The 120,131-nt window shown below is 39.1% G+C and overlaps 7 protein-coding genes across 10 annotated transcripts; 6 read left to right on the forward strand and 1 right to left on the reverse strand.

Moving 5' to 3' along the window:
* Positions 1–2,211: 2,211 nt before the first annotated feature.
* scel (sciellin) lies at positions 2,212–9,682 on the forward strand. Its single transcript, XM_034304546.2, has 23 exons — positions 2,212–2,347; positions 3,729–3,787; positions 4,120–4,222; positions 4,426–4,488; positions 4,604–4,699; positions 4,788–4,823; positions 5,190–5,243; positions 5,390–5,464; positions 5,933–5,980; positions 6,088–6,141; positions 6,230–6,331; positions 6,408–6,512; positions 6,602–6,703; positions 6,780–6,884; positions 6,971–7,030; positions 7,120–7,185; positions 7,306–7,371; positions 7,627–7,695; positions 7,779–7,844; positions 7,945–8,010; positions 8,086–8,194; positions 9,019–9,121; positions 9,202–9,682. The coding sequence occupies exons 2-23, from the start codon at positions 3,745–3,747 to the stop codon at positions 9,216–9,218; spliced, it is 1,608 nt and encodes a 535-aa protein (XP_034160437.2). The 5' UTR covers positions 2,212–2,347; positions 3,729–3,744; the 3' UTR covers positions 9,219–9,682.
* Positions 9,683–11,229: 1,547 nt separating this feature from the next.
* slain1a (SLAIN motif family, member 1a) lies at positions 11,230–23,345 on the forward strand. 3 transcript variants are annotated; one of them, XM_026947605.3, is made up of 9 exons: positions 11,233–11,981; positions 12,589–12,725; positions 14,262–14,387; positions 16,094–16,204; positions 19,153–19,302; positions 19,454–19,777; positions 21,157–21,342; positions 21,863–22,145; positions 22,421–23,345. In XM_026947605.3, the coding sequence occupies exons 1-9, from the start codon at positions 11,581–11,583 to the stop codon at positions 22,494–22,496; spliced, it is 1,794 nt and encodes a 597-aa protein (XP_026803406.3). In that variant the 5' UTR covers positions 11,233–11,580; the 3' UTR covers positions 22,497–23,345. The 3 variants fall into 3 exon arrangements, with proteins under 3 accessions (XP_026803421.3, XP_026803413.3, XP_026803406.3); XM_026947620.3 differs by lacking the exon at positions 14,262–14,387 and having other exon boundaries at positions 11,230–11,981; XM_026947612.3 differs by lacking the exon at positions 16,094–16,204 and having other exon boundaries at positions 11,231–11,981.
* A 146-nt stretch (positions 23,346–23,491) lies between these two features.
* On the forward strand, positions 23,492–26,415 carry wu:fc50b12 (uncharacterized protein LOC103911624 homolog). Of its 2 annotated transcripts, XM_034304736.2 has the most exons (5): positions 23,492–24,311; positions 24,651–24,727; positions 24,931–24,981; positions 25,078–25,241; positions 25,405–26,408. In XM_034304736.2, the coding sequence occupies exons 3-5, from the start codon at positions 24,961–24,963 to the stop codon at positions 25,637–25,639; spliced, it is 420 nt and encodes a 139-aa protein (XP_034160627.1). In that variant the 5' UTR covers positions 23,492–24,311; positions 24,651–24,727; positions 24,931–24,960; the 3' UTR covers positions 25,640–26,408. The 2 variants fall into 2 exon arrangements, with proteins under 2 accessions (XP_034160627.1, XP_053090210.1); XM_053234235.1 differs by having other exon boundaries at positions 23,492–24,981; positions 25,405–26,415.
* A 346-nt stretch (positions 26,416–26,761) lies between these two features.
* kbtbd7 (kelch repeat and BTB (POZ) domain containing 7) lies at positions 26,762–29,304 on the forward strand. The gene has a single exon (XM_026947592.3). It carries the CDS (start codon positions 27,044–27,046, stop codon positions 28,898–28,900), a length of 1,857 nt encoding a protein of 618 aa, XP_026803393.3. The 5' UTR covers positions 26,762–27,043; the 3' UTR covers positions 28,901–29,304.
* A 1,302-nt stretch (positions 29,305–30,606) lies between these two features.
* On the forward strand, positions 30,607–35,049 carry zgc:101559 (Ras-related protein Rab-33B-like). Its single transcript, XM_026947643.3, has 2 exons — positions 30,607–30,987; positions 32,624–35,049. Exons 1-2 carry the CDS (start codon positions 30,736–30,738, stop codon positions 33,062–33,064), a joined length of 693 nt encoding a protein of 230 aa, XP_026803444.1. The 5' UTR covers positions 30,607–30,735; the 3' UTR covers positions 33,065–35,049.
* Positions 35,050–37,929: 2,880 nt separating this feature from the next.
* Positions 37,930–41,586, forward strand: rgcc (regulator of cell cycle). The gene is made up of 5 exons (XM_026947674.3): positions 37,930–38,084; positions 38,183–38,356; positions 40,351–40,455; positions 40,651–40,713; positions 41,113–41,586. Exons 1-5 carry the CDS (start codon positions 38,051–38,053, stop codon positions 41,118–41,120), a joined length of 384 nt encoding a protein of 127 aa, XP_026803475.1. The 5' UTR covers positions 37,930–38,050; the 3' UTR covers positions 41,121–41,586.
* Positions 41,587–53,349: 11,763 nt separating this feature from the next.
* On the reverse strand, positions 53,350–119,384 carry vwa8 (von Willebrand factor A domain containing 8). The gene is made up of 45 exons (XM_026912457.3): positions 119,096–119,384; positions 118,613–118,690; positions 116,116–116,246; positions 115,863–115,973; positions 113,618–113,785; positions 112,656–112,820; positions 112,532–112,581; positions 112,341–112,449; positions 112,144–112,248; positions 111,257–111,379; positions 110,885–111,019; positions 110,514–110,591; positions 107,521–107,681; positions 107,305–107,418; positions 102,440–102,608; positions 101,783–101,860; positions 101,293–101,408; positions 100,803–100,912; positions 99,519–99,625; positions 97,908–97,979; positions 97,247–97,323; positions 96,457–96,532; positions 94,785–94,920; positions 94,579–94,698; positions 93,613–93,818; positions 91,657–91,808; positions 90,524–90,632; positions 90,296–90,434; positions 88,860–89,047; positions 86,017–86,139; positions 85,263–85,327; positions 85,049–85,174; positions 84,753–84,862; positions 81,872–82,026; positions 81,523–81,715; positions 81,357–81,438; positions 79,881–80,085; positions 67,972–68,080; positions 67,402–67,558; positions 64,141–64,249; positions 60,119–60,244; positions 59,114–59,272; positions 56,592–56,690; positions 55,923–56,161; positions 53,350–54,924 (listed from the first exon to the last, which is right to left on the reverse strand). The coding sequence occupies exons 1-45, from the start codon at positions 119,232–119,234 to the stop codon at positions 54,816–54,818; spliced, it is 5,688 nt and encodes a 1,895-aa protein (XP_026768258.3). The 5' UTR covers positions 119,235–119,384; the 3' UTR covers positions 53,350–54,815.
* Positions 119,385–120,131: the final 747 nt, after the last annotated feature.

A 120,131-nucleotide genomic window follows, 5' to 3' on the forward strand; every position in this document is an offset into this window, starting at 1 on the left:
AGTCTTCTATGGCATAATTATACTTGTATTCATCATTCTGTTTACCAGTGTTACGAGCTGGCATGCACATGTTCAGCATTTCTGTTACCTTCTGTTATGTGGGAACGTTCACTCACTCATATTTTCAGTAAACGCTTATCCTGATCTGGGTCTTGGTGGATCCAGAGCCTATCCTGGGAACACTGGCAATACACTGGGGATACACCCTGGATAGGAAGCCAGTCCATCACAAGGCATGTAAGAAAGTTGCAACTGCATTATTCTTTTAGAATATTGAGAGCATACATTATATGGACAAAAGTTTGTGGACACCTGACCCTAACATTCATTCCAGTTCATCCCAAAGGTGTCATCCCAGGCAGTCACCATTCCAGTTCATCCCAAAGGTGTTCAGTGGGTTGAGGTCAGGGCTTTGTACAGGCTACTCGAGTTCTACCACTCCAACCTTGGCAAAACAAGGTTGAAATAATATTTTCCTTTGTAATTGTACCATCTAGTAGTGGTGGGAGTGCTGACACCACTGTGTTTAGGTAAAAGCCATGTTAAAGGTGCACTAGTAACACCTGAATAATAAGACAATGAGATATGATTTCAACATATGTACCAGTGCAACAAAACTCACTCTCTTTCACTCACTTTCAGTAAGCACTTTATCTTGATCAGGGTCGTGGTGGATTCAGAGTTTATCCCAGGAACACTGGGTGTGAGGCAGGCATACAACCTGGATGCGATGCCAGTCCATTTCAGGACACCAGGACACACACATTCATACAGTGATTCACACCTAGGGGCAATATATCTTAGCCAGTACACCTGCTTGCACGTTTTCGGGACATGGACACGGAGAACATGTAAAACATGACACCGGCTTGGGACCCTGGGACTGGGAGGCCGAAACGATACCCTCTATGCCACTGCACCATGATGCAAAAAACTGTCTGATTGCTTCTGTCATCTTTATTAAATATAATAATTGTTTTTTGTTTTTTTGGGTTTTTTTTATTACATGGGCACATTTTAGAGCAGGAGTTGGCAATCATAAAAGGGCCAGTGTGGCTGCAGGTCTTCATCCCAACCAAACAGAAGCCACACCTGATTCCATCTGTGGCTGAAAACCTGCAGCCACACCAGCCCTTCGCAGATAAAACTGGACATCTCTGTTTTAGAACAAAGATTAGATGACATGCAGAAGTATTTCACATAACACAATTTAGAATTATGCCAATTATAAAAGTACAAAATACAAATACACCCTTATGCCCTTTATTCTTTCTGTAGTTATCAATGTATTTACAATTTTCTGTAACATTTTTTCTTCTTTTTTCCTTTTTGTTTTTATCTCTTTTTGATTTTGTCAGAGTGTGTACAAATGAAATTTGCAGTCACACCCAACAAGAGTTCATATTTTAGTGCTTGGAATCTGTCCCAAATCACTGAAAGTGACTTTTTCTTTTATTCCTATTTCCCATAAGCCAACATAAACTAAGATATTCTCAGACACTCGAATACCTATACTGAAAAATGTTTATGGAGAGTAAAGATTACAATATTCTTCTAGATATGAATAAGAGAGATTAATCTTACTCAGGAGCAAAGGTTAATAAAAGTCTGTTGTGGTGAAAGAGATAAGAAGTAACATTACGGTAAGACATTTCAGTTGATATTCTGTTTTTGTTTTTAAAGTGGCTGATGTTATGTGGACTTTAGTTAAGTCTGAGTAATAAGTTTAAGATGTTTCAAAAAGCCACAGTCAGTTTTGTTGTTTCAACCAGTATAAAGGTGCATGAGATACAGTTTTAAAACATTGTATGATTAGCAGTATTCCTGCACTCACAGAACAGTTCAAAGGTTACAGCAGTAGAATACAAAGATACTCCCTCTTCACTTATTCATGCTTCACATCTTGAAAGAAAAAAAAAACCCACATTGTTATAATGCTTCACTAACACTGTGTTTATATGTGTACAAATGTGTACTCAGGGAACTTATACGCCTTCCAACATCAGCCACTAGAATAATGTGTTTTTGAATGCTTGAAAGCAAGAATGTATAAAATAGTTTTTGTGACACAGTGCTTCAGAATGTCTCGCCCTCTAAATGGTTTCGACCTCTCCTGAGTATCCTGGGCTCACTTTTACTGATTCACCTGTCACATGTGAGCACCTTACTAATTATAGGTTGAGAAGTGTGTGGATTGCTTAGCATTCATGTTGAAGGACTGGTTTGTGTACAGTGTAAAGCCACACCTTCAGCCGTCCTGCCCAGTTGTTTCCAGCAGGTGAAATTCTGTAAGGGACAAGTTCAGGGAACTTATTCGCATTCCAACATCAGCCACTGACGTACTAAGGTAAGTAGACTCTTGATCTATCAATACTTTTATTTTTTTTATTATAGCTTAAAATACTGCATTGTGTAGTTTTTTTGAAAAGCTTCTTCTTGGAATATTTTATATTATCAATATTAAATATTAAAGGAAACCATCTGTCATAAAAAATCTACATAGATCCTTAAAGGATTCTCACAAACCCACCCATTTCTTTAAAATTCCTTCATAACATGTGCAAATGACAGAAAAATTGTATTATTGTAATACTATATTGTGGTTTTACTGAATAATTATGTTGATTTCTTGTCTTACAGAATCTGATGGATGTTGTGATAGGGATACATAATATAATAATGTAATAGGGGGTAGAACAGTAGATTAATCTGCTATTGCCCTATGTGCATAGTCATAAAAGAGAAGTTAAAATGTCTTACTTTTAATACATTTCTAATTATGTAATTATGGAAATATTTAATTTCTGTCCAGGATCATGTATATTAGCCAGGCTCTGTGGGAATGCTGCATTTCATAATTCATAATTTGAGTGAAAGAGGAATAAATATTCATAAATGAATAAATATTTTATAGAAACCTTCCCTTGCATTGATTTTCTGGCATGTCATTCATATGAGAAGCAATTGGCCTAAACGAAAAGACAAATGAAGGAAGCATAGCACAACAGGCTAAAACGAGTCAGCATGCTAACAAGCCACACCTGAATAATATTCACAATAAAATTTAAATTATATTAAAGCTGGACTTAAGAAACTACTTAAACTGAAGAAACTATCTATTTATTTTTGCATTTCTCAAGTTTCTCAAGTTTGTATTCAATTTCTGTTTACATGAATTACAGTGAAATTTCAGTTTTGGTATGGATATAGTGATGACATGGTTTAAAACACGTAAAAAACAAAAGTATTGTAAAAACACAAGTATTGTATTCCCCTTTGAGAATTACGACTAGATTTTTAAGGATCTAGGACAGGGTCCTGCTGCACTGTAAGTGTTCTGTAGCTGATTATGTAAAGCTCATACACTGCGCGTGTGTTATTATTAAATGGCAGAAAACACTGCTTCCCTTCAGCTGCCAGGGGTATGTTTGTGTAGGGTGTGTCTGATGAGGATCAAGACAGACAAGTTTTCTTTCCTGAAAAGCATGTGTCAGAAGTTAAAGAATAAAGAAGGAAACCATGTTACCAGACATGAGACCAATACAATACCATCTTTTATGGTTCGATAAAATCTGAGCTGATCATTGTTACAAAACATTGCCATTAAGGTGTGGTTTCATAGACCAAAATTGTAGCACAATCTTATCTTGTCTTTTGAAATGGTTGGAAATTTTAGATGGCAACCACTGTCTATTATAAAATGTCAATATTTAATATTTTTCTTTCAGGGCACTAGCATAAACCATGCCTTCCACCATCAACAGGAAATCATATCCTCCTGAGGCAGGTAAGACCATGTGTTATGCCTTTATATGTGCAACAGTTATGCATGTCAAGCTAATAACAAAACGCAGTCACAGTCTTCATTCATACATTGTTCAATGTCGCCACTGTTATTGTACATTAGAGGAACTAAATGTTCATTGGGAGCTGGTTATAGAGAACAAATACGGGAAAAATTATTAATACCCTGTCATTTCTCTCAAACAAGTGTCAATGCTGTGAACAAACCATTCAGGAGCATTTTTTTTCCAGACAACTCACTACGTAACACTCATTGCTTAATTTAGAGACAGATGAGGTAATGAATAATGCATGAGCTATGCTTTGTAACTGCAGACAAGAGCAAGTCTAGTGTGGTAGAGGACAGCAAAAAGAAGACGTCCCTGCTGAAGGACAACAGCTGGATCAAGAAAGATGTGAATGATGACAAAGCAGTGGAGTGAGTTAACACTGAGGCAATACACATACAGACAAATAACAGGGGAAAAAATCCATCTTTTTTTTATGGGGATGGAAAGAGTCAGCTGTTGTCCATTGGGTTTTTGTACCTGTCATTACCACATTTTGCCATCATGGGAATACAAAATATACAAATTATAATTTACGGTAACTGAAACTTTGACCCTTACTGTCTTTTTACAGCCAAAATTCAAACTTTGGAAGAAGTGTCCTGAGCCGGTTTAGATCCTCTGAAAATCTTAGCAGGTATAGAGAACTTCTGGGCCTTGCTCTCTATATTACAACACAAAAGATACCACATTAGATGCCAAACACAGTCAAATACAATTGCGTTGTAATTACAAATTACTTTGTAATTTAGCTCTTCAGAGAAAAGCACCAGCACCATCACCACCACCTCCTCCACAGTCAGTGCCACTGGTCCATCAAGAAAAAATGTCCAGTCCCTGACTAAAAGGTAATATAATCTACAAAATACATATGGAAGAAAAGAAAAATATGAAAAATATTTAATTTTTTTCCACACCATATTTTTTAACTTGTAGATTCAGTGCAAGTCAGGATGAACTGGATTCAAGCAGGTAACATTTAATTTACTTGAATTTTGGTCCATTTATTGATTTGAAATATAATTATAACATATATTTCTTATTCTTATTCAAAGTCTTGCATCTCTATTTGTACACTTGCTCTTAAAAACATTGCAGAACCCCCGCTTACATTACATAGTAGACAGACTTTTATCTGGCAGTCTTTTGGAATGCATGGTCATACCCAAAATATCCAACATTTAAAGTATGCCTTCCGCACCCATCATTTTCCACCTTTATCATTTACCACCTCAGTAGAGTCAAAGACAAGGTAAAACACACCCTGAAAGCCCACACCCAGTGGAATACCACATTCTTTTGCATCATGATAAAACAAACATTATGTGTCTCTTTCAGCACTACTACTACGTCTTTCAAAAATGGCACGAAGACAACTGTGACCACAAGCAGGTAGAGCATTGATTTAAAAAAAAAACTCTCTTTAAAAAAAAACCCAAAAAACAAAAAAAAATTGCTCATTAATTGATAGCACATACAGCTTTGCTCTTATGTTGTTCATTTCTGAAATTACGATGTGTCTTCACACATTTCTTCAGGACATCTGTGAAGTCACCAAACAAAACGGAAACATTCACTGAAAAGATCGTCACAGACTCCAAGACTAATTCTGGGTAAATGCTGTTAGTGCTACTATATTTCAAAACACCTGTAGCTCATTACCAATGCTAAAACAGCAGTCTTGTCTTTAAGTCTGTATTATTTAGTCTTGTGTGCCTGGAAGTTTGATAGCTACACTGATAAGCTTCTGTCACTTAGGTGTCTCATTTATGGCAGGTTACCAGCTAGGATATGTTTTCTTGAGTACAGTTCAGAGACTTCAATTCTTGGCCCCTTGAGGCTCTTCTAAAAGTAAAATGTGTTAACTGTACACTCAAGTCATTCCCTGGCTGTACACTAATGATTATAATAGTATTTAATTTTGATTGATTTTTGTCTCTGTCTTTAAATGTAGTATGTACTATATGTAGTATAAGCTGCACATGAAAATTTATTTTGTATAACTTTACAATTTCCTCTATTCAATAAAGTAAAAAAGAGGGTAATTATAATAAATATAAATATATTTTATTTATTTGAAGGAAAATTCAAACTCAGCCACCTACACCTGTTGAGGCAACTACCAAAAGGTACTGTATATTTTAGGATAATAATTATCATATAGGAATATTATATATGAAAAAAGTTCTAACCAGCAAAATAACTGTCAATTAATATCTGTTCATGAAAACTCAAGTGTTACCAAGAGAGAGACTGTCACTGTAACTACTTCCAAGGACAACACAGTTCAGTGAGTGCTGAATTCTTGTATGAACTGTTGCCTATTTTGTTTCATTTTTTATCCACATAACTCTACATAACACTCTTTTTACGCTCAGAGAGGACATAAAAACTGTCAAACCTGCAATACCACTCTCACCCACCAAGACAACCAAGACAGAGACTGTCAAAGTGATTACTTCTAAGGATAACACAGTGCAGTAAGTGGGGAATTCGTGTATGAACATTGCTTATCGTGTTTTATTTTCTATTGTATATAACTTTTTTTTTTTTCAGAGGAGACAACAAAACAGTCAAATCAGTGACAACACCAACCTCACCCACTAAGAGTACCAAGACAGAGACTGTCACTGTGACTACTTTTAAGGACACCATAGTTCAGTGAGTGGTGAATTCCTGTCTAAAGCATTGCCTATGCTGTTTCATTTAGTAATGTATATAACTCTATATAACATTCTTTTTATTTTCAGAGGGGACATGAAAACTGTCAAACCTGCAACACCACTCTCACCCACAAAGACAACCAAGACAGAGACTGTCAAAGTGATTACTTCTAAGGATAACACAGTGCAGTAAGTGGGGAATTCGTGTATGAACATTGCTTATTGTGTTTTATTTTCTATTGCATATAACTTTTTTTTTTCTCAGAGGAGACAACAAAACAGCCAAATCAGTGACAACACCAACCTCACCCACTAAGAGTACCAAGACAGAGACTGTCACTGTGACTACTTTTAAGGACACCATAGTTCAGTGAGTGGTGAATTCCTGTCTAAAGCATTGCCTATGCTGTTTCATTTAGTAAGGCATATAACTCTATATTACTCTTTATATTTCAGAGAAGAGAGCAAATCAGCTAAATCAGCACTACCAGCCTCACCCACCAAGAGCATTACAAGGTAAATGCAAATGACTTTCGCAGACACTTTAACCTGGGTCATATTATCACTCTGACTTTCTGATAAACTCTTGTTCTTATCAATTTCAGCACAACCTATACAAGTACTACTCCAACTTCTAAGACAGAGTCCCATACCTTCAGCTCCAAATCCAGGTGATTTGTCAGTATGACCTTTAGATGGCACATAGATTAACAAAAATACTGGAATAATTACACACATAGAGGAGCTCATAATGCAGAAAGAGCATACATTGATTTAATAATTTCTCCTAGTGCTGAAGACCAGTTGTTTGACACCCTCATACCCACATCCATCAAATCAGCTCGTGCATCGGACAGGTATGGCATCTAGGGTGTTGCCCATAAATGGTATTTTTCTTCGTAGTTGCTTTAGACATAATCTGTGCTACCTTTAAACTATTTTGTGTATCGGATCGGTTCACAAGAATGCTAAAAGCAGCAGAACCAGTTCTACAATGCACGCTAGAAGGTCTTACAAAGACAGCATGTATGCATTCTCATTTAGACTCCCGTATCTGCATGATCGTTTGAGACCTACAGATATTTCATTATGGCGTTATATCATTTTTACAGGCCTGAAGACTATACTTCTGAAACCGTGGTCACCGAATCCATGAAGACCTACTCCTCCACATCTGACAGGTACAATTTATTTCATTAAGATTAAGCACCATATGTTGTTGAAGTACTGCAGACACTTTAATTTGTAATCTTTTTATGCACAGTTATGAATATAGAAGTCGTAGGGGCTCCACAAAAACCTACACTACAACAACTTACACAGAGAGCAGGTATATTGAGAGAATTGTTTAACTAATATAGATTTTTTGCTAAATATAGAATGTGAAATTTGAATTTTGGTGCATAATCTGGTGCATAATTTCTCTGCAGACCTGAAGATCTATCGGATATCTACAAATCGAGAACTGTTGAAACGGTTTACACATCACCTGAAAGGTAAATATACTGGACTTTACACATTCTTACTGTTTCTGTGACAGAATATTCACATTTATATCACCTTTTTTCTAGGAAAATCATAGAGAGGGATCTTTGCACATACTGCCAGAAACCAATGCTCTCTGATACGAAGATGATTCTAGAGGATGTGGATATAAAGTGCCATGCTAGTTGTTTCAAGGTAAATGATTTTTTTTGATACATGTTTCAGCATTTGTTATTCATTGTAAGAACGCTTATCTTATAAGAACACATTTTATATTAAAATTGAATACATTGTTTAAGGAGTAAAAACACAATGTGCTATTTGCCAATAATTATTTGTTTGTTTGTTTATCTATTTATTTATCTATCTATATATTTATTTGTTTAAGAACAACACATCATACTTTTTATCCATTTATGGTTAAATTTTAATATTGTGGAATGTCTGTGAAAAAAATTAGTTCTCATTAACACAGATAACAAAAAAAAAATGCAACTTGTAACAGAACTGAGAACCCTCAAGGCATAAATTCCTCTGTTCTGAAGATTTTCTTTTGGTGGAAGACTTAAAGAAACAATTTTATGACAAAAAAGTGCCATCACCGACTGAAGTATTCCTTCAAAATGTTCAATAAATGTCTCCTAAAACAAACCAGGGCACTGTTTATATATTTTTGTTGTTAAATAACAACAGTAAAAAAATATGTTTATTGATAGGCATAAATTATGTGAACCCTGTGAATGAGTTGTTACTATAGAAACAATAGTGGTTTAAAAAAGAACGCAATAATATAAATCTGTGATATTAAATCTTTACAAAAAAAATTAATCAACACCTTCTAACCAATCTGAGTGGAAAATTCAGCTGCAATGTGGTATAATGTAATACCATAATACTATTTAAAGATCATTTATGTTTTTAATTCAAACTTGGCAGACAAACAGTATTGTGTTTAAATCAGCATTTTATATGGCAGTTAAAACTTTAGCATACTCACACACTCTCTGTTCCTGCTCTAGTGTGATGCGTGTAAGAGGCCTCTTGGACACCTGAAGGCAGGGGACAGCATGTGGTTGTACCGCCGCAGTGTGCACTGTGAGGCCTGCTTTGGTATCACCAAGGGTAAGACAAAGTGCTACTCACATGACTACACTGAAATTATAAACGCAGTATTTAAAACAAACACATTTTTTGTCTTACAGGTAAATGGCTTCACTGAGGACAAAACTACTGCAAATCCGTGAAGCGCACATACATGAAGGAATTTCACATAATGTTAAAATAGTTTGATATGGTGAAGGAAAGAAAAACAGTTCTGTATGCATATTGAAAGTACTCTCCCAGGGGTTTTATTAAAAATAACTATTCATTTGATATACAAAAATGGAAAAAGACAGTTTGGGTGGTGGATCTGTTGAAAATGCATGTGAGAGGGGATTTATTTCTTTATTTTATTATATATATATTGTTCTTTTAATATCTCATTTGCTAACTGAAGTGAACTACTGAAGTACTAATTAACAAGTGCAGTAAAGTTATGAGCCACGATATTTTGATATATTATATCAGTGAAATGTTGGGGCCATTTCTTTGGGCTTCTTTTTAATTTTTTTGTTTAAAAATAAAAATATTACCCCATGTTGGTTTGACCTGCCAATAAAATATATTTTTGATTGGTGTAAAGCATTTCACTTATTTAGTGGCATAATCCATGCCACAAAGAACTGGGGCTGTTCTAAGAGCCACTTTAATAGGAACACATGTACGCCTGCTCATTTGTGCAATTATCCAATCAGCCAGGTGAAGAGCTTAAGTTAATCTTAATCTTAATGTTTAAGTCAAACATCAGAATGGGTAAAAATGTGATCTGAGTGATGGTGGCATGGTTGTTGGAGCCACATGGGCTAGACTGAGTATTTCAAACATCCAGTGAGTAGCAGTTGTATGGGTGTAAACACCTTGTTGATGAGAGAGGACAGAGGAGAATGTCCAGACTGGATTCAGCTGGCAGGAAGGGTACAGTGACTCAAATAACTACTTTTTACAACTGTGGTGAACAGAAAAGCATCTCACACAACACATCTGAGGTGGATGGGACCACATCTAAACCAAGAACAGAAATCTGAGGCTACAGTGGGCACAGGCTCACTCAAACTAGATAGGTGAAGATTGGAAAAAGAGCAAGCAATGTTTTTGTACTTGAAGGTGTTCAGTCTAGTCAAGGAAATGAAGCCCCCAGAATTAGCACATAAGGACAGGGATCATTAAGCTTTTTACAGCCAGGGAGTGTGGGATCCCTTCCATTGTAAAAGATAGATATGTGAAACAGGCATAATTTTAAAACCCATTTAATTCAAACAAAGAAAGAAACAAACTAACAAATAAATAAATAAATAAATAGCCTACTCTAACTTTAATAATAGTTAATAGTGACCTTTATGGACATAAATGTCCGACCCCCTTGAGGTCTTCAGTGAAGTCAGATACAGATGAAAATGTATATTAAAAGAAATGCAGTAAGTGTATTAAAATTAGTATTACATTTTGTAACACAAAAATAACATTTTGTATTTTGGATAAGGAAACTAGGATATTCTTAGATTAGGTTGTAAAGAGAATTTGCTTTTAACAAAACTAAGTAGTTTATCAAAGCAAAGTAGAACTATAGATTGTTCTCTGATAGGCCTATATATTATCTGACATTTCTGTGATTTTAAGATATTGATGCAAAATGATTTGACCTTCAATAAACTTTTCAAAATGTATTTTGTAAAAGCAATATTTTGGTTTCTCACATTCTATTGTAGTTAGTGGTTAGCACACACCTCGCACCTCCGGGGTTGGGGGCTCCATTCCCGCCTCTGCCCTGCGAGTGTGGAGTTTGTTCTCCCTGTCCGCTGCAGGGGTTTCCTCCGGGTACTCTGGTTTCCTCCCCCAGCCCAAAGACATGCGACTTGTGTGTAGGGTGTGAATGTGTATGTGTGTGTGTGTGTGTGTGTGTGTGTGTGCCCTGTGATGGGTTGGCACCCTGTCCAGGGTGTCCCCTGCCTTGTGCCCCAAGTCCCCTTGGACAGACTCCAGGCTCCCTGCAACCCTGTATAGGATAAACAGTATAGAAATGACTGTGTTCAGTTGTATTGTTGTTGTTTATGCTAAAATATGCCAAATACAATTGTGGTTTTTTTCTTTTAAAAGTGAGCTAAAAATTGTGTGTAAATAATATTTTTGTGCCATCATCTTCACACCTTAAATCTGTGGCAGCCTTTGTCAGGGTGTCTACTCTTTAAAGTGTGTGGTTGTAGAGGTGTGTGAGTGAGTGTGTGTGTGTGAGAGAGAGAGAGAGAGTGTGTGTGTGTGCGTGTGTGCTGCTTCAGTGTGGTGTTTTTTTTGAAACGGAGAGGAAGGAGAAAGGGGGCACCGAGCAGCACATCAGCATCAGAAAGAAGCAGCATGTCGGCGCGAGCTCAGCAGACAAACCCCGTGCCCTCGCCGCGAGCTGTGTTCCACTGACTAAACACATCGCCATCACTTTAGCGCTGTATATCTCTTTCTTCTTCTCTTCCTTCTTCTGTTTTCGCTCAATGGAGGCGGCCGTGATGAAGCTGCACGCGATGGCGGACGTTAACGGGAACAGCACAGTTATGGACGCGGAGCTCGAGGTGAAAAAGCTGCAGGAGCTCGTGCGCAAACTGGAGCGACAAAACGAGCAGCTGAGGACGAGAGCGGCTAATAACTACACCCACAGCGGCCATTTATTCCCACACCAGAGCTGCGCTGGAAACCCGGCCAGTGGTCATGTTTATTCAGGGAATCATTGCCTTGCAGCTCAGCCCACGCAACTGGAAGTGCACAATAGAGAGGAACAGTACGCGTGTTTTCATGCTCAGTCTCCCAGCGATGCTGAGAGCTTACTGCTGGACGAGCTGGAAATCTTAGACCTCTTTTCTCTCCTAAACATCGACCCAGAGTCTGAGGACAGCTGGTACTGCAACCCTGCTCCATTTCTGACCTGCTTTAACTAGTCTGTGTTATTAGTTTGCGTTCTAAATGCATTCAAGTCATGGCACTTGATTTTAACATTGTCTCAAATCAAGCTCACCCAGCTATACTACTGTATCTGATAGAACACAGTGAAGGGATATTATCACTGCTGACCCAATACTGTGATATATACAGTTATGTCCTAGTTAGCAGAGGAATATGCAGGTCCTGTTGCTGCAATAGCTGAAGTGTCTTTTTGTAGATGGCTTTTGTTATAGCTGTGTACACCAAAACCCTGTCTCAAAGCTTCTGCTGGAAAATTAAATTAGTGTAATAAATTGACTCACAGCTTGCTTTAGGTACCTGTCATGTGCATGTCAGTGGACGTACGTTTTATTGTCTTAGTAAAGGTTGCATACGTGTGTTTATTGTGATGCATAATATGATCATATGCACATAATTACCTTTCTTACATATTTCACTGTGTAACACCTGGATTAAATGATCTCATCAAGTTCCATCCTGTATCATACATAAAGTGAAGACATTCTGCAGCACACTCATAGAGTAACATGCCAACATGTTGAAATTGTGGCTTATATCTCCAGGTTGTATGTGTCTCCAAAAGCAAAGCTGTTCCCTCGGTCACCCCTCAGCCCTCTGCAGTGGTGTAGACATGTGTTCGACAACCCCGGGCCTGAGGTGGAGTCAGCTAAGCGTTCCTTATGCTACCGACTAGACCAGGGTACGGTATTCTTGATTTTATATTGCAAACTTAACGTTCAACCTACAAGAACGTAAGAGCTGAGCACATCTGAGTAAACAGTGGTATGTAGTATTTGAACAATTAAAGAGGCTAATATTCTTAGAGGAAAATTGGATTTGTTGCAGTTTGTTTAACTTGAAACTCAATGTCAGGGCGAACGTTAATCTTTTTGCAAAGTTGTTTAATATACTGATTATATTTCAGTTAATAAAACTGCTATTTCAGTTAATAAAACTCCTCAGATTGGTACTGGTACCTCAGAGAGCAAACATCAGCATCATCAGCCTGTCCTATAGTATGTCTCAGCACTGTATATCAGCTGTTTCATATTATGCTGTAATATGGGCTGTGGTACAACAGTTTGAAAAAGAGCACGACTAGTGCGAGAAATGTAAAATTAGAACCACTGGTAATGAGTTGGATACTTATGTAAGTGCCATTATACTTGCATATATTCACATGATTATGCATAATATACTAGGTGATGTTCTGAATAAGCCTGATGTTCTAATACATCAGGATCAGTGTATCTTGTTAAAAAAAAATGGAATACATTTGAAATTTGTATATTGTTCAGCATATGGCCTGGTGTGAGGCCGTTTTATACTATGACATTATACCATGTATAGTACTATTTAATTTAATATTACAGCATTTACATGAGTATGTTTGCATGCATAACATTTTAAAATGTCTCTTTCTTAATCCCTGTCAGTGATAATCCATATCAGTAATAACAATCCCTATAAATGTTAATAGATTGCTCTATTTATATGAAGCAGAGAAACTGAGATGTAAACCTTTCCTTTCTTTAACTCTCTTTCGTCCTGAAATATTCGACAGTGTTTTGCAGCAATGGTGAAGAGGATGGTTACCATAGAAACTATGACTATATTAACCCTTTCAGCTAAACTAGAGGGAAACAGTGTGCTGGCTTCATTTCTACACTCAGCCTGGACAGGCACGGCATTACTTATCAGTTTGGGCCTGTGCATGTATGAAGATGAGATGTGTGTACAGAGGAGTCGGCTGTTCAGCTTTAAGCTCTTGTTGCTGTTGAAAGGCCAGATTGAGCAAAGGTTGGCTGTGTGCTGGAAGGTTATGAATACAGCTTTGTTTAGCCACTCTCTAAAAAAGCTTTGTTCTTGTGGGCGGCTGTGAATGCTCGTTTTCTTGTAGTCTGGGGCAAGGCTAATTTTCTGTGGTACAGCAAAAGCGCGGTGCTCTGTTTGCTTAACACTAAATCATAATTAGCTGATTTTTGTATGTGAAATGCATGCTATTACATTTTTTTTCATTTTCAGTTGAGTAATCAGCAGAAATGGGAAGGCAGGAAAGTTACACTCATTCCTTCTTAACCATTAAAAATGCTAACACCGTGTGATCTAACCAAAGCCCTATTCACTAAACAGCGATATCCAGCAAGCTTACTGTTCTCAGTTCTTGCCTGTACACATTTGAAAGTCTCCTCCACAAACTGAACAGTAACCAATATCCCTTCCATTCTTTTCTTAGCCAAAAGATGGAGAGGAGCTCTCTCTGGCAGTTCATCATCCTTATCATACAGACCTGTAGATGGACTCACCTTCTTAAGCACCTCAGTTAAATCTCTTACTAAACCTGCACTAACTGAACAAACAGGTAACACCATCACTACAGCTATACTAACAGACTCAAAAAGTAATAGAAATAATTTTTCAATTTTTTTCCCTTTACATACTGACAGTAATTTTATTATACAACATTACACACCATTTTTAAATAACAGGAACATTTTACTTATGGGGTGTACATGAGGATGATATACACTGATCAGCCATAACATTAAAACCACTGAAAGGTGAAGTGAATAACATTGATTATCTCATTACAGTGGCACCTGTCAAGGGGTGGGATATATTAGGCAGCAAGTGAACAGTAAGTTCTCGAAGTTGATGTGTTGGAAGCAGGAAACATGGGGAAGCATAAGCATCTGAGCAACTTTGACAAGGGCCAAATTGTGGTGGCTAGACGACCGGGTCAGAGTATCTCCAGAACGGCAGGTTTTGTGGGGTGTTCCTGGTGCTTAGTACCTACCAAAAGTGGTCCAAAGAAGGACAACTGGTGAACTAGCGACAGGTGCCCAAGGCTCACTGAGAAGGCTAGCCCGTCTGGTCCGATCCTACGAAAAAGCTACTGTATCACAAATTGCTGAAAAAGTTAATGCTGGTTATGATAGAAAGGTGTCAGAACACACAGTGCATCGCACCTTGCTGCATATGGGGCTGCGTAGCGGTGGACTGATCAGACTGCCCATGCTGACCCCAGTCCACCACAGAAAGCGCCTACAATGGGAACGTGAGCATCAGAACTGGACCATGGAGCAGTGGATGAAGGTGGCCTGGTCTGATGAATCACGTTTTCATTTACATCATGTGGATAGGTTGTTGCGTGTGCGTCACTTACCTGGGGAAGAGATGGCACCGGGATGCACTACGGGAAGAAAGCAAGCTGGTGGAGGCAGTGTGATGCTCTGGGCAAAGTTCTGCTGGGAAACTTTGGGTCCTGGCATTCATGTGTTTCTTTGACACATACTATTTACCTAAACATTGTTGCAGACCAAGTACACCCCTTCATGGCAAGAGTATTCTCTAATGGCAGTGGCCTCTTTCAGCAGCCTTCTTTTGCACCTGCCACGCTGCAAAAACTGTTCAGGAATGGTTCGAGGAACATGACAAAGAGTTCAAGGTGTTGACTTGGCCTCCAAATATTCCAGATCTCAATCTGATTGAGCATCTGTGGGACGTGCTGGACAAACAAGCCCTGGAGGCCCCACCTCACAACTTACATGACTTAAAGGATCTGCTGCTAAAGTCTTGGTGCCAGATACCACAGCACACCTTCAGAGGTCTTGTGGAGTCCATGCCTCGATGGGTCAGAGCTGTTTTGGCAGCACGAGGGGGACCTACACAATATTAGGCAGATGGTTTTAATGTTATGGCTGATTGGAGTACAAATGACATGGCTCAAAGCATTACCGTGCTTATTGATTTGTGCTCTAGAAAAAAAGATATCATATGTCATTCTATACTACTCAGCATATTTCTGTCAGACTTGGGGAAATGTGAGACTTATTGATTGGCTCTGGTGACATCCTTTATGGAAGTGCCTCAATCAGCATATGTTCTCTGTAGAAAAGCATTTATAGTAATACTGTGTTATCACGTACATAAATATAGATGTCAGAGAAAATGATTGTTCATATTACTTTAAGAAAGCATGATGGCCATATTATCACATTCATCACCTGAGTTGAAATCTGGTAAATCCATTACAATGAATCATGTCTCATGTGTCTGTTGATCTAGTTCCATCTCCTCAATCCAGCCACTGCTCTCTCCAGTCACCTCTCATTGGGAGGAGTTGTGGTGGCCTGGCCGAGAGATCGCCCTCATTCCTCTATCACACGGCTACTCAAAGTAAGCCTCACCATACTCATCCATCTTCCATTCTTCTACGAGGCACAAAAGCTTAGCTAATTTGGAATTGAGTCAGTAACAGAAGACATCATAGCTAGTATAAAAGGCATATAAAGTACCTTATTCAATAGAAAGGTCTTGTATTCATAAGACAACATGGAATCTATATGTAACCCTATGAACAACTGACATAAAGCCTACACACAGCTTTATGAAAGCTTATTCCAATAAGTGTAAGCTGCGCCATAACCATGATCAAAATTTTAGTGAGGTCCACATTCCAGAAATGTGACCCACTTCATATGTCACAATGCCAAATGTCTAATACACCAACAGCTAATTTGTAATTTCTGTTATATTATGCTTCCATTCTTCCATAAACTACTCTGACTCATGTTAGATGGTTTAATTTTATTAAGCTAACATTTTGGTGTACAGTTCTCTCTCTCTCTCTCTCTCTCTCTCTCTCTCTCTCTCTCACTGTGTGCTCATCCTCCTTTTCTCTCTTACTTCTCCTGGCTCATTACTGAAAAAGCATACGTTAAAAATGGCATGTACCCTGCAGATGAAGTCTATGGGCAAACCTAAAGTGTCCTCCTCAGTTGCTCTGAGGTTATTTGAGACCCAGTCATCACTGTTCTTCCACATAGTAGGCTACATTCTTCTACCACATTATGAGGAAATTTCTGTTTACATATTGACAACCAGAGCTGCTCTGAGGGAGGTAAAAAAAACAACAACAAAACCTTCCAAAGCTACAAACGTCTGGACCTTGCTGTCCTCATAGCTAGTTATGGCCCTGAGCATCAGCTGTCAAAAAGACTGCTTTCAATTTTGATGTCAAGTTGTCATAACCTGAGTCAAGTGGCATAATTTTTTGTTCACATGAGTTTGTGTTATGACACTTTTCAAGCTGACTTGCATTTTAACAGATAACACATACAAAACAAATGTAAGTGCAGATAGTGTCTATATGATGTACATAGCCAATTTGGAATATTTGGGAGAAGGAAAGGATGATTATGGAGTGGATTACACCGATCAGCCATAACATTTAAAGCACTGACAGGTGAAGTGTATAACATTGATTATCTCGTTACAATGGCACCTGTCAGTGGGTAAGATATATTACGCAGCAAGTGAACAGTTGGTTCTCAAAGTTGATGTGTTGAGAGCAGGAAAAATGGGCAAGCATAAAGATCTGAGCAACTTTGACAAGGCCAAATTGTGGTGGTGAGATGACTGGGTCAGGGCAGCTACAACACGGCAAGTCTTGTGGAGTGTTCCTGGTGTGCAGTGCTTAATACCTACCAAAAATGGTCCAAGGAAGGACAATCAGTGAACCATTGACAGGGTCATGGGCACCCAAGGCTGTGTGGGGAGTGAAGGCTAGCCCGGCTGGTCTGATCCCACAGAAGAGCTACTGTAGCACAAATTGCTGAAAAAGTTATTGATGGCTCTGATAGAAAGGTGTCAGAAAACACAGTGCACCACTCCATGCTGCGTATGGGGCTGTGTAGCCACAGACCAGTCAGACTGCCCATGCTGACCTCTGTCCACTGCCGAAAGTGCCTAGAATGGGCACGTGAGCATCAGAACTGGACCACGGACCAATGGAAGAAGGTGGCCTGGTCTGATGAATCACGTTTTCTTTTACATCATGTGGATGGGTGGTTGCGTGTGCGTCGCCTACCTGGGGAAGAGATGGCACCAGGATGCACTATGGGAAGAAGGCAAGCCTATGAAGGCAGTATGATGCTCTGGGCAATGTTCTGCTGGGAAACTTTGGGTCCTGGCATTCATGTGGATGTTGCATTGACACATACCACCTACCTAAACATTGTTGCAGACCAAGTACACCCCTTCATGGCAAGAGTATTCGCTAAAGGCAGTGGCATCTTTCAGCAGGATAATGCAACCTGCCACACCGCAAAAAATTTTTCAGGAATAGTTTGAGGAAGACAAAGAGTTCAAGGTGTTGACTTGGCCCCCTAATTTCAATCCAGATCTCAGTCTGATCGAGCATCTGTGGGATGTGCTGGACAAACAAGTCTGATCCCTGAAGGCCCCACCTCGCAGCTTAAAGGACTTAAGTCTAAAGTCTAAAGTCTGCTAAAGTCTTGGTGCCAGATACCACAGCACACCTTCAGAGGTCTTGTGGAGTCCATGCCTTGACAGGTCAGAGCTGTATTGGCAGCACAATACACAATATTAGGCAGGTGGCTTTAATGTTATGGCTGACTGGTGTATGTCTGTACATCGGAAATGTGTGTGCACCATGGTAACCTTGTTTCTCATGTAAAAAAAGAAGAAAAATGTGTCTCCTTTTTCCAAAAGTATTTTGGGCTAGTTTCAAGTCTTTTGTGTCGCTGGGCAGTGTGATGTCGATTCTCAACTACTAATTACAGAGTACTCTAATTGAATTGAATTTTATCAATACTTATGACAATGCCATGACATGTAATGAGTTATGTATCTCAAGGTCCTTATGTAAAATGAGTTTCTTTCTATTACTTATTAGATATAGATATTGTGTGATGTTTATTTGTATTATATGATATTTATGAAAGCTAATGACAATATGATGACACTGTAATAATAGTTTTATATATATATATATATATATATATTTCTGACCCTAAATTTTTATTGTAATTTTTGACACATCACCATTATATGACATTGACCTACTAGAAGTTCACTGATTTTCAAAGTCAGTCTTTATGTTTGTCATAACACCAGTATGCCACTTGACAAAAGCAGTCTCTATGACAGAAATGGCAGTTGGAATAATCCTTTTTAAATGTTTATGTAGGTTCATGTCAGTTGTCATAAAGGTGTTACATAGCCCTATTACCACCACCCTTAAGTAAAGAGTTAACGGTTTAGAGTTAACGGATTAGTAAATGCCTAGTTTGCTCCCAAACTTTATGCTATCTTTTCACTAGATTACAGTCGTCCACATGCTGCCGTCAGTCCACAGTCTTCCGTGAACAGTGAGTTCAGCATCTCAGAGCTGGATGATGATTCGGTCTCTATGGACTATAAACTTCAAGACATGACTGATGTCCAGGTCATGGCCCGGCTACAGGAGGAGAGTATGTACATTTTACACAATAATCAGCTTCGTAATATAAGTATATGAACATGTCTACTGTTATTGATTATAGGCTGGACAGAACAAAACATAGAGTATATGACTTTAAAGTAATATCTGAAGTCACGTTGCATGCCTGCTCTTATGTTCAGGTCTGCGTCAGGAGTACGCCACTACCTCGGCCACAGGTGCCCGCCGGAGCTCCAGCTTCTCTGTGCACTCAGGATTGCGTCGCCCAGAGAGGTCTGATATGAGGATGGAGGAAGATGAGGAGGATTTTGATGATCTGCCGCCTCCCCAGCCACGACTTTTTCGTACAGGGTCCATGCAGCGGAGTGTGTCCCACTCACACAACTTGTCCAGTCTCAGAGAGCCACGCCGCTGCAGCTCCTCCAGCACACAGTACCTCAGCAGCCCCAGTTCCAGCGCAGCCAGCTACACAAGCACCGAAACACAGGGTTACCGCACCAGCACAGGTCAGCACTGTGTGCAATACAATTACTGTCTTTAGAAATTTTTATTTAGCACAAAATAAAGCATTTGGTATCTGATATCATAAAGGAAATTATCTTTTTACACTAGTCAAACAAAGCCCAGTGAATATATATATATAAATATATACACACACACACACACACACACACATATATATATATATATATATATATATATATATATATATATATATATATATATATATATATATGTATATATACATATATATATATATATATAGAGAGAGAGAGAGAGAGAGAGATAAGTAACTGTTTTTTTAAAGTTATACACTGACTGGTCAATCAGATACATCACCTAGGTGCAGTTTGAAGGTGCTGTTGGCAGTGATATGAAAGTGGTGACTATTTTAGCACATATACAACAACAGACTGTAGCCCATCTGCTATGATGCTGGTCTTACCAACATCCACCCCACCTCCACCTGCCAATCCTATATATCACTGTAAAGGGACCATTATAAAACCACCACTGACCAGATATTATTTGGGTTGAGTATCATTCTCAGCACAGCAGTGATACTGACATGGTAGTGGTTTGATAGTGTGTGTGTGTGTGTGTGTGTGTGTCACTGAGCATATTGGATTATTGGGATTTTTAAACACCCAAAAATGTCCAGCCAATGGCAGTCAAGTGGCCAGACTCTGACACCAATGAAAGGCTGATTAACATAAATTGTGCATGGAAAAGCTGTCATCTTTTACAGTGTTTAAAATCCCAGCAACACTGTTGTACTTAATATAATAGTACTAACACAACACCCGCTAACATGCCACTTCTGTCAGTGTCACTAAGAATGGTCTACCACCCAAATAATATCAGATAAGTGGTAGTCCTTTCGTATTGTTGGATGGGGTACACAGGGACCGCTGAATTGTGCATAGAAAAAGATGGGCTACAATCAGTGTAGTGCACTTGTAGGGCAAGCGTGCCTGATCAAACTGGCCTAAGTACAATAACTATCCAGTATATACAGTAATATACAGTAAGTTTTTTATCATTTTTAAATATAGTCACTTCATGTGCCATCTGAGAACAAGTGGCCAGTTTTACTGATTATGAGTGGTTGAATGGCAGTTTATGGCAGCCTTTGACCTAGACAGCAAATGTTTATCTATTTATGCCAGAGTGGGTGGGGTGGATCAGCACATGCTGGATGAGGAGGTAGAGGTGTGGGTTGTTTGTATAAAGATAGTTTAATGATTAGAGTATTAAAGGACAAATTATCTGGCAGGTGGCAAAGTTCATCTTCATTTTCTGCCATATCAAATGTTTCAGTGCTTTTTTCACATTTAATAGTGAAACAGTTCCATTTGATGTTCTTTGTACTTTGTACTTTTAGACATGCTGCGGAAAAGCATGCCAAATCTGATACGAGCGCCCAGCATGCTATCTGTGCCAAGTGTGACAAGTATTGCAGCTCCTGCCAGTTACACAACTTTCTCTTCATTTCAATCTTCACCATCGTCCCTACGCAACAGTCAGAGCTTTGACTCTTCAAGCGGCCTTGCCAGGCTTCAGTCTGCAAGTAAGACTAACACAAAAGCAAGCCCACAATGGTTATCACAGCCAACATTCAGACACATGATATAACAATTAACACATAACAGCACTGTGAAATAATAATAAAAAAAAACAATTCCATAATAAATAGCTTAAAATCTATTCATGAGATTATTTGCACAAGTTTCAGATGTTTTGTTTCTGTAAGTCATTTCCTGATGATGGGGAATTATAACTAAAAGCTATATTACCAAATGTAGATATCACTGATGGACCATAAATTATTGTGAATATAAGAATGTAAAATTGTATTTCATGGTTCTTATTTGCAAAAATACAGACAGATACATTGAAAGTTGACCCAGAATTGATTTATATACAAAAATCTGTCTTTGCACTGAAATGAACTGTAATACAATACAATACAATACAATATTTCATATAATTTTATATAATATGAGATAATTATTTCCTAATTCAGTTATATACCATACACTGACCTGTACTTTGCTTTAGCCCATATTTTATATAACCTGTAATGTCAGTTCCATCTCCAGGTCAGCTGCAGCAGCGGGTACAGAGTATAGGCACCTTCTCCACGGCAACACGACAACCAGTGAAAGCCACTGCCTACGTCAGTCCTACAATACAGGGTCCCATCACAATGCCTTCATCTGTTAGTTTAAACTCACTCTCCAGCAATAGTGTTAGTAAACCCAGTAAAGCCAGCACTCCATCCTCTACAAGTCGCAGTGCTCTACCTCGACCAGCCTCCTTCATTGGCACCAGTGGGACCACACGCAGCAAGATCGCTCAGCCAGCGCGCAGGTAATCACAGCCTGAAACAATCCATATTAGTTGGTTTAAATCCATATTAGAATATGGATAATATTCTAATAATATGAATAATATGTATATATATATATATATATATATATATATATATATATATATATATATATATATATACATATATATATATATATATATATATAAATGGTTTTTCAAGCATGTTTGCTAATCGTAAATCATCATAGTTACAGATTTCAGGATATTTTAATGTTCCATATTACACAAAAAATGCCTGTGTTGATTTTTATCAGCTTACTGACTCCCCCAAAGAGTATGGCATCCCTGAGTGCCCTGCGTGATGCGAGCTGGAGGGATGGATGTTATTGATGCTGGAAATCCACTGCTCTTCACAAACGGCCAACAGTGTTTCAGGCCCAGCTGGCTGGGTAAAGCTGTTGTTTACAGGCAACAGAAAAAGATTAAAGTGTAATCATTGATGGGTGATCATTAATGGTATAAGACGGTTAGCACAGCTAATTTCATTTATGCCGTATACATACAAAAATTGCAATATGCCCCAGTGACCAAAAACTTTGATTAGAACATTATGCAAATGATTGTTTACATGTAAGATACTCCCCCATAATTAAAAAGTGTTTGTTATTTAATTCTTTATACTTACACAAAACAAGTAAGATCAAGTAAGACTACATAAGACAAATATTGTTAGCTCTTAGTGCCTAATGCTAAGTGTTTTAAGGTTATACTGTAAGTAATTTCCTGACTGCCAAATGGCACTTTTACTGTTCATTGTTAGTTGAGAACTGTTAGGCCAGTTTCATTTTCATTTCACAAACCACATACAGAACTACTGAACACTAAAGGTTTCTAAGGAAGCACCTTGATAAGTATATTAGTGTCAAAGAAATAAGATAACATTGAAACTGTGAATTTCAGTAACTACAATTGTGAATACTGGACAGCTTGGCTTTGACACTATTACAAAGACATTAACACACTGATCTCGTTCTTTTAGCAAATTGGCTTTAAAAATGTAACATAAGTACAAATGCCTCTTAATGTGATTGCAACATGCATAATTGTGTGTTAACAAGCTGCTCATGTGAAAGAGCGTCGCTGATGGATTGCACATCTTGGTAGGAACATGAAAGAAAATTCAAATAAGTGTATTTTAACATTGAAATAAAGTTTTTCAACTGACTGTCTTCACTTGAACACGTTGAATATTTGGTGTATGAGGATGTAGAAATGCTACACTGTTTGCCTGTAGATGGCACTATGGCAAAGGCTTGCATGTGGAATAGACTATTTCATCACTATTACTCAGTTATACTCAGGTTATATTCAGTTATGAGAATGAGAATATGGGGCAGGGCAAATATATATTCTCTTAGAAATATTTTTATAATAACATTTTGGAAAGTTTGGAAAATTATTTACTGGTTTAATGACTCGAAGTGTTTGAATGGTCTGGTAATATTAACTATTTTAAGCTAGAATTCTGATATATCATTTTTAATAATCTCCTACTGACTGATGTTACATGCAGTCCATAGCCCATAATTAAAATAATGACTACTGCCTTGTTCCCAGGATAAAGTAGTAACTGCAAACGATGAAGATTTTAATTATTGGCTATTATACAGTACCTCATATAAAAATGTATAAATAGTTTAAACAAGTATATGTGCATCTGAAATTATATTGTAAGATGAATCTTAATTGAGTATAAATTACAAAAACAAAGATTTTGAAAAACATTTCAAAATGTAAAGATCTAATAAAAGCAACAACCTGGCTTCATTTACATTTAGCTGAGAACTTCCTAGAAAGTAATTGAATTAGCATGTGTGTAAACACTGAAAAGGTTTCGTATGATAAATGGTAAATGATAAATGGTAAATGATAAATGGTATTGCATTGCTATGAAAGATCCACAGGTCATGGTTTCTCAAAGAACCGTCTGAAGAGGTGAGTTTTAATGAGTGCATTCTCTGCCAGGCAAGAATACTAAAGCAATAAAGATTTGGATTTTTGATCTGGATGCTTTTTAGAGGAGGAGATATGACTTTTGGTTGTGTATGAAGACATGCAGCTCTCTCTCTGTTCAGGTGCCGTGTGGTACTGGTTCTGATGGAGTCTTACTTTTGACCTGAGGGGAGTTTCTGAAAGACGTGTGAGGTTCATATCAACATTGTTTAATCTATGTCTTTCTTCTTCTACTACTTGTGTTCTTGTGGTTTTTTCATGTCCCCTCATCTTCTAATGATTATCATTAGTCTAATTATTACTTTCTCTTTTATTCACACATTATTATTTGGTAAGCTTTTGTAATGTCCATACAGCACCTTGAACTTGCATATACAGATAATTTGGTACATCTGGGTTTGAGTTGTTTGTAAGGACTTACGGATCTTGCCAACATTTGTTCAAAATGCACAATAAAAGTGAGAGTCACATGGCTTAGCAATGGACATGACTGGCTGAGCACAGCTTAAATGTAACCTTAATTTCTAACAGAGCAGATTTGTATTGGACAATCTCCATGGTGACTCCAAGCCAGTGCAAAATCACTAACTGATGTGCAGCAACAAAAAGTAAGTGCTTCAAATGATTTTTGATAAACATATACAATCAGAATTTTTTAAAAATGTGTTCTTTATATTTAATAATATTGAACTTGTTTAAAACTGCTAATGCAATAGAATGGAATTGAAATGTGACAAGTGTAGAGATAATATTATTTTAACAACAGTAGCTGACTTTTCTTATTGTTCATGGAAAAATCATGGATCACCAGGATCTAGAAGCAAGGAACCGTGTGGACAAAATGCCAAGTAAAGCTCAAGAGGTGAGCTGTGTAAAGACTGGCTTCTCTCAGAAATTGAGGGGGAAATGACTACTGAAGTGTAGATATAAATGTTAGTGCAAATTTTGTGTCTCTCAGGATGCTGTGATCAACATGAAGTCTATACAGGATATCTCAAAACAACTGGGCTTTGAATGGCCAGTTCTTGCATATGAACTGGGCTTCACAAGAACTGAAGTCAGGCAGTTTCACGCTACGTCGAAAGAGAAGAGGGATCAGGCCAAGAGCATGTTGGAATCCTGGTAGGTAACACTGTTAACAGAGTCTTTCATCTGAACACACGTTATTAAGATTTTAAAGCTGTACTATTTATGTAAATAACTTAACTCGAATAACTCGAATACTTTATTTGAGTACATTTCTTATCATTATGTACATGTAAGTGTAGGATGTCTTATCTCACAGGTATGAGAGGACTTGGGATAAGCCTAATAAGACTAAAGTGCTGCAGGATGGACTGGAGCGTGCTGGTCGTAGAGACCTGGCTGAGAGGCTGCGCTGTCTTCACTGGGGCCACCAGAAACTCAGCCGCAGAGTGGAGCTGCCCTCTGCCTTCCCCTTTCTCATAACTGTCCACAAGACTATCGATAACAAGGAGGCCCTGAGAAGAATTAATGAACTTAATCGCAGTTACAACTAATACCACTGCTGAGAAAGAATAATACATACTTAAACTCTCACATGTTCTGTTTACTCCAAACATAATTTAAATGGATTTATCATGCAGAACATGTAAAACAATAACTGATGATTTTTTTTCTCCTTTTATTCTTTTTTTTTTAGTTGAGTTGAAGAACATTAATTATATTGTTTTCACCCTGATGTACAGTTTGCATAGTTTTAATGCTTTCAAATTATTTAGGGCACCTCAGACAGATGCAACATTAGTCTATTGACACCAATACCCTAGGAAATCTTGTAATTTATTCAGAATAAATTTAAAACGGTTCAATCTATTCTCTAGATTCCAGGATTCTACTGGATTTTTTAAATGCACTATTTAACTAACCAATAAATAAACAAAACCAGGTCACGCGACAGCAATTAGGCTACAGCTATTTGTACATTTCCTATCCAGTAGCAAGCCGTGAGAAGGCCTAAATTAATAATGTAAAATCTACTTTTCAGCAAATAATGCAATATGTTCCACTTCAATACTAACAATATGTCCCATGCAATTGTTTCTAAACGGCAGGCAGGAGAGATGTGAATACCTGAACAATGATTGGTCGAGTCAACCAAACCCGATGACCCAGCGCGCGGGCCGCGTAGCCAATCAAAGCCGTGTATTTCCATGTCGGCTGTGTTGCCAGGTGCCTGATTTAACCTCAGACTCGTTTGATTTGTTTTGTCCGCTGTTTGGAAGGTTGGACGTATTTTTGGACGCACATCATATGCACATATTAAAACATATTCACATTTAAACGACATTATTTATACCCGAATCGCATTCCAGATATTAGTATAGAAATATTAAGCTATGTTCTTCTTTTATATAATGCTAGATCATTTATACACATTGGTATCGTGTTTATAGACAAAGGTATGATATGACAATTTTAATTTAATTTAAATATTACACTGAACAATGTCATGAAAGTCATGAAAATGCTGGATTATAAAAGTAGCGAATACTAATTGTAAAATGCTCATCTTGGTTTAGTATTGAGGTTCTTTTAAAACGAGTGTGTTTGCCGTACATACCTGGCAACCCTGCGTGTTTGACTACGCCGTGCGACGTCACTACCTCAGATGAGTCAACCAACAAGCGGGTCAGACGGGCTTTCCTCTTTTTCTCCACTATGCTGGAAAATTGAACGCTGCCGCCACTAGGTTCTCGTTTTCATTTCATGAACATGGTTGCGCTGTAAGAGAAAGAAACACTGCCTGTTTCTAGCATTGAGAGCTTGTTGTAGTGTCACAGCTGGGAATGTGAGTTAGAAAGCTGACAGAGGGACTGTTCGGATGCAGAACTCACAGGTATAGTGGACCTTATTGTTGTGGAGGGAATTGTGACTGTACTGGAGCTGTCATTAAGCTCAAAATGGCTTCAGTCAACTGTTTCAGTGGTCCGGAAGAGCTCGAGGATTCCAGCCATGCACTGAATCTGATGAGAGAGCTGAAATGTTTCTACGACTCCCAACTTCTGGTTGATGTTAGTATTGAAGTGGAAGCAGGACAGGAGATATCAGGATGCTCGTCTGAAGCAGAAACACGGACGTTTTTCCAGTGTAACCGTAATATCCTGGCGGCAGCAAGTCCTTATTTCAAAAGCATGTTCACAGGGGGACTGTATGAGAGCACTCAGAGCAAGATCACGATTCACGACGTGGACGCAGAGTCGATGGCGCTCATCATTGACTACTGCTACACCGGCAGAGTGACCATCACTGAAGCCAACGTGCAGAAGCTCTATGCAGCTGCCAATATGCTGCAGGTGGAGTACATCAGACATGCCTGTGCTGATTTCATGACCAGAAGGCTGGATCTGTCTAACTGTACCGGGATCTTGAAATTTGCAGACACCTTTGACAACATGGACCTGAAAAGCAAAGCTCAAGCCTTCATAGCAAAGCACTTTGCTCAGCTCAGTGCCAGTGAAAAGGAGCTGTGTGAACTGGACCTGAAGCAAATGAAAGAGATCCTCACTTTAGATTCCCTTGATACTGACTGTGAGAGGAAAGTGTGTGCGGTTGCCATCCGTTGGATCGAACATAACCTGTCTCTGGAAACGGAGGATGCATTGCACATCCTTAAGTGTGTCCGATGGTCACTGTTCACAGAGAAAGACCGGTTCTATTTAGATAGCCTTAAATCAAAGCCTTTTATTAAAAAACACCTTTCGAGTTTACCAGATTTGGCTAGTACGGGAGAGAGCGGCATGATTTCAGTGATCCATACAAAACAGAGAATTGGTAAAAGTGCAAAAGAAATGGTCCTGTTTTTTGGCCGACCAAATGAACCGTTCATGTGTTATGACCCTTACACTGAAGAGATCTACTCCATGTCTTCCCCTATCATTAATCTCAGCAATCAGAACTTTAAACGTTCTCCTATGGAAACTTTTTTAGTCTGTGCCACGCCAGAGAACAACCTGTACATAGCCTCACACCTGTCAAAGCACTTCTGGGTGTATAATCCGTTGCTGAATTGCTGGCAGGAGCTGGCTGAAAGGCTGCTAGGGAGAATGCATTCATACATTGGCTACCTCAATGGGCACATGTACATTCTCGGTGGTCGGGACCCTGTATCCGATGCCAGGCTCAAGGAGGTTGAGTGCTATAGCATTCAGAGGAACCAGTGGATGTTTGTCGCCCCTTTGCCTCATTCCTTAGGCAAGATGCAAGTTGTGACAGTCAACGAGCAACTATATGTAGTGAACAAGAGACGAATACTGTGCTACGAGCCCAAGAGAAACCACTGGCTCCAGCGTGGCTCTTTAAAACGCAACAAGCTCCACAAAGCCTGCGTCTTTCAGGATCAGATCATCTGCCTTTGTGACATCCCAGTAGTGAAAGTGTATAACCCAGTCCGAGGGGAATGGAGACGCATCGCGGACATACCCATTGACAGCAGTGCTCTGAACTACCAAGTAGTGCAACACAGAAACAAACTGCTCCTGCTTACTCTTGCCATTGTCCATCAAAACAAAAACAGGCTTGTCATACATGAGTATGACTCTTCTAGGGACGTGTGGAAAAACGTGGTCACCATGTTCGGCTCCTCATTTGGCTCAATAAGTCTCTCTGCCCGCATTTATACGGCTTGCCTTAGTTCAGGACAGAACTTCATTACTGAGGAGGAAGATGACAGTGGTTCCAGTGTAGATTGGGACTTTGGACTGACTGATGCAGACTCAGATTCTGGCAGCTCAAGCTCTTTTTCTGATGAGAATTGGTAGCAAAAAGTATGTCTGCAAATTTCAGTGTTTAATACATGGCTATATGTGGGAGACACACAAGGTCTTAAACTCCATCTGATGATAAGCACTGCAGAATTGTACTGATATTATGTGGCTGGCCATGAGTAACTTTATTTATGTATCAGTACAGAGGCTTTGCTTTTACTTGAATTTACATGGGATTTGTATTAGTATTACTGAGCTAAAAGGTACTGTGATAATGAACACAAGAAGATGATAAATTATTTTCTCAGATTAATGTTGCCAATTTGGTGCTGTTACAGTATGAAGTGTATCTTGTTTTTTCATCTTTTGAGAGATAAAGACCAGCATTAATATATTTTAGAGTTATTAAATACCTTATACATTTTCGTTTGATTTTTTTTCTGATGCATACAGTTTAGGTCAAAAGTTTACATACCCCTTTCAGAATCTGCAAAATGTTTATTATTTTACCAAAATAAGAGGGATCATACAAAATGCATGTTATTGTTTATTTAGTGCTGACCTGAATAAGATATTTCACATAAAAGATGTTTACATATAGTCCACAAGAGAAAATTGTAGTTGAATTTATAAAAATGACCCCGAAAACTTTTGAACAGAATGGAGATGTGTACATTTTTCTTATTTTGCCTAAATATCATATTTTTTCATTTAGTACTGCCCTTCAGGCTACAGAAGATAATTACATGTTTCCCAGAAGACAAAATAAGTTAAATTTACCCTGATCTTCAAATTCAAAAAGTTTTCACCCCCCGGCTCTTAATGCATGGTTTTTCCTTTTGGAGCATCAGTGAGCGTTTGAACCTTCTGTAATAGTTGCATACGAGTCCCTCAGCTGTCCTCAGTGTGAAAAGATGGATCTCAAAATCATACAGTCATTGTTGGAAAGGGTTCAAATACACAAAAATGCTGGAAAACCAAAGAATTTGTGGGACCTGAAGGATTTTTCTGAAGAACAGCAGGCAGTTTAACTGTTCAGGACAAACAAGGGACTCTTAAACAACTATCACTAAACAAAAAAACACAGCTGTGGATCATTCAGGTAACAACACAGTATTAAGAATCAAGGGTATGTAAACTTTTGAACGGGGTCATTTTTATAAATTCAACTATTATTTTCTCTTGTGGACTATATGTAAACATCTTTTATGTGAAATATCTTATTCAGGTCAGCACTAAATAAACAATAACATGCATTTTGTATGATCCCTCTTATTTTGGTAAAATAATAAACATTTTGCAGATTCTGAAAAGGGGTATGTAAACTTTTGACCTCAACCGTATAGCCATGTTTTGAATCTAATTTCTTTACACATATCTTACATATTGTAGAATGCATGTCTATAGAAAGGGTGCCACATGTTTTTCTCATGTCTACATCGATTTTTCCTGAGTTCTCTGTGGTTTCCTCCCACCTCCCAAAAACATTGCATTATAAAGATTGGTAGTGCTAAGTGTGTGTGTGTGTGTGTGTGTGTGTGTCCTGAGATGGACTGGCAGCCCATCCAGGGTGTATACCTTCCTCCCAGTGTTTGTGGGATTGGCTCCGGATCCACTGTGGCCCTGACCAGGATAAAGCTGTTACTGAAGATGAATGAATGTCTGTAGAACCTAAATGTTCTATTTCTTAAGTTTATATATCTGTCCCTAATCAAGTCATTTTTCTAACTGCAGAGCTGCTGTAGCTCATTTGTCTTGTGTGTGTTTTTGTGTGTGATAATGTATGCTGATAGTGATGCTTGGTAATCCTGGCTGGTCCGAGGCGAGCTCGCGCTGCGGGCAGGCGTCTCGTTGTGTTCTCGCGATACTTGACGGGAATTCGTACTGCTATGGCAGCTGAACACAAAAATGCTGCTCCTGAATCCGCTACAGTCTGTGACAGAGACAGTCTTGCGAATGATTCGTTTCAAGACAGTTTTCAAACGAGGGTATTTAAAATAATTGTCATTGGTGACTCGAATGTTGGCAAAACGTGTTTAACCTATAGGTTCTGTGAAGCTAAATTTCTTAAAAACCCAGAAGCCACAATCGGAGTTGATTTCAGAGAGAAGAGCCTGGAGCTGGGCGGAGAGAGTATTAAGGTAAGAAAGCGCATCATAGCGCGTGCTGCTGTTTGTCCGCTATTTTCATAACGAGCACATTTTAAACATGTTCCGCTACCCTGAGTGTGTTATAACACCCTTATTCAGCGTTATTACTCAGCCCCACAGTCATGGCGTATTATACAGAATGATACAGCACTCACTCTGTGCGTTTACTGCACAGTTGAACAATAAGAGCTTATTTAACATGCCTTATTTAACATCATCTAGTGTTATCTTACACATCTGCAAACCATAAAGGATAAACTGGGTGGTTTGGGCCCTGATGATCATAATCTACACTATTAAAGGTGCAATAGTCGTTTTTCTGACTAGTAGAAATAACCTAGAATATATGTAGAACATGATAAACATGACTTTATTAAAACATTTAATAATTTGGGCATCAGCACAAGTGTATTATGTGGCTGGGAAACACCATTTAGAAATCTGCTCTCCGGCCCGGACTTCTTGTGTGTGTTGGACGCCTGTCAGTCTTTTAATAGACACGCTCCAGCTTCCCTTCACTCCGCCCTCATCTCAGAGAACGCTGCGAATATGGTTGGCCACAGGCTATGACATCACATCGTGGATTCCGACGTGTTTGCGCTGTTGTGATGGCGGCAAAAGCGTCTGCAAAGTTCCTGTATGCAGCCACACCACAAACCAGGCAGCTTCTCTGTTCATGTTGATTTTATAATCTTTTAAAGCTCTGTTGTACAGAACGGGATGGTGCGACACTGCTATAATCAGTGCTTTCTCCACCTTTTCTGAAGAGGTCACGCAGTGACGTATCGATCTTCTATTGGTCACACATCTTCAGGTTATATGAATTTGCAGGTCAGAGTTCACCGAATTTGAACTTTTGAACGCAGTGAAATGTGAAACTTCTTTGCATTGAGCTTGCGTTTCCGGCCTCCAGCATTCGCATGCGTATGAATGAAAGTCAGTGGAACTGAAAAGACTAGTGTGACCGCCGCTTCAGTTCTGAAAGGAAACCATGGTGGAATCCCAGCATAAATGTAATATGTATAAAGCATTGAACTGTTTGAATGGCCGGCATTACATAACAAATGATACAGTAAAAATTTTTCTCTTAGAGATCCAGGTAGGGTAATGCTTTGGATGAACCCCCTTCATAGAAATGCCTGTAATGTTATCTAACTCTGGTAATGACAGTCAGTCAAAAAACTCCTTGGAGCTCATTACAAAGAACAGCAAAGGCACTGCTGACCATTCTCGCAGCAGCAAATAAGTATGAGCTAAATTCCATACAACACATTTAATAAACAGCCTACATCATCACTTGAAAGCGATGTCATGACGGTCCTTGATGACGCTGGTAACTTGGTAACTCTAACTGAACTCTGCTGGCCACCCCAGATTCTGGCGGATTGCTTTGTGTACGTGAGCGGGACTGGGTGGTGGGTTCAAGGAATGAAAAAATCTTGCTTAACCACTAAAGTTTCATTCTTGACTAATGCACCTTTCACAGCAGGACCGAGTTTCCCCAAAGCATTGCGAAGTTAAAATCATCACAACTTGTAGGGATGGTGATAATCACTCTACCATTTAACAATGAGTTTGTGGTGTGATTATTTTAGGAATCTGATCCAAACAGTATATTTGTTTTTAGTTGCAGATTTGGGACACAGCAGGCCAGGAGCGATTCAGAAAGAGTATGGTGGAACATTACTACCGCAGCGTGCACGCTGTGATCTTTGTTTATGATGTTAGTAACCTCGCTTCCTTCGAAAGTCTGCCCGAGTGGATCGAGGAGTGTAGGCGCCACTCAGTCCCACAGAACGTGCCTCACATCTTGGTAGGGAACAAATGTGACTTAGGAAGAGGAGAGGTTCCCACCTCACTGGCCCAGCGACTAGCTGACAGCTATAATTTCCCCCTCTTTGAGACATCTGCCAAGGACCCTGCTGAGAAGGAGCATGTGGATGCTATTTTCCTCACCCTGGCCCACAAGCTGAAGAATCACAAGCCTCTGAGGCTGAAACAGCCAAGTGAAAGCACTGCAACATCGCTGACCAGCAAGCAGGAAGAGAAGAAACTCTGTTTCTGCTGAGATACTGTGGCCTTGTTTAACTGATTTAATATGATGATGAAATGATAAGATGGTCAGGTTAGATTTTGAACTTTTTGCTGTTTTTAATGAAACAGAAAGGGATAGAGGGCAAGCATTATTAACTATGTGCAATTAGCAAAGGTGTTCCTTATTCTTGAAAAGCCAGTATGAGTGTTTACCAATAAATCAGTACAATGATTAAGAGGAACAACACAACAGCATTAATGAAGCAAACAAATAATTGCAAAAAGTTTGCAAAAGAAAATGATCAAATACTTACATTTGAATTACATTAAAAATGCCTTATTAGCATGACGAAAATATATTGTCAAAGCATATCATTTATTTTACATTGCCCTTAAGGTCTAGGGCACATCCATTCTGAGCAACTTGAATTGCAGTGTTTTTGCAAATGTTGCGTTTCTGTTCGTGCTGTTGTGAGTATTTAATTGTTTGCTGCTTTTCAGTTACATTGTGTCTGAGCCAGAATTCAATAATTTAAAAGTGATATTTCAGGAGTTATAAAGGGAACCAGCTGATTGTGTTCATTATTCATTGATCGCATACATTGTGTATACATTATAGATACTCGTAACATTTCATAATTCATAATCACTATTTCACATGAATGTGCTGCATCTATTCAGTGCAACTCGAGAAAATCAGTTCTGATTATCATGCATGTTTGAAGCTATCCTTACTGTGGATTTTTGCACAAAAGCAGTATTGCTGCACTACATAAACAGTGAAATTTAGCACCTTGATCAAAATTGTATCAATAAATAGGACCAGCTTGCTGCTTTTACTGATTAGTGTAAAGAATGCCATTAAAGTATTCTCAAAGCTTGTACTTCACATGATTTGTATCACACAGAGGAATGTTCCCTTTAATAACACTTAACTACCAGCATGACAACTCGATATATGTAACAACTTACTCTAAGCTCACACTAATTTTACAGCAGGGATGTTAAACATACAGCTCACGGGTAGGGCCCGGCCCGATAAAGGTACTAATCCAGCTCACCAAATGAATTTAGAAACCTGGCTCTAAATTAAAATTGTCTTGTGGACAATTATGTAATTGAAAGATTCAAGAAAGAGCTAATTTCTGTTATTCCACTATGGGGCAGTATAGAGCAATAAACTCAGGGCCAGAAAAGTATAAAAGTTACTGTAACTATGTCTTTTCAAAAGAACTAATTTTAGGGGTTTCATGAGATACCTCTGCAGCCCGGGCCTAGCTCCAAACAGACACTACAGCTCCAAATGGGCTAGCATGTTAACATGTGATAGCATGTATTAGTTAACTCTAACCGTAAACCCTAATCCATCTCATATGTGGCTCATTTGGAGCTAGCTTTGGGCTACAGAGATACATACTTGGATTTCACAGCAGCAGGGGTGAATACTTCATGCAATGCAATCACAACTATATTGATTTTTCTCCCCACTTCAGTATTGTTGTTTTGTTTTGTGTATGTGTTTGTAGTCATGACATATAATCCCAATTATGTCCAATTCATTTCCTGATTGAAACATTACAAATTGTGGAAAATTTCAAATGGGGGGGGTGAATACATAACCAAGACACTGTATATATGGTAAAACCATAATTTGTCTTTTTTTTGGTACTGAATTGCAGTGTGTTTGTGTGTTTTGAAAGTGATATACAGTCAATCTGTTTGTGCATTCCGAATGTACCTTTCAGATAAATGAACAGATAAATGAACACATTTAAGAGGAGTTGTTGGTTAGCATTTTTGACCCACTTGAGAATGGACTAAGTGTAATTTGGCCTGTTACCTAAAATGAGATGAACACCTCTGTTTTAAAGGATTTTTTTGCCTAAATGAAGAAAGCCTTGAATTGTCACACATACAGTGAAATTCCCACTGTACTTGTTTTTTTTGTTTGTTTGGTTTTTTTTTGACATCTGATATGTTCAGAGCTGTGTGAACCAAAAATAAATTCTTTTAAAATCAGATTTTCTCACCTTAATCTTAAACAGCTGATTAGCTATAAGCTGCCCTCCAGAGCAAATAAACTTTGTGTTGAAGGCTTGTGATGGATTGTGTCTCAAATATGATGATATTTATTGTGCATGACACACCTAGATCAGGCACATGCTACTATTGATTTGAGGAGTGAATATATGGGTGGGTTCAGGGCACAGGTCTGTTCACACTGAGATATAGGGCACTTAGGAACAAAAATATGAACCTTAAATGCAGAACGGTTGGATCCAAACATTAAGGCTTGTAATATGCCCCTGTTGTTGCTGATGTTATTTTACAAAACCAGTTTACTTGGTTTGAGCCCTAGGTTTCACCTGTAAAGCCTGCATTTGTTGTTAAAAAGGATAAACCCACATGAAGACCAGAGAGCTGTCTATGGGAGAGAAGCAAGCCATTTTGAAGCTGAGAAAAGAGGGAAAATCAATCAGAACCAAATGCACAAGTATTGGGCATAGCCAATACAACAATTTGGAATGTCCTGAAAAAGAAGGATAGCAAAGAAGGAAAACAACAGCAATTGATGACAAACATTATGAGAGCTGTGAAGAAAACCCAAAAACAACAGTTGGTGACATCAACAACCTCCACATTGCAGGGGTGAAGGTATCACAATCCACAGTTTCAAGAAAACCTTGAGGGCAGAACTATAGAGGCCATACCACAAGATGCGAACCACTCATCAGCAGTAAGAATCAGAAGACAAGGTTGGAATTCACAAAGAAATACAGAGGTGATCCAGAAAAGTTCTGGAACTAAAATTAACCTCAACCAAACTGATGGAAAGGCCAAAGTGTGGAGAAAGACAGGATCTGCTCACGATCCAAAACATATGAGCTCATCGGTCAAGCACAGAGGAGGTAGTGTCATGGCTTGGGCTTACACGGCTGCTTCTGGAACGGGCTCACTAATCTTTATTGATGATGTAACTTATGACAGCAGCAGCAGAATGAATTCAGAAGTCTACAGAAACATTTTGTCTGCCAATTTACAGAGAAATGCATCCAAATTAATTGAGAGGAACTTCATCATACAGCAAAACAATGACTGAAAACACCCTGCCAACTCAAAAAAAGACTTCATCAGGTGAAAAAGTGGAAGGTTCTAGACTGGCCAAGTCAATCACCAGACCTTAAACCAATTGAGCATGCATTTCACCTCCTGAAGAGGAGACTGAAGGGAGAAACCCCCCAATACAAACAACAGCTGAATGAAGCTGCAGTACAAGCCTGGAAAAACATCACAAAACAAGAATGCAACAGTTTGGTGAAGTCAGTGTGTGACTGATTTGATGTGGTTATTGCAAGCAAGTGATATGCAGCCAAATATTAAGTGATATTTACTTTAATTTACTCTAAGACTATCTATTCCAATACTTTTGCTCACCTAAAAATTGGGTGGTCTGCCAGCAAAGGTGCCATGTTCTAAGCCTCTTAACATCCCATCACTTTGATTTTAAACCCAAATGTCTTCAGTGTATAGCAAAAACAAGAACTGCCCTTGGAAATTGCTTTGCCACTATACAAGCGTTTTGTTTGTTTGTTTTAACATTATATGACTCCTGTGCTGTTGTTGTCCAACACTGCAGCACTGAAGGCATCAGGAAAGTGTAACTACAAACACGTCGTGTTTTTCCATTTGTCCGCCTGCTGCAGAACAGTCAGTGGTGTGATAAACTAATAAAACACTGCTGGATTTCACACCTCATGCCACGTCATTTGTGAACTTCTGAACCTTACTCCACACCATTCTGTTATTTTGTGTCACGTTTGAAATATATAAATCCGAATACAATAGTGCGTTGTTGTGGGTCCTGAAAGCAGAGTGTAATTGTCGGTATTGACCACCAGATGTCGCCACAAACTCAATATTACACCAAAGATGCCCCAGTTTCTGTGGCGTGGGACCACAGTAGCAGCACCAACACAAATGTTTTACTGATGTTTTCATCATCACTGTTATGCAGAAATGTGATTGTGAACATTGCTAAAAAAAAAAAATGATGGCCTACATATATCCTATAGCACTGGTTCTCAAAGTGTTTCTCCCATTTTGTTAGAGTGGTGAAAATCACAATCCACTATTATTAATATTTAGGCTAATATTGGGTCTATTTGACTGGCCCCTTGAATGAAATGGGTTTCATCTAAACCTCAATAACTCATAATAAACTCATATAAGCCAATAACTAATGTTAACCAGGAGCTAATGTGTTCTGTCAGTGGAAAGCTCTACGACTCAAATAAATAGACAAAATATTATTCTAAATAATGTTCACAAAATAAATGTCTATATAAGAAGGGGTCCATGCATTTGTTTTCTAGTTAAAAGGTACAAAGGTTTTGAGCACCCCTGGCCTGGTCACAGTCTTACAGCTCCTCATATATCTGGATGTATAACAGAGAAACCTGTTCTGAAAAAGCATCTATAACCTTTCAGGGTCCCCCAGAGGGATAAACTGCAGAATCTGTTCCAGTGCTAAATAAAGAGTGGGTGATGAAAAAGGGAAATGATTCAGGTACACTAAGGGTATAGGCATGGTTAAAAATAAATAGGAATTGCTTTAAAGTCATGTGCTTTGGCTGTTTACAAACACATACTTCTGCCAGGGATGACGCCAATCGCTGTAACTCAATCGGAAAGCTAAAAGCAGCATGGCAACCTGCATACTACCGTCCTGAGTAGTAAGTCTAAACAGTATGCTAGGTATGATAGGTGTGTTATTTGTTTGTGATACTAGCTCATTAGTCCAGCAGTAGGCTATGCGGTGTGGCACGTAGTCACGAGCGCTGATGCGCTGGCTCCGCCCCTTGTTCCGCCCCTTGCCCCGCCCCCTGTGGCAGTCGGGGAATATTTAAAAGCAAAGCCGCGCGGCTCAGTCATGAGAAAGTGCTGCGAGAGTGAGAGACGCTTAGTGTACACCAATTCTGGAATAATTTAGAAAAAGCTTGTGCCTGGATACGCCACCGGAATGAAGTCACCAAAGATAAAGTCTCAGAGTAAATGTAAGTTGAAGTATATCTCATGGTTGAGATCAGGGTACAGCTCTCTTACCTGTCCACAGTTTAGTGAAGAAATGTTAAGTGAAATGCGCCTCTTTCAGCTTTCCTGGAGGATGATGACGACCTGAACGCGGTGCTGTGCGAGTTCGACGCAGTGATTGAGGATTTCACTTCGCCCTTTGAGAAGAGACATTTCCGATATGATGAGCACTTAAAGACCATGAAGAGGCGGAGCAGCGCGAGCGTCAGCGACAGCGGCATCAGCGACTCAGACAGTGAGTGAGAGAGCTGGCAGCTCACATCATCATCATCATCATCATAATAATACACTAAAGTCATCCAGATCATTTCAGGTGTCTAGGAGTAGACACTCCACATCACATGGTGGTTGCTTGGTCATGTGCTTTATAAATCCCCAGACTTGCATGAATATGAATATGAATAGAAATTACAGTTTAAGTGAAGAACTCTTAAGAGAAATCCTGGCACTAAGCTGTGAAGGAACATGACAGGTTGCTTTGCATCTGATTTGTATAAAATCTGAACTCTGTGGCATGCTTCTCTCTCTCTCTCTCTTTCTCACACACACACACACACACACACACACCTTTCCCTGTCACTGGGGTGGTACCATAAAGAGTACATCTTTTGTATTTTTATGTATCTGGAACCGTGGCTATAGTGTACCTTTAAAAATTATAGAAATGAACTGTACTTATTTCTTAGAGAAACACTTTAAATGTTCACTACATGCACCTTTCTTGGAAAAAGGTGCATAATAAAGGTAGAAATGATGTACCCTTGAGGGTGCCACCCCAGGAACAAGGAAAGGTACAGATTATTACCCTTCTGTTTCTGAGAGTGTACAGCTGAAATTAAGGCCCTGCACAAAACCTTATTATATAATCTAAGACATGGTTTGGTGTTCCTTCAAAATTTATCCGACAACCTATTCACTATTAATCAGGTCATACTGCCTCTCAGAGTTGGAGTGAGTGCTTTGTTATAAAAATCTAGCTGATCTAGATAATATATACATAATACATGTGATTATAATTCTGGACCTGGTGCTAAGAAGCAAAATCAGTCAGTGCTCACGGATTTGTCTGAGCAGCGAGTCTGGAAGATTTCTGAATCCAGACAGGCTGAATTGGCAATGCTGATGGTGGGGCTTCTGATACATGGAAAGTCTGAACCTCTGAACTTCAGCTCAGCCAGGAAGAATGATTAAATGTCTAACATGTAGTTTTCAGTGCAGCCTGGAGAATACAGGGTATCATTTCCAAGTTTAACACTCACATTTTCATATCCTTTTAGACAGCATTGCATGCTGTTAGTCGCAAAATGAAAGGAGTTTGTCTCTTGCACAATGTAAGGAACCATAAAACAAAGTATTTATATGTCTTCCGAGGTATAATCTCACGACAATATCTAGGACAACACTTTATTGTGTTTCTCTGCAGTGGCATATATTGTCCAGAACATTCCTAAGTGTGCACATGGGTTTTAAATGTGCCTAGTATAGTTACTGACTAGACTCTAGAACTTGGTATGAAATATTTTCAGTTTATGAATCCTTACAGACTCCATAAGTACTCGGTAACATTGCACTGGAAGTCACACTGCACTGGAAGTCACTGTAGATAAAAGCATTTACCAAATGACTGTAAATACAGCCAGAGTCCTCTAAAGGATTATAACTGAATAAATTCCAAAATAAGTGCATGCATTTCTCAGCCACATTCCTTTATTTGAACAAATGCACAGGTTATGCATTAATTAAACCTTCCTTCACATTACATTCTGGGGCACGTAGTCAAATTTTTTGGTGGCCTAAAACATCTCTTGGAAAATCAAAGCCAACATTATGTCACTCTCAGTTCTTCACTACACAATGTGGAATGCAAGTGACCTGTGCTTCCTTGGCACTTCTGCTTCCGTTTTAAGGCTGTGGTGTGAGTGAGAGAGAACACTGTATTCGCAACACTGAGGTGCTCAGGACTCTGTGGAGCCTAGCAGAGAGGGCCAAAACTGAACGCACTACACGCTTCCTGTAGCAACATGCCTGTGTGTGAACTCTGAGCAGGGATAAGATTAGGTAAACATAAAGCCAGGAGTGCTGTTTTTCACACAGAGACAACCATGCTCGCTGTGGCCTTTGGCTTTCAGTTATCCTGCCAGTGGGTGGGATTCTTAAAGGTGATGTAGAGGAAGGAACTGTAGTTGAACGTTTTTAACCACCCTCATGCTGTCTTTCTCTCTGGAACAGGTGCAGAGTCTCTCAACAGAAACAGCTTCAGCTTCAGTGATGAGAGGCTCAACTCTCCTGTGTTCTCGCCTTCACCTACCAGCCCTTCAGTTACATCACCCAAACGTGAGTGTCCGATGTTTACATTTAAAGCATTTCTCAGATGGTTTTTATCCAGAGTGACTTACAAAAGTGCTTAACTCTGTTAGAGATGAGTTAGTATAGCAAGGAATACATAAGTTTTTTTAGTGCTCATATAGGCACGAGTAATATATAAATGTTTATTTCTTTTTGACTTACTTGATAATATTCTCATTACAGCAAAACTTGGTGACACAAAGGAACTGGAAGACTTCATTGCTGACCTTGATAAGACATTAGCAAGTAAGTGACTTCAATGCTGTGGGAGGGCTATGATTATATAACTACACATATGTCTCTGAATCAGTGGAGCTCAGTTTGTTTGAAGTGATCTTCTGTAGTGCTGTAACATGGAATGTGTGTGTGTAAAATACAGAATGAACACTGTACATATCAGTGAGGGGAGTGGCTTCATGGAAAGCTTTGCATTTTACATGTTGTTTTGCTTTGCCGATCGTAACTGATTGTTCTCCAGTCTGAGCATCCGAACAGTTAAGATAGACAGTTAGGGTTTACGAGGCCACAATCCTCACAGCGTGAATGTTCACTTCAAACATACCGCTCAACTTAAGAAAAACCTTTACATCAAATAACCAAAGGAGCTTCACTTACTGTCCTCTCTGTGTACTTGTTCTGCTGTAGGCATGTGACCTGGAGTTAGTTACCAAGTTTAACACCATCAGGAAGAGCAAGCAGACAGCAGGCCTCACTGGACAGGCCCAGTCATGGGCCAACATGATGATGAAACTCATGAAGACATCTCTGTTTCATTCATAAACACCCACACTATAAGGACTCCTTGTGCTTCCTGTGGAAAACTTGATCTGGAAGATTATTTAAATGGCTTTTTATAGAAATTATTATTTGTAATTGTATAGAGCTGGTTATTGTAAATTTTATCAGTCTTTTGTGAATATATATTTTTGTATTTTTATGTAAATAGTAATTGTGTCAAAGTTTATCGCCTTGTTATAAGAAGCTTTTCCATTCAAGATATTGCATTATTAATTAAGCTTAACAGAAATGCACACTTAATTCACTAGAAAAACTGGAAAGCATCATTAAGTGTATTTAATACAACTACCTGAAATTAAAATGAAAAACTGTGACTATAAAGTATGTCCCTGTGTTTGATATATATGTATATATATCACATAGTTTTTGGTGTTCATGTTGTTACTAGAAACTGAAAAGTGAAGTTTTCCCCTCAAGCAAAATTTGAGAAAATTGCTCATGTAAAAATTGATTCTATATGTACAATGTTGGCATTTTTTTTGAGTAGAGCTATGCTGAGTCATTCAGTGCAATAAATTAAATTAGCCACGGTCTGTAGGCAGTCTGTAAATGGTTTACCACACAGCAGGGGTCTCGGCTTGTGAGCAGTTGTCCTGCAGAATATTCGACAGCTGGTCACCACCTCAGCGCTTTAAGTCAGTATATAGTCAGAAAGGCAGAGAAGAAGATGAAGTGACCTCTCACAGGAGCTCTGTTGCTCTGTTTCAGCTATACTGTACACAGATTCAGTAAAATCACTCCATAATTCCTGCACTCAGACTTCATGATACCTAATGTGCATCACTGGGAAATATCAACTTCTACCCTGTCTATTCAAAGAAATGAGGATTACTAATAAGTGCAAGGGTGAAAAAGCAGAACAAGCCAGACATTCTTACTAAGTCAGTGCATGACCTTAGCACAGTCCAAATGAACTTTTATCTGCTGTGTTAATATATGAAGCAGAAGTGGCTTTGGCATGTGCTTCTGCCTTTTTTTTTTTTTTTAATAAAGTTGACACAAACCACAGGCTACATTACAGCAGCTGTCCTTCACTTATGTGGACAGAGCAGCAGCCAGTGTATTCACGCTACAGGCCTGAGGCGTCCCAGTGTCAAATATACTGACACAACAGATTAACGCTCCTGAGCTGGGTTCTGTCATTTTTAAAACTGAATTCCCACTTGGCAGCAGCAGGCACCGTTTTGGCAGCACTGTCCGTGTGAGTTTGGCAGACAGCAGAGAGCCAGTGGTCTGGAAGTGTGGGAAAGTGCAAATGGCAGGTGACAACTGTGTCTCCTTCCCTGTGGGACAGACAAACACTGGAGGAGGGCATCACCATCCAAATCAATATCACAGCGAGGAGCATGGCTTTACTCCAGTGGACAAAACAAAGTTACATAATACATCATGACATAACAGGATATACGCCTTCCTAATCTGCATCCCTTCAGAATGTACATAAATAGACTGTTGACATAACTTTAGTCTGAGGACAGAATAATGCAATTATTATCAAATTTATTGTTAATTAAATTAAATTGTTATACAAATTGATTTGCCATGCAGTAGGAATTTAAAGAGGAGTTGTACATAAAACACTCAGGCCCATAGGAAAATCTAACTAGATGAAGTTTTATCAGTTTATACAGTATATAAATTAAATATGATTCTTTGACAAGAAAGAAAATGTTCATCCGAGTAGAAATAAGAAACATCTTGCCTTGTGACAACACCCGGGGGGGTGGGGGTAGTGAGTTACGGTTTACCTCAAGGAACCTGAAAACCTCTGACGCTTACCTTTGGCCAGATTTCATGTCTGGAAGCAATAACAGGAAAATAAATATAATTGGAAAAGAGTTGACAAAAGATCAGTAAAACCTGGCCAGTTTGTTCATGCACATAGCTTGCAGGTAGAGAGCTGCTGTGTCCAATTCAGCGAATTGGCCTCAATACATCATGCTTATGAAAAGCCTGTGGCATTCCCATTTTTCTCTTCTGTCAGTGATTAGATCCCCCAAGCTCAGTACATGGTAAAAGAAAGTGAGAATAAAAAAAGTGCACAAAGAGAATACACTTTTAAAAGACAACAGTAAAAGAAATGCATGGCTTGCATGGTTAATGTGATAATGTGAACTAACTTTCAAAATGAGTTCACATCTTACATAAAAGAAATGAGAGATAAGTAGATGTTACAGCATATGTAACCTATTTGCTAATAACTACTCATGGTGTTGTAACACAGTCATGTCTGTGCTATCATAAGGCTCAAGAAAGCAGTAGTTCTGCCTCAGCTGCTCCTACACTGACCAGTTCCCATGTGTAGCTACCAATACTAACGCACCAGGACTGCAGGCCAAGCCAAGCAGCCCAGGATTTGAGGACCGTTAAGTCAGTTAGGTTATTTAGCTTGGAAGAAAGTATTGCTTTTTATGCTTCTTCATAAAATGTAGTGTTTGGCTTAATGTAGCAATGCAGAATGTGCTCATTTCCCACAGATGATGACAGACTAATGTTAAAGCAATCATTTCTATCAGTCTCAGCCTGGGGGAGGGCAATAAAAGCATCATGCATCAGCAGAATCGCTCTATGCTAATCTCCCAAACACACTGGGATTCAGATGAACTCTGTAGTTTGCTCTAATAATAAAGAGTTAACCTAGACATTGCAGTGACAATGAACTGCAGAGACGTTAGACGGTATATGATGTTGATGCCTCCACAGCCACGGTGAACGCTTTAAATATAGAATGGTGGAAAACCCAAGGAAAGCACATTTATCTCTCATGCAGCCATTGTATTGTCTCTGTCCTTCCTCTGACCTCTGTGTCATCAGCTACCTTTCTCCCACACACACAGAAAAGGAGGCTTGTGTTAAAGGTCACACAACAAAGCATGAGAGTGAGTCTAAAATCAGACAGAAATAGCTGGATTAAAAACCTATTAGCTTGTATTGTTTGAAGGAAAAACAGCACTTCATATCTAAAGTGCCCATTTTTATCAAACCGATACTGAGAATAGGGATTTTTAAAAATTTAAAGTATTAAGTACCCCCTCAAACTATATATCAGCTCTGGTTCTGATCAGACATGTCAAATCTGATCTGATATATAGCATGGCTAGAAAAACATGTTGACTAGAGCACACAGTAGTTATGCAGTCTCATTCTCAGTGCAGAGGCAGGGTCCAGATGGCCTGCTGTGATCAGTGGTCCTATTGAGCAGAACATCTCGTTTGCTGTGAGATCTGGTCTGACGCATACTGATCACTCGTCTCCGGGGAGAGGCCATATCCTGTCTGATGAACATGATGCTTTGGAAAAGGAATCTGGGCTTCCACAAAGAATCATTTCATTTTAGGGAGGGAGTCATTAGAACCCTCTCTGCCTCAATAATGTGAAAAACCGAAGAGTTTTCTTCTTATCAGATTACTTGTGCATATGTAGACATCTTGGATGAATTATTGACAACATAGCTCATGTTTTCCAGGATTTTGCTCATGCAAACACACTGTTTAATTGAGAGACCATTTGAAATACAATGTTTCAGGCCCCTCAGATGAGTTGCACTTTGATCATTTAGTGAGTACAAAAGTGAAAGCACAGAGATAAAAAAAAAGAGAGAGAGAGAGAGACAGTCAAGACAGTAAATCCTACAGATCCCAATCAAGGCAGGAGAATAGGAGGTCATTATCTTGATTGGGAGCAGACTTACCCTCTGTTTGGTAATGATTCTGATAAGATCACACTGTTTTGGTGGTAAACTCTTATTAAGCTGGTAAACTTAAGTGAACTGCATTTAGAAGATCTACTGCCTGCTGATACTGTAAGAAAACAATCTAATAATAAAGAGGTACAGAGGGAAGACAAGAACTTGTGAACTGTAATCCACAGTGCTAAACAATTTGTTCCTATTCATCCCTCAATGCATCTCTCAGCACAGCTCACTTATCTGCTTGCAGCAGGGCAGGCTCTGCCAGCAGAAGAAAGAAAGACCACTTTGAAATGCATGAATGAGAATTAGGCAGCAGCCTGCCAGTGACATGAAGGGGCTCAATTTAGCATTCTGTGAGCTCGGTCATAAAAAACAAGCCATCTTTTACAAATTGAGCACAATTCAGTCCTTCATGTGGCAAAATGATTAGAGTCTTTGTTGCAAAATCTCATAAACCACCTTGAACAGCTTCTAAGAAGGTGAATAGACCTATTTTACAGTGATCAAAAAGTGTTACAAATGCAAATTATTTAACACTGCTTGCTGCTGACAGAAAGCCAGGAAAAGAAAACAACCTTTGATGGCTTTTAAATTGGATTATGCAAGAAATGCTGACATTTTCATTCACTCTATTCATGACTTTATATAATTGTAGTGAGATTGAATGCAATATGAATGAACCACACTGCTAGGCAGATGGTGTTTAAAATTACCAGGTCAAATTCTTTTCTCAGATTCTTAAAACAAAAAGAAAACCCACAAAAAGAGTAATCCTTCACATCTGCCCTTCTGCTCTCTTCCCCCTCTGGCCAGGTTGGGGGCTGCGGGCGGATAACTGCTTAATTTAGCATCACCACCCTCTCATTTAGTCTTGCAGGTTTTGTATGACACCCCTTTCACCTGGAGGCTAGAGGCTGACAGGCTGTATCAGCCACTCCTTCTGTGGAGTACACACTTTCTTGCCGGTTTCTTTTTCAACGAATCAAATGACCGCTTGCAATCTGTCAGCATCATTTCTCCATGACATCTCACCAAATACAGTGGGTTAACCAAGACCGAATGGACACTGTCCAAGACAAACTCAAACAATATTACTACTTTCTGTAATGTTCTATACTTTCTGTAATATTGTGGACTCTGGAACATCACTAATAATTCTTCATTTACTATACTATATGGGCAGGATTGAACAAGGACTGATTTCAAACAGAGCTGTGTTCCTCACTCTCCTGTGGTTGTAATCAGTCTCATCCCTGTTAATTAGCTTCTGTCAATACTCACAATGAGCTATGACTGCAAACACAGAGCACATCACATAGACTCTGATGCACCACTTCTCAATTAACTTCACACCAGCTTTAAATGCCAGCTCTATTTGCCTGTTAATTATCTTCTCATACACAGCGTTTTACTCCAGAGAATAATCAGTTAGCCAGACTTCAGCATAGAACATGCCTACAGCTGTCCAGATTTGTACGTGTATGACTTATATGTAGTATTTCCATGCACAAGGAGTCGTATGAGTTATTAATGGGACAGTTGATAGACAGGATATCAGTGGACATCTGACAGATGGTTACAGAGAAAGTTTTTTGATAGCACTGCAGCATGTTATTACCTGATTAAAAGGAATATTCCAACTCACTTTAGACTATAATGGATTTGAAAAAGAAACATTCACTTGATCGATCATGTGATCAACGGTTCAGCATCAGAGCCACAGTGATCATTTCTGATAATACAAGACAGGCATCTCTCTGCCCACCACATGATGCTGTGATCTGCAGAAGATGACCTTTAGGCATCCAGTCCATTCCAGAGTTCACACGAAGCCATTTTTCCCCCACCACATTCTTTAGAGTGACTCCTTGCAAATCCAGCTTAAAGTCCCCATGGAAACATCTAATACTAAAGGAACCACTAAGCCTCTCACATTTTTCTTACTGAAAAAGGAACGATAGATGCCAAGACAAGTTGGTACTGGTTATGATGTCTTACTGAATTGCTAAAAATCAAATGCTCAGAATGTTAAAGTAGCCCACACAAGATTGAAATCACAAAAATACCAAGCTTAGCTCATGACCACAAGTACACAGAACAAAATCAGATGACAGACAGAAGAGCAAAAATATGGAAAGTTAATAAGAGGCTTCTGCTCAAAGGTAATGGGTGAGATGTCTTCAAGCACAAAATATACGATAGTAAAATTTTTCAAATATGCTTTCATGTGCCACATTTAGTTTTTCACAAACTCACTAATTTCTCAGGACATTAAAAATTTTGTAAATTTTTAGACTACTTAATCATAACAGGAGATGTTATTTAACATCTAAACTCAAAGCAACAGCTGCATGACATTCCAGACTGCACCTATACACCTCCATACGTAATTGGGTCTAACCAACAAACTCACTCAGAGCATTTTGATCTGTTTTACAGTGAACGTCTCAGACTAACACACACATTGCATGAAAGATTTCTTTTCACTGCTCTTTCTAATGCTTCTTCTGCTAAACGGGCAAAAAATGCCTCAGTTTGCCCTCAGTTTTTAAGGAAATAGTTCACTGTAATGATTCATGGACAATTATACAAAAGTAAGCATATCATATTGGCTATCACACGGGAAAAGCATATGGTACCTATTAATGAAATCATATTGGTCAGCTTCTGCAGGGACAGGAGGAGAAATCTGTATGCAACATTTAAAAAACAAAGTAGTTAAAGTTCAAGGCAGAATAAGTTGCTGAGGGTATTCTCACATTAAGAGAAATGGAGTGGTGTAAATGATTTAGGCAGACTGGAGGTGTGTGTGTTTAAGGTGATGAAAAGATACATATTAAAGCCTATCAAACAATCTTTCAAACCACAAACTACTTGCAAACAGCTTCCAATTTAACTCTTGCACAACTCACTAGAACATTTCAAAATGATCTGTCTCTCAGAACTGCTAATTTAGTACATGACAAAGTTACGAGGTTTTATGGGAGATAAAGCACAGCATCAATTTTCAGTAATGAAAGCATAAAAGCACTATCTATAGAGAGATTACTGAGTGTTTGTCAGCCATTTAGCTAAAATAAATATGCAGTACAAAATAAATAATGATCCACTCCAAACTTGATCCAATGTGCAAGCTGTCACAAATGAGAATATATGTGGAAACTCCTTGGGATGACTCCCATTATTCCATGATTCTTTCCTTGCATGAGTCAGTGGAATCCTGCACTCAAAGTCTGGAGTGCAGCTGTGGACTGAGCTTTGGGACTCAAGGTTGGGAAAGCGAGAGGAGCTGGGCAGGCATATCCAGCTGGCTGCTGAGGTGCGAGAAGACCCACACACACACACTCACACACACACACACGCATCGTTAAGACACACACCACATGGACTCTAGATAATAACAGGACGTGAAGGGTTGGTAAAATGACAAAAACAGAACTCATCAGTGTGTCTAAAACTTTGGCAGGACTCACACACTCAGTGCAACAGAAAATCGCCATAACTGCACACCAGCGAATAGACTGATGCAACTGACAAATGTGAAAGTCATTCCAGGACATCTGGACATGTTTGGGCCTGGTGTCACAACAGGGCCTCACGTTAGTCACAACATCGTTGTGTGAACCAGTAGCTTTTAGAGATCTACTCGGACTGTGAAAAGCCCTGAAATCGTCAACACAGATCATGCAAAAGACTTCTAGACAGGAGGTAGTCTCACGATACAGATTTCTATCTGTTGCTAGTGAGTCGCATACTTTTCATTGATAAATGCGACTGAGAAGCTTTTATAGAGCATGTCAGCAAACTTAGCTCCTTTGAAAAAAATCTGTAATAATGTATGCTTATATGCTACATATATGCTACATGCATGCTTTTTTCCCAGTCTTATCACTACATTTTTGCTCCAAACTCCTCATGTCATGTTTTCAAACCAGAAAATCAGTGTAAGCTGTGTATTCACAGAGGTGAATGGTCAATTCAACATTCTGAAGCTTGTGGCCAGTGTAAAAGATGTCAAATGCTCCATGGGAAGAATGTCTGAAGCTGAGTTTGATATAGATTGTATGGCATTTGAAAAAGAAATACTCAGCGATACAGCACAAAGTGTGCAGAGACAAAAGGAGGTTTCTGAGCTTGACTTCATTCATCCACTCAGTAACGTAACACAAAGTTCCACCCCGAAACATGCACAACACAATCCTTGCATTCCTGCACTGATTAGGAATGCAGAGAGAGAAATTGCTATTTAGATGCTATTTAGATGACTGTTTATTCAAGCTTCAGCTGACTTTTAACCAGATGATCTGATGACATCATTTACTGCATGACTGTGAGCAATTAAGGAAAAACTTTGCCTTTCATATTCATTCTTATTCACAACTAATAATTTTATAGCAACTTCATATGACCAAATCATGGGGCCGTGATGGTGTGTGTGTGTGTGTTTCAGTGCTATCTGTATTAAAAGAAGGTAAACAGAGCTGAGAGGATGGACTGATAGTTTTACTCACTGATCACACGGGCTACTTTATGGCACATTAATCAGCTGCTAGTGACAGCTCTGTCTCCTCCTAGAACCTGTAGAGTGGAACCTGAACCTGACCACTATCACCCTGGCTTCAGCACGTGCACACCCACACTCACACCCACACTCACACCCACACCTGTTTGTCTTACTATCCTTATGAAGACCTTCCATTGACATAATTATTAATGCACATAATTAACGATAAGCCTCCATCTAAATCTAAACCTAACCTTTACTTCAGTAACCAAAAGGGAAACTAACGACTCTTTTAGATTTTTAAAATTAAAGATGCAGTTTTTGTTTCCGAGTGGCACAACAAAAAAGTGTTTGCGAGTTGGAAATCCAGGGTGGGGGGTAAGGTGTGGTTGGGGACAGATGAAAGATAATTGAAAAGTGTTCCACCTGAAGTAACACATTGACAGCTGACCCTGCATGTCGCTGGTTAGGAACGCTGTCCTTGTCTAAAACGATGTAACTAATTAACCAGAAGAAAACTATTTGACCCTGCAGAGACGTGTGAATTTTACAAGCGGTTTAATCAGTAATCTGTTGCATTCTCACGAGAAAACTTTGGGCCACAACTGCAGCTTCCAATAACACTTTTCCACCGTATGAAACCTGATCAGATCCCTGTGCACACTGGCCTTCATATCCTGCCTTGGCTGCTAATTAGCATCTTCCTCTTCCTAGCACTCAGTAGTGTATCAGCAGGATCAGGAAGCACATTAGAGCAGGCACATGCCTTCCACAACCAAGCTGACAAACAAAGGACACAGAAGCACTCTCAAACAATTCAGTAAACACATTCCCAGATGCTTTTAAACATCCTACCCTTCTACCCACACTCTATTGAAGCTTAAAGAAAAGACATATATCAGATGATTTAGTAAGCTGATTCTTTCTTTGATTTTGTTTAATAATCTGTTCTATAAAGTTCCTTCGTGGACACTCTGCAACGTATCAAGTTTTCCACTGAACCTGTGCACAGTCGAAGGTAAACGTTTGTATCCCCAATGTTTTTTTGAAAGGGAAGAAGGAAATGCAGCTTGATTTTATAGCCTATCTACAAAAACGGAATTCCAGAATATTAAAAATGAGGTTGTGTATTTCATCTGGAAGACTTCTAGTTGATACAGTATGTCAAGAAAAATAAGGAACATTTTTGCCAAGAAATCTGACAGATTTAGAACAGATATATCAGAAGGAATATGCAAATAGCACAACTGGGAGGACCGCAAAGCAGCTCAGACGATATTAAAATATGTTGGACACAGATAAAGGCAAAGTGCTGACATACAAGTTTTTGTGTTTTTTTTTTAAATAGAATGTTTATATTACATTCAGAAAGGGAAAGGCAAACCACTGAACTGATATCAATTAGATTTGTTTCCCCAGTACTGCATTTTCAACACTCACAATTTGTTCATTTTTATTAAATGTGGTAAAATAATGTGCATTCATTTGTGTGTGCAATGGAATAAAAAATGAAGATACCTGCATTAAAAACCTGCTGTATTGTGCAACTTAAAACATAAAACACCCCAAGTTGCATAAATCAAATGTGCAAAATAAACAATTTAAAATGTAATCAGTGGAAAGTGGAAAGCTCTATAATTATAAGCAGCCTTGGTAAAGATCATGAAAATTGTCATTGTGGTTAATTATTACTGAATATAAAAGAGAAATTAATTGAAACTATTCTAAGAAAAAAATGCTTTAATGCTTGGCCTCTGAGTAACTTCATATGTAACTTAGTGAAACAGCAAGTCACAGATAACCACTTCAAAGTTCCTGAACACTCAGTTGAACTTGTTTTTCACGTGCTTTTACACACACAAAAGGTTAGTTAATCAGGATCTAAACACCTTGTTCACATAAATATTTTTTGTCTTCTTCAATTTGTCTTAAGTGTATGCAAGCTTTTTGCACTCAGCTGTAGCCTGTCCTAATATAGAGCTCACATATAAGTCAAGGTCATACTGTGCAGAGTTCAGGAGGGCCTGGAGAATATTGCTTAAAAGCCCAGTGAGCTTGACTGTACAGCAGCAACAGCACATTATGCAATAGAGAGTGAGGATACAGTCACATTCTCTATAGGAGGTCAAATTAAATGCTATCATGTGCAGAGCAGTGTATCACTTGATCGAGTGTCCCTTCACCCAGAAGACAAAAAGCATGACAGAAGGAAATAGAGCATCCTGATCTCAGAACAGCAGTGTTTTTCTGGGGAAAATAACAGATTATACAACATAGCATTACACGCTTTTAACGTTTACCTTTGTTATTTCTGCCCTCCTCACGTGTACTTACACATCTGTAATGAGCCTCTGACAGATGAAAGGAAAACATTTGCAAGCTTGAGCAAAGCAAGAAAACCCTAGCTGCTGTATGGATATACACTACCATTATGGAAATATGACATCATAGAGGTCTAAACATCTCAGTTTCTCAACACACAACACAATGGTGTAAAAATAGCCCAAATAGGTGTGTTGCAATGCATTAGTCACCTGTAGTCAATCAGTCATGACACACGGGTTACATGGACCAACAGGCCAGTCACTGGACAACAACACCACAACTGTTGAAAAGTGTGCCCAGAAATTACCAGTGGTCTACAGTCCGGTGCAAAAGTTTGCATTCCCTCAGGACAAAATTAAGAAAATTTTTTGATTTATGGCAATAAGGCATTTAGTCTGTTAGGCTCCTAAGCTTTCCTAGTAACAAAAATGGCTAAATTGTGTACGTTAAGATATTAATAATGATTTCAGCTATAATGTTTGCGTTTCCCATTCTATATGTGATATAAATATTCTGTAAAAGCTTGTATTCCCACGCTTTGTCTTTATACTGACCTCTAATCTCTTTGATATCCTCTGAGCAGCTTTCAGGACCTTTTAGTCAGGCAACTCACTGGTAATGAGTTCTTGGTATTATTTTCATAGATAAATTGTAAAGAAGAAGTATATTTTCCTTTTTTTACTGAAAAACCACAGAAGCTGAAAATCTATATGACTATATTATGTAATATTTTCTACATAGACATTTCCTGATTGTTCCCTTAGGTAATATGTGACACTTGACCTTGACTGTGAGGACTGTTCTTAACAGGAAATCTTTGCTGAGTAAATAATTAACAGTAGAGCCCAGACTTCACATTTCTTGGTAGGCAACTAGGTGAGGTAAGCTACTTCAGAGCAGAGTTCAAATGTGTTTTGCAAACTTAAGTTAATACAAATTGATATTAAAAATCAATCTTCAGCAAAAGGTAGGCAAACATAACTTAACCTTAGACTGTAGTCACTGTATGGAGACATGGAGAGGGATGAGGAATGAGAAAATAGACATAACGGGCATATATTTACAGAGCTGGATGAAGGAGTATGCATTAACAGCACTATGAAATCACAATCTTATAATCATAACCATGTGAGATGTAGATGTAATGGAAAAGGACAGTAAAACCTAGCAGAGCAATTTGCTGATTCTTCATTTTGCTCCTTAGCAGACGGAAAAAGTGACCAAAGGGATGAAAACTGCTGTGCCCTCTAGAAATACACCAAACAGCCACCTCTGTTAGCAGTGGAAAATCCCTGCCTTGTGCTGCTAAGTGAAAAGTTATTTTTTTTATCTACAGACAACTATACTGTAAATATCAGCCATAACACAGTCAGCAGGGCGCACGCTTCCTGTCAGCATTTTCATCCAAATCCCCTGTGACAAGAAAAGATAATGGTGTTTATTGTTAAGATTTATTTGATCTCTTTAAATGTCATATGAGATCTAGTAACAGATCATTTGACAATCACAGGATATGACCATGTACATAACGCACGTACACACACTCAAACACACAAAGCATGGATTAAACAATCACTTAAAATGTTTTTATTTTTAAAGCTTTGTCTTCAGGGTAGCGGGAGGATTCACTCATTAACGTCGACGAGTAACTCTAACCCCTCAGAAAAACTGCTTTACAGATGGCTATTGCACACACTAAAACAAACACATGCACACGTTTCTCACTCCCTATTTCTTTTGCCCTTGAATGCATAGCAGAGGTGCTCCATTCCAGCCACCCAGAGTTTAATGAAAAAAATAAAAATACATGTGACCAACAGCCATATCCATCTTCCTTCCACACACATGTTCGTGCCACCTGCTGACGGTCCACAGCTTGCTATTCAGCTCATATAAATTACAGGTCCACTTTCTCCCCAGCAACACCCAGTGAGTATGGTGTAACCTGAGCCCAGGCCTGGAATCCTCAAGCATTCGAGAGGCGCACGGCAGCCTGTCTGGGTAACAGCAGCTCCAGCAGCACAGGAAGGAAAAGGCATGCTTGGAACACAGGAAAAACACATGCATCCCGACAGAGCCGAGGATTCTAGGCTGAGCCAGAGGAAGGGGCGGGTGGACTTGCGCAAGAAGTGCTAAAGGAGTGCATACAGTTAAACGGGGAATGCCAGGGGTCAGATTAGCAATGTTCCAATCAGTGCTGCTAGCACCAAACACCTAAACCAAGAAGTCAGAAAAGTCAGGAAGCTGAGTAAAAATCATGCTCAAGTTCATTTAAAAACGCAAGGCTCACACTGGGTCATAAACCAGCGAGATAAAAATAACCTGAGCTTTGTCTCCCAAAATTGCTTTCGGTTTATCTGGGATTTCAGGCTAGTTATCTCTGTCAGTCACTAATTTTCTTGTGAGCTACTTTCATCCACTCTGGGTGAGAAATTAGCTGTGTATTTTCTTTTAATCTTTGTATCTATAAGACCGAGTGTGCACAGAAACACATGAGTAAAACTGCACTTAAGAATCTCCTTTCTTTTCAGATAGGGAGAGATTAAACAGGGAGAATAAGGTGATAAGATGAGTGTGATTTTTCTGCCTCACTCTGCCTCTCCCTCACAGGATATGTCCACTCCATGATCTTGAGGAGAGAGGAGGATCCTGAGAAAACCCACACAAACACATCCATCAAGTGACAAGTCTTATGTAACACTGGCCTCTTTTGACGGGGCACTAAGGCTACAATCAGACGTCTGTGCACCAAACACCAGATGAAAATCACTGTTTAGCTTTTTGTAGCTTTTCATTTGTACAGATGACACACTCATACAACACAATACAATACAATGAAATGAAATGTATTAACAGTATATAAACTCAACAATCTGTAGTGGGTAATGTGTCACTTTAAATAAGTAAAATTATTTATTTAAAAATTAAAAACTAGTCATGTGTAGAAACGCAGAACAGATCTCAAGACTGGAATCTGCAGCGTTTGAGTCCATGGAGCTCAGGACAAGAATTTTGGGTGGTCGGGCGTGTTTAGGCACTGGACAGCATCGTAGAGGTGAAGATCTGCTGCAGGATTTGAGGTATCTCCTTGGTGTCCATGGCGACAAAAGATCGGCCTGCCGGCAGGGTTCTCTGGAGCCTGCATGTCAGAGAAAATAAGGAGAAAGGGCCCCCCGAAAGCAACCCCCCAGAAAAAAAACATTACCAATGCAAATGTGCTTTCACTTGCAATCAAAGTGAGCTCTTAGTCCTCAATGGGCCAACAAAGGCTGTCATTCACACAGATTCTTTTGTGAGAGATGGGGGGTTTGGGAAGTGCCTGCTGGGGGCAAGGGGCTAAAGGCGGAGGGACGCCCCGCTCTTTTCACTCTCTTGCCCTCCCACCTTTCCTATTCCACTGACCATTCATTACTGTCATTTTGCCCCCCGAAGGATGACACCAGTTCTGAAAAGCCTGCCCTTTAAATCATGGTGGGCCTGAAAAGAGTGGAGTCAGTGAGGGCTCAGATTAAAGGCTATGTGGAATGTGTTCTGACCACCGCAGTAGCATCGCTCTCGTGTCACTATATTCTCCTCATTTGTCCTCCCTGGCCTCATTCCGGCATATCAAACAAAACCCAGCCTTTAACGGCTCAAACATACATACTCTGTCATTAGGTCTAGATCTTAATAATCATAATACTGCAGAAATACAATATTAGTTATGATTAAGCCTCAAAGGTTCAGTTTGTAATGTATAAAAGTGTTTTTCGTCTATAATAATCATATAGTTTTGAATATTGCAATTTTGCTGTTGCTAGTGTCTTTATTTTAGGTTTTGTTTAATTTTTTCCTGGCCCCTTAATGAGCTCCACCCCAAGTCTAAGAACAGTTTCTCAACTTCCTTGCTCCTTTTCCTTCAAAGGCACCTGATGAGGAATATGTACTTTAAACATGGAGGAGTTGGACTAATGAGGGAATGAGGTAGTTGTCAATGTTTCTACTGTAATTGTAATTTATCATTCAAGCTGCACAGAACTCTAAAGGTCACAAACTGCTCCTTTAATATTTAGTTAAATACAGTGGTGTGTAACAATGGCCCAACAGGCACAATATCAGTGTGTGTGTATGTGTATGTGCCAATGGGATGAAACTCACCTCTCGGCCTGGTCCCCAAGAGAACCAATAAAGATGGCAAAGGCATGGACCTGAGGGTTGCTGGTGAGTGCGCGGGCAAAGCGGTCAGGGCTGATCCCATAGCGCTCCAGATTGGCATCACTCAGCACAATGACAAAGTGCTCGTCGGCCTCCTCGCGAGCCAGCTCCTTTACGGCATGCTCTGTGCCCTCCAGCGTGTAGTCTCCACTCATACAGAACTGAGAGTGTGCATGCATGGTCTGTGGAAAGGGTATTCGGGTAAATCATTTAATAAATATCTATGTACAGACACCAAAACTAAATTTAAATCAAATTTAGAGTTACTTAAGATGTTGACTTGTACAGCCAAGTGTGTATAATCAGTATAGATAACTCATTAATGCATTTTGTTCATCAGACGACCATATGAAAACACACACAGGTGAAAGGAGCTGGCTTCTGCAGACTATTTAAGGTTTAAACAATCAAGTCTGACTAAGATTGTTTCTCTAAATGTAAATGAACCTTCACTGCAGAATCAAATACTGAAAATGCCTGTCTGTGCACACCCTGCCACGTTTCACGATCAGAAGCATGGCTTCATTCCAGGAAAGCTTGTCAGGAAGCCGATTTCCAAACAAAGGGAAAAAGCATGACAGAATGCACGCAGTACTTACGTAGGCTACATACCTTTAAGACTTTCAGTCTCTGTTTGTTGTTCTTTGGCACTTTGTCACATCTGACCAGTTCTATATCAAATCCATCCCCAGAGTGGCCAACTATGTCATACTGCAGAAAAAAATTAAACAGGAAGGCAGAGACAATGTCATGAATGTACTGTACCACAACAAGAATACACACTAACAACTTCATCCTGAGAATGACAAATATATAGGTATGCCAACTGTTTGGAAAGGTTTTTCCATTTATCCAAGCACATAGGGCATGCTGACACTGAGTGTTAAAAAAGAACTATAAAAGGGCAAAAGTTACATAAATCACTCGTTGCTTAACAAAAGGATCTAACAGGGTAGACAGGATACAGATGTTATTTTTATATATATTTTAAATAGACACTCAAAGCATTTTGTAACCACTTTCATAAAGATATTGTGTGTGAATACAACTGTTGTTTTAGTAACTGCCTTTGCAAAAAAAAAAAATAAATAAATACCACTGTTAAAAAAGCATCTCTGACCAATCTCCACCTATACCATGCACAAATAAAGGTTAAAAGACAGCGATTTGGACAAGTATTCAATCCTATAATGACCCATTTTTAAAAATCCAAACTGAGGAAAGCATTTTTTCCTCACAAACCTCATGCTCAAGCTAAAGACACAATTTGGACAGCTTTTCTAAGGGAAAATCCAAGAATATTCAGGGTGCATAATCAGACTTTTTCAGTATAATGCAGATCAACATTTAAACACAATTATTGTCACTTGCCTATGGAGAAAATGGTTTTAATTGCATGTAATTTCCATTGTTTTATTTCAATGCTTAATAAGATAGGATAACTTTAGGATAATTGGCACAAATTATAAATGCAAAGTACTGAGTTTGAGGCTCATAGAAGGCACACGTGACCTGCAAATGTAGACAGGTAATAAATAGAAGCAAAAACCAACGTATCTCCATCCACTAAGCTGTTTGGCCACCACAAGCCCAGTCCCTGAGACTGTAATGGATGAATTAACACCATTGTTCCAAAAGATATTCCCGCAAATGGTGTTTTGACAATGGTGGTGGAGAGTGCTGTCTAACATGTTACTCCAAAATCTCTCATAGTTGTTTTTAACTGGGTTGAAATCTTGTGAAGGCCATAGCATATCATGTACATCATTTTCATACTCATTAAACCATTCAGTGAGCCACACGGATCAGGAAAGAAATGTTTCATCCTAGGATAAAGGTATACAGTCAGAACAACGCAGTATTGATTTGCAGTATTGTATTTAGTCCATTTAGAAAAAAATGAATCATTATTCATTAATTTATTCAAATTGAGCACATTTCTATACTATTAAAAATCGCTTTCATTTTATGAGAAACTCAAGCATCTGTAGATATATAATGAAGAATAACCAATTGCAAACCCTAGGAAATATGTATTCAATTCTGTGGGCTTGTTTGAGGGGTATTATATAGCATTTGAAACAAGTTATGGAAACTTGGTGTGGGTGAAAGAGTAAATGACAGGTGACAGATGTGGTCTCCTGTCAGGAAAAACCCATGTAGAGGAGTTGTCAGATGGAGCTTTATATATTGTATGTTAGTTACATAAGTGGCACTGAAGGATATATGATAGGCCAGCTGGATGCATATACAAGGCATTAGAGGGCATGATGGGACCATAAAGTCTGGCGCCCACACACACACTCTCAGACTCACAAATATTGTAGCTCTCATGTTTTCCCACTTCTTTTCTGTACAATAATTTAATTCCTAATTAACCTCCTACTCATCCTGGATTAAACCACTGAAACTGACATAAAGTGTATCTGTAATAAATCCTGCCTGTGTGATGATGCACAGTTCATTTCAGTGACATAATGCTGAAGTCTTTTTTACATTATTTCCTCCCACGGATTCTCCGAGATGGAAATAAATAGAGAAAGAGAGAAACAACAGATCGGCTTTGTGCTTCTATGGCTGTGTAGAGAACAACTTCCAGTAACAGAGTGATTCACTGCCTCCTGCATGGCAGCCAGCAGCTGGACTTGCTTCAGTGAAGGGAGAAGAGAGGGAAAAAAAAAAAAAGAGAGAGACAGAAAAGTGACCACTTAGGCCGAAACCCCGCACAACTGTTGCCGTACACACAGCTGTGAGTGAAGTATGCGTCAGCCTTTGAGGATATCTTCAGCCCCCATTACCCATGTTTCCATAGTAACCTCCATCACAGCGTGTCAGCGGTTGGGGATATCCCTGTTATGCAGCAGCACACGACTGACTGAGGAAGCAAACACAGCCACTGTTTCCGTGGTGCGTTGTTATGGAGCTAGGTGTAAATAAATACAACTTTCTTCATTTCTCACTGCTGCATGATGTACACTGAGAATATTAAGCATTAAGAAAGAAGCAGGCTTGGAAAATTATTGTAAGTATCCAACTGGGTCTATTCTTGTGTCCATCTCCTTGAAAGCAAACCAAGAGTTGCCAGAGTGTAAAGGCATGGAAAAAACCCAAAAAACAGTGGTTTGGCATCTCACCTTGAACTTGTTCTCGTAGCTCTCTAGCGCCTCCATCACCATACACACAGCCTCCATAGAGCGTTCCAGGCGCCCGTCCACGCCATTAAAGCGGTACATGCTGCCCGACACGTCAGCTAGCAGACGCAAGCGCTTGGGCTTCTGCTGAGGAGTGCCCAGCTATGAAAAGAGACATAGTATACCATCAAGAAAACTTAAGTATGAAATTTGGACTAGATTTGAGTGAGCATCCATCATTTTATTACATCTCGTCTGCGGTTCCCTTAATTCTAGTTCTCAGTTTGCTCAGGTTTCATTCCCGAAAGGTATAACATTTTCTAATAGGTTTTACAAGAGGCACTTACATAATTTATTAGAGCACTTTTTAAACTCCTAAGCAGTCCTCGCATTAAGGTTATTTATAAAACAGACATAAACCTGAAGGGAATGTGCTTCCCCGAGACACAGAGCCAATCACCGCAGCTTTATAAATGCTACTCAGTGTTCAGCTAGTGTTGTCGTTTATTATAAAGTTATTTTATTTTAGTTTTTTAAAGACATCCAATCAAATTCACATCAGTGACAAATGAAATATAATTGTCTTTGAGCTAGTGTAGTGCTTTGCTGGATTTACTAACAATTCATACAGGACCAGGTAACAGGATACAAGTACACTTTTCTCTGTACTTTTTCCACCCCTGGTGTTGTGGTATTTGTAGAAGAGGACTGCTCATGGATGTCAGTGGCAACACGATGCAATCCTATTAGCAGCTGCACCACTCAGGAACCCATTAAATACATTAAAATGTTTTAAGGTGGTACACAACCCTTGTAAAAATCAAAGCCAGAAGCTGAATGCCTTTGAGACCAAAACTGTTTATAAAAGCGTGAATACACATACTCATATGAACTATGGAATGCATTCTGGTAAGCGTGAGGTTTTCAATCACTTGGGGCTACTTTGTCTAAATAAACCTCCGCTGGGCCCAGTCATTATCAGAGCTACAGACAGAACAGATCTCTCACCTCTGGCTCCAGCTCTCCTCTGCGTTTGTAAATGGCTTTCTCTCCAGTCAGGCCATCAATAATCTTGGCATCATCCAGTTCCCCCAATGCCTGGTTCTTCAGCCATTGCCTTTCCTTCCCTTTAGCCTGTAAAAGAAGCATTAAACACATCACACAATATTACACTCACCACTTAACAGCAGTTTTATTACAAAATCCAACAAAGCTACAATAAAGCAGTGACAGCATTAATACTGAAAAAGCAAACTTAGAAAATAAAGAGGTCTGCTGGCAGTGAGCTGCAATACTTTCTAAACACCCATTAAGGGTAAATCAATCAGTTAAATCGGTTGAAAAATATCACCACCAGTCAAAGGTTTGGACAGTGTCTTATTTTTATTGTCTTAAAGATATTTTGATAAAGGTTTATGGTTGAAAGTGTTAGATGTAATGTAACAACATTAATGTAAACATAAGATGTGTAATGTAAATGTAAGATAGATGTAATTAGTAAAGTTCTATTGGATATGTTGTATAATTTTATTTCTAAATCAAAATGTATTTTTAAAAATTAGATTTTCCGTAAAATATATTTTGTCACCAAACAAATGGAGAGACAGCCAATGGCCAACAAACAATATGAGAAACAGAAAATAAGCGCATGACCCATTTGTGAACTTTAATAAAAGCCTCCCGGATGAAGCTCCTTCATGAAGCTGTTCATCAAGTTGTTTAACAGTTTTCTTGGTCAGGGAATAATTCCATGTGTTATATAGCTAGAGCAGACATACTATTAATGTCTTTATTCTTATGCTAAAATAGAAAACAGAAAATAGTAAAAATGAAGAAACCCTTCTATATGCAGGTAAGTCCAAACTCTTGACCTTTTAGTGACTGTCCAAGGATAAAACATCACAACTAACTGATATGATCATGACCTCAGCAGCATGTCAGCTATGAACAATGAGCCAAACATCATCAGACTGCCATAGATGCATTTCCACATCTGCTTTTCATTTAGATTCTGATCCCTCTGGAGCTCCCTGAACTGCTACATCATCCCACACATTGTCCTCCTGTGTCATCCTGCCAGTCACACTCAGATAACGCAGAACAATGTGTTACACTTACAATACAACAATGTTTTCTGTGATCCAGAGGGAAAACTGTTGGCAAGCATCTGCAATTCTGCACAAAAAATGCTACTCTCCAGAGGCTGTCTGAATGAATGAAATCAGGGTTATTTTCCATGACATATCTTACAGCTAGGAACAATGAGCTGAGCTGCACTACAAACAATAAGTAGAGACTAGACTTTGGTCACATCTGTACTAGTAGCTGAGTAAAAGCTAAGGCACATGGCTTATCTGGTTTTACACAATGGTTTGAACTCGGTTAAGACATATATGAGGACTGCAGTCTGTAGGTGCCCTATAATGTATCTAACATAACTTATATATGGCTTTTATGATAATGCTTGCAAAAGAGTTCCTAACTTCCGAGTGCATTTAAAGAGCAACACGTGGAGGGATTAAAAAAAAAAGGCTGTGTGTGTGTATATTATATATATATATATATATATATATATATATATATATATATATATATATATGTGTGTGTGTGTGTGTGTGTGTGTGTGTGTTTGTGTGTGTGTGTATATAAAACATATATGTATGTATGTATATATAATTTCCAAAGACCAAAAATAACTGTTTAATCTAATCCAGTTAAACAACAGTTATTTTTTACTTAATGTGTTACTTAATATGTCATAGACTCTTCAAAGAAAAGGGTTCGTCAGTGGTTCGTTAAGGGTTTATTAGATACCATCGAGTTCCACCAGAGAGACAACTGAAGAAACTCTACCTGTAGGGATGACTGGTAAAAATATCACAATACTTGAAGTTTTCATTATACAAAATACGTGTCAGAAAATTTAGTTTAACAACAATCTGACATTTTATTTAAAAGGTAGAAAAAATAAAGAGTTGGTACAAATAAAGATTTTAACATCCAATCTGTAATAATGAGGCTGATTGGGGTTTATGATATACCTGTAATCTCTTAGAAAAGTGAATAGTGATAATTTATGATATTAAATATGCCATGGATTTTCTGGTTTGCATGAGTATGAGCTGTGTGGGGAATATGAGCCAAGTAAGTACAGGTGTGTGTGTGTGTGTGTGTGTGTGTGTGTGTGAGAATGGAACTAATGGTAAAGCATATGCCACCCCTGTACACTGATTATAGAGCAGCACCATGCAAGCAAATATGCAGCTTGGTTCTTCTCCTTTGCAGTTGTCTGTGCATTCCTCTAACAAGAAGTTAGTATAATTGTTTTCAGTCCTTTGTAAACTCTGAGCTGTCATACCACAGTGATGCTCAGGTGTGTGTATACAGTCGTTCAAACAGTGAGGAAATGTGGGAATGGCATGCGACATGTGCTGTTTGTGCTGACATGAACACTGATGCTTTCCAACAAGTAATTTTCACTAAGCCCGAAAAAACAGGAGAGTCTGAATAAAAGCGAGAAATAGAGGGCGATGCCATGTCTGCAGTGCTCTACTCTCCTGCCTGTACAAGAACCCAGACAGAACATCAGAAATAAGTGTACAAATGTACAAGGGTGAGTATTTCTGTGTTCACATTCATATTGGGGTGAAGAGAAATGAACATTCATGTGAGACTGTGTGTGCAGTTTTGAAAAGTTCATGTGTTTTGTTAGGCTAATTGACAACTCCAGTTTGCAAAGTAGAAAAACTACCAAGATGTTTTAATATTATGTTGAACAATTTTTTAAGTGTAAGCTGTTGTAACAAATGGCGTTTGGGGCAATCAACTACACTCGCATTGCAATAATGAAATAGTACATTTTCCATTGAAAACTAATTTGATCTTAATGTCATCATATCAAGTCTAAAAATAACCTAGCTGTGTTGTGAACACACATTTGGTTGGATTTGTGTGTGATGGTTTGCTCTTGGTACGATAAAACATTTCACGTTAGGCACATGCACTGCTCATGTGAATAAAGAAATGTATAACATGGCAGAACACGTGCAGTTTGATTTCGGTTCATACGTGACACGTTACATTATAAACTACAAGTCAGTGACTCTCCTGGCACCTTAATCTCACAACTGCTGATTTGTTCCATTTCTGATTGTTTTTTTTTTCCTTACAGATGTAGCCATTGTGTCTTAATAAGAAAGTGAAAATAGGAAATAATTTAACTGTTATTTGCATATTTCAGCAAGATGCATCTCTGGGTTCACACAAGGTAATGCATGCAGATTTGAGGTCAGTTTCATATTGATTGGGATGTATTAAGAAAGGACATGCAGAATTTCATACTTAGTGTTAAATATATAATTATGTGCAAGATTTTCTATATGGGGCAACTGGAGAGAAAAATGCTAAGCCGCCTTACTAGGCCACAGTTACATAGGCATACACAACTGCCACAGTTTATTGTAGCTAATCACTGGTACAATTTAAATACCTTTGTTTCAAAGAGCTATAAACTATAAAGACATTGAAAGATGCCATACATTGTGGGTGAGAGAATGAGACATAGAGAGACAAAGAGAACGGAGCAAAGCGTAAGATGGAATTCCAGACGTGGTATTTTCCCATTAACACGTCTATGTTTGAGCAGAACTCATCCGTGAGGCTGCCAGCAAGGAACCTGATCCTCCAGAGTCATTGCTCTGTCTCGCTGCAAAGGGAATCCCCAGGAGTGCTGCTGGAGAGCCAAGACACCCCTCACAAGCTGCTTTAGCACACCACATGACCGTGCGTCCACCCAGAGGTCACTCAGAAAAGCAACAATAGCACTTAGTTTCACTTAATGATAGGGGATAATTGTTTCATGACTTGAAGGCAAATGCAGGAAGAAAAGAGAAGCAGCTGTAATAGCAGCTATCTGAGGGTGTGTGTGTGCGTGTTTGTTTGTGTGTATGTGAAAGGAAGGAAAGGAAAGAACACTCAGAGACTCATGGAAGCACTGCACACACCCTTGAGAGCTGAGATGAGATGTTTACCTGCAGGCTGTCCAGAATGATGCGTAGGGACTGGACCTGGCGCCGGACGGCTCCGGAAAAACGCTCATACGTGGCAGCGTCATACTCACTCATCTGTATCTCCTTCAATCTGAAACACACAGGACTTCCGTTATACACACCAGCACACTCAAAAACTACACAAACATCCAGACATCATGGTTTTTCTTTGTTAAAGGTACAATTTGTGTTTAAGTGTAACTTATAAAACTTATAAAATTTTAAATATACATTAGAAATACTGACGCCACAATGATACCAGAGAGCAGATGCGCCTCATTTTTTTTTGTTTTCTAGCCCAAAAAATAACTCCCAGCTAGAGGAGAGCTGCTCAGCTTTGCCCCCTTTGCTTAAAAAACTCACAAGGCACAGGTAATGCCAAATGCTTCTCAGTGTTTTCACTGCATTTTTAATTTGCAGGCAGCAGAAGGCTCAAAATTTCACAAACTTCACAAAAGAGTTAAAATTAAATTTAACTCTTTAATAACTAAGTTAGTCTTTTCTAAGGAATTCAACCAAGACTTGTGGTCTGGCTAGATAAAATTCCTTGCTTACAAAGGTGTGGATAAGCAACAAACATGAGTGAATAAAGGCAACAGTTTTAACACTTTTCAAAGTGGTTGTTTTGTTTTTCAGTGGCACTTCATGTAACCATTTTTGACTAGAGCCACAGACTCTGAACAAATGAGACAAATTACAGTGGGGTCCAAAAGTCTGAGACCACAATGATTCTACTTTTCACTCAGGTTATTGCTGATAATATCATTTATAATAAAAACCTTTGTAATAAATTGAAAAACAATGCCAAACTGAAGTATTTTCACTAGTGGTTTCAGAGTTTTGGACCCCATTGTATGTGAGGAGAATAAACACACACTTCCTGGTTGAATTGTCTCCCTGTTTGTCAACTTTTTTTTTTTTTTTTAAACACACCATGTTGTCAGTTCACTACTTAGACCAGAGAAGGCCTCCTGTCTTTAGCCCTGTAGCTAGTCTCTGGTCCAATGAGCTGCCTTCAGCTAAATAGTTTACATAAATGCATGTGATTCTGCTACAGAAGCCATGATATTTTGAAAATTAGAATCACTAAACTATGGCTAGATTTTTTTTTCATACATTTATCGTCTCTGTTACAGTAATTTTTTAACAGTTTAATCCAATACTTTGCTGAGGCCACATTCAAACCATGGTTCGGCCAGTTGTAAACCCCTGGCCTATACATAGTTATTCATTTCTAATCTTGTTAGTAGATCAGTATTCTGTAGCTAGTTTACACTTCTTTTAGATTCTACACAGTCTTTATGTCACTTGAGACATGTGTTGGAGGATGGATTGGGGCCAGAGAAAACTCGCCCGGCTGCCATTTGATGATCCCAGTGATACAGCCATCTGTCAGTGAGACCAGCAATGATGAAGAGCACTCGATTGGAGGAGGCCCCTAATGAGCACTGCCATATGTGAGAAGTCCTGATGGCCCCCGTGGGAGCACGCCCACCATGCTGCTCCTCCTCAGCTTGTTCTGGAGCTGTTCTCTATTGGGTGAGTGACTGCTGAACTGACAGCTCTGTGTGCTTCTTTCAGCAGGTGCAAGTGGCTGTCCAGGTGAGACACTATGCACTTAGAGCCAGTAATCCTTACAGCCCTGTGCTAATCCTACAATACTCTGATCCAGGCAGAGCAGAACGATAAGGGCAATTTATCATGTGTGTGTGTTTGCATGTGAGAGACGTTTGAAGTCACAGAGGGGAAGTGGAGCCTAACATGTAAACCAGACTATAGTGGTGAGCAGCTTTCAGCTTCTACACAGGTGAGATCACGGAACGGTCTCATCTCATCACACAGCTAAACAAGTCATCATTATCTACCACAGCCATCTGGAGCAGATGTGCGAAAAGCCCTTGAAGAAGTTGCTCTGGCAAACTGTAATGAGACTTTGAAACTTTGAGAAATGATACGGGTTAGGGAGTGATAACCTCCCTCGTGTGAAATAGTAGCAACCGCCAAGCTTCCTCTCTCTTCTGTCTTTTCTTTTTCCCTCCTGTGCTCTCTCACTCTCACACACATGTACACATATTTAGAACAGTAGATGGCTGTGGGTTTCCTGACTGGTCTCAGAAGCTCACATTCTTTGTGTAGCGCTATTGGAGAAGGGACAGGCCACGCTGCTATTTTCTGCTGAATTCCAGACCTGTCCACAGACCACAGAGAGCACGCCAGTGTGTGTGTGCGAGAGAGAAACGAGGGAGAGTAAAATTTCAGTCTGGGAGGATCCATATTCTGCTGAAAAGGTGAGAAGAAATTGAGTGTGGTTCGATAGGTTGTCATCACTCTTCTCTAGGGACCTGCTCGTATTATGTGACTCCTGGTGGTGTACACTCAAACATAAAAGTAAATACAATCCCACTTCCTGTGAAAACCGACTTAGCACAGCAAACCCTGAGATTTATCAGTTGAGAACGTGACAAGAAGCATGCAGAATATATAACAGGATATAATGCATTACCACATAAACGAACTAAATTCACACACACACTGTCTGAATCATCAGGAGTGTATGCAATGTGCATGCAGTAGTATGCAATGCTGCAATATGGCTTAGTCTGTCAGACACGTTCCAGAAATAATGCACAATTTAAAAGACTTGAAAAATAGTGTCCAGTTACAGAATAATTGTTTGCTCATATTCATCATTCCTAAGGTGAACCTGTCTATGAGTGTGTCACTTAAAGATCAGGCTCTGTGGTGAACGGTTCTGTGCATTTATGGATCTGGGTGTGAAACTCGTTTTAGATGTGAGAGGCTTGGGTGTGGACACAAGAAGCACAAAGGAGAAAATGGGCAAAAACAGAAGCTTCCTTCATCACCAGGCCCTCTCATCCTGCACTCTGTGGCTTCTCTCTCCCACTCCCACACACAACATGGAGTCGCATGAATTGTGGTATTCATGGGGTGCATTTTTGGAATAGCTGGCTCTGGTGGAGCTCTCTGCGTTCTGAGGCTTCAGTCTTCTGTAGCCTACTGATGAGGCTCTGTGCTTCAGTATATACCTGGCATCACCCACATGTCCATACATACACATGCAAACACCGCAAATAGGGGCACCGACGTCCGTCAACAGCTCTGACTCTTAAAAAAGTTGAGAGATTAGCACTTCATTCGGAAACATTTAAACTCGCTCAAAGATCCTCTTAGTGTATGAGGGCAGCAGGAGATGAATAGAGAGAGCGTGATGAATGAGTATACCTCTCTTTAAAAGCCTTCTCGGCCATTTCTCGCGCAGCTCTCTTCACTTCATCAGGCACAGCGTCTTTCTCAGCCTGGGAGATCTGGTAGACTTTGTGGCCAGCATCTAGACGGTAGGGACCTCCCTTTCCCCCGAGGCCTGCTGTGTCTCTGCCCCCTACAGGACCACCAAATTTATCTTTAAATAATAATACTATAATTTCTAATGTTTTTGAACAACTGCAGTTTTCTTATGTTTTATTATAGTGTGACCACAGATCAAACAAAATGATACAGAAATGCAATTAAATAAGGAAAGCTAAATGTTTGTGGAAATTATGTACTGAGCATGCTCAGATCCTAATAAATCCTTCCTATAAAGTCAGTTCTACCATTACTCAATTCACTGAACATTTAAAAAAAAATTTTTTTCTCATCTCACACATCAATTAAAATTAGAGTATTTGAAATGATGTCATAAAAATGCTAAATTATAGGGTCTTCAAAAATGTTTGACTGATTAGTAAGAGCAGGGCCATGGTTCCTCCAGAAGTAGCATTGAGATGACTACCAACGTAGATTAAAACCTACCCGTGCCTCCTGCCCACTGATTACCCCCCACATGAGGGGCATTCATGGGGTCAATCTTGCCATGTTTTGGTGCGTTGACATCAAGACCACTGTCTCTCTGAATGGTGATCTGAAAAAAGAAAAAGAAAAAAAAAAACATCTTTACAGTGCTTCATTTCTTGTTGGAATAACTAACAGATCCATTCACATTTAGAATGATAATGAATGCGGTTTGAATGAATAGAGAGAGTTTTTTTGACTGCTGAATGGAAGAACCTTCACAAGTCACAGATTTCCAACAAAAAAAAGAGGGAATTTTTTTTGTTTAAATACAGTCTGTTTCATGGCTGTGAGTATTTTTTCTGGTTAACTTTTCAGTTAGTAGCTGTGTTGTTTTATCACTCCTAATTGGCACTCCCTGATACAGGAAAAAAAAAAGCTTTTTGTACCATTTTCAGCATTTTAAACACACAATATGATTATTAAAGATTTGGGAGGACAGCCCAAGACTAAGTCTTTCAAGTTGTCTTTAAAGAATTGTGTGTGTGTGTGTGTATAAATAAGTTTGTTCATGTATGTGTAGAAAAGGTCCTCGTCTCCACCCAGTTCTGACCTGGAACTGGAGTTCTGTGTAACATTTCTATTTATCCGCACAGACCCAACCGCTGCAACCTCTCTGATCTACCAGGACACAGCTTTAAAAGTATCAGCTACTGAGCAGCTCTTTGATGCTCACACACACAAGCGCAGATGTCTACGACCTTCATACACTCCTCTCTCGCCCCTGCTGGGAGATACTTGGGGCTAGAACAGTAATAACTCCTTTCTAAGGTCTTACTGTGATCTGCAAGAGTAAGTCTGTGCTCAGTCCTAGACTGTGTTCATTGCCCAAGCTCTATCAGACTTGATACCACACCAGTAAAAAGCTACTGTGTTAGCATAAAGTACAGTTAAACAACCCGACTACCAAAGCTTGATTGTACTAAGAGTGGACAGAACATTTCTCGTTTTGCTGAATCATTTTGGAAAGAACAGTTGGGACAGTCTACAATCTAAAAGAACACTTGTCATGAGGCCCACCCTGTTTGTCCTAGTAACTGATATCAATTGCGCTGAGTTATGGAGAGCAGGCAACCTCACACACACCATGAACACACACTTACAGAAAAACAGCACAGCAAACTCTCAATGAACAAAACCCCAGACCTCTATCAGCAATTCCATCTGAATGAGAGACAGACAACAACAACCCAGGAACTGAAAACATGCTTCATGCTGGTCTCTTAGTCTGCCACTGCATTTGCATGTCAGTGAGTCACACTCATATGCAAAAGCAGCCCTACTGGGAGCAGTGCACATAGCCAGCACCCCAGGTCTGTGTGGATTGGAGACAGGTGTGATGGGTATAGTATAATGGTACTCATGGGCCATTATAAAGCACAGAGCAAGGAAAGCTGGAGCCTGGAGTCTGCATGTACTGCAGCAGGACACACTGAGAGGATGATGATGGAGGAAATATTAAACACTACACTTGTTATAAGAGAATATGTATATCAGATACAGAATGACAAATCCAAACTTTGAATTTTATTTAACATGTACAATTAAATAATTAGGAATAGAAAAGATTTTAACAACCAATCAGCTACGTGTCACTAAGTAACAACAGTGTCAGTCGCGTTTTATTATCAATACAATATCAATCAATTTTTCAAGAAAGTGTATCGTGATGTAATTTTTCACCACATTGCTCATACACACAGCAGCGTCTATGACCAAGGTCAAGATGAAAATCATGTAAATTACATGTTATGGCCTTCGCAGTCAGCAGATCTTAACCCAACTGAAAACCTGCTGGAGATTTTGGTCAGACATGTTAGCGGTCACCACCACCATCATCAAAACACCAACTGAGAAAATATTTTACAAGAACAGTGCTCATCCCTCCAGTACAGCTCCAGAGACATGCAGAGATATGTACCAAGATGTACAAAAGCTGCAGCAGCTGCTCTTATGACTTGTGCTGGCTCAGCACCTTATTAAGTCACTTTATGTTGGGTTTAACTTTAATTTGTCACCTGTGTATATATTCAGGGCTTGTAAATAACATATTTATAACACTAACCCCATTTTTTCACATAGAATCAGTTAATTCCAAGGTCTCAGTTTCTAATTGGAAGGAGCTGGATAGCATTACACTAGCAGTCAATTGTTAAACTGTATTAATTTATTAAAACATTCAGAAGTGTCATAATGCTTTCACAGACTATGTGGCATGAATTATAAATGTCAAGATGGAGTTAATTTCTTTCTTGCAGAACTTGCATAATGTCCCATGTGTTCAGCCCATGTTAGCCAGGAGCCTCTGTACGAACCCTGTTATTTAAACCCATTTAATCTAGCAGTTAGAATACAATCGGCGCCTGAAACTAAGACTGATCCGTAAAGAAAGATAAGAGAAGATCTTTCTGAAATGTCCAAATCAACATGATTGATCTGTGTGCCTCTTAAACAGGTCACATACAGACGCTTGAGGCAGATTGTACACTGAAGATTTACCAGTTCCCTCTTCAGGCAGAAGTGTGCTGTCAGCAAGAGGCTTAAGAAAGAACACAGAACTGATGTAAAACTGTTGGTCAGTTACTTTCAGTCCAGCCAAATGCCGTGGTTAGTTGGGATTCTGATGACACACTTGAACATCCAATGTTTAGTCTGCTTGAGCTGAACAGTGAGTGAAGTGACAGTAAAGTTTAAGAAGTCATATGTTTCTTATTTCCCCAGAGCGTCAAGGACAGATCTTGAAGGGGATGTGTGTGTTTGTGACGTGGCATTAGATCAGCCAGAAATTTACGCCATAAAGTCACTACTTCATCTCTGTTCAGCCCGCACACTACTGTCTGAACACACACTCAAATGGATCACTGATGGGAATGCAAATGAATTTGGTTAGAGCCACAGATGTTTTATCGTTTGTTAAAATCAGACAACTCAGTTTGTGTAGTGCATGCATGATTTATATGTGGTTACATGAATCAACAACATATATCACACACACAAGCCGTCTACACATACTCAAAGGCAGTGGGTGAGAATTATCCAGGTGTCTAACCACAACAACTGTCGAGAGCTACCGCTATTGTTTTCTTTATGCGTCAATAGAATGAGCTCACTCAGATAAGACCCGGCTCTCCTGCAGTGCCTCAAGGCAGAGGGAGGCACGAAGAAGAAAGAGAGAACGAAGAGAGGGAGACGGCTGAAAAATCTGCTGAAGCCTATAAGTAGGCCAGTCTTCTAAATTAAGTATGTAAGCCCAGTTAATGTACATTTTTGGATCAGTCACTGTCAGTCATTGATTTATAGGTCATTGAAGATCAAAAAGGTGACAGATAAGAGTACTTATAATCCCATAAGCACACATGCATGTGTGCACAAAGGCGCATACACGTCGAAAGCCTTTTTTTTAATCATTATAAATGACTGCTTTTATTACGACTCTCACATTTTGTCTCACTAAAGGTTTCTTAATATTCTTACCCAAATGATCTCAGAATAATTTCTGATTCAGGATGTCTGATCCTAAATATCATCAGAAGAAAATAACATTATACTGGCAAGATATCTGGCCTGGAGTGCTCGAGGGTATTTGGTGGACATCATAAGTACTTCCTTAGCACTGTTAATGACCGTCTGTCCTAATACTCATTTGTTGCATGGCTTGTTTGTGTTTTCTGCCTTTTCATTGCTGCAGTGTGTAGAGCATAGCTGTGGGTCATAATATCTAGAAAAAACGAGAAGAACCACCCACGCCAACTAATCAAAAGTTCCATCTGACGAGACCACATCAGCACTCCTCCTACTGAGTCAGAGCCTGTTGTAGTAACTTTAGTGTTTAACAAGTTTGTGGTTGTAAAAACTCTTACTATACTGGATTTGTGATACACTTTCTTTTGATGACCTCTTTTCTCTTGTATTAGGGAGGTAGGAATATTGTATAATATTGTGCTCTATATCTTTTACTTCAAATTACTTAGTGGCCCATTTTGGTTTATTATTCTGGCATTTGCTTGTCCTTGAGTTTAACAGGCACCATGAGCAGTTAAAACCTGAATGAAGAATACAGCTGTATCAATATAACCCTATTGATCTTTTAACAAGTGTTCACTGTCTTGGGTTGGTGCAGGGCTTTGCCCAGCTTTTTGATATTTCAGAATCATTTTGAATATGGGGGTATTATGTTGTGGCCTGAAAATGAGTAATTAGACTGCACTCAACATAATATTATGTATTTACCTAATATTGGGTATTAGTAAAGCAGCTCACATAATCACTGTACAGGCTTGCTTTCTGCTGCTCTCCAATGCTACACACTGCATACTCGGCCCATTTGCGCTTTCAAGCCCCGCTGTGTTTGCTCACGTGGAGACGTCTGCACTGATAGGTAAAGATTTGAAGTGTACTAAAACATACAGTCTTATTTTCACACATGGCCTCTACATACAGTATGTAGGGAGACAAATCCAGCACATTCTGATCCAAGGGCATGCACAGGTTTAGTGTTTCACAAAGTTGAAATATTAATCAAACTGTAACATTCAAAATTATTACAAAATTCTTTCAATACTCATTTTTGTACCGTAATGATGTAATGCTGAAAATCAAAGTAGTAGGAGCACTACAGCACAAACTACAAATGTAAACTAGCAATACTATCGGACATAGATACTATTTGACTGAGCTTCAAGCTTTAATCTCATCCTCTGTAGAAAATTATCAATATGCACTCACTGTCCACTTTATTAGGAACACCTGCTCATTCATGCAATTATCCAATCAGCCATTCATGTGGCAGCAGCACAATGCAGAAAATTATGTATATACAGGTCAAGAGCCTCAGTTTATGTTCACATCAAACATCAGAATGGAGAAAAAATGTGATCTGAGTGACCTTGACCATGGCATGGTTGTTGGACCAGGCAGGCTGGTTTGAGTATTTCAGTAACTGCTGATCTTGTAGGATTTTCACACTCAACAGTCTCCAGTCTTTACACAGAATAGTGTGAAAAACCAGTGAGTGGTGGTTCTGTGGGAGGCAACGCTTTGTTCATGAGAGAGGTCATGGGAGAACGGCCAGACTGATTCATCTCAGAACACGTTGAACAGCAGCTGAATACTGGAAAAACATCCCCTGGTCTTTTTCCAATCTTCAACTGTCCAGTTTTGACGAGCCTGTGCTCACTGCAGCCTCAGACTGGTTGACGGGAGTGGAATCCGATGTGGTCTGCTGTTCAAGGTTTGTAATACTGTACATTTTGAGAATAACATATCATGTTTAGGTACTACTATGTATAAAATTCTCTTATATCACTTAAATATGGGATACAGTGAACATTTTCCAATCCAGTGACTTGGAAAAGCTCAGTGTCACCATGTTTTAAAGTATGTTTCAAGACACTGAAGCTTGTGACCTTGTAAGTGAACAAAAGGTACCAGACGCTCCATGGACTGTGGACAGAGCGTCTGAGGCTGAGACTAGGCCAGCTCTAACCTCCAACATCCCAGTGGCCACAGCGACATCCCGGGTTGGAATGTCAGGAATGCCCTGCTCGGAGCCTGCTGCTCCACAGTGAGGTGTCCTGGTGTGGCCACAGCAATCATCACAGAGCACACACTGAGAGGAAGACATTAAGATGCATACTACCACATACTAATAAGGAAGTCCCACATGGACCCTTAATTATATTAAAGCCAAACTTTCACTCCTTAACCATTTACTCAGTTTTGTTCCTATCGAGGCTCATATTATGCACCAGTTTGAGCCAACAAAAGAACATTATCTTGAGAGTTTGATAAATGGAGTAATAAAAGTAGGTTAAATAATCAACTTAAACTTTTCATAAAAATCATCTATCAACGATTAATGCAAACCACATGGTGTCAAATCATTAACACTGATGGCAGGAGTAACGTTGAAGTGTGTCTTGAATAATAACCGACACCTGAACACAGCAGGAACACCAACACTGCACTTTTTAAAGATGAGTGCTGTCAGGGAAAGTGGTAGTCAGGTCATTTTTCAGTTTTAAAGGATCCAATAGGATTAATGCTTCATGACCCTATCAGCATCCAAATAGAGTGGCCTCACACAGGCGCATCAGCCACACAGCCTGCAGGGTGGAATGTTTCCCCAGCTGCTGGTGTGCTTCACATTTGGAGACTGTGATTCTGGGTCAGATTCAACATGGACAAACATAGGAGACAGAAAGGCGATGACACTTGCCATACCACAGACATGAGGACATGGGGACAGAGGTGGCAACAAGAACAGCATGCGTCCACGTCAAGCCCCGGCGACACATGACTCCAGCTACTGTTACACACCCCTACACACAAACACGGCTATATACAGAATACCTGTGTACTGCATGGAGAACACATATAGGACACACCTTAATCTGAGTCTCTGATCTGCAGACAGCAGACAGAATGTTCTAGAGGTTAAAGGAGAAATGCTGCCTCTTAACTCTACCTCTACACTGCGAGATAAAGATCTACTGATCGTTATCAACCTAAAAACTTCTCAACCTAAACAATTTCAGTCAGATTCTTCACGCACATGCTGCTCATCCTGGAGCAAGCGCAGGAAACATTTAGCCTTTGTGTTATAAGACAATTTATCTTTCAAATGCGTCTTTTAGGCAATTTAAAATGGGGGTGCTTTCATGAGCCTTTCTTTTAAAGTATCAAAGAATATTTGTTGCTACATGTTAATGTCAGTTGTGAATTATAAATAGTATGAATCATAAATGCACATACATTTTAATGTTTTATCAAATCTACTGTTTCAGTCTAATCATCACTGAATTTATCAAGTCAAATGTCTATCACTTTTTTTTATTGCTGTGTTTTTAGCAATTAATGTTTGCTACTTTCACCTCACATTTTGATTCAAAAGGACATTTTAAATTAAGTACAATCAGGATTGTAGCTAAGAATCATAGTATTATTATTATTATTATTGCTTTTATTCCTTTTCCTTCATTTAAATTTGTGTGAGTATTATTATTATTACATGCATTTTATTATAAAAAACATTATTATAAAATACTGGTTTGGACTACCAATCCTGTTTAATTTCATACTATATTTTGTATACATTCACAACAGTCAGAAATCCTATTTAAATTTTAGTGGACCTCCTCCAGCTCTGGGCTCCACCTTGCCCCCTATTAGCATTGGCCATGAGTTCAGTTCAAAATATGAAACATACCTGAATCATTTGTAATCAGAATCATTCAAGACAAACAGAATATTTAGTCATCGTAATGAAACACTAAGCATATCCATTACAATGCCTTTGAAGGCAAAGCTACACCAAATTGTATTATGAATCATTAATCGGTCATCAGACTATTTCTCTTGTTTCACAAGTCACTCGTCGTCTGCCTTCTTATGCCATTACGAGTGTTTCTCCTCTTTAAGGCTGAGTGCTGGACACAGATGAGTCAGTGTCCGTTTCCCTTTAAACACTTACACACAGGGATCTCAGCTTGCACCTGTTGGAATGACTGACTTCCTGACACTCTCTCTCTGGTTACTTGTTTTAAACTGTAGGAAAGCATTCGGCTCTGTCCTACATAAGAACATATATGGGTGGCCTGGAGAGAGTCACTGACGTCAGGCTGGCCTGAATAACAGACATATACATTCCCCACATTGCTGTCCTGTGTTGCACCGGGTCACGGGCTATCCATCATTTCACTACAGTAAACGGACATGTGCGATGTCATATTCTTATCTTATAGAATTTCCAATAACTGAGAGACCATTAATGTCACTCAGGTATTCGTCTTCACTTGACTGTTCATCCATGTCTTTATTATTGTAAAACATGGCAAACTCAGTCAGAGAAAATGTCTGCTTTTTCTCTGTACTACAGAAATTGCATCAGTTGCCTCAGGGAACAATATAAGTACTGGAACAAAAGCAGACATTCCACAGGTCTGACATCAGCATGTGTAGGAGAGTGTTGTGCTCTAATAATGTGAATTTAATAAAGGAAAAAGAGCAAAGTGCTATCCATGGACAGAGGAAACACAGAACTGAGAGATGACCATGACCTCATAATTGACTCTTTCATGGGGTGAAAGGGCAGAGCGAAGGCTTCCCACCAAACAACGGGTTTCATACAGATCACGGAAATGCCTACACTGAACTGCCAGGGATTCATTCTGACACGACTATTGCTCCATAGGCCATGCCTGGACAAGCTGACGCAGATACACCACCGAACAAACAAAACTAATGTCAATTACTGTGCACCTGAGTAGGATATTCTCAAGCACTTCATTTCACAGTGTTGACAAAAGAAAGTGCCTATAATCCAAACAAAATAGATGTTCAAATTGAACTGGTATGCACACAGGTGACTGCGATTGAAAGTTCAGGAGAATGTCAGGACTACTGTAATCAAGCTCATTGAACACCAGGCAAATTGTCTTATACAGAGTGCAGACAGCCACAACACCGTCAGTACTCCTCAGCTTTCCACTGTGCAGTGTTTGGACATGTGACGAGAAAGTGACTCACTTTGTCTCGACCCTCCTTGTAAATCCACACCAGGTGGGTCCAGCTTGTGAGAATGGAGGGAAATTTACAGGCTCGTTAATCCAGGAGGGCATGAGACAGAGAGCTGAAAAGGGGAAAACACCCACGACTGAAGGAATGCCCCACTATAGTCTGTAACAGAGGCGCCATTCACAAGAATGCTGGAGTGTGAAAATATATAAGTTAAACAGTGAGAGAAAGAGAAGTGGTGAGAAAGACAGAAGAAATAAAACCTGACAATGTGACAGAGGGTTTTAAATCTAAAAGATGGAGAGAAGGAATGAGTCTATAGAAGTGGAATGAGGCAGGTGGCAGGGATCCCAGTATGAGCTCAAAGAGACGCTCTTATTGCTGGAGTCTGGTGCTCTAATGTCTCTGTCACTCTCACCACTAACTCATTTAGCAGAGCGATCTGAGGAATGCAGACCAGAACAGCATTATACATCAGGTATTCCAATAGCGAAAGATTTCCACATGTAATAGATAAGTGTGTGGCCTAAAGAGCAATGCGGTGGCGTGCAAGAGAAATCACACATGCAGATCTAGTACATTTTATTGCCTACATATGAGAAGTCTGTGGCAGTAGTGTTCTCACTTTTCACAGTGACACACAAAAATGGATGTGTGCCACTGAAAGAAACACAAAAGAGAAGGTGAAGTAAGTCAAGGGTGTTTAAGTGTTGTTTTTTTAAAAAAACTGCACCAACCTACAATCACACCATCCCAGTAATCATATCCTTTAACCAGTTGCTTTTAACCATTCTACTCTCTCAGATGAGGCTTAAAGGAAATCTTGCATTTTTTGTGGTGCCCCAGTCTATGGAACACTTTTTAAAATAAAGTCTTACAACATTTTACATTTTTAAAGTCCAATTTGAAAACATATATATTTTCCCAGTCTTCCTAAGACAGACATCTATTTTTTTCTCGTTCTATGTCATCTTTATTAGTAACTTTTTCATCACTACAGTTTAATATAGTTATATCTTGTTATAATGTCTTTATTATACTTTCAGTATTGCAGTGTGTATTGTCTTCCACAGTTTGTCACTGCCTTGCACTACCTTTAGTGCTGTGTTCGCACTGTCCTGTCTCTTACTTTCTACTGCTTGTCTTTTCTTTTCTTTTTTTATTTTTGCGGCAAGGGAAAGAACAGTGAAGTTTGAATTAATTTCGTTTTAATATTACTTGCTTTTAAGATGCAGCACTTTGCACTGACATCTGTTGAGTTTAAATGTGCTGTATAAATGAATGTGACTTATAGTGGTGGACAAATCACTAGCTCAGGTGCCTGGGACAAGCAGTTTACATGTCGGGGCTATCGGGCTTTGTTTTTATTTGTCATTGTCTGGTGAACTAGTGACTCAGTCGACTGCTGATATGACAATCACCAGATTTCCATTTGTTAACAAATCCTGCTGACCAACAAAGGTCATTCTACTCACCGATAGGAACAATTTGGACTACTCTAATAAACAATAATGGTTTCCAGGAACCAAAGCATGGCAATGGGCAAAGACATTGGAGCATTCATTCACTTGCATGGTGGACTTGCTAATAAGTTTATGATTTGTCTGTTCCTCACTTAAGTTGACTTGAAAAGAAAACACAGACACAGACAGATATGTCCTTACAAGGCAATGAGTGGCACTTAAATTTTGCTTTGGAGTCTGATGATTTGGAGTCTGATCCATCGCTCAAACACAGTCAGTAGCACTGACAAAATCGAATGAATGCAGCAGCAAGATCTGTGAGTCTTCCTCAAAGTGTGTTAAGGACAACACTGCCTCTCTAATCCAGGATGTCCTCTAATCCCACATCCCACAGTGTTCCACTCAAACTCTCCAGCTGAGCACACCCACAGAGTCCAGCTGACCCAACACAGCCAGCACTCTGTGTGTGTGTGTGTGTGTGTGTGTGTGTGTGTGTGTGTGTATGGAAATAAGGCACGGTAGGATTAGAGACTGTGTGAGGGTGCTGTGAGAGCTTGTGAAGACCTGGAAGTTAATGATAACCCAGCTTCAGTTCTCATTATAAATCCTGATCTCAAAATGCCAACAGTGAGACACTGTCAGATTCAGTCCTGTTTTCTCTCTCCCTCCCTCTCTTACACCCCCTGTGTGAACACACATACACATACCATACCTTTACACTGGCTACACAGCAAACCTGTGCTACTACTTTGAGAGAAGAATGTTCAAAGAGGTTTAGTGAAAAAAAGCAGCGAGGACAGAGATCTAGGTAAATATATGTGATAGAGCGGAGATGATGAATGCTGGGCAAGAGCTATGAAAGAAGAACCCTAGGGTTCAGGAATCCATGGACATGCTCTCCTGAGAGGATGCGTCTCTACCTGGAGCCCTTTGAGAGGGACGGAATCTATAGAATTAGGCAAAGATTCAGTGTGTGTGAAGAAGGACTTGCACAATCAGAGTGTAAAATCAGATCAGTGAGAGAAGACTGACGCATGGCCACTCCATTAGTAAATATCCTCTACCAGGTGTGTGACTACAAGTAATAACGCACCGGCCCACTGTGTGCGCTAATCACATACATCAAAAGCACGTGAGAATGTGAGAACATACAGCTCTCATGTAATCTTCATTAATGCTCTTCTCATCTATGGATTTTAGATGTGATATACTGAATAAACAGGGTGGAGTGGACAGATCTTCCACATATCTGCAAACCTAATACATGGAGTAGTCTAATTACATAAGGTCACCTGTTTATCTCTCATTCACATAGCCAAGTGCTGAAGCACTGCCATGAAATAGTAGGTTCATGGGAAAACACTGTAGAATTTTAGCCATAAAACAATGCTGACAAGCATCTTTTTACATAATTATCAATCTAACACACTAGTAAAATAAAATGTAGAGGAAAAAACAGCATTAAAACTGTGAAAAGCAAAAGCTTATATAAACTCAAATAAAGACAAAGATCAAAGATTTGTAAAAAATGAAAAAAAAAAAATTGTTCCTATATCATATTATTAACAGCTTTAAAATGTGCTTTTAATGCCAAATAGTCTTCAAAGGACCACTTAGAGGACTAAGGCTGCCACCACATGGTCATGTGCTGCAACAGCAATACAGACTGAATGAAAAGGCTTTGCAAATGAAATCATTAAATTTTTTTTCCCACCTTAAAAATAGTGATGAAAGAATCATTTGGTACATTTTACATTTAAAGTAAACATGCATGCATAAACATGATTACATTTTAGTGAATATTTAGCTAACAATAAAATGCCCATCAAATCATAATGCACCTTAAATCTCTATTAATAATAAAATATTCCTTCATTGCAAAGATTCTCCTACCTGGACAGGTCGGCCATCCTCAGAGCCGATCATGTTCCTCCATTCCAACAGTGAGCGCTGCAAATTGTCCAGTCCTGTCTCCCACACCCTCACATAGCCTCCCATATCTACAGTCACAACCCCACCAGACCCCAGTGGAGCGATCAGCACATCAGTGTCCGACACCTTCGAGATCCACGCCGTGTAAGGAGACATGGACATAGTCCTGTAGGATTACAGTGTGGGAACATGGGAAGAATATGATACATCTGCAGTGTTACACCATTTAATACTGTATATTTGTATAAGAATCCCTTTCTTATTTGTAAATTGATGTTTCTGCTATGAAGTGCCTCTGGTAAAGTGAGACAATGCTCAGTGAAATAAATAAGTGGTATGAATGGGAACTGTTCCACTGTATATTGTGGATGGTTACATTTTCTGTGGTGTTAGAAAGTAAGGAAGCTCACATTACATAGGAAAGCCAGATACAAGAAAAGACAAAAAAACTTAGAGTATATACAAATATACATAAATAAACCCTGTCATGCGTTATTCCTCTTATAACACAGCAATTTGCCAATGATTACTTTTTTTTTGATCAGTTATTGGACATCCATGAAACAAGTTAGTTCCTGTTATCACTTGTGTTATAACAGCTATAACCAGCTTAACCTTGAAGTTAAGACAAAAAAAAAAATCCAGCTTGTCATTACTGAGTAAGGAATGCGTAAAGTCCTCGGTCCTAAAGACTCTCACATGGAGGAAAACTTACTTTTGTAAAGCACTGACACCCAAGACTGCTTCCAGAAATAGTAAATAATTAAGTGACTTTTTCTTTGTTAAATGAGAACATTTTTAAAATCCATTTATTACTAGGCTTAGGTTATGTTAAGCATGTCATACATGTCCCTGTGAATGAGCTGTTACTATAGAAACGATAACATATTAGAAGGAGTGCACTGATATAAATCTGTGATTTGAATCAGACAGTGCTGTTGTATGTTAGTTAAATAAATATGTTGTACATTAGTGAAATAAACACCAAAATGAAATCAGTTAAAAACTTTGCATCTCCCTATGTGAATATGAATAAATATTCTTGCATGCTCATCCTTTTCTCATAAATCAAACTGAGACATCATAGCAAAAGTTATTTTCAAACTATTGTTCTCTTGATTTTGTCTCATGTTTTGGATTGTTGTCTTGTTGCAGCATACACACACGCATTTTAGTTTCAACTTGGATTTCAAATTGGATTTCAAGCTTGTTGTGTTGTAAAATAGAGGTACATTTTCCTTTTTTCACTCCATTCAAAACCCATGGGGAATACAAACATTTGCACTCAGGAAGTAGCTTTCTCTACTCAACACATGATCTCAGATAAACCGAAGGGGGCGCTGCAGCTTTATGTAAATTCTGGTCAAATGCAGTGTATGATCAATCAGTATAAAAACTGGAACACAATGCGTTTTCCTAAGAAACCAGTGTGTTTACCTTGGCACTGGAATATACTTGACTTTCTTGGTGTTCAGATCCGTCACCTCCAGGTAGGCAGAAGTCAAAGGTGGGGTGATATCTGTAATTAAATGTACATCATACAACATGAAGTACTTAATTATTTTTGTTTAATCCAAGGATTGGTTGATCTTTTTCCCCTCACCTTTAGGGTAGATGTCAGCCAGAGGCACTTGTGTAGGGGGAAGAGCTCGCACCACCTGATTGGCTCCTACCAGACTGACGCAGTTGGCTCTTTTGGCAGGACCTGTGCGGCGACTCGACCCAAAAAACATGTCAGGCCCCCTGCCCTCTGTGAGGGATGATTTTCTCTGAAAGCTGTACACCTCATTCGGAGACTAGTGAAAGAGTGGAACAGTGAAAGATTTCTGAATCAGTCAGGTCTCCTGCCATAACATGAGGCCTTCAGGCCTGTTTGTGAACTTAACACTGATGCAGTGTGTCACACTGCAGGCAACAGGATGGGTGATTAACGAGTTGTGACAGCTACTAACCAGCAGGTCCGGAAAGCCCACTATGATGTTAGCGTAGGTGTTGCTGTCACAGATGAGGCGGTTTGGGGAGGTGATCTTCTGTCCCAGGGCAGCGCTGAGGTTCTCATTGGGCAGCTGCTCACTGGACACATCCTGAGGGGCGCCAGGTTCTATCCCTGAGCCACAACACAGAAGATAAATGAGATCATAAGCAGTGTGCATTAGCTATCAGGCCCATAACCATTACTCCACCGCACCATGATGTAAAAGCCTTGAGAGAGTCAGGGGTCTTTTTTGGTTTGCCAGTGCTGATGGATGACATCTGAACATTTCACTCTAACTGGCCATAATTCTCATGACATCCTGTCAGACTCAGCTTGATTAAGATGTCATTTTTCAAAGCAAAAGCCAGGTTCTATCCTGCACTGTACATTTACCCAATGCACCAAATGACAATGATGACACGTACATCCATCTTGATTGCTCCAGTGTAAGAGTGGGTGATATGATGAAAGTACATCGCCTTACTGAGAATATGGCAGGTTACGTCAGTGCTTCTGTAAACTCCACTCCAAGATGTTTAGTGTGTTTTTTCACCACTTGTTTCAATTTTCCCCATTAGATTTTATAAGGAATAAAACACAACAGGGCATGCTGTTATAGGAAAATAATCCACAGTGGGGTGCTATGATGTGGCCCAGTGCAAAGCACTAAATCTTTTATTCCTCTTATACCCGCAAAGTCCTCTGTCCTGATTACTCTCCCATGGCAGAAAACTTACTGTTACAAATCACTGAGACTCATTCCACAAACGTTAAATAAACATCTCCTTACAAAAAGCATCAATATATCAATGATTATATGTTTTCTTATTATATTCTTTGGTAAATAACAATGCTTATCTGTTTATTCTGAACCTTAGATTACGTTGATCGTCTGCCATGCAAGAACAGTGAATGAGTTGTTTCTATAGCAACAATAACATATTAGAAGGAGTGCATTAATATAAACCTATCATTTGAATAGCATGTGGCACAATTGTCAGAGTTGCTATCACATAAAATTAATTAACACCTTCTAACCAATCAGATTCGAGAATTTGACTGTGCTATGCTATAGTCTTTCAAGTAGTCTAAAATTTGAGCTTTTTAAATAAGGGACTACTGTTTAATGTTTTATAAAGTACATTATATATTGAGATATGATGTTCTTTGTGCCATATCACCCACCCCTGCTGCAGTCTTGTGCCTGCGTAATTCTTTTAAGCCATACAAAGTGATAAGATAAAGAGATGAAGATTATCTGAAAGGTGGCTTTTCATCAGAGGAGTCGACCATCAAGATATTCCTCTTCCACAAACAAAATTCCAGAAGGAGATAAACAACAGTGAAGCAATTTATTTCACCTGCTATTTCAGGCCTTAAAAATAGACAGAGCTTATTTTGTATCAAATGAGCCATAAAGCCTTCAAATGATTGCCATCATTAATCAGATCAACAAAGTTAAAGCCTTTCCAAGACCGGTTCCATAATAATAAGGCAATGGAATAAGTGTCACCCTACATGGAAAATGAGTAAGTGCATAAGTCGTCTTTAAGTGGGAAGAATGAATCTGAATCTGTGGTCTGTAAACGTGGCAAGACTTCAAAACGTACTTGCACCTTAAGCAAACACGCACACACAAACAAGCCGTAAATCTCAACGCCAGCCCCTGACTGCATCTTAGCATCTTATTTAGCAGTCAGACTTAAGAGATACATTCTTTCACAGAAGCCCTAATCAAGCTGTAAACTCCCACGACATCAGGCCACACCAAGCATGTGGAGTAGATATTGTTTCTAGATGAAGACAGATGTTCAGAAATGGTCACTGGACTGTATGTTCACTGAGAACGCCCCCTCCAAAAACCTTGAATATAACCATGCTGCATGAATTCACTTTTGGTTAGTTAATTAGATTCCACAATAAATAAAATCCTGCAATGATGAGGTCACTGATCCTCAGACATCTACATGAAGGATGCAAATTTACAAGGGCACTCTTTAGAGCACAGTAGTGTTGCATAAATGTTTTTTGCATTGAATACTAATGTGGCAAACAATTAAATACTTTCAATTTATTATATAAATATCCTAACACTACAGTGACACTGTATTATGCCTACAGACGAGTCAAATTATATATATGCTAATTTTACTTAGATGAGCAGAACCATGCAAGTAATTCACATGTGCACCTTGTAAAGCACATAGGCTATTTACACATAGAGCATTATAGGCATCAATGCTAGTGAATTGTCTGTGGCCTCATTTATATGTAGCCTGCTCTTAAATGCATGATGGTACAGTGTTGTTCAAAATAGTAATTTGGTGTTACAAACTAACACCATAACCAAAACTATGGATCAATGCAGTTTTCAGGACCGTTAGTAAACCTATAGGTGCATAGTTTTAGTAACGTATATAAATAGAAATACAAAATGATATAATCCAATTTGTATTTACTTTAGACACAGTATGATAAATGTTAGACAATTTTACAATTCATTTCTTGCCATGGTATTGCTGTGCAACTGGTCATTGTGAAAACATACTTGGTATTTGTACTGAAAGTCAAAATCATGCCATCATGACAACCCTGGTTTCTGAAATGAACTAATAAAATTCCTGCTAGAATTCTAAGAAATACAGCAAAAAATGAGCAAGATATTTATTGATAAATTCCTACACTGGCTGTCTAAATCTTGGCCATTGTTAATAAAATGTGATATTTGAAAGGATGGAAAGATGCAACACCCTGAATAAATACTCTGATAGCATGTGAGAACTCTAAAGGTCAGTTTATAAAAGCACCAAAGTTAAGAGATTAAACTATTCCTGTGTACATCAACACAGCTGCTGTACCTGAGCTGGTACCAAAGCCACTGCTGACGCCGTCTTCAATGATGGCATGAAGCTGACACACATCTGATTCCTCTACTCCCATGTGCATGGGCTTGGTCAACAGGAACTTCCTGCATTCAGAAAAACAAGCCAATTTGCAATAGATCCAAGCAATAGAATGCTAATTATTGATAAGGAATGCATAGTATATAGATCAGCAACATCATAATTCATAGCACAGTTACAGTGAAGCACAAACCAGTAGCAAAATATCACAAATCACTTTCTGTCCATTTCGATTAGATGAAAGGAGGCACCTGTCAGTTTTGCTCTCAATTAACAGCCAACGGTCTTCAGCCACCAAGAATACTGCCTTAACATTGATGGGGAGAGTGATGGTGTGGACTTGGCCCTCCAGCACATCCAGAACGTCCAGCTGATTCCTGTCAATGCAAGGCAGAGAGCATGTCATTACACTAGGACAAGAAGAGGCTCTCAGTGTAGAACATCAAACCAGAGAGATGAGCTTACCCATCAGCTTTGTAGAACAGGAGCCAGTTCTTGTGGGCAAACTCCCGGCACATTTTGGATGTTGACTGTAGCAACATGTTATTTTGAGACATTGACTGTTATGAACATTACCACATGACATCTATAGTTTGCTAATTATTAGCACTTAATCTGCGGTATAAATATCTTTATTTTAGCTTTTTGGAAGACAGAAGATCCCCAGACAAAAAAATTAGTTGAACGTGTCATTTCAGTCCTAATACATGGTTATGCTTCCCATCACCTTAATAACAGTTCCAATCATGTCAAGTTAGGACACCACAAGTGGCTTGAAATTTGACCCCACTCTTACACTGACTGGCTGTGCATTTCAGGTAGAGCAAAGGTTCCCAAATTAGAGCTAGAGTTTGTGATGCCCATTTAAGTGATTCATCTGTCTGAAATAAGGTCACAAGTTTTCTGTGAAATTGAGGTTCAGTAATTTTGCACCCTACAGTCATACTGGAATGTTGAAATGTCAGTGTTGTGTTCTTCTTGGACATGAAGCACAAAAGGCAATGTATGTGTTAGCCAACAACTGATGATCTGCTTTTATATTAAATTTCATTCATCCACGTGTGCAACCTAATGACATCATAAGGCACTGCTAATTTTTTGTCTGTGGAACTTATATTCAAGTCCAGTCATCTTGGCTATGATATCTGCTCTCTGTTATCAAAAATGTTTTATTATGAATCCACATGGAAAAACATCCTGGCATGTACCAGTACCTAACCTGAGAGTCTTTCGTATTCCACCAGTTGGAGGTTTTGCGCACAGGTTCCTCCTCTTTACCTGGGGACAGGACGAGTCTCCTCACGGCACCGGTCACCAGGTCCACATGCAGCACTGTGTTACTCTACAGACAGCAGAGAAGCACTTGCGATATTATTCACCCCTAACTTTCTACTCATTTGACAGCTCTTAATTGTGAATGTCCTTTTTGGGCCTTTGAAACGTGAGCAGTATTAAGAGTGTAGGAAATGACGTTGCTGAAGATGAAGCCTCCTTCAGGATGAACTGCTTAATCTTCAATTGACTTTTATGGAAAAGCAGCTCAGATTTATCTCTCGCGTTTGGGGCCTAATGGGTTCCTTATGGGCTGCTTGACATACAGTTCACACTGTCTGTACTATAAATAGGAAGGTTACATCAGGCCTGGCTAGATGGTGAAATTGGCTAAGAGGAGATGTCAGGATTTTGGGCCACACTGTTCCATTCATGCTTTGTTTTTCTTCTACTGGGAGAACCATGACCTCTGGATGACCCCCCTTTCTGGTGTCTAGAATTCCACAATTTTGAAGTAGTCCTGCTCTTTTTCTCTCTCACACATAGACACTTTTAACCTGAAAAGTATTTTTAGATATTTTTATCCTCTACTGGCAGCTTTTGAAAAGTAACAGCGTTTGTAAATTCATTTTATTTGCTTACTTTGTGTGTAGCTCCAAGGCCGTATTAGGTAAGTAAAGTATTATTAGATGCTCAGAGAGACCTGTGAGAGTTATAATCTTATATTCAGGGAAGGCGTTTGGAAAACTGTTACAAATCTCCTGAGCCTCCGTAAGCCAAAACCATATCACTTATGTTACAACCTTTCCCTCAAACACCCTCTAAATGCTATTAGCAAAGCACAGACATCATATATTTTAATATTACAATATCATATTATGCATTGTTTCACAAAATACATGTAAGGACTAAAATTATTTTAAAAATTCTCAAATTCAAATTTAAATCAAACTCTTAACAAAGCTACAGTCGGGTCCATAAGTATTTGGACAGTGACACAATTTCGTAATTTTGCCTCTTACACCACCACAGTGCATTAGAAATGAAGCAATCAAGGTATAAATGAAGTGTAGACTTTAATTCAGTGGGTTTAACAAAAATATCGCATTAACCGTTGAGGAATTACAGCCAATTTTTACACAGTCCCTCCATTTTAACAGGCTCAAAAGTAGTTGGACAATTGACTGATAAGCACTTTCATGGCCAGGTGTGACCTGTTTCCTCATTATTTCATGACATATTAAGGAGATAAAAGATCTGGAGTTGATTCCAAGTGTTGAATTTGCATTTGGTAGCTGTTCATGGGAACTCTCTACATGTGGTCCAAAGAGGTGTCGACACAAGTGAAGGAGGCCATCATTAGGCTGAAAAAACAAAACAGACCTATCAGAGAAATAGCAGAAATGTTTAGGAGCGGCCAAATCAACCAGAAGGAATGCACTGGCGAGCTCAGCAACACCAAAAGGCCTGGGAGACCACGGAAGACAACTAAAGCGGATAACAGAAGAAAAAAAACCCTCACAGGTGAAGAAAAAAAACCCTCACAGCACCTAGCCAATTTAGGAACACTCTGGAGGAGGTAGGCATATCATTGTCAGAGTACAATCAAGAGACACTTTCATGAAAGTAAATACAGACGGTTTACGTCAAGATGCAAACCACTGGTAACACTCGAGAACAGAAAGGCTAGATTAGACTGCTAGAAAACAGCTAAAAAAGCCTGCCCAGTTCTGAACAAGATTCTTTGGACAGAAGAAACCAAGATTAACTTGTACCAGAAAGATGGGAAGAGAAGAGCATGGAGAAAGAAAGGAAGGGCTCGTGATCCAAAGCATACCACATCATCTGTCAAACATGGTGGAGGAAGTGTTATGGCATGGGCATGCATGGCTGTCAATGGAACTGGGTCGCTGGTGTTTATTGATGATATGACTGCTGATAGAAGTAGCAGGAAGAATTCTGAAGTGTATAGAGCTATAATCTCTGCTCATGTTCAGTCAAATGCTGCATATATGCTGCTCATATGACAGCGCTTCACAGTACAGATGGATAATGACCCAAAATGTACTGCAAAAGGAAACAAAAAGCTTCTCAAGGCAAAGAAATGGAATGTTCTTAAATGGCTGAGTCAGTCAACTGACCTCAACCCAACAGAGCATGCTTTTCACTTACTGAAGACAAAACTGAAGACAGAAAGACCCACAAACAAGAGGCTGCAGCAAAGCATCTCATGGGAGGAAACTCAGCATTTGGTGATGTCCATGGATTCCAGACTTCAGGCAGTCATTGACTGCAAAGAATTTGCATCCAAGTATTAAAAATAATCCTTATATTTATAATTATTTTAGTTTGTACAATTACTTTTGAGCCTGTGAAAATGGAGAGACTATGTTAAAACTGACTGCAACTCTTAAACAGTTAAGTGTTTAAGTGTAATTTTTTTGTTGAACTCTTGGAATTAAAGCTGAAAGTCTACACTTTAATCACATCTTGATTGTTTCATTTCAAATCCATTGTGGTGGTGCACAGAGGCAAAATCACGAAAATTATGTCACTGCCCAAATACTTATGTACTCGACTGTATACACACACACTAGTCATCTGCTGGTTCACACAGAGCTAGCATCAGCATAATAACAGACTATGCCTTCCCATATACTCAAATGACTGGTGGAACAGCATGCAGTCCATGATGGATTGTGCGACACCAGCGGGTAGGATTAATGATGTAACGATGTGATTGTTTTATGTGTGTGTGCATGTGTTTTTGCAAGACTCTTACAAACCCACCTGCTCCTCATGAAGCACCACCTGGCCCTTAAGCGGGCTGCCCAGTGCAGCCACAGTGATGAAAGGCTGCCACACTCCACTGATGGTGCGGGGAAAGACATCATACAGTTCAATGGATTGCAGTGTGTCTGCCCGCTCACGCATAGCGTACAGTGACACGGGGTTACATGTCGCCACATAAATCAAATCTGCAAAAACAACACAAATTAGCTTGTCAACTTGTCAATATTCAGTCATTCTGAATGTCTAGAAGTAGTAAGGCCACTGGATTTGTATCATAGCCTTGAAGATGCTGAGACCTTGATCAAAGCTTTCAAAGTTTCTCAATAATTGTGAAATATCTACAGTTATACATGCATTCTAATCACCTCATCTAGACATGTGGTTCTCAAAATGGAGTCTGTGATTTTTAAATTTAGTTATAGTTCGGGAAATCACAACCTACCATTATTAAAGCTATTCTATTTATTACTGAGTTCTTATTGTTATTAACCCATTTGACTGCTCCTTTGATTTGAGTGCGTTGGGTTTAATCCAAACCTTAATAATTCAGAAACATGCAGATCTATGAATAATGTAGACTTGGACCTAATGTGTTCTGTCAGTGGAAAATTGAGAAATAACAAGCTCTGTATCTAAATATACAAAATGTTATTATGTACATTTAAATAATGTTCATGAAACAAATCTTTACTAAGGGGGACGATGGAATTTATTGTGTATATATATATATATACATATATATATACATATACATATACATATATATATATATATATATATATATATATATATATATATATATATATATATATATATATACATATATATATATATATATATATATATATATATATATATAGTGTGCGTGTATATGTGTTAATAAGTCCTATTTAGCACAAATACACCAAGTACAGAATGCAAAAGACAGATCACCTCATCCCAGTTTAAGATATTCTCTATTGATTCCAGGTCTACTACAAGATCTAACTGAAGGTTTTCACTGTTTTTAAGGTGGATTTGTCCTCCACTGCATCACTGATATGCTCAGACTGTATTCTGCCCCTAAGTCTGTAAGGTTTTCATCCCTGTTGCTTTTGACTATTCTACTGTCCTGGCTGAAACTCAAGGGTGACCACACTTTTGTAGCCACTGCTTCCTGGCTGTAGATAAGATTACAGTTGTTCTCCAACTGTTATAAAGTTTTATGTTAGACCATTGATCTGGTAATGTTATTACCAATCTTATTAACTTACTTGCTACTGGATGAGCAGGGAAATGTCTTCAAGACTGTAACATGTCCATCCGCCTTGACTTCCTACTACTTGACTATCTATAGCCCTATAATGTTCAACACTGCCTCTTCTGTTGTAACACAATTTATCAACAGCCTCTACTTTTACCCTAGTTAAGTGTTCTCTGGTCCTCTGGCTTACCGTTATCAGTGGTAACGTCACAGACGATGTTGACTTCATTCATGGGGAGCTGCCAGTGTGCGTACTCCTCTGTGAAGCTCATCGCTCTGGCCTCGTGCCTCTCCAATGGATAACCCTGTACTCTTAAAAACACTGGGCCCTGGAGAGTACCATGCATCACTGTCACATTAACTGCACAGCATTACAAAACACTAAAAGAGCTCTGGACTTAGAAATGACATGCGATACCTTGATATCTATACGATGGGATTCGGTAGGACACAGCAGTTTCCGCCGTGCACCGCCACCCTGGTTAATAGTCCAATACCCAGCCATCTTATAGTCTGGTAAAGGCAACCTTGAAAAGGGAGAATATGGATTCAGCATACACATGCATTTTAAAGGGTGATTGTTGTATAAATGTATCTCTCTCTTTGCCTACCCCATAGTTCATTCAATCGTGTTTTAGTCAACAGAATAGCCTATTCATCAACTAGCAAAAGAAGGATGCACATAAATCAGGGTGCTAATGAAAGAACCTCAATGTACCTAACAGCACAATGGCTTCAATTTAATGAGGTGTTTTTTTCTAAATCTGTCAGTGCAGTGAGATAACACACAACAAGCTGTTTCTGGGTCTGCTCTGCTAGTTCCATCTGAACACATCTGTTCAGTGGCCACTCGCTACTCACCAGGAAGGACTATATTGCAATGCTTGAGTTCACACAAGTGGAAATACTATTCCTAGCACAGACAAATTATGCATTCTATAAATTATGATACTGAACCTAATAGCAATTCATTAAGTGTTTCTATCTGTTCAAAGAGTTGAGATCAAACTGTCCAATCCATTAGAAAATACTTGTTTCTTCACTGTTTTTATTTTAAAAGAAAAATGGTCAAAAGAATTATTTGACTTTGAAGAATTCCCACATTAAAATTTCTGAAATAAGGCAAACATGAGACAGAAGAAACAAATATTTTCCTTTATTAAATGCACTGTATGTACACTAGGGAACAAACGTCAAGTGGTCAAGTCAGTGTTATTGCAATTCATTTCAGTTCAATTCATTTCAGTTCAGTTCAGAGGTAGAGAAAATACCAATTAATGGCATGACAATAAATACATAATTCATACACAGGTCTTTATAATAAATACACTTGCGAGACTGCTACGCCTTACATACTATGTCAACGTACTCTTAAGTAATTTACGGTTGGGATCACATGACACTATAATTCTCAGAAGACAGAAGTGAGATTAGCTGTATTTCAAGTATGAGTTCGGTTAAGAAAAGCTGCGTAGTAGCTCTTGACTAATGGTGTCAGTACACAACCAGTGGACCTGTTACAACATGTTAGAGAGAATCCTGGGTTCTTACTCCTTGGCCAGATGGACGCTGGTAGGTTTGGCTCCGATGGGAATGCCATGCTTGTGCAGAGCTGCAATCAGAACCTCCCTCATATCCTTGTTGTAGGAGTCAAAGTCGAACACATTCCTCACTACGTTAGCCAGGCCCTCGTCTGGAAATTTCTAGCGAGGATAAATATAAAGAGCTTAATTGAGAATCATTTACTCAGTGATTTATTTTGAAACAGTCACACTGCTGTCTGGAAGACCTGAAATAAAATAACCTACTTTTGAGACCTCAGAGAAACCATTTTTTTTCCCCTCACACATTATATGAGGCCTGATATGAAAGATGAGTTCAAGGCAGATAAAATGTCATGGTGAGTGGTGTGGCAGGTCCAGGTGCTTAATGAGGGAGGCCTGGTGAGTGAACTAAGCCAGACAAGCCACTGCTGTCAATACCGCTTCTGCTGCCTCTGATACTGATTTATGTCCCTCTATGTTACCATGACAACAGGCTCACATTCCGCACACAGGAGTGACTGGGCAAATGCATCATTAAACTTAAAATAGGCATTTGCCCTAAAGGCAGGCATGTTTGCCACACCTGACAGAGATAAAGGTGATGGGTTTATCTTACAGGGCACCCCAAAAATCACGATCAGTCAATTCTGACTTAATATGTCTATGATACAGGTCTCGAGCAGGAAGGGTTACAGGAACTCAGGACAAGAAAATCTATAAAATCTATACACAGATCTAAGATAGTTGGATGTGTTGCTATAGATTTTGTAGGCTCAGAGATGACCCAACGGGCATTTTGTACAAGACATTGCATGAGCATTTTTTGTTTCTTCATTATCAGGACTGCACTGGATCAATGAGTGGAGAGACACTTATTATAGATTCAACACATATTGATCTGGCATTACGTGACCTGGACAGAGTAATCATAAGGTACTGAGAAGGTAGAGGTCGCTTTCAAAGGTTACCATCCAACAGCTGCTCGAATCCAAGTGCAGGAAAGAGAAGCAGCAGGACATGATTAAGATGGAATGGAACAAATTGCATCTTAACACATATTAGACATGAAAGATGGGAAGTGATGAGAACAAGCTCTGTGTGAACAAGCATCAGAAATGACACAAAATAAGCAGAGATTTCCTTGCCAGGTGTATGAATTATTGCATATCCTGCAATTTTTTGCAAATGAATATTTAATGTTACCCTTAAGGCAAGATACTACATGTAGAAATAACAACGTATTTCAATGGATATAACAGATTTTTGGATTAAACTGCATCTATAACATGTCTCAAACTCTAGAAGTAAATATACAAACTCAACAGAAAAAAATGTTTCACTGTTCTGTGCTCTGCCCACGAGACAATCATGACCTGTCATATCACTGAAAAGCTTGTTTCCTTATATACATATCAATATATGTGTCATTATGATATACATTTATATTTTTTCTAATAAACTTTATAAGCCACAATAACTGGAATTGAACCACATGAAAAAACATTTTGTTTTAACACCATTTTTTTTGTTTTCTATATTCAGCCCCACAAATGTCTGATTGTAGATAATGTACATTTATGTAATTTTACATGTTCCATCCAGCCCCTAATTCAAAGGATATTACAGAGGAATTTCCTAAAATGTGTATTATTGCTGAATTTTCATTAGATTTTATACTGAAAAATATAAATTAAAAGCATAATTTTTTTAATTAAAAAGTTTAACAGCCAATCCATTGTCAATGTTGAGCAGGAACTGTATAGCTAGGAGAATGTGTGTGTCCATGTATTCACTTGTGTTTGTGGGACAGTGTGAGTGGCAGCCTGGCCTATATGTGTCAACTGAGTTAGTGAGTGGGCTAAGTGAGGAGTCACAGCCTGCAGTCCTCCACAGCACTGTGTCTCTACAGCCACCAGCACTGTAGGTTCAAGTACTACACTGTTTTAAAGTCTGTGTTTTGTACCTGCAGGTGTTTGACAATGTTGACCACCTCCCGAGTGGAGTATGGGTAAGTGATGGTTCCCTGGTCTGCCATGGCACGCAGCTCTCCAAATGCTGCCACGAGTTTCCGGAGAACTGTGTCAGGAACATCAGGTCCATACTGCTTTAGCATAGCCAACTCTGCCTTAGGCTTCGGGTTGTCCACTGCATGACAACTAAAGATGTCCCCTAACACAAATACCAATATCCATATTAGATACATCATATGAGTTCACTGCTCTAGAACACCTGATAGTTAAATAGTAATGATAAGTGATAAATGATAATTAAAGGTACAGCGATTTTGTCGGAAAGTTGGTGAGGTTGACGGTTTTAAAACTCAAAATACAAACAAATGCTGCCACTCACTTTAAGGCATTTACCTTTTTCACCAATTGACAGAGCCTGGGGCATTACCACGACAAGGATTTTCCTCTGAGATTATATTTTACTGAAGCTGCCTGAAAATGAGGAGAACCTTGCCTAGTATTCTAAGATGTCTTCTAACTTGAAAATTGCTGAATACACTTTTATTACACTTATTTGATAAGTTGAATCAGGTTAAAGATCGTTCAAAATTTGTGCTGTGCATTACCGCAGGCCAGGAGTTTGAAAGGCACATGCAGAATGGTGAAGACATAGTTGACATAACACTAATGAAATTCTACAGTGACAAAAATAATCAAAGTTTCATAGTTTAGATCTTTCAAAGGACCCTTGATGATAATGCATACACTTAGAATTCTCTCAGCCTTCTTCATGAGGGAGTCATTCCACATGACTGCTGCTTTTTTCCAAGTGAGTTCCAAGTAAAAACTACTTGGAAATAAATTCATATATAGGCAGTGGTGTTACTATTTATATTTGCCTTAACAGTTCTCTAGAACATGCCGTTAATCAGGAAAAAAACCTGCATTCAATCAGATATGTCCAATGCCAGATGTCTTACCAAGTGCTCCAAAGAAGTCATTTCCCAAGAAAGGAAAGCCTGGTCGATTAGCTAAAACAATCATGCGAAAGTCTGGATGCATGGTTATAACATCGGCTCGCCAATCGGCTCCCATGGGATCTAGAGGGAGAGAAAGAGTAATTTGTGTCCCCTACTTTAAAGTAATATTTATATAAAGCAAAAAGCTATCCTTCCCACTCTATTACCTGACACTATTCTTCTGCCATCAGCCAGGATCATCTCTCCACTCTCCACCAGAGTCTTCAGGATACAGGTGACATTAGTGGGGGCTTTATCTGCCTCATCTATTACCAGAATGTGTCCCATCTTTACAGCCTTCACCTTCACACCAGCACATGGAGACAAGCAGAGCAAGGATTCCATTTTCATAGCACATAGTCATGATATCCTGGCTTTGCTGGCTGCTATAAATCTCTCACGAACAATGTCTGACATTTCACTTTGAAAACAAAGCAAGCAGATAGGGACTGCAAAAGGAAACAGGACAGTGCACAAGGAAAAGTATATTTCTTAAAAGCATAAATGGACCGCTAACTCAAGTCTCTACTTATATATAAACTATTTTTCCCGAGATCCATTCAGGTGGGTCTCCTTTTCATCTTATATAGAATTAGCTTCTTTTACAACCCATCTCAGATCATTTACAGGTGGTGTTTGTCTGTTCTGCTGGCATAGTGTTAGCACATTATAAACCACCGAAAAGGATTCACTGCTTCATGAGCACTTCAAAGCTGACTCTATTAATACTCCGAGAGCTGCCAGGAGTGCTAATTGAGGGGCTAAACTCAGAGTTGTGTGAGATGAAAAGAAGGACGTGGCTCTGTATCGAGCTGAGGCATCATTAAAACCCATTTGAAAAGGACACCCACAACTGTGGTTCACAAACAGTACACCTAAATGCCACCAACTCACACTAACAAGACACCACATAGACCACAGAGACTAGCAGGCTGGTGGATTAGTACACACTGTTCACTGGCTCACTCATGAATATTTAACATGCTTTTCCTCAACTGGATCAGAGCATCTTTAGAGGGGGTGCCTGGCAACAAGTGTGCCCTCTTTGAAGCTTGGGAAAAGATCAACTCCTGACTGACTAAGTATTAATGTCACTAGAGATGGCACTTTTCATCCTCTGCTTTGATTTATGAGCATTAACAGAAAATTTGCCCCTGAAACGTATTAAATATGTTTATACTGCAATATTTGTGATGTGCTTAGTGATTATGATGCTAATATGTTGGTTGGTGCTGTAATTAAAGTTTTCCTGTGAGAAGTTAGCGCTAGTGTGCTGCTCTGACATCACAGGGGGACACCGTTATTGCTAGCCCAGTTACAATGGTGTTTAATAGGGAAAAAAATTAACAATCTAAAACATAATGGACAATGGTCAGGTATCATGGTTGACTCCTAAAAACAAAAGAGCAATATTTCTTTTCAAACACCATTTTCCAGTGACATTCATTGTCACATTAATATGAAAACCAATGTAGAAGTCGTGGGAACAGAAAAGGTTGGACTCAAATTTCCAGAACGCAGCACAGCTACATAACACAGTTGCACTGAGTTACAGCAGAGACTCAGCTGTCTCTGCTGTAACTCTGCTGTAACTCGGCTCAGAAGTTAGCAATATGAAGAGATGGGTTATGATCGAGGATGGGATAGTAGCATTAGCATGATGCTTTGGAACCATCTCTGTTTAAGCAGAGTGTACAGATGAGGAAGTGAGTGAGCTGGATAGACTAAAGGACTAAAGCGCTGCTGCTGATATGGTGCCAATATACGCAGTCTTGAGTGGGTGTATGCTTGGCTGGACGAGTTTTAGAAAATGACCAAGGATTGTATTGGGACACTAACCAGAGGAGAGTCCTCATAAACAATGATTCCATCCCTCACAGATGGCTGAAGAGTCAACGTCTGGACTGTTGTGTCTCTGTATGAACCAAGAGCAAAAAGCAAGACACTAGATGATGCATCTTATTCCACATGTTCAGTTCCGAAACGAAAAGAAATGACACATTCTCTTGAGGGACCTGAGGTGGCTCTGCTTTGTACCCTTGTTCTCCATATAATTATAAAACATACAATGACCCAAAAGTTTAATAGATAGAGTGCTCTCTCATATCTGTAGGTCTCAGATGTGAAGCATTTCTCAGCAGAGTTACTGGCATGGAGAATCCCTGAAGTGATTTCTTTGGTCTAATATTAGATGTTTGTAGCAGCTAACCAGGCCAGTAGGACACGGTTGACTTTCAAATATCTTTCAAAAGGACACTGCATTAAATTAATATCACTACACACATGTTCTAAAATGAGCATGTAGAACACAGTTAAGTTAGAATGAGACTACATTTTAGCCACAGTGTCCTAATTTATAAAGGATAAAAATAATCACTTGACCCTGGTGAGAACGAACCTGCTTTCAGTCAAAGCACAGTATAAGATCACAAGATTCTTAGAAAATGAATCTACCACTTTAGCAGCTTAAAGCTGATACTGATATCTTGACATAAATATAAATGACATATGACTAATTCCCCTAGGTATATAGTTTAGGGCCGAATAATTCCACTTCTTTTAGTTCTGGAAGTAGAAATGAAAGAAAGTTAATGTGACTATTTCTGAAACAAAGTTTTACATACTATACCTGTGAAGTTGCAGATATTCTCTCGGTCTGTTCATTAGATGCAGGAATCTGTCCACAATTTTATTTTTCCCCACACCCTGTCAATAAAAGAGAGCAATCTAAATGGCTATGACGCAAAACCATACAGTAGACACACTTTCATTTATTTTATAATGTAGTCAACTACGAATACCAGTACAATCATACTAATCAACATAGACTTTCAAAGAATCCTAATACTGTAAATGCAGGGAAAAAAATCTGTTAGGATCAGCTTCATTTTACAACTGTGTGAGTCTATCTAGCAGGGTGCATTGTGACAGGTGTGATCATGCCACTCCTTCCATCCGGAGTCGGAGCACTCCCTCCAGGGACAAGGAAGTCAACTATAGTAGGGAGTGGGCGAGTGTACATTCACTGTAGGGCATGATGATAGTTCACACTGTCCCTTAGTATTTAGAAAACTGCTCTACATTAAAAAAACCACAACTTGGCCTCATGACTCAAAGTCACACTCCTCCCAGGAGTGTGCTAATAAACTCTCACTGTTCCACTGGGTTGTGTGAAGGAGAAGCTCACTGAACACCTCTGACAGGACTATCATCACTCATTTCAGTGTGGACAATACGAGGAGCCTCTGAAAGTGCTTATGTGGATTAATTTCGATATGCCTCTTATTTACCTGATTGCCCACCAGCAGCAGGTGTTCCCCCAACAAGAAGTCCTTCAGCATGTCCTCCATAATCATCATGTGCTGCAGTGGGAAGGCCACGGACATTACACAAAAGTCTCTAACAGCACGGTTCAAGTCTCAGTGCAAAACATTCTATATTGATATTTCATTCTATTGATAAATTTCACTGTAGTTACTAAATAATTCATTAATTTACTGAATAAAATGCTTTAAAACAAATATATGAAAAATAAGCAGGGACTTTATAGGGTTAATGACATGATGGTGTCATGATAGTATCAGCTTTATCAGTTACTGCAATGTTAACTTTAACAGCAACAAAACCAGGAAGTGCTATTAATATTATACACACTGCATCAAATCTACATCTGGAATATTGGAAAATCCAGGAATAAAATGGTACATATTTGCCCTTTTCTTAAAACTGAATATGCACTGTGATCATAAAAGGGTCCTTGGACATCTTTTTTTTTTACTCAGGAAGGGGTCCCTGGATGCAAAAAGTAAGAGAACTCCTGATTTAAGCTACATAAATGGACTACAATTACAAAAGGTATACCCTTGAGGGTACTACCCCAGGAAAAACATAATTTATTACCCTTTTTTTCTGAGAGTGTTGGATATTGTATAGAGCTGTCTGTATTTTAGATAACCCACACACAGTGTTTTTAGTTAATCTACTAACATAAGGAAAGGGTACTACATCTGCAAACTGTGCATTGATGTTCCATGAAGCCAAAGTTAGGTTTCAACACATGCAGGACACAGAGGCTGCCATATCTAAGCGACATGTCCTCATTTTAGTCTCAGTGGTGGGCTCTACTCGTCTCCTGGGCATGCTTGAAAGACAAAAAGCAGGCCATTCAGAAGTGGGACAGGGAGGAACTTTTTCCTCATCTGCCTTTTCCTTGTCCTTTAATAGCACAGCGGGGGAGCGTTTTCAGAGAGAGGGAAAGGGAGTATCTAGGTCAAGCCTGAGTTCTTTTCCTCACGAGGATGACCTGGCACACTTACAGGGTGGCATTATCAAAGAACCAGAGCAAACATACTGAGAAAATTCCATGCAGTATATACAATTTGGCGATGAGATATAGTCTGGTAATACGGGCAGGCTTGTTTTAACATGGGCAGATAGAATACATTAGAAAGCCCTCTGTAGTTTTAAAAAAGCAGACTTGGCCTCTTATTTATTACCGGTCATAAAAACAGCACCTGTGCAGACAATTTTAGACAGAGGCTTCACTTAAAAAAAAAAAAAAAAAAAAACTATGTAGGAGAGCAATTAATCATCCAACACCTTACACTTTAAAAAGGGAATCAATAGGTGCTTGTCTAGATTAACAGGCAATTCATCACAGAGTAACATTCACAAGCACCTTGCTCCTGCTTAATTGTCACTTAGTAGCAGAAAGTATAGAAGGTTTTAACCTGAGTGCAGCATCAATCTTGACAACCAGCTAATCATATGAATATCTGAAGTTTAACATGATAATAATAATAGGTTATAATGACAGTAAGGAGTCTGAAGGCCTGTTGTTAGTGAGCTGCAGCAGAAGAGAATAATGCTGCACACTGCTAATGGTGTGCTGACAAGCTCACCTGAGCGTTCTCATAAAAAAGTACATCAGGAACCTTCATCTTGTCATCAGGGCTATAGACAGGAGCAGAGACCTTGCCTATGGTGAGAACTCCATCTCTAATTGTGCCTTGTCAGAGAGAGAAATGGAGAAAAAAGGAAGCAGGAGGGAGAGATTGAAGAAAATAAGAGAGAGCACAGCAGGCAAAGGAGACAAAATTTGAGTTAAAAAAAACACTGCTCATTCAACAAGTGTGATGACCTTTCAGCTCAGCACTTGGAATTGCCATCCGTCTTCATAACATACTAGGGCTGACAGAACGACTTTCAATGTTCAGATTTTTATAACATTTACATATTGTAAGGCAAAAAAAATCTACATTTTAATTGCAAGTTAAAATTTTTAATCACCTAATGTAAAAAACAAAAAAACAAAAAAACAAGCATTTGGTATCTGCTTAATTTAGGAAAAGGTCTCTGAATAAATATATTTAATTTTTATTGTAACTCATACATTAGTTTTCAAATCATATAAAAAAATTACATGCTAGCAGTTAATAATTTCCAAAAGGCACTTGTAGCTGCTCTTTTTCTGTGGCTAAATCTCAAAGGCAATCATAGTAGTGAGAACGTATACTGATTTGGAAGCTGCCTGGGAGTCAACTTAACCTTGTAGAGGTTTAAATAAAAAATGAAAAGTAAAAAAAAAACCGTCTTATGCATTGAGGTCTGTATCAATTTCCTATTCACTATATAGTGCACTATTTGTGCCATTTTATAGCCATTTTGTAATGATGTCTGGACATTATTACAATAAAGAGTGAAATTCTCCTTTGTATATTAGTGTAATTACAAAAAATCTTTAAAAGCACTTAAGTCAATGGGTACTTGTTAGTAGTGTATAAAAACATTTTTATTATGTATTTTTGTGATGTCAGGTAGCTAGGTAACATTATAATTTCAAATAGTTTATGTAACAGCAGGTCACAATCATGGAGCACTCACTTTCACTGCCCCCAAAATAGTACTCTATATAAAACAGTCTATACAGAAAATAGTGAACAAGTGAGCAATCTCAGACATATTGTCTCTTACGTAATTAAAATTCTGATGGAGTTTGACAGACTATCACATACAATACAATCTATTTCGACAATCTGTTTTTTTTTTTGTACATAAAGCATTTATAATCAAATAGCCTGAGCTGTTTCTTGCAGACAGCGTTCAATTAGCTAAAAGACTGCGGGTAATAGTAATAATAAATAAAGATGATTAATCATTAGTGTGCCGAGTACAGTGTAACTCACAGGTAGGGTCTTGTTTTAGCTCTGGGTCTGTCACTCGATCAGTCCGATCCTCTATCGAACAATTCGCCAGGTTTTTCTGCAGAGAAGAGCGTGCCAGGCTAGGGAGGAACCTACGTAGGGCAGACAGAAGAGCCTCAGATAGTTTAAGCTTTGAAAATAGTTTATATATATATATATATATATATATATACACACACACACACACACACACACACACACACACACACACACACACACACACATGATTACACCATTTATAGTATGATTTACTGCTTCATACTAGCACTTGCTCCAAACCTCCTGTTTCGCTGCAGCTCCTGTTTCTCTGCTCCTACAAATATCTTGTACTTGTTTCTGGTTAGTTGATGGATGCTAAGCCCTGGCACTGATATCACTGGCAGCAGCTCTATAAGTAGGTTGTGTTCTGCCACAATTAAAAGTCGCTTTAAAAAAAACGTAAATACAAGATTATGAGAGGTATGAATGCTACCTAGACAAGCAGGCTTTATTCACAGCATGAGCGATGCTTTCTTCAGGATACTGAGACAGACGGCGACAAATTCTCAAAAGTTGCCTGGTAGACAATGAAGAAGCCAAAGACTGGGCCTGGATAGAAAACAGACACACACAGAGATGCTATAGTGTAGATGGACTGATTTCTATAGCAGTAAATTATGTTAAAGTCAAGATTCAATAATGGGAAGCAGTGTTTGTCAGCAGTCATTGCACCTTTTCAACACTGGCAGTATTTTTTTGCCACTATTCTGTAGTGCACATAATTGTACTTATAATTGCATTATTATTATTGTATTACACTTTTTATTGTTTACTGCATTTCATTTTCACTGTATTATGTTGTATTATAATATTGTGTTTAATCTATGTGACAGTGCACCAAAAAAAAACTCCTTGTGCATCTTATACATGGCATATTAAACATTCTGCTTGTGATTATTGGGAGATACTGTATAGCATCTTACAGTTGGGTCGTTGGTGCTTCTCAGGCTGTGGGTCAAATGCAGCAACTGTTCCACTGCTTCTTTTGGAACATTCGGAGTCTGCAAGAAATATATGATAGTGCAATCATTTAATCTGGGCATAATTCTGCTCAGTAATAATTTAACTGGGCAAAACTGGAAGCCCATTCTTTTATGGTGGATGACTTTTGACAGTAAAGTTTCTTGAAAACATTACTAAAGCCTGAAAAAGTAAATCAAATTTTTCTATTCTTGTGTGTCAGCAAAGCAAATCCATGCTCAAGTGTAACAGATTGACTATGGAAGTGAATTTGGTATAAAACCAAAAGAAACGAATGACAGAAGAAGGAATCTTGTTTACAGATTAAATGGCCTTTTGAATTTTGGCAGTAAAATAACGCCATGGAAATATGGCAAGTGCCATTCAGCATGCTCCACACATGCCTTTGACAGCTGAAAACCATGGCAAAGGGTGAATGAATGGGTTTAGAGAACAAAGAGAAGATTGGAGGAGTCCCATAGTGAGGGTAAATATGGAAAACAATGGTGCAATAACAATGACATCTGAAAATATCATGAATTTGGAACATTTCTCTATAATCAAATAAAAAACAATGTTAAATTTGACATTGCTCGTAGTGTCAGTGACTGTGTACAGACCATTCCATGGATAACTGCCGCCTCCTCCACCTTGGCAAGAGGTTTGACTGCGTGGAAGAAGAACATGGTGAGGAGCTCAGGGTTGAGCCACTGCTGAGAACTGCTGCCTGCCACCGGTGGCTCAGCCAGCGCTATAACCCGGAATGAAGGATGGATGGGAAAGATACGCCTGTGTGAGAAGGAAAGCAGCAAAAGGATGATCTAGTTATTCTTAGACAATTAAAATGCAACATGAATTATACACAGGCTTCAAATTCAGTCAGTTAATTTGCCAGATATGCACATCACATCATACAAAACTGTATTTCTGCTTGTCTCTGAACGTACTCTAAACATACTGCACCTTATTTCTGCTTCTCTGAAATGGTTCTCAGCAGTAACTGTATAGCACAGTATGGTTACTAATCCAAATCCAGAACTAGTCAAAGCCTGGTCATTTACATGTGTCTGTTTCTAGAGTTTGGGGGAGGTGACTGGTGATGGGCATGAATCATAACACTACATGGCCAAAAGTATGTGGACACCTGGCCTTCACATCCATTTGTGGGCCTTCCCGAAACAGTTGCCATAAAGCTGGAAGCACACAATTGTCTAGAATGAATTTGTGTGCTGTAGCATGAAGATTTCTCCTCATTGGAACTAAGGGGCCCAAACCTGTTCCAGTATGACACATTTGTAACTGTAGTAAAATTGCACAGATAACTAAGTGCAAACTTAGCCAAATTATGTTCAAACACAACAGAAACAGAGTCTGTGACTGAATTTCAAATCCAGTTCTAGGTAGGGTGTATAGCACCACAATATTACACCCTGTGTATTGAGGAAACACAGAAACTAGGAAGCAAAAAAAAAAAAAAAAAAAAAAAAAAAGTCTGAACCATTACATTTTCTGATAAACATTATAAAATTGCCTCCTAAAGCCACCAGAAAACATACACTTAGCACTATATCCCTACACTTACTGAAGTACAGAACTTAAGTACTGTTCAGCAGAATAGCCATTCTCAGACACGATCAAAACAATTGTGTTTGACCATTCAATGATCTGCACTATTTCTAACTCCACCCTCTGTTCAGCAAGCATGATAACCAAACTTAGCACAAGGACGTAGCTACAGTATGACTTAGTGTACACATCATAATGACCTAGTGAATTTTACGTACCTTTAAAATCTATTTTAAAGAATGTAACAGTATTCTTTAAATATCAATTATTAATATCCATTGCTGTGTCTTTTCATGTAATACGCAATTCAATTAATTTTATTATGCCTGTTTTAGTATCTTAGTATAATTTTTGTATTTTAGTAAAATTTGTTATGAATGTTAACCTTATTTTTATAGTTAGATCTGCCATTTTTACTTTGCAGAACTTTGGGAGTTTCCTTAAATGAAAAGTGAAAATTATTATTATTATTATTATTATTATTATTATTATTATTATTATTATTATTAATTAACTGCCCTGCACAATTTTTTTTTCTATACACAGTGTGTCAGCAGGTGAAAGACAAAGGTACAAACACGTTACCCTTGAGGATACCGCCTCACTGATGATAAACAGCACAATTTAGTGCATTTTTCTGAGATTCAGTCAGGCTAAAAAAAAAAATCAAACAGTAGTGCTTTGATTACACACGTGTTCCTAAGTTCTGTTCCCTAAAAGCTTCCTATGATTGCTACTGGTACCCAGGAAACAAAAACAAATACATGTCCATGTAGAGTATTTCTTTGTCATAGCTGAGTGTTTGCAGCTGACAATACTACAGCTCCTGGTGGACTCACATTTCCTCCTAATCGCACTGGACAGCTTCGTCTATTTATAAACAGAGGAGAGTCCTGCATGTAATACACAGAAACTGCAACTGACAGAGGTAGGGGGCGGAAAGAAAGTGAGACACAAAACTCCTCACTATTATATCATCATCAATGTGACAATCGCCTCCTGTTGCCTAGCAACACCATACTATCCCTCATGCCTGAGACTAGTCCTAATCGTGTTTCCTGCACATTTTACTGTGTTGCAATGGCAACACACAGGTGCAGCACTAACACGAATGCCAGAAATGATGAAGCACTGAGCAGCAGTTTTCTCTAAACCTATCTATCACAGGAATAAAGGATCTGAGATAAGTGAATTTACTTTAATCACAAATAATGGAACTAACTGGGTATAATAAAACTAACAAGTGCTTGAGGCACTGGGAGCCTTCAGTGTGTTCTTTTAATCTGAAGCATGGCATTAGGTCAGTCTCCTCTATGCCTCCCTGCCTGGCTAGACAGCTCAGCATGGTAGGTTCATTCATTAACCGGGCTGGAAGGAGTGATGTGTGAGAGTGCATGTGTATGTGTTAATTAAGAGCAGCACTGGAACCACATCAAGTACAGTCTGGGATGCTGACTCGAAAAATCAGGAAGAGGAAGAAGCTTTATTTCAGCCTCAGACGGGCCACCGCAAACATCCTTCCTGCCCGGCTAGGTGGAGTTCCAGCAGCAGAACATATCCAGTGCCGATTCTGTGGGCTGAAGGTTTACAGCCTTCCCTCAGTGACGAAATGTGCAGACGTCGTGGTAAAGAGTGAACTGTGATGAGCCCACATAAACAACAGCTTTTTTTTTTTTTTTTTTTTTAATAATAACATGGAGATAAGTCTTTCTAAGAGACCAGACATCAAATCATATAAACATTGTGAACTGTTTGCTATAGTGAATTTCCATTTCTGTTCGGTCCACTCAGGCAAAAACAAATAATTCCAAAGATCTGTTTTTTGTTCGAAAGATTGGCCAATATGATGATGTAGCATTAAACATACCAGAGCAGGAAAGTTAGACTACTTATCAATGAGTCCTGCTGCATTATTTCATCTAATGAATGCAAAAATGTGGCATTAAACAGTAGCATTTCGCCAGCAGGTAATTAATTCCCCATTAAACAAGCTGCTGCACTTCTGAACCTTTTTATGTTTCATATCTGAAGGCAAGTAAAAACAGACACAAATAACTCGCCACCCATGGCACCCCTATAAACTCAACGTCCTTATAAAATAAGCTCGCCTTTCTGGTGGGCAGTTTCCTGTTATTGTTGTGAGAGATGAAAGCGCCCATTGTCATGGACTGAAATGCATCTCATCGAGAGTCAGTGTTTTGCCCAGAGACTGAGCCCTGATTTTAATTTAGAGCCCACTCTCTCAGGCCTGACAAGAGGCATTTTTAAACTGGATGTGTGTTTAATTGCTGGTCAGAGACAGACGCTCTCTATGAGGGTGATGTCAACAGGAGTTAATCAACACCTCAGATATGGTTCTGTCCTTTCAGGTGGCTCGGAGCTGTCAGGACGATTCAAACGTTCTCTTAGAGCACATGAGCCACTTTGTCTATGTGCTCTGTGCTTCAGAAGAAATAAAATATACAGCCATGACAGAAACTGATCAAAATAAAGAACCTGAAGAAACTAACCACATACACAAGTACTACACTGCCAGTCAACAATTTTAAATACTCTAAAATTGGAAAATCTATCCAAGGAGTAGTTATAAGTGAATTGAGAAAGGTTTATTACTAATTGAGAAATGGAAGAAATGACTATATTATGGGAACGATCTAGATGCAACCTAATTGGATCTTTATTACTGTAAATAGCACACCAGATATTTATGTTTCATAGTTAATACTAGCACACTTTATGAGGCTTTTATCAATAGGCTTAACAGGTTTACCCTTCAAGTGTATCTGTCTTTAATAACGCACTCATTTAGAGCCTCATTAGGATCTAAGAATGACCTGATCACAAGTTCCACAATGATTTAAGCTATCCTTATCTTATCCTTAACTGTTATTCTTTATAATTTTTTTGGCCTGTGGCAATAAAAGTGATTAAACAAGGAATAAAGTACAAAGGGTTTTAATGTTATAACCTGTTAGCATCTCAAAATGGGAAATTTTCTGTTGTGTTTTATTCCTCTTATACCACTGTGATTTGTCCATGACCTAGGGTTAGACATGTCATACTTTTAACTGTTTACAGTTAAATTTCTTTTTGTGTAATGTTCCTGTTATTACTCATGTTATAGCGGCTATAAACCGCTGTTCCCTCACCACCTTCTTTTTATTCTTTCAAAAAAAAAATGCAGCTTGTCAACAATTATACATCTTCCTTAAATAACTACACTTTTCTAACCATTTATTAGTAGGGTTAGATTATGTGGAGAATCCAGCCCTGTGAATGAGTTGTTGCTATAGAAACGATAACATTTTAGAATGGGTGCATTAATCTATGGTTTGAGTCAGAGCTACTTTCACAGGAATTTAATCAACACCTTTTGACTAATCAGATCTGAGAATTCAACAGCGCTGTAGAATAAAATGTAATAAAACATTACGAGAAACTCCAGGTGTTCAAAAATTTGGACTGGCTGTGCAAATTAATATCATTTTTCAAATACATTTTAAATTTTCATACTAGTTTGAAAGCAAAATACAGACATCTAATGTATGTCGTCTAACATAAGTCTACATTTTTCAAGTTAATTTTTTGAAGTTAAGCATTCTTGGAGGTGTTAATTAGTATGAGCTTCCATGAGCAAATTAACAGGCTTAAACCAAAGACTCACTCTCTCTCTCTCTCTCTCTCTCTCTCACTTACACACACTTCCTCATAACACCTTGCCATTGACGTAATCACATGCGCTAACACAGGCTGCTGTTCCCATTGGGAGCATGTATGACTGTCAGGTAGTGAAATAGTGGAACACAGAACTGCAGAGTTCACACCTTCCTCCTCCAAGCAGCACTGCATATCCTCTGCAGACCTCACTGAAAACCAATAACGTCACAGGCGTTTTGGGCTAGGATGAGGATTGTGGTACCTCTCCTGCAGCTCATGGTCAGTCAGCTGGAGCTCTTCTTTCAGGGCGAGGTAACGGTCCCACCTCAGTAGCCGAGTTCCATCATACAGAGCCAGTTCTCGATCATGCAGCAGCCTGCATGCAGATCACACACATTTCAGTCACAGCACCACCTCCATTTATTTTTTTGCTCATCGAAAATCAATAAATAAGCTAATAAATCCATATTGGGCTTGCCTGGACAGCACAGCCAGAGTTCCCAGGTTAACCCGATGGATGCCATCCAGCAGCACCAGCTTGCCCTCCTGAGCTGCGCTGACCAGCGGAGAGGCCCTCCAGGCCGTGTCGCCATTAGGCAGCGTGTATCGCTGCTGGAGCAGGTCCCGCGCAGTCATATCCTGCCACATAGACACATGCACGTGATGAGTGCAACCATGCGTGAACAAAACCAAGCTGCTTTAAAGAATAAGGGAGAAAAGAACCCTTTGTATTATTTTCCACTTTGTGTTTAATCCCCAAGTTATACAATATTAAAAGCCAGTAATTATCAAGTGAAGTGATTTTGTAAGCCTGCTTTCCTTTAGCTTCAAAGAATTCAATTGTTAAGGCAAAAAAATAAGTGCCTCTTAGTATGCATTTTTCTTGGAAAATCTCAAAAATGCAGAAAAAAAACTCATAATGCTACATATTACATAATTACATAATGCTATACATCTCAAAAAAAGGTACAAAATATGTACAAAGCTACAAGATATGTATAAAGAAAATCTGTTAAGAGAGAGAAAAAAAGATAGTAAAAAAAAGATAGCCACCTAGTAAGGCTTTCCTAGGAAAACTTCACAAATTCATGAAATAATAAAAAGCTAAGTTAAATAATGCTATAGCTCTCACAGTAAAGCTACCAAGTAAGTATAAAGATTTTTTTTAGGTGTAAAAGGTCACATAAGGCAAATTACAGCACCTGGCCATGGGGATTAGTAAGTACAAACTCTATTTCAGCTTCATACTGCAGCCTAAAACACTACATGTCATTAGGGACGAGCAGGGCGCCATGGAAACAAGAAACGAGAAATGAGAAAAGACTCAAAAGTTTATGTGATGAATTATAGCAGAAAAATTCCTTTTTTTCCCCGGACACTGGGACCCCTGACCTGCACTAGCTAAAAATATCCACAGCATGATGCACAGGCTGCTTCCTTTTCCTGCTTGCTTCAGACTGAGCCAACAAATTCCCAGCATTCCACAGCTTACACACAGACTCACTTAACCGCACACATACGCTTACACACGTGGGCACCAGACATTTACTACCTGCGGCAATAGTGCTTACCCTCTGCTTCTCACAGCCTGTGTGACTGGTTTCAACACAACAGAATAATATATTCATTATATTCTTTAGAGAGAGAGAGTGGGTTTCTGAGAGTTTTTTCTGTGTGTGTGGGTGATGTGTTAAATCACACACAGCATCTTTCAAAGGAGATTGTAGGCCTTCCAAGATCAAGTAATAAAAAAGCTGAGGATTTGAGTCTTGAGTTGATAAATGGTCCAAAAAACATCTTACTGAAATTGAATAACATCTAATTATGATACGGATGATACTATTCTGGAGTGTTTTTTAAATCTCAAACAAATTTAAACAAATACACCAGCTCATTTTTTCCTCCAAAGCCAAGCCTCCAAAACACATGCTAACTTTTACGAGTAGACGATATGACAAAAATATCATACCACGATTCTCGAAGGCCTTTCTACAATTCACGATATGTATCATGATATGCAAGTGTGCTCACAAACTGCCCACAATACAGTAGAGTTGTATTAAAACTTTTCTAACTAATAATAGATTTGCTCATAATTAATAAATAACATTTATTTTTTATTTTTTTAAATAAAAAAAGACAACACTACACTTTAAATACAAAATTTTAACATCATACCAACAGCTTCCAGTCAGTTTGTAAGAATTAAAAAACGTTTATAAAATTTTATAAAAAGATATCACTAAAGCCACAATATCTCAGAAAAGCATATTGTGACATACTTTATCACAGTATTGTTGTTATATCATCATATCACATAGCCCTACTGCCTAGGTCAAGACACCTGAATACTATTGCAGGAAGAGGAGCTTTCTAAATGACTGGGAGGCAAGTAGATACTCCTTGTCATAACTGATTGGATGTTGGCGGTGAACATCATTTGATTTTTCTCCTGTTTACATAGTCTAAGTAGAACCGTGTTATGTGAAACAACAGCTCTGAGACAACATTATACAAAAAAACAGCTCTGCTTCTTGAACTGAATGTTACTCAGAGAAGATAACAGATAGTACAAGTTTCAGGGCTGAAAATAGAAAAGACCCCTGATCTTTTGAAAGTAGCTATTTAGGGATGTTTTTATGTCTGTAAATAAAATTTAAAAAATTTTCCCCAAAATCTCTTGCATGAGTCTATGGAAATGCCAAAGTCAGAATCAACTAATAAGAGGGCATCACTGTCCGTCCTCCAGCTTGATTGGTGGAGAGTGTTGGATGACTGGGATGGATACCCTCGGAGTGCGTGACCTCTGGCATGACTGTGCATGTCTGTCCAGCATATACAAGCATTTCTGAGTAAACAGCTCTGTCTGCAGCTGCAGCTCGTGTGCCAGTAACACAAATACTCCTCCATAAAACTCTGAGGATAAGCTCTACATACCAAAAATGTCCAAAATTCTAACCAAAGGTTATCCATCATCCTATCTGTCTAAGTGTCAATCTTTTGTAAATTCATTTTATAGTCATTACTCACTCATATATAACTTTTTCATTCTGAGTCCAAAATCTTAAAATATGAGTAGGAATACAAACCGTTCAAAGCTTTAAACATCATAAGAACACTGTAGTCAATACTGAGCTTAATACACAGCTAATATAGCTTGAAGAAGACTGAAGTATTGTGCTCTGACGTTCTATCCTTCATAAGGATGCGTGCTGCTGCATTCCGAACTAGAAAGACATTATTTAAAAGCCAGGAACACATTACAACAATCTGATTTAAACATTAGTTTCTCAGTGTCACGTAGGATTAAACCTATGTCCTTTATATGTATATTTAATATAACACGCAGTGGAGAGTTAAATTTATGGAAATCAAATGCACTAAGACCCTTAACTGCAGATTATGGGTTCACAGAAAAATCTGTGATTTTTTTCAAAGACAGTATGTATAGGTACACTATTTCCACTATACCTGATAGAGCATGATTGGCTCAATGCTATACCCAAGCATTTCGGCAAATTCTTTGGCAATCACAGATTTGCCACAACCCTGTAAAGATACAAAAGAAAGCATATGAGTATATATGTATTCATGTTTATTAATCAGCTTGAGCTAATCACACTAATCAGACACTCAGTGAAAATAAGTGATGTAGAAACACACTCGGCAAGGCAAATGCTTGCTCAGCAGTGAGCGAGGAACCTTCCTAATCATTTTAATAGGCTGCTAGGATACTGTTCTCTCTATTGTTCTTGTAGTCACACACACGTCAGTTCTGTATTTAAGAGCTCCGTTGATGTGTGTAACCCTGTCTGCTGCGGTTCAGGAAGCTGCGTGTGTACCTTGGCTCCGATGAGACACATGTCTTTGACGAGGTGAGACTGCATCATCTCAGCTAGCAGGCGAGCGTGGGTGGGAGTGCTGATGAAAGATGGACTGCTGTTGGGTGGCCGAGGGGGCCGTGATCCTGTTGGAACCTGCAGCATTTCCATTAGAGACAAATGAATAGCTTGGAGTATTGTTCTCATACAGTCTTATCTATACGAATCAAATCTTAGTCCCTTACTAGAAGCTTGTAAGATGTTTTTCCTCATAGTGTGCTCTGGCTTGTGTTAGTGTTGGCCTTGAATTAAGAGGAACTTGCCTAAAGCCTCTTTTCTGTTTTCTCAGTCATTTACTGAAATGCATAAAGAAACATTTTGTTGAACCCTGACCTGGAAGGAAATGATTTTGTCAGCAATGCTGAGGGTAACCGATGCTTCTCCTGTCTCCCCTGGCTCCACTTGCACCACAGCACAGGGAGACGGCTGCTTCTTTCCATCCATCAGTTCAAAACGCTGCAGAGAGAGAGAGAGAGAGAGACACACACACAGATAGAGCAATCATCACTTCAGCATGGAGTCTAAAAGTGCCAATATCTGTCTATATCTAGACTGCTACTGTGATGTAGATAAAATAAGAGAGAGAAAGACAGAGAGAGAGAGACAGAGGGAGAGATAGCAAGAGAGAGACAGACACAGAGAGAGAGAGAGAAAGAGAGGGAGAGAAGGAGAGGCATGGAAATGGAGTAACAGAGATAGAGGTAGAAAGATAGAGAGAGACAGAGAGACTGAGAGAGAGACAGAGACAGAGTGAAAAAAAAGAAAAACAAAGTGAGACAGAGACAGTAATGAAAGGCAGAAATGAGAGACAGAGAGAGAGCCCAAAAGAGACAGAGGAAAGAGAGGAAGACAGAGAAGCAGTAACAAAGTAACAGATACAGAGAGCCACAGAGAGACTGAGAGAGAGAGAGAGAGAGAGAGAGAGAGAGAGAGAGAGAGAGAGAGAGAGAGAGATAAAGAGACAGAGAGACTGAGAAAGACAGAGAGAGGGAGAGATAGCAAGAGAGAGACAGACACAGAGAGAGAAAAAAGAGACAGACATGGAATGAGAGAAATAAACAAATAAACAGAAATAGAGAGAGAAAAACAGTGACAGAGAAAAACAGGGAGAGAGACAGAGAGACACAAAGAGATAGACAGTGAGACAGAGTGAGAGAAAGAGAGAGACTGAGAAAGAGAGAGAGAGAGAGAGAGAGAGAGAGAGAGAGAGAAATACTTACACTGAGCACACCCTCCACAGCTTTTTGACCCTCTTTTCCCAGCATTGCCTCATACGGGTAGAGTCTCTGGACCAGCTGCTGTGCGGACAGCATGGGGAACAAGTCCTGCAACAAGGACATTACTGTTTTAGCCACTACTACATACTGATACTGGTATACATCATTTCACATCAGAGTGGGATCTTCTGCACACTCACCAGCACTTTGATAGCAGACGGTAGATTGTCTACAGGAAAGTCAGGAAGACCCAGATTGGCAGATTCTTGCGAGCAAAGAGTAGTAGCACATGACAGGATCTGAGACACTCTGAAGAGAAAAAGGAAAACTTTAGTGTCTGTCATTAGGCTGCCAAATATATCTATTTAGTACATCCTAAATTTCTCTTTACCTTTCAGCTTTCACGTTTGGTCCAACACTATATAGGATTTCGAGCTGGTCCTGAGAAAAACAAGCAATCTGAGGTAATGTGCATTTCACTCAGTGCAGTAATAAAGAACACGTGACCTTTGTACCTTGAAGGGCAGGTAGTAGACATCTCTAGCCTGGAAGCGCGAGCGTAAGGGTGGATCTAGAGGGTTGCCCTTGTAGCGTGGCACAGGCAGCCCCAGAGCAATGACACGGAAATCCTCACTCACACGCACAATCTTCCACTGGTCCAGTTCTTCTTTAGTGTGCTCCTACAATCAGCACACAGTACGGGGGATTTACTTTACACGAATAAAAACTGCACATGAGTCTCAGAGAACTGTTTTATAACCCAGTTTCTTGTAGGAAGTAATTTTCTGAGAAGGTGGAGGTGGAGCGCATTTATTTTTCATTTCAGATTTTCAGCATTTTGTGTTTCTCTTAATGTTATTACTTGTTTTAATTTGAAAAAAAAAAAGGATTATAATTACGGCAGTTTAATTATATCCCTTCACAGATATTTACATCAGTTATATAATATTCTTTAGAACTGATATACTTTTTATTTCACTAAATATTTTAATCACCACCAAATTTGTGTACTGTGCCAATATTACCTAATTTCTTGTATATATTTGTCCTAAATTTTTTTTGTCTCTGCGTGTCAGGAGAAATTTTAGATATGCCAAAGAAATTTTATTATGCCATTGAAGAAGGATATTTTTAAATCGAAAACAATCACTGAGGCTGGAATTACCTGCAGAAACAGAAGCAAGCAAAAGGCTGGGAAAAATGCAGCAGGTTCTCCAAGACACAAACATAAACATAAAAACATAAACTACCAGGTGAATTCCTTATAAAACTACATGAGAATTTTTTAAAGGCAAAGGATGGCCACACCCAATTCTGATCTAAATTCTTTGATATACATAAATGTTTCCTTTAATTATTCTGAAAGCATCTTTGCTTTACAGAGTTTCTTTAGAGGTACCTGAGACTTTTGCACAGTACTATACATCAGTATCTCTTCACTGTCTATTGGAATCAAATTTGGTTAAGCTGTTATGACCTGTAGCAGTTGGTCGTAACGCTGGGCAGACATGAGGAAGCGTCCGTCCTCTAGCTGCATCTCGCGGTTCTCCAGCAGGTTGTTGAGGACAGGCAGCACGTTCCTCTCGGCCTTCTCCAGCCCCTCCAGAACCAGAATTCGGCCCTCGGTCGCCGCTCTCACAGCACACTGCACACACGACATGGGTCAGCAAGCTCAGCTAACACAAAGAGCACAACTTCACCTCATCCTGAGCTTTGCCATTCAACCACTTCATTAGCTAAATTAGTCCTCTCACATTCAAGTATCCTTTAATAAATGCTACAATCATCTTCGAAAAGCTAATTAACTGTGATTTGATTTTAAAGCTGGTAAGGATTAAAAAAATAATGTTTTTGAACATTCGAGGGAAAGCCCTTTTACTGTATTATTGACAAAATGTTGCAGCTAGTTCACCCAAAGCCCCAAAACAGACCATTTCTATTTTAAAACCCTGAATAAGTGTGGGCAGACTGATCAGATTTCTTTAGTTATGACGATGCAACCATACAAACATGTGTGTGCTAGAATCAAACAGTCTTGACGTCAAAGGCAGGAAATTCTAGGCTACTCCAGTGACCACAAAACAAGTTGCCATATAATTAGGTTAACATGTAAGTATATGCCTAATTATGTGGAAATAGGGCCTACCAAAGTGCAGCCAGATGCTCTAAATTTAACACTGAATCTATTTCCATCACGGACTGTATAATCCCATAATTACTGGAAATGGTAGAGACACAGGACGAGGAGGTGAGCTAAAGCCACACAGCAGCCACGCAATGTGTTTACCAATCAAACTGCAAATCACTGTTTGACTGCCCTAATGTTGTGTTCAGTGACCTTATGTATTTTAACTTGGAGTATAGCAAAAGACAAGAGCTCAGGTGGAAAAAGTGACCTCATCTGAAATAACTTTTCCTGGAATTCCTGCACTATAACTGCCCATTAAGCTAGTGATGGGATAAGTGAGGAGAGCTGGGCGCATGACGTAACTTTCGTAAATACTCCAAGTGGACAGCAAAGTTCCTGGTCTGCAGCTATTTAGGCAGACGTTTTACTAACGTCACGACCCAAAGTCATTTCCTTACACAGTCAGAACACAGTGAATTGAAATCAGCAGCAAGCTTAAAGACTTCAGTGTCAGCTGAACCACTAAATGTCTTTCTGTTTGCTTTGGGCCACTCGGCTGGTAGTTTGACTGATTAGATCGTTCGTTAAAATGAAATCATACACATATTTGACATGATCTTTCTCTTCCAATAAGCATTAGCCTCCACATAATACTACTGCCTGAAAATCAAGTCTATCTAAAGAGAAACTTAACAGCATTACTGCAAATATACTATTAACACACAGCTAGTCTACAGAAAGACATTTTTATACACAGAGCTTGGTATATGGGTCAAAAAAAGAGCACAGAACCCCAGAGAGCAGTACGACAGTTAACACTCCCTCCCACCTTCACGCTCTCTCACACAACCACACACACACACACACACACACACACACACACACACACACACACACACACACACACAAGCCACTGCTCCACCATGCTGTTAGGCTGTGTTCAAGAAACAACTCAAGCCCATGACACTGATGCCTCAATGAGAGTTTAAGTCTATTCGTGTTTTTTTTCTTTAAGCATGTGATTAACTAAGACACAGATTGGAAGCAAGTAACAGCATGGAGGATCATCAATAACTAAAACTGTTTGAGGTTGTTGCTTTAATGATCTTATTGAGCAAGAAATGATTTCTCACATAGCTGAACATCTCCTAAAAATAGACATGACAAACAAACACTGATGTACCTTCATCAGCTTTAATAAAAGAATAAACACCATTGCCTTTTTAAGTGCATAATATACATAAGATCAAGAGGAAAAAAAATAGGATGTATATGGATGTGGACAAACATGAAAATTCCTCAGATATTGAAAAAGTTAACCAGCAGTCAGTCCATCAAATATTGTATCAATATACACAACAAAACGTAATCCATTAGAGGTTGGCCCACCTACAGAGTCTGAAAGTATTTTATTCTATTTTATTTTCTATTTTATTTTATTTAGTCAGTATTACACTCTAAACTGTATGACATGCACTGGAAAATAAATTAAAGAGTAAAAAAAATACTAGGTTGGATACATAATAAATGATTATTATGGACAAGAGGCATAATAACAAGCCTAAACACAGCTAAGGAAAGACTTCGTACTTGCCTGGTCTATGTAGAAGGCTGTGCCAGAGCGGATTTCTCTGCGCTGCTTGAGATCAGTCTCAGTTGTGTCTCTGGATAGAGCCACGTACTCAACCTCTCTCTTCGTCAGCTCCTAGAATTCATGACCAGCATACATTACATAAGTACATGTATTTCTGAAATGAACAAGCGTGACATGTACTGAGAGGTCATTATTAAATAGCATAGATTAGGTATAAAATCAAATATTCGTGATTAGGGTTACACTGTGTTACCAGATACTGCATGGCAATGGAGCGGCGCAGTGGGCCAGGAGGACCAATGAGAAACACATCCTGTCCCAGCAGGTCTTTCTGCATGATCCAGCGAAGGTGCTGAGCAACTGTCTGTGGCATGGATTCTGTCACTGCACCAAACACACCATGTCAGTGTAATGCAATGTAGCAACGTTATAAAAAGTCACACAGGATTGTGAATCTGTCGCCTGTATTATTATTGCCATAAACTGGTTCAGAAGATCAACTGTAAGGAAAATATCCCAACTAAACTTTTTGAAGTTACAACTACATAAAATCCTTTGCTTACACAGCTTACAAATGAATGGTGACAACATTGACCTTTCAATGCGTAACCATTAGTAATCTATAAATAAGTCACATTCAATTCAATTTTATTTGTACAGAGCTTTTAACAATGGACATTGTCACAAAGCAGCTTTACAGAAATATACAAATCTAGACGCGACGGTGGCAAGGAAAAACTCCCTAAGACAATATGAGGAAGAAACCTTGAGAGAAACAGACGCATAAGGGAACCAATTCTGGGTGACGACAGACAGTGCGATTATAAATAATTCCCTTCTATAGCTGTGTACTTCATGGTCAAAAAGTGTGGTTGTGTAACCAGGAAATTCATTATAGTTTTAACATGAAGTCTATTTTGTAGGAGTTATCCACTGTTCACTGATGGAGACTTGATTGCAAAACTGCTCATGGCAGTTGCAGTCCTAAAGCGATCATAGCAATTGTAGTCCTAAGCCATCGTAGCAAAACTATTTTTATCAATTGCAGTGCAGAGCTATCTTCATGGTTTCTAAGTGTGTCTAACTCTTTCCTTTCTCAATGAGCTGCCTTCAGCTAAATAATTTTCATAACTTCATGTGATTTGGCTGCAATAGTAAATCAGCTACAGATGCTTCATGTTTAAAAAACTGGAGTCGCTGAACTATGGCAAGTTTTTCATATGTTAATTCATTCTGTTACAGTACAGTTCGAGCACTTGGCTCGATTAACTGAATTAAATTGCTGGGTCCACATCCAGGCCACGGTCCACCCAGTTGACGACTGCTGAACTATACAATATTTATCTTGCAAAATTTCAAAAGCAAAGCTTCTGTAATATACAGTATGTTCTACAGCCTCATATATGATAGCAGGGCATAAGCTCTGATTCACCACCAGCACACAATAACATGTACAGTGTATAAGCAAGAGAAGTTCAGTATGATGGATATATATTAGAATCAGGGTTCCTGTGCTTTCCTGATGTAAATATTCTAGTTGGGTTTGTCCAGAATGTCTTTTTTTTTTACTTTCCATATTTTATTTAATTTGTTTTCTTGCTTATTTTAAAAAGCCATTAAAAAATAATGAAAAATAAAAAATATGAAATTTGATATGATTGATTCCGTATTAGTGCAGAAAATAAAGAATATTTTAAGTCTTAGTGTTTGACTGGTTTGACTGCAGAATATCTGCAGAAATTCCGTACTGTTTTCTAAACATTTTCTGAATGTCTATACACTTTCAGAGATTGTTAGATTTAAATTTCTTACTTTCCTAGACTTTCCAAGGCTGAGCATGAACTCTGAGGATGAACTGCAGTTATCCACATACTGAAATATTGAAAACTAGATATTAAAATGAATTAGCATAAGTTCCCAATCATCTGGTGAAGCTGGAATCCTGATGATGTACCCAGCCTTCCATGGCCAAAAGCCAAGGGAGCAAAATTGTCCATGCTCTCTGGGTGGGAGGGAAGTCATTACTCTCTCCCCCTGTCAGTCACAGCGACATTAGCCAATCCAGCTCATGTATGTGGAAGAGGGCAGATAGTGTTTTCCTCTGAGTGTGTTACACTGTGCTGTGATGCAGAATGAGCTGCAGTTTGTATGAGGTTGGCTGGCTGCATGTGTCTCAGAGAAAGCACGTGTTAGCCTTTCCCCTCGCCGGCTGGTAGCTGTCGTATGATAAGGGAGAGCTGGCTGGTGATGGCAGATGACCAAATTGGAGGGGGGAAAATGAACGAAAAAAAAGAATTTAACAAGTTATCAAAACAATAACATCTGTTGCACTTGTTGGAGAAGTATATTGCTTCATTAACCTTTTTTTACTGTAATGTAATCTTTAAGAATATGATGATAAAGCTCACAAGATTTTAAGTGTTTGTCATTTAAAACCATTTTAAATACAACTTAATGAGCACGAATTCCAAAACTAAGCCAAGAAAAGTTCATTTATATAATGAATTAATTACCCGATATAACTTTTGAGTTTACTAAACAGAAATAAAAACTCATTAGAATTAGACGAGTAATGTCATAGTAAATGTGCATTCCTTCTTTCCATTCTGAACCCTGTTTTGGTCCTGGCAGTCCATCGCTCTTCTCGTAAGCCAGGACTGATATCTGAACTGCTGACTGGTTCAGGTGAAAACTGACATTTCAGAGAAAGAAGACTGTCAATGATTAATGACATTGAGAAAAGCACCTACTGTGATTGACTGGTACGAGCTCAGGGTTTCTGGGTTTCTTAAGCTGATAGGAGATCTCCCCTATCTTCACTGTGTCACCTGTCAATCAAGGCAAGATCAAAGGAAATTGCAAGAGTTATTAAAATATTTTTTGGAAATGTCCTACCTTGTTATAAAGATGTATGACCCTGATAATTGTTGCTACTTCTATAGTTTATTCCGCATACCAGCGGAATTGCTGCGACAACAACAACATTTAAACATGTAAACAGTAAACAAGCAGCACTAAGCAGCAGGCTGGGTGGGTGGGCCACGTCCCAAACCGACTGCTGCTACTTAACAGTGTGTCAAAAAAATAGTCAGCGACTTTGGACTTAGCCTAGTACTGATGTTGACAAGTTACTCTAACTGAAGAAGAGCCACACTGAGGATTTCTAATCTAATATCAGACTGCCAAGGTGTGTTTAGCAGTGGCTGAACGTGAAGTTTGGAAATTGCATCTACCTGACGAAGTGTTTAAGTGTTTGACCTCATGCGTGCTCCACTTCCAGCCTTCCCTTGACATGACGGGACCCAAAATGTTCCGGAGTCTTCGGGAAGCCACAGCTGCGGCTGTTCCTTTGAATAAAATGTGTGACTGCATGGTGGTTTTTTGAAAATACCTGGGTCAAACGGCAAAATAAGTGGACATTCTGAATTATTTAGTGTTTTCCTTCATGTTCACTGCCCAAAACCGCCGACAGCAGCTGTCTTGCGGAGGAAAGTAGTTGAAGAACAAAACTTATGCGCCGCATAATCGCTCCGTGTGAAACGGGAAACACCGTTCTGGTTCCGAGAAATACCTATGCCTGCTTGGAAGCTGGCGGGAACGTAATAATAATAATAATAATAATAATAATATAATATAATATAATATAATAATATATAATTTTATATATATATATATATATATATATATATATGGCTGTTTTATATTATATATATACCAATCAGCCATAACATTATGACCACTGACAGGTGAAGTGAATAATATTGATTTCATTACAATCTCGTTACAATGGCACCTGTCAAGGGTTGAGATATATTAGGCAGCAAGTGACCAGTCAGTTCTCGAAGTTGATGTGTTGGAAAGAGGAAAGATGGGCAAGTGTAAGGATTAGAGAGACTTTGACAACGGCTAGATGACTGGGTAAGAGCATCTTTAAAATCGCAGGTCTTGTGGGGTGTTCCCGGTATGCAGTGGTTAGTACCTACCAAAAATGGTCCAAGGAAGGACAACTGGTGAACTAGCCACAGGGTCATGGGCACCCAAGGCTCACTGATGCGTATGGGGAGTGAAGGCTAGTCCATCTGGTCTCATCCCACAGAAGAGCTACAGTACTGTAGCACAAATTGCTGAAAAGTTAATGCCGGCTATGATAGAAAGGTATCAGAACACACAGTGCATCGCAGCTTGTTGCGTATGGGGCTGTGTAGCCACAGACCTGTCAGACTGCCCATACTGACCTCTGTCCGCCACCGAAAGTGCCTACAATGGACA

The sequence above is a fragment of the Pangasianodon hypophthalmus genome, chromosome 5, assembly GCF_027358585.1.
Source record: "Pangasianodon hypophthalmus isolate fPanHyp1 chromosome 5, fPanHyp1.pri, whole genome shotgun sequence".
Lineage (NCBI taxonomy): Eukaryota > Metazoa > Chordata > Actinopteri > Siluriformes > Pangasiidae > Pangasianodon > Pangasianodon hypophthalmus.

Excerpts from the sequence above, each read along its gene's own strand:
- scel (XM_034304546.2), top strand. The coding sequence starts at position 3,745 with ATGCCTTCCACCATCAACAGGAAATCATATCCTCCTGAGGCAG. Across the intron at positions 7,186-7,305 it reads ACCTTCAGCTCCAAATCCAG|TGCTGAAGACCAGTTGTTTG; the intron begins GTGATTTGTCAG and ends AATTTCTCCTAG. Across the intron at positions 7,845-7,944 it reads ACAACTTACACAGAGAGCAG|ACCTGAAGATCTATCGGATA; the intron begins GTATATTGAGAG and ends ATTTCTCTGCAG.
- slain1a (XM_026947605.3), top strand. The coding sequence starts at position 11,581 with ATGGAGGCGGCCGTGATGAAGCTGCACGCGATGGCGGACGTTAACGGG. Across the intron at positions 16,205-19,152 it reads CTATCACACGGCTACTCAAA|ATTACAGTCGTCCACATGCT; the intron begins GTAAGCCTCACC and ends TCTTTTCACTAG. Across the intron at positions 21,343-21,862 it reads TGCCAGGCTTCAGTCTGCAA|TTCCATCTCCAGGTCAGCTG; the intron begins GTAAGACTAACA and ends CTGTAATGTCAG.
- wu:fc50b12 (XM_053234235.1), top strand. The coding sequence starts at position 24,919 with ATGGATCACCAGGATCTAGAAGCAAGGAACCGTGTGGACAAAATGCCA. Across the intron at positions 24,982-25,077 it reads TGCCAAGTAAAGCTCAAGAG|GATGCTGTGATCAACATGAA; the intron begins GTGAGCTGTGTA and ends TGTGTCTCTCAG. Across the intron at positions 25,242-25,404 it reads AAGAGCATGTTGGAATCCTG|GTATGAGAGGACTTGGGATA; the intron begins GTAGGTAACACT and ends CTTATCTCACAG.
- kbtbd7 (XM_026947592.3), top strand. The coding sequence starts at position 27,044 with ATGGCTTCAGTCAACTGTTTCAGTGGTCCGGAAGAGCTCGAGGATTCC.
- zgc:101559 (XM_026947643.3), top strand. The coding sequence starts at position 30,736 with ATGGCAGCTGAACACAAAAATGCTGCTCCTGAATCCGCTACAGTCTGT. Across the intron at positions 30,988-32,623 it reads TGGGCGGAGAGAGTATTAAG|TTGCAGATTTGGGACACAGC; the intron begins GTAAGAAAGCGC and ends ATTTGTTTTTAG.
- rgcc (XM_026947674.3), top strand. The coding sequence starts at position 38,051 with ATGAAGTCACCAAAGATAAAGTCTCAGAGTAAAT. Across the intron at positions 38,357-40,350 it reads CGGCATCAGCGACTCAGACA|GTGCAGAGTCTCTCAACAGA; the intron begins GTGAGTGAGAGA and ends TCTCTGGAACAG. Across the intron at positions 40,456-40,650 it reads TTCAGTTACATCACCCAAAC|CAAAACTTGGTGACACAAAG; the intron begins GTGAGTGTCCGA and ends TTCTCATTACAG.
- vwa8 (XM_026912457.3), bottom strand. The coding sequence starts at position 119,234 with ATGCAGTCACACATTTTATTCAAAGGAACAGCCGCAGCTGTGGCTTCC. Across the intron at positions 112,249-112,340 it reads CGTCTGCTATCAAAGTGCTG|GACTTGTTCCCCATGCTGTC; the intron begins GTGAGTGTGCAG and ends TCCTTGTTGCAG. Across the intron at positions 102,609-107,304 it reads GACCATGAGCTGCAGGAGAG|GCGTATCTTTCCCATCCATC; the intron begins GTACCACAATCC and ends CTTCTCACACAG.